Below are 115,913 nucleotides of genomic sequence, written 5' to 3'. Positions count from 1 at the left end.
GCTGTCGGGCTTTGAAGAATCTAAAAGCTGGTGAGTGTGTATTTGCTCCACTTGGGCCTCTCCTGCTGCCAGTACAAGCCCTACTTTTCATTCCCTATTGGAGCCCAGCACCTTGCACCATATTATCAGTTATAGATTTTTGATGTTTCTGGGCTGAGGGTACCATCTGGCCTGCCCACGTGAGCTGCAGCAGAGGGAGTAGAACCGCTGTTTCTTATTCATGGAGGCTGCAAGTGCTGGGCCTAAAAATCCTTATGCTACTACACAAAAATGAAACCTTGCTCCTCTTATTTAACTCGTATTTTCTTCCCTTGACTTACACTTCTGAGAACTTAATTCTGTATTTCCTTTCATGCAAACTTCACTCTTTCTCTGCTTTTGATTATCTCAGTTGGGACTCAATGTGAGTGTGGCTGGTCACCACAAACAACGAGGAATGTGGCTGTTGTCATACTCTAATCAAATAACCAATGCAGAGCTATGTGGCTCTGGATTCATTGCCACTGACCTCTTCTTTTGTTCACCAGCAGAACTTAAGGGCCCTGTAGTTGTTATTATCATAACTGGGGTTAGCCCTCAAACCCCTGTAGTAACACCTCCTGAACAGTTTAACTGAGCTTTTAATTCTGCTGAATCCATTTGCCTATCTGTAGTGACTTTGGTCTCTAGTAGTCTATTAAGACAACTTCAGGTATAAATATATATGTCAGGAGGGCAAAGAATATTAAATGACTGCTAAGTACTTCCAGATCAGAGTGATGGCAAAACTGTTCTGAAAAACATGTTTCCAAAGCCCAGGAGACAGTACTTTTATGTTTCAGGAACTTTTTTTTTTGCTTTGAAGTAAACACTTGAGTACATGAAGTAAGTCTGCATTCATTGCTTCAGTTACACTTTGGCTTGACAAAGGTCTCTGAGCTTGGAACACGTGCCAAGGCTTGCCATTTTGAATTAGTCTTCAAAAGGACAGAAACTTGTAGTTGATAAAGTCATGAAATAATGCTTTCTACGACAGCCTACACAAGCTATGAGCAGCCCAATTGGCACCACATTCTGCACCCTTCTGTCCCATTTCCTTGCATCTTCCTGTGGCCCAATTATGGAATTATTGCATTTCCCAATTACTGGCAGGTCTCAGGTTGCATGGCTGATTGTGACATCCAGCAGGTACTAGTCTGGTTTTCCAGCTGCTGTCTATCCAGTGGTCTTTGTGAGGCCTTTAGGAACTTACACTTTCAAGGTCTGCATCTCCATGAACGTGGTTGGGATTAGCAAAGTACTAGTGAGGGGGAAGGAGATACAAAATGATTATGTAGGTTTTTTCTTGGAAACTAGAACAAAGGTTCACTGAATTTCATCAGTAACAAAGAAACATTTACTCTGTGAACAAATGTATTGATCTTCAACTTTTTTTTTCAGAGGAACACAATAGTGCTTGCAAGTATTTCTCAGCTATATTAGGGGTACAGTAATACAATCTTCTACAAGAAGCATTTAAAATACTAATTTTTCTTGTCAGGAAGATCCAGCATTATTAGAAAACAATATGAGGGTGAGTAGGAGCTACCCAGAAAAAATTTAGTAATGCAGCATGCCACAGGAACAGTAGATACTGTAGGGCAGCTTAAAGAATCATGTTGACATTTGCACAATTCGACAAGTTTTCCTATGAAAAACAAGGACAGCAAAATCATTAATTCAGAATTCACTAATAAAGTATTTTTAAGAATAAGGCCTTTCTTAAAGTGAAAAAAATATGGAAGTAGTTTCAAATTTTAACTTTACTTTGGAACTCATTTGCGCCCTTATCAGAGAGCCACATGTTTTCATGTATTCTAGTACTTTCTTTGGCCAAACTGCCATCGAGGCCTTTGTGTCTTCAAAGGCAGCTGTGGATCCCAGGGCCCTGGCTCTCACAGGTAGGAGCTCAACCGGGGGGCACCCCGACACTAAATCTAGACGCCTGCCTTTTTTAACAGTAGGGTAAAACCCAAACCATCCTGGCCACGGCTGACCTCCTCCCCTCCTGCAGGTGACCTCCCTCACCTGCTTCCTCCTGGCAGGGCCAGCCTTTCCAGAGGCCAAATCAGCTCTGCCAGCGCATCCAGTTCCTGGCGAAGACCCTGCTGATCCTGAGAGAGAAAATGACATGGCCGCACCCCCCGCGGCCTGGGGACGACAGGGAAGGAAGCAAGCTGGGACTCAGCCCAGGTGAGAGCTGCTGGTAGGTCGGGAGACCGGGGAGACCTCTCCCTGTCGGTACAGGTAGGTGGTGGTGGGTAGACGGGTGCAGGAGCCACTCCCGCCCGGCCTCGACCGCTGCTCCCCGCGCCGCCTCTGGGCGGGCTCCTTCCTCGTCGGAGAGGCTAAGACCGCCGGGAGGGTTGGGGAGCGGCCGCTGAGGGGCGCGGCGCGAAGCCAATCAGAGCGCTCGTAGCAGGAGCCAATGGGGGCAGCTGTGACATGGCGGGAGCCGTGGGTGGGGGAGGGCGGACATTAAGGCGGAGGTAGCGCTTAACGGCGCCGTGCCGGTTTCTCGACCCGCATTTTCTGGTCCTTCTACCCCCGCAGACATGGAGCTCTCGCAGGTTGCAATCATCGGCAGGTAATGGCTCTTTTCTCCCGCGGGTAGTGCGGGGTCCTGGTGCCAGTCCGTCTCGGCCCCCGGGACCTCTGGGAGCAGGTGCCCGAGGACGCGTGGAGGGGCTCAGGCGCCGTCCCGGCGAGGTCCTGCCTGCGGGAAGGTGGGTTTGCTGCCTCAGCTGCCCCCGCCCCTGCAGGCGACGGATGTCCTAGCGAGGTGCTAACTCGGGGCGGTCGGTGGGTTTCGGCGTCTGTCGCCCGTGCTGAGGAGAGCCTGGCTGGGGTAGGGCAGCAGCGCGGGGCAGGTCGGCCAGCTGAGCCTCCTGCTGCCGCAAGAGTTCAGGAGCCCGGGGTCTAGTGAGCGCTCATTAGAGAAGTGTCTTCGCTGAAGTCCCTGACAGCTCTGTGCTTCTGTAAAAAGAAAACGAACAACCTCCCCCACAAAATCCCAATAAAAAACCTCAAACCACCAGCCCCAGCAAACATCCCCAGCATCTCAGCTCGACATAAGCCATCCCTGGGGTCCGAAAGAGTGCTGCCCTTTTCCATTGTAATGTTCTTGTGTGTAAGTGCAAGAGGAGCAGAGAAATCCGAGCACAGCTTTAGGATCCTGATTGTCAGCTATGTCAAGAAACGCCCAGGTCTCTCAGTCACTCCTGCAGTAACAGAAGATACAGTGGTGTTTTGTTTCATCACCTTCTTGAGCGAAACCTGATGCTCTTTATTTGAACAACAATCTGTTGTGGGGAAGGGAAAATGGTAACGGCCTCCCCTGTGCCCCGCTGCTACGACAGACTTTGTAGTGAGACCGCTTGAGGTCTCGGGACACGTGTCGCGGTGCCATCATGTGATGGTGGCAAAGTTGGCTCTAACCAGTGGTGCTCGGGGAACTCTTCCCTGAGTGTGAAGGGTCAGGGAGCTGGGCTCTCGCTCCCTGGGGCTGCTGTGGAAGTACACTGCTCAAGGCAGAAAAACACTTTTCTGGTAGCACCTGCTGAAGTTTTGAGCAGATCTGGTTGTTAATGCTTCATCGCTGGACCCAAAATGACAGTGCTTAAAGTGTCAGAAAGGGCTGTCGTAGGGGCAGATCTGCTGACATCGGGCTGTAACGCAGCTGTCGTGTGCAGTGGAGTAACAGTGCAGGCCTGATACCTCCCACTGATGTATTTTGTATGCTCTGTAGTTCACAATTAAAAACCCTGCAATCCTAACAGCATGTGTTAAAATAAAAGCAACTTCTTTTTTTTGTCAAACATTGATTTAAGGAAACTTAATTTTAAAGTGCAATTTGAGAGAGATGATGCCAACTTATAAAAATATTGGTAGTTCAGATATGCTTGTTTAAGCCATCCAAATGCTTTTATTTTAGAAATATTTGCTGCCCTGGAGACTACTAACAAACCTTGACCATACCTTGCATTTTCCTAAGTGTGCTTGTTCTGTAGTTGCTGGAGAACTGCTGAGGTCTGGGCTTACTTAAAATCAAGTTGTATGTGTGTCTTTTCTTTTAAATAGTAAGTTTTGAGTGAGAACTTAGTCCACTTAGCAATACTAAGTGCAAAGTTTCCCCTCTTTTCTTCCCCTTCCCTGTTATTTCCACTGATTCCTGCTGTTTCCTAAAGCTTCCTGTTTTGTTCTTTTTATATTTAAAGCAAAGGTTGAACATGTTCCTGTTTTCCTTATTTTCTCATCCGCTCTGTTGCTTTATCTCTGACTTTTACTCCCCTTGTAATCCTTTATTGAAGCACTAGTGGCCTTGCATTTGCCAGTTGCCAGAGGTTGCTTAAGTTTAATGCTGCAAATATAATGATCTTGGAAATTATAGGAAAGGCATGTAATTATTAACTCCCCACTATAGTAGCCATGAGTATGGAGTTCTGCTCTCATCTCTGAGAGAGTTTGGTTTTTTGGTTGGTTTTTTTTTGTCATCTTGGATTATTTAAGCTTCTGACACTGTACCTCAGTGCTTCTGTTTGAAGAGACTGATGCCTGCTATGAATCTAATAACGTTAAAACTTGGATTGCTTTGAGAGACGTGATAAAACTGTCAGTTACATCAAGTTTCTTCTATGGATTTCTCAGTAATGTGTAGGCAGACTGTTCCTGGGTGCTGCCAGCATGGTAGGATGCCTCATCTAAAAGAGGCGGGTAGGTGCTTGGTTGTTTTTTAGTCTATGATGGGTTGTTTTTTCCTTTTTGTGTGCTTATGGTAGGTGCTTCCTGAATTGCTGAGGACCCATGACTTCGATAGCAGGGCCTTAGGTTTTCTGATCATCTCTGGAGCAGCATCCTGAACTCTTGGGCCAGTGGGCTACTGTCCATTTTCAGACTATCAACGGCACAAATTAGTTTGTTCTGGTTTTGGGTTGGTTTTTTTTTAAATCTCTTTGAAGTAATTCCATGTACCAACTTCAGGCTAAGACTGTAGCTGACAAAACTGATGACACATGAGTCTGATGTTCCATGGTGGTCATTCCTACTATTTGAATTTTGTTGTCCCTTCTCTGTTTTGACTTGTTCTGATTATTTTGCTTGCAGAGAAGCTACTGTGTAGCTAGCAAAGGATATTTCTCTGTTAGAGTAATTTCTGTCTTCCTTCTGGCAATGCTTCTAAGACCTCCTTCCCTAAAAGAAATGTTTCTTTATTAATTGGCTGATATTTATTTTCTTTTCAGTGGACTCATTGGTCGCAGCTGGGCCATGGTATTCGCGGCTGGGGGCTTCAAAGTGAAACTCTATGATATTGCCCAACAGCAGCTAACAAGTGCTCTGGAAAATATCCGGTAAGTCATTGAACTTGAAATGGCTGGGATTGTCTTGAAACTGTGGGATTTCTATAGTTATGAATGAACAGTCATACCTTATTATTTAAGGGAGCATAGATGTTAAACTTTGAAGAGGGCTTTAACTTACAAGTACAACTCATAAGAGCAGAACTATATTCCAAAATATCTCACTTAAGAGCATTTTAAGATCTTAAGTAATTATTTAAGATCTTAAGTCTAGAACCAATTTCTTGAAATGATGTTTACTGTATTTAGTGATAAGATAGGCCAGTCTTAAAATACTTGAACGTAAGAGTTTTTGCATAGGAAGACAATGAAGAACTCTTTCACAATAGAAGTAGGCTAATATGGTTCTCTGGGGAGCCCTGGTGCAATTATTAGTATTTTCTAATTAGTGTTTTTAACACTTTTAAACCAATATTTTTGAGTTCCAGAAGAACAGGTTGCTAGTTCTACTGAAGATGCAACTACCAATCAGTTACAGTAGAGGCTGGGAAGGAGCAAATTAGAGACCCTGAGCACAAAAACTATTGTGCTGGTTCAAACCAACAGTCCACCAGCACTTTTCTCTGTTGCCTTGTGACTAAAGCCTCATGCTTTTGGTACACCACAGAGCTACAAGTTCAAGTCCTGCCTGCCTGCTCCCCTCCCCCAAATATCAGTGCCTAGAAGTTGCTGCTGTGTTCAGTAACTCTAAATAGGTTTCTTCCAAGTATTCCGCTAACCTTAATTTGAACCTGTGTAAATCCTTTTGTGGCCTCCTTGCCAAAGGACTTTGTGTTCTGCAGGTTTACTGCTCGCTGTGTGAAGAGCCATTCCCTTTTGTTTGTTTTCAACTTGGCTCCTCAATTGCTTTTTTTTTCTTTGGCTCCTAGCTCTTATGTCAGAACTGCTGGTTCGTTCTATTCGCCCTGTTCTTGCTAGTTGTGAAATGTAGTTTTGTTTCTGCATTTGAGAGAGAGTGCATTTAAAGGGTGGTGGTGTGAACAATCTTTCATTGTGTCAGCATTTAATTCTAAAGTTCAGGTTGCTTCATGATCAGCACCAACCTAAATGCGACACCCCTCCCTTCATGATGCCGTGGAGTGAAATATGTTGGCGGGTATAAGGAGTAAGTTGTACCTAAAAAAGAGGTGTGGAGTGTTGTATTCAGATTGCTTTCCGTAAAAAAAGCTTACAGCAAGGAGGAGCCCCACTTAGATCAGTTCAGGTGTGTTTGTGCTGGCCTGTGCCTGTGTGCTGTCCGGTAAGAGTTCAAGGCAGGCTTTGCCATTTACACAAGGTGTTCTTAACTGAACTTATAATTAACTGGTGTATCTTGGCTTTTGTAACGCCTTAGTTAAAGAGTCTGGTTTCAGGACAGTGTTTTTACGAGGTGGTTTCTTCAACCATTAATTTAATGATTGTACCTGTCAAAATGTGGTCAAACTTGAACTTCTTTGCACTGATTTCATAGCACGCCAACCTGCAGTAAAACCCTTTAAGTTACAGATAGGATACTCATGTAAAGGATGGAGCTGGAGCAGGTAATGGCTTGTAGGAGAGAGCAGCAGGAGAATACCTGTTGGAGCTGTCTGACAAAGCCACATGGCTGATACTTCTCTGAACTTGGTGGGATTTGTTTTCCTCGTATCTAAGTCACTAGTACTTTCAGGAAACTGTTAGGCTTAGGAGGTTTGTGGGTGGTTGTGGTTTTTTTGTTTGGATTTTTTTAATATTAAAAAGTATTTCATAGAATCACAGAATGGTTAGGCCAGAAGGAGCCTCAAAGATCATCAAATTCCAACCCCCCTGCCATAGGCAGGGACAGCTCTCACTAGATCAGGCTGTTCAAGGCCCCATTCAACCTGGCCTTGAACACCTTCAGCGAGGGGGCATCCAGCACCTCCCTGGGCAACCTGTTCCAGTGCCTCACCACCCTCACAGGGAAGAATTTTTTCCTAACATCCAATCTAGATCTGTCCCCTTCCAATTTAAAACCATTCCCCCTCATCCTACTGCTATATTGCTATATATGCCCTTATAAAAAGTCCATCTCCAGCTTTCCTGTAGGCCCCTTCAGGTACTGTAAGGCTGCTATAAGATCTCCCCAGAGTCTTCTCTTCTCCAGGCTGAAGAACCCCAACTCTCTCAGCCTGTCCTCATAGGAGAGGTGCTGTGGCCCTCCTCTGGACCTGTTCCAACAGTTTCATGCCCTTATGTTGGGGACTCCAGAACTGGACACAGTACTTGAGATGGGGTCTCACGAGAGTGGAGGGGCAGAATCACCTCCCTTGATCTGCTGGCCACGCTCCTTTTTATGAGCTTCTCATCCACTATCTACCATACTTGATCCATTCTACTCTGCAGTCAATGAACTTCTAGTGTATGGAGCTACTCTACATATTAAGGAGAAACTGGGGTGTACGGAAGACTACTTGTAGCTTCCTTTTTCTAAACAGAAGAGGAATGGGATTGGAGTAGTAAACAATATTCACTTTACTTCTAAAAGGAGATGTTACTCCTTTGAGGACAGAAATTATACTTATATATTTATTAACTATTTTGTGATTGACTTTTAGTACACGTGACTTGTAATTTGTTCTGAATTTACATAAAGGGCAATATTTCAGGGTTTGGGCAATGTTTCAGGGTTTGTTAACCTGATGAAGTCAACACTCAGACAGTAGAGGGTTGGCAGCAAGAATGTGTAGTTCTGCAGAAGGACTAGGATGAGTCTGAAATTGACCTAGAGTGATGATGAAAGCCTGCTCATATCTGTATGGAAAATTTGAAATGTACTCTGTAAATTTATTCAAAACACTTGGCTATGGGTAAAATATAAAAGTGTGGAATCTGGAACCACTGAAACGTGTGGAAACATTTGTCATGTTGCCAGAGTTATCAGTAGACAAGATAGAGAAGTAAATGTGCTGTGCTGGATTTACTACCTACTTCCTGTTGACGGACATGGGGCGTTTGGTGCCCTGTCACACAAAGCGACTGCACACTGGATTGAACTGGGTGTACCAGTAGCATTATTAACCAGGGTCTGCTCTAACGGAACAACCTCTTGTTCTGTTGAATTAAAACTAATGACAGCTTTATACCATAATCGACCTACTGAATGCATGCTATAGTAACCTGCCTTGGAAAATCTACCCAGTCATATCCAGTATGCTTTCTTCTGACTTCCCGTGATTCCATTTTGAATGTAAGACTGCTAAACTTTAAAATAATGAGAATTAGGAAAAACATTCCTGAAAGTAATCCTAACACTTAGGATGGAGAAATGCTTTAATGCATTTTGGTATGCACAAAACCTTTGTGAGTCTTTTAAGATGCAGACTTTTTTCAAATACTTACTGTGCTACCGTTCTTAAGAATTATGGTACCAATAAAGATTGATTAATTCCGTTGGAAATGGTGTATTTTTTTCCCCCTCTGTTACTAGTTCATGTTGTATATAGAATAGTTTTGCATGTGTTATGAAAGACTATCGCAAGGGGGAAAAGTTCAGTAATCATAGAATGGTTTGGGTTGGAAGGGACCTGAGAGATCATCTAGTTCCAACCCCCTGCCATGAGCAGGGACATCCTCCACTAGCCCAGGCAGCCCAAAGCCCCATCCAACTTGGCTTTGAAGGCTATCCCCTCCCTGGCAGCAGCAGCTTCTCTGGGAAACCTGTGCCAGGGCCTCACTACCCTTACAGGGAAGAATTTCTTCCTTACATCTAATCTAAATCTCTCCTCCTTCAGTTTAAAGCTGTTACCCCTCATCCTATCATTACATGTCCTTGTTGACTCCGAAGAGGACACAATAACTTGGATATTTGTCCATGCATTCTGTGATTTCTTTCTAGAAGTGCATTATTGTTAAATATGGTAATTACTTAAGTACAAAAATGTTTTCCCTCCAGGACACAGGAGAAGGTGACTTTTTTAATACATAAAACCCAAACAGTTGTACGTATAAAGGCTGTAGCTAGCTTCAGGGAAAAAAATTAGAGGAGGAATGGTGGAAGATCTTAGGAAGTAGGCTGTGCTAAAATATAAAGACAAGATTATTTTTAAAGCAACATTATTAGATTGAGCTTCACTAAATAGTACACTTATACTATAAGCTTTTGTATCTTCTGATTCTTTCTTTCTTCTCTTAGTCCAAGTAGAAAATATTTCTGGGACAGGTTAAGGTTGACTCTGTGAAGTGCTGGTCGTGTCTAGGGATACGAGTATATAAAATTACTATTGTAACTTTTATTAAATAGGTACAAAAAAATGCAGTGCTAGGATCAAAGTATAGAAAAACTTGGTTGGAAAGGAAGCAACTTTGACCCTCGCTTTATTTAATAATAGGGACTATATCCCTTAAACTGAATTTAAATAAATTATTAGTGAGTTCTGTTCTTCCAGAATGGATTTCTGTAGAACTCTGCCTTCTGAAGACTCATACGTGGTGCTAATGCTGCATGGTAGTGAGTCTAAATTCAGAAGTGAGGCTGTTCAGTGAGAATTGCTGCATTGTCAGCTTTGTCTGACTATAGGTTGCTCTTGTGCATGGTTCAAAGATGTTAGGCCTTTAAAGAATCAGAGCCAAGCAGTCTTGAGATAAGAATATCATACTTCCTCTATTCATTATGTATTAATTTAGCTGTAAATTTTATTTGGCTTAATAAGTAGTAAAGTGCAGCATTGCATTAAGCAACCTCAACTCTTCTGTGCTGTAGGAGCAAAACTGCTATGAAAACCAAACAAGATATAGGGGCTAGAAGTAAGTAGTGTCTCCTTGCCCCATCCCTGGTGAAGTGAGGTACCTTAAGAATTCTGTACTGTTGTGAGTGGGAGTTAGAGCTTGTAACAGAGGGCCCAGTGTATGACAGGTCACTAAGCCCAAGTAGTAAACTATTTGTGCCTATGTCTTCATTACACCCAGAGTTTTGAAAGTCTGTTCCCCTGTAACTTACTGGCACATCAAGCCTGTACAAAGTCATAGGCTTGAATCTGCCTTCCCATTTTATACTGCTGTTCCACAGCGGGTCACAAGTGCTGTTCCCCAGGGCCCAGTGCCAGTGCCCATCCTCTTAAACAACTTTATTAATGATCTGGATGAGGGGATTGAGCACACCCTCATTAAGTTTGCAGACAACACCAAATTGTGGGGGAGTGTCAATCTGCTGGAAAGCAGGAAGGCTCTGCAGAGGGACCTGGGCAGGCTGGATCGATGGGCAGAGGCCCACTTTATGGGGTTCAACAAGGCCAAGTAACCCTAGGCAACCCTACGGGCTTGGGGCAGAATGTCTGGAGAGTTCAGCTGGCTGAACATGGCTAAGAAGGCCAACAGCATCCTGGCCTGTATCAGGAATGCTGTGACCAGCAGGAGTAGGGAAGTGATTGTGCCATTATACTCCGCTCTGGTGAGGCCACACCTTGAGCGCTATATCCAGTTTTCAACCTTGAGATGCTGGAGCGTGTCCAGAGAAGGTCAGCAAAGCTGGTGAAGGGTTTGGAGCACAAGTCCTACAAGTTGTGGCTGAGGGAACTGAGGCTTTTTAGCCTTATGAAAAGGAGGCTGAGGGGAGACCTTATTGCTCTCTACAGCTACCTGCAAGGAGGGTGTAGAGAAGCAGGGGTCAGTTTCTTCTCTCAGGTAACAAGCAATAGGACAAGAGGAAATGGTTTCAAATTGCACCAGGGGAGATTTAGGTTTGGTATCAGGAAGAATTTCTTTATTGAAAGGGTTGCCAAGTATTGGAACAGGCTGCCCAAGGGAAGTGGTGGAGTCAGCATCCCTGGAGGTATTTAAATGGCATGTAGATATTGTGCTTGGGGACATGGTCTAGAGGTGAACTAGGCAGGGTTAGGCTGTGGTTGGACTTGGTGATCTTAAAGGACGCCTTCAAGCTAAGTGATTCTATGATTCTGTTTTAGATATGTCAGTGTTGGTTTTGGTGGGAACTTCAGCTTGAACCTGAACTTAAACAAACCAAACAAAGAAACCCAACAAGAAACTCCTTAGAAAATGGTTCCTAGTAGGTAGGATCCTGATATAGACTTGTCAGTTCTGATGCCAAGGTGCCAAAAGAATTTTAACAGATTTAACGAGCGAACTTCCGTAGCGCAGTAGATTTCAAGATACTGTTGGAATTGATCTTCTAAGGGTAAGAACTAACTTGCAATGAGTCACAGACCCTACTTAAATTCAGCAGTATTGGCAACTCTGCATTTATCATGGGAAAACATAATGACTGTAGCTGCATTTTCCTTCTACAAAATCTTTCCTCTCATTGCAGCAGCCAGTTTGTGTAATGACCTAACTGGAAAATAGTTTGTGTGTGGTAACTTTAGGAGATGTTAGAACTTTGGTTGGTGTTTGTAAATGGCCATGCTCTCAGGCTGTGTCCCAGCTCCCCTGTAGTTCTTTGCTTTGTGCCTCTTCAAACTATGTCATTCATTGATATACTGCCATTGCTATGGATGAATCCCATTTGACAGCTTTTGTCTAGACAGAAACATAAATACTTCTGTGTTCCAGCTTCAGAAAGGTGTGATATGTAGTATCTTTTCCTGATGGAGTGTTGTGTGCTTACCTTTAGTCTGGGCAAAGCAGGAAGATGGGAAGTGGTTGCCAACACCTTCAAATGATCAATTGCAACTCCATATTAAGAGCTTACCATTTGACCACTTTGTGTCAAGAGTGAGCTGGGCCCTGTGTCAGGGGCTTTCAGTTGCCTGTGTGGTCTGTTGTGTCTGAGGCTAGACAGGTGGGGCTGGTAATGCTTGTTGGGTTTTGGTTTATAGGGGTTTTTTGCCTCTCGTTTCGTTTACCAGACAGCACTGTGGTGCCATTACTGGCTAATGGCCCTAGTCTTTGGCAATGGTGGTTGGCTGAACTTGCAAAGAATAATCGTGGTATTGTCTTGTCTTTTTTCCCTCCTTTCTCCTTGCTGGCTTAGGCAGTAAGTTTGTGATTCAGTGGTCCTGAATCTTTCAAGTATTTGCTTGTTGCAACATTGTGTGCTGAATACGGCTACCCAGCAGTAGCTCTGGATAAAGGTGTGTGAGCGAGATGGGTTAAGTATTAGAATCTCTTACAAGGTCCTTCCGTAAGGACTTTCAGAATGGGATTTGCAACCAGGAGTGTTGTTATAGATGGGGTGCTTTATCTTAAAGCAAATACTGCTTTAGTTCCCAGTGTAGAGGTAGACATAGGCAGGCAGGTACAACAGTAAAACTCTGGAGATAGGCAAAGTATGGGCTCCACAAGGAAGTAATATTTTCTTATGGGTGTGAATTCTTCATTCTTCAGAGACCTTACTGGTGTTAGTCAAACTCTTTTTTAAGATGTGTGTACAATACAATTTTAAAGCCAAGTCCTGTGGTGCATGCTGTGAACATTGCTGCAATGATCTGTCTGCGGACCATCACCCTGAAGTCTAGGCTGCCTTGAATAAAAAGTCATCCAGTAGAGGTCAGTGGTGTACTGCTGTATCTACAAACCAGTCCAATTTATGCCTCAATGTATGGTAAATATCAGGGGAAAGTCCATTCCTTTGCCACAGAAGCATGAGCAACATAATACTCTGGGGGAATATAAAGAGCCTTTAGCATTTGGAAGAATTAATGTTAATTTTTGGAACAAAACAGGCCAAATGTCAATAAATATATTGGTGGAAAAGGGCAAAAAAGAAAGAATTTTGGCATTCCCTCACAGGAAACTTTTAAGTAGTGCACAGGTTGTAAGGTTGTATTTCCTATTCCATGCTTTAAAGAACTATTCTGACATAAATGGCTATAGTGCATGAAGATTTTTGTTAAGGGTTGGCTGATTTTTTTTTTCCTTCATAATGTTCCAAAGTAGGAAGATTGTGGTTTTGCTGGTTAATTAAGAAATTGTTTTCTTGGTGCAGTGTAGTGTGTAATGGCTTATGACAAAGTAGCAGAAATGATAGGTTGTTCATTGCTGGCAGAGAAGGAAAGGTATGAAACAGGATACAGGTGCTGCAAACTTCTGTAAAAGCTCATGGAAGAAAAATAAAAGCCTGATCTCTTAAATCTGTCACTCTAAGCCTTTTTTGCATCCCTCAGTTACCAATCATGCTGTTTTAGAGGACCAGGGAGGATGAGACTGGGGTCATATTGCACAGAACAAGAACTTTACTCCCCTTCTTCGAAGAAGGAAATAACTGTGTTGTGGTTTCTTCAAACTTATATTTTATGGTGGTTTTTTGGTTGGGTTTTTTTTTAAGCAACATACAGCCTAAGAGCAAGAGGATAATGCTGGATTTAGACAAGTGCACCTGGGAAATGAACTTTTGATGAGTGGAAAGCTAAGACCTTATGAATTGGAGGAAATAGCCTCAAGCTGCATCCAGGGAGGTTTAGATTGGGTAGGAGAAAAAATTTCTTCACCAAAAGGGTTGTCAGTCATTGGAACAGGCAACCCAGGGAAGTGGTTGTGTCACCATCCCTGGAGGTATTTAAAAACCATGTAGATGTAATGCTTAGGGACATGGTTTAGTGGTGGACTTGGCAGCATTGGGTTAATGGTCGGACTCAATGATCTTAAAGGTTCCCAGATTAAATGAGTCTATGCTTGGTCCTTACTATCTCACTTCATCAGGTATGAGGGAGTGAGGAGTTTGGATACTCAAATTTAGGTGCACTGTTTCCTTACAGATGAAGCACTGGCACCTTTAGCGTGCTGGAAGCCTTAAGCCTTGGATGGAGCTCTCTCCTGGCAAGCTGTGGTGTGCCTTGGCAGCTTGGAAAATGAAGCTGAAGCTTCCTGTTTCCTATTCCTCACCATGCAGACTGCCCAAAGGCCATCCAGCTTCCCGGCCCATCCATTTGCTATGCTGTTAAGAAACCAAATGGGGAACTTGCCCAGAAACTTGATGGATTTCCTGCTGCTTTGTGTGGTGCTGCCTGGAGGGGAGTGTTTGAGTGGTTTTGCTTTTTTTTTTTTGTGAAGTGCTTTTAAACAAAACTTACAGGAAAGAATTTCTGACTAGTTTAGCTTTGGGTAAGAAAGGTCTGGGTTTTTGATCCTAAATCCATATTTGAGAAAATAAGGCAGAAAGCTATTAATGAAACTCTTTCATCAGTTTTTGGACTGGATAGACTGGTAGGAATGCTAATTTTGGTACCAAGTTTAAGGGACTTGAGGGAAGCAAACAGGACAGACCTGAGCAGTGTCTAAAAAGAGTATCACCCTTGACTTCATTTTCCAGCTAAGAATGAAATGAACCTTTTTAAAGCTCTTGTCCAGTGTAAACAGAATGCAATGCTTAGCTGTTTACCCAGGCGTGCTCTGCCTAGGTGTCAGTTCAGCTCTGACAAAAATGAAGGGGAAGTGTTAGAACTTGCTGTACAGAAATGATTATCTGGAGTTAATTGCTGAGCCAGTTCATCGAAGAGCAGAAGGTTAATGCTTGTAGGAGTTAGTGCTGTGTGTGCACATGCATATGGATTTTTGTTATTGTTGGTTGTTCTTCTCAGTTTGAAAAATGGGTGCATGTTCTGGTTTAGAAGGTGCACTGTCACCTTTACCGACTTCAAACAAAACCTCTGTCAACATTTTACCTACTCCCAAGTTATTTGGAGTCCTTTGATTTATTGTATAAAGTCCATGGTGATCCGAAGGTATTTGCTTTTCTGACTCCTGTGCTTAACAGAGCTTCACTATGCATTTTTCTGCTCTCAAATGGCTACTGAATGCTCCTTGCCTTGATTTTTAGCGGAGTTGCTCCCACAATAAAGTATTGCTGCTCTGGGTTGGTATCAGAAAGATACATTAGGAAGCTGTTTTGTTTGCTGGGAAACAAACATTCTTTTCCAATACATTGAGTGGAAGAAAGGACATTAAAGTAACTTGCAGAGCAACAGATGCTTATGACTTCTTAATAAAGACACAATAAAAGTATTAGAGCCTGTATTTTCTGTATCTTCTTAGACTCAATGACATAGATGCTGAAGTAAAATTCTGATTCTTTGGAAGTTAATGGTAGATTTAGCGAGCCAGTTCAAGATAAAGAGCTGAGGGCCCCATGAATCTCTACTGTATAGTTAAGTAGGAGCTGGGTTGTCTTTAAATCCTTGTAAACTTTCACATTTCACTTCAGAATACTGTGGTATAAATGTGTCATTCTGACCTATTTTCTCTCAGGGCAGCGGAGGGGCAGGGGGGATAGGGATAAGACAAGATGGATTGCATACTTGGATGCCTAAAAAAGGTCAAGCAAGCACCTGAAACACTTAGTTCTCCCTTGTCTTTCAGAGAGCTGAAGATGATTTTCTCACATCTGCATGTTGAGGGTGGGTGGGTGAATCCGACTCATTTAAGAAAATCTGGAGAGGGAAGCTTAGTAGTTTTATTTGATCTATGAACTGCATAGCTGTTGACAGGAAAGAGCTGGGAGTAAGGGGATGGTTTGACAAAGCGTGAATGCATTATCACATGCTGCTCAGCAGGTGGCCTGAAAGGAGCGGAGAAGAAAGGAAGCGGTGTGATCTGCATCCCTCTCCCTTTTCAATGAATTTAAACTGCTGCCTGGAAAAAGACAGATTCCTGTCACTTCATAGACTACCTGAGAGCTAGTCGCTCCCTGTCTGGTGTGTTTAGGATTCGTGGTGGGTGCAGGGGTGTCATTGGTGGGGTGAGGAAATGGTTCCCCAGGGTGTAAGTGCCGGACTGGAGAAGTGCTGAGCCCTGACCTGGAGGCTGGCTGCCTGTCTTGCTTCATAAGGGGTAAGGCAGGTGTTTGTCTCTGGCTGTTGTGGATTTTGACAAACATATGGGTTCCCAACTCCTTTGAGAACCCTAGATAAAAAAAATAAATTCAGTGTTGCTGCTGGGATACGTGGAGGGGCCTGGGCTGGTGTAGTAAGGAGTGAGGTGTGGCTGGGAATGGAGATCGTTGGGACCTGTATAAATAAGTTCTACCCATATAAATTATAAATAAGTACTGTCCCATAAAGCCCCTATCGAAGACAGTCATGTGTGCCACAGTCACTTAGGAAACACAGGGTGGGTTACTGGTTATTCTTTATGCAGTTACATGATTTGTGCAGTACAAAAATAACAGGTATTTTTCCAGGCTCCTCTGTTTGCTACAGCTTTCCACCCTCCATCTGGGTGGCAAGTGCAATTTACTTTTGTAAAAAGGTATCAAAAAAGAAGCCAAAGCTTCAGAACCAGATTGGTAGGGAGAAGAAAGGATTATTATTTTCTTTTTTTTTCCTATTGCTAGTCATTAGCTCAATCTCTTCTTCTCTTCAGGATGAGCAATTTTGCTGGATAATAACCAAAGGCTCAGAGGAGTTCTGGCTGGAGCTAACTGACAGGTTTAGCTGTGATAATGGGTACATCAAATAGCTTTAGGTTGATTGTGATCAGATAGTTTAATCCAACTTAATTTCTATGGAAATTGCTCCACTAAGTGACTATGAACAGTTTTGAAAATGGCTTGCTTGCTCTGGTTTTTTGAGGGTTTCAAATGGTAGAGACTTTTTCTGAGAAGGTGGTATGTCAGGATTGTGGTGGTTTAGCCCTGGCTGGAGGCCAGATGCCCACCAAAGCTGCTTTATCACTCCCCTTTTCAACTGGACAGGGGAGAAAATAGATATGGAGAGGCTTAGGAGTCGAGATAAGGACAGGGAGAGATCATTCTGCAGTAAGCGTTACAGGCAAAACGGACTCAACATGGAATAAAAAGAACAAAAAAGCATCTAACTTATGACACTGCACTGCACACCCAGAGGAACCAGAGTCAGATAATGAGAAGTACAACCAAATCTTAAAACACCTCCTTCCACCCCTCCCTTCTTCATGGACTTCACTTTAGTCATGATTTTGCTCCCTTCCTCCCCCCCTGCACCCCCCAGGTGTCACAGGGAGGGGACAGGGAATGGGGGTTTCAGTCACTTCCTCCGAGTTGTTTTCATTCCTGGTGGGTGGGGGAGGGTCCTCACACCCTTCCCCTGCTGCACCATGGGATACCACCCACATCAGACAGTCCTCCATGAACTTCTCCAACCTGAGTCCTTTCCCACGGAGCTTCAGATCTTCACCAGCTGCCCCAGCTTGGGTCACTGCTATAGGGTACAGCCTCACCACAACGCAGCCCCAGCAATGGCATGTGCTTGAACATTGATTTCAAGGTCTGGCCACTCCATCTACTTGAGTTTTTTGCTGCTTGCTCTATAGTTGTTGCCTTTGTAGGAGTATGGGTTTTCTTGGAAGGACTCTGGGCCGTATGGAATGTATTTGTTTGTTTCTACAAACAGTGAAAGTGTTCCTGCAGGGAGGCTTCATAGCTAAGAGCTGTTGTTTGTAAAGCTAGATGAAGTATATTAACGTGATCTTTCTTCCCATTAAATCTGAGTAGAAAAACTCTTGCTGATCCTGCACCAGTGAAAATAGGTTTGAGGTGGTGACAAGCTGGCATCCAGGACTACATATTAGAACTGCCCATGCCTGAAGAAAAATGTTTAAGATGGAGGGAACAAAGGGAAATGACTAAAACTAACCTTTATATTATATTGAGTATAAATATATGCAGTGGCAAGGCAAATAGCAAAATACTACTGGGTTGTTAAGAAACGTTTTAAAAATACTTAATTGTGTATGTTGTTTCTGTCAGCAAGCAAATGAAAGAGCTGGAGGAGTCGGGATTCCTGAAAGGAGCTTTGAGTGTGGAGCAGCAGCTGGCTCTCATCACGGTCTGCACAGACCTGAAGGCAGCAGTAGAGGGTGCTACTTTCATTCAGGTAAGCAAAAATTTGGCAACTCCTAGCAAAAAGTTTATAAAGGTCATCAAGTGTGGTACTGTGCAGTCAATATTCAACATGCTGACCACTTAAGGATGGTAGTGCTTGTTAAAGTTCTTCCTAGCCTAGTATTTTGACGTGGGAGAAATGCCTTTTTGCAGGATTTTACTACTCAAGAATCCTTTCAACTCCTACTTATGTTGGAAGAGGCTGGTAGGTTTCTAAGCCAAGAGAGAATTGCTGACCTCCATGTGTAACACACAGTCTGTATGTTAACAATACAAATGTCAAGGTATGAATGCACTATAGATTTTTAGTGTTAGACTGTTTTGCATTCACTTCCTTTGGTCCAGATCATGAAACTATACGCTGTTACCCCTGTGTGTTATTCCTTCATCAGTAACAAGCCTAGAGATTTGTCAGTTCTTCCTGTTTTCAGGTATGTACTGCCTACCTCTACTGAGTTTAATCTGCAGATTTGTTGTCTAGTCAGTTCCATAAAGTCATTCCACAAACGCTTGTGGTTGTAATGACGACGACCAACTTAGCTGATAAAACTTTAAGGTCATTTATGAATAATTGTAACAAAGGGCACAGATAATCTGTGAAACAGCACCAGTCAGCAGACTGACTGGCTTTACCACAGTTTGTTTGCTATTTCTTTACTAGTTACTGTCTGTGAAGGGATCCTTGATCTCATGAGTGACCAGTTGGCTTCCTTGAAAGCTTTTATTTTTTTTGTTGTGAGACTTCTGAGCATTCACACTGACTGCATCAGCTACATGATGCTTGTGCCTGTGTTTGCTGCTTCCTTGAGAGAGTTCTACCAGATCTGTGAGCCCGGACTTCACTCTGAAGAAGTTGCTTTGATTCTTCCACATTTATGTTAGACTCATTTTGTGCTACCTGTTCCTCTTAACTTACTGGATAGAGACATAAGGCCTTACAGGCTCATTGTTGAGATCTTTCCTGCATCACACTTGCCATTCATCTGCTCTTTGCCACCAAAATAAGGTACATTCCATTTTATATCAAGTTAGCAGTTGCGTATCACTGTTACTATGTTGGGCATTCAAACCATATTGAAACATGTCCTAGTACATTGGTTCTGGTTCCACTCTGTAACTTGTTTCAAGACGACTCTCCTAGTTTTGCCTGTTTTCTTTCAACTGTTTCTTACTACCTGTTATGTCCATATGGTCTTTTCATTTTCTCTGTATGCTAGGTGTAAGGATCTGATGCTTCTTACTGCCAGCTTTCCAACCCTATAGTATCCTCACTTTTATTTTGGTGTCTTCTTCTGAAGCTAAGCAGAGCTGTAACAGAGTTTGTTGATCCTGCAGAGATTTTGAAACTTAGTATGCTGCTGTTCCTCTTAAGGGAGCCTCTTCAGCAGCAAGACTTTTTTGAACAAGGTCCTGTGTGCGACTTCAGACTGAATCAGGAGCTACATCATCCATCCCTCCAACCATCAGCTGCTATATTGATCAGGCATTGAGCAGGTGTTGCAGAATCAAAGTAATTTTGAGTTGGAAGTGACCTATGGAAGTCACCTGATCTAATCTGCTACAGGACCAATTTATATCTGCGTGCTGGGGATTTGTGCAGTTGAGTTGTGAATATCTCTGAGGCTAAACTTCTGGTCTCTGGGTAATGTGTTACAGCATTTGATTACCCTCACCATAAAACTTCTTTCCTCGTATCTAATTGAAATTTCCCTTCTTACAACTTCAGTCTCTTGCCCCTTGTCCTACCACCATGGACCTCTGAGAGGAGTCTGGCTTCTCTGTGTGTTCCCTTCAGGTGGTTGAAGACAGCTGTGTTGTGATAGTCTCTGAATAGCAACAATCTACCTGGGGTAACTCAAGCTTTCTGGTGCTATTTTCTGTTCCCTTAAACATCTTGATGTCTTTTAACATAGTTATTGAGTGTATAAATAAATGAAAAAAAAGTCAAGTAGCTGCAGTATGCCTGTGGGTAACAAAGTGTGTGTGTGAAAGGCTGGTGGCATTCATACCCGTTTCAAACCATAGCATCACATTTTGATTTGATAGAAAGCGTTACCAGTACAGAGTGTAAGTGGGTGAATTATTTGAACTAGTCTTTAATTTGCTCTTGGAAGGTATGATCTTTCAGATCATACTTTCAGTAAGATCTGAAAGTATCTTACTCTTGGGTTCGTGGCCTTATTTCAAGTAATGAACAGACTGCTTTTTGGCTGAACCATGTTGAACTTCAGAAACATTGCCTAGTGCAGCTTGGAACCTGAAAGGACAAAGTGGACTAATTGTAACTTAGGAGTGCAAGTGCTTTGACTCTTACTTAAAAGATAAAACATCACTTGCATTAATGTTAGTTGAATGTAGAGGACTTTCTTACCTTGCTTAATGGTATAACCTACTCATTAACTTGTTAGGAGACTTCCATGAGAACTGCATTTCTTTACCCTAGATTTCAGTCAGTTAAATCTTAACTTCTGTTCAAATTTGGCCTTTGTAAGTCCACTTCAAGCTTTAATACATTCCTTGATGTTTGGAGTCCTTGAATGAATTCTGCAGACAGTTGCCTTCTGTGTTGTTTCCATGGGATGTGACTTAAATAGGATGAAGTAGTAAAACATGGAACTTCTTAAATGACATTACTGATAATATAAAAGTGAAGAAGATTCAAAAAATAATTAGGATTGAGCAAGAAGAGAATTCATAACATAATGTCATGAACCTTTGAAAACAAGGTGTGCCTTGGTGCATGTTATTTTACGCATTCACTCTCCTGAGCATTTTTGAGGTAAATTGTCCTGATTTATGTGCTGCACATCAACTTCAGAAAGAACTCAGTCTGTCTTTTACTCTAAAACTGAATATTTACCCAGTTTTATTTGTCAGAGCTCGCTCGTCTGTTCTGCTTAGAGTAAGTGCATAACCTGTAGCTTTTCAATGAATGTGCACTGAAAGCTTCTTGCAACACCAAAACCTTTTAATTCTGAAATAACTATTCCATTAGCTGAAGTCTCTAGAGACAAATGAATGGATATATGTGTACTGTAATGTCCCTGGCATGGGACTATCTTGGGTGTGGTAAATGTTTCTGAATATTGTGCTGTCACCATGTATTTATGCAGAAAAGTTGAATTTGTCTCTTGCCCTTATCTGACTATTGGGTACTGAACTTACTGGCACTCTTTTCGCTTTAAAAACATTTGAATGGGTCACAGAATGTGTGTCCAGTTCCTAAATAATAAAAGCTGAACAGAAATCAGTGCAACACTCCTGTGATTTCTTACCACAGTGCTAGTAAAATGAAAACATAGAGTTTTTAAAAATGCTTTGCTTTGGAACAGTTTATTATTCTTAATAATCATAGAATCATAGAATGGTCTGGGTTGGAAGGGACCCCAAGGATCATAGAGCTCCAACCCCCCTGCCACAGGCAGGGCCACCAACCTCCAGGCCTGGATCTACACAAGGCTGCCCAGGGCCCCATCCAACCTGGCCTTGAACACCTCCAGTTATAATATAATATATTATAATATATATAATATTTACTAGTTCTGAGGAGGGTGAATAACCATTGGTAAGATCTTACTCTTGACTCTTGAGCTGCAATGTACACCAGTGGGTGGTGAGGCTTGCCTGGCTGGTTGAAACTAAGAGGTCATCTTTGAGCCCTTGTGCTGAGAAATGAGTCAAAGCAGACTGACAAGGGGATGAAATTAAGCTTGTGACTTAGACCTTGTGGTCTGAGGCCTTTATCCTTTTTCCTTTTAAAGGAACCCTGCCTAAAAGCCTTAGAACAGTATCTATATTTTTTTTCCACTCCTTAAAAAGAGAGGGTGTACTCCCCCTCATTATGCTATTAAACTCTTTTGAACTGGTGTTAACAACACTAATAGATAGATCTTCTGCCTGATCTCTTTTACATCTTGCTGACTTTTTTTATCTCTTCCAGTTAGACATATTTAGAAAAACAGTGTTACCAGCTTCAAAATAATTCTCAAGAAGTGTGGTGGTGCCTCAGAACGAGAAACCAGCATTGACTTGGCAGCCTCAACAGTGGGTGTTTCCTGTCTCGTGACATAAATTAGTCTTTGTCTGCTACCAGTTTCTACCACTAGCTTTTATTTTATTTTCCTAATGGCTTTCAGGAACCTTTTTATTTCTGGGGAAGAGGGAGTATCCACAGTCAGCAGTGGAGGAAGATGCCTTCAGCTGCTCTGAGCTCCTAGGAGAGAAGGCCATCTTTGTTTGGAAGCTGTGCTGATGATATACCTGTATAAATACAAAGCTGTTGGGAGGCAGAGTGCAAGCATTGGAGTAATGGGGCTGCTTCTGGACTGGTCAGTGATGAGTGCTGGATAGACAAACATGTGTCTGTTTGCTCTTAGCTGGGTAAATACAACCTCAGGCCTGGTTTTACCCTAAGTACCTTAAACACTGACCTGAGGTGCCAGGAGCTATGTTCTGGCTTCTGAGGGAGCTGGCTGTAAGAATGTGACCTGACTTGCTGTCTTTGCAGAGGCTTTGAGAAAACCCTTATCCTGGTTTTAGGATTTGAAGCAGTCTGATCTCAAAGACTTGCTGTAAAATACTTTAAGTCAGTGTTTCAACTGGTGGAAAGACGGTGTCCATGTAAGCAGCTTGCCAGTGTCACTGCTGTGGTGCTGCCTAATGGACTTTTGACCTTCTGAACTTTCTAATGTTTACTCCCCATCTATCTGTGCAAGCAACAACTGGTGGTGTCTGCCATTGCAGACTTGAATGTGATTTAGGTTCCTGTTACAGAAGGTAAACACTGCAGTAACTGTCATCCTGCCCATCCCATCTTGCTCTTCAGGTCCTCTTTCAGTGCTCTCCAGTCTTCTTTCTATGGCTGTATTGTATTTCCATTGCTTTTCCTAGATCACTTTCCTTATTTTTCAAGGTGGATGGAATCACAGTGAGATCTGATCCTTTGAGAAGGGATGTGGGGAGGGGGATGTCAGTCTATGTATTTGAGATCTTACTGTCCTTCCTTAAGGAGGTTGTCTTCTGTAATGACCTGATCAGTTAGTCTGTCTCCAGAAAGTTCTGTAGGGCACATGAACATCATGGAAAAAGATGGAGCCCTTCATGACATACTACTGATGTTTTGCAGTAAAACTTGCTTTCATTTGTTGTATGTGTTCACACACACACACACACACACACACACCCCGACAATCCCTCCAAATCCTCCCAAATCTACAAGTTTGATTTTTTTCAGAAAACTTGGTTTTGAAAGCTAGTACTTGCTCAAATACTGCTTTGTGTTTTGTACTAAAGGTTGAACAGACACTTGTAATTCAGTCATTTACTCTGAACAGTGTAAAATGGCAGTAACTTGATACATTTGTTGCTCCATTCCCTTAACAGGGTATGTCTCTGAACTGCAGGAAAGTACAAAATGTTTCTATCTAAATGCTGGATTTCACCTCACCAAAGTGTTATTTACTTGTAGGGTATCATGTGGTAGAGAGTCTTTCATGTCACTCAAGAAGCAGTGATTTAAGAAGTATCAGATTTCACAGTGGTATGAGCTCATAAATTCAAAACAAGAAGTTACCACTTGTTTAGATTTGAAGTGAGTTATAGCCCTATCTTTTAAAAATTAGATTAGCCTGAAAATCTTGGTGTTTTAACTGATGTTTTTAAAACTTCTTTGTAATAAGCATGCTCATTCTGTTGTTCTTTAGTTGATGGTTTGAGTGCTAAGTCTTTCTGAATATAAACTTAACACTATTGTAAAAGCTAGGTACTTTTAGATAGGCTGTGAGGCACCTTTTGTAACTCTTTTGAATGGAAATTTAATCAAAGTGGAGCCCTGTGAATCAGTTAAACTTGTATGGTGGGTTCCCACACACTGGGGTCCTCTGCTCCTCAGCAGAGTATGAGAGGACCCCACCTTCATTAGATTCAGCTTTACTTTTACTGCCCTACCAAGATGGAGTTATTCAAAATCAGGATGAAAAGGACTTCGGAGGTTACTTAGTCCAACCCCAACCCCAAGGCAGGATCAGTCATACCTAGACAGCTCTGCCAAAAATGGGTTAACCCATTCTAAAAATCCTCTTGTGCTGACAATCCTTCTCCTCCCCTATGTTAAGCATTTAATTCAGTGCATACCTACCTGTAGAAAGTCTGAAGCCCCAGGATGTAAGCATGTGTGACCTTGCCTTTACGTTTTATATTTTTTATAGGTGTGTTAAATGGTGATAATGTGGCACCATGGTTAACCATCTGCTTTACAGTGAAAGGCACTGCTGTCCTTATCCTGCTTTCTTACTCTTGGCTTACAGGATACAAATTCTTATTCAGGTTGAAAATAGTCTTGGTTACCAAAGCTGTGTGGCTTGGCATGGGCTACTGAGAGTCGTTTTACCTCTAAGGTGTCTCTTGTCACCAGACATTTTTGTTAAGGAGCTGGTATTTGGCCATGTGCTTGAAAATGGCTTGGAGGAAGTCGTGTACCCCGGTATGTGGAATGACTCTGCAGGGGGAGAAGGGGCAAACACCTGATGAGCTTTGTTCCCTCCTGTGTATCCCGTGGGGTTTGGGTGTTTCGTGGTCACACCCCACTTAACCTTCCCTCCCTGCTGCCCTGCACAGCCTGGTTGCTCCCCCTGCTTTGCCCATGACCCTTTCTGCTGGGGCCTTGAGTTCTAGTCATGCTCTAAAGTAATTATGTCAATTATCAGTCTATGCTAGTGGGTGTTTTTTTACTTCTAACTATTTTAGCTGATGAAGATGCTGATACCGCACTGGAAGGTGTGCAGTAGCCTGGGGACACCTTCAGCTGTGCCCAAATCTCTACAGTAGCATGCAAGAGTGTGTCTTCTGCCTTTACTCCCAGATGAGGGGAGTGATACTTCATGAAACATACTGAAGTAAACGTGTCTTCTCCCCACACACCATCATTGCTGTTTTAATTAGATTGAGGGAAATGGTAATTGTTAAGAAAGAAGTAAAATTAATATTCTGCTGTAATAATTTGTTCTGATATTAAAAATACCGTTTTATTTTTCTGCTTGTTTCACTAGCTGAACTCTGAGACTCTGCAGTCAAAATGTCACATTTTTTAATTGCAGGTTGTACAGTTCCCCAGGCTCATGACCTTGGTTTACTGAGTAGGATACACACCCGTGTCTATTATGGAATACAAAAAAAAAGAGGTTCAGTTTCCTTAATAGCAGGTGCATCTTCAGTCTTCCACACCAGAAATGCAGACCTAAACCCTGCAGGAGAAGACCAAACCAGGATGTCAGTACAAAAGCCTAAATAGGCATAATTAGTACTGAAATGCTCACTACTATCACTGGTATTTTAAGCACTGTCTTGCTTAAAATGTAGTTTAGCTTTGACGTGGATTCTATAATATGGTGGTAATAACAGAAACACACTAGTCTATGCATCACCATGTGGGGCAAGTAGATGCAGTCTCACAAGATTCTTTTAATCATTATTATTATTTAGATGTGGTAAAATGATATGGAATAGTTGGGTTTGACTCTGCAGTCAATAACTACAATAGTGCTTTGAAATCTGTTTCACTTAATTAAATTTCAAAGTCTCCTTTTCATGTCTGTCTTTATATAGATAACCTGAATACTGTTTAAAACCCACAGGTCCTTGCTTTATGTAAGTTTATGTTAATCAGGCTTTATTTTAAGGAATATGATATTTTAAGGTGATTTGGTAGATTGAAGTCTTTTTCTGGAAAGTTTTTGTCCTAGCGGATTATAACTTTAGAACATAATGAAAGTATTTATTTGTATGAATGGATTAGGCACCAAAACTTTCAGAAAAGCTGCTCTTCTGAGATTCAGAACTCTCTGTCTCTTAATCCTGTGAAGATCATCATATTCCCACAGAAAAGCTGGACATAATGTGCTCCTGTCACAGGAGAGTATGGGTCCAGTTTGCAAGATAGTTTTGTGCTCTGAAAGCTGCTGATATGTCCTCACTCTACAAGAGGAGATGATTGCTGTCACTTGGTTCTGGGAAGTATCCTATAGAAGCGCTTCAAAATGTTCAGCTAAATCACAGCTCTGAAAAGCTGAGACCTCTGAAAACACTGTAAATTATGTGTGTGGAAATAGACCAACAGAACCAGTGGTTGTGGCATCTTTGGAGATCCTCCCTTAACTGCAGAAGATGAAGAGCATCCTTGTGGCTATCAGAGGGATTGTGGCTTCTAAATAGTTTACCTGCTGCTGTCATAAACTGATTGCTTTAGTGGTAGTAGGTAAAGGTTCAGACTGCCAAGGGGACAAATCCAGGCTGCCTTGTAGCGAGGTGATCACAAGCTCAGTGCAATACCCACATTTGTCCTCAACTATCTTACTCCTGCCCAACTGTGTGAAGTAGGTACCCATACAATATCAAACCAACCTCCACAAAATAGTGTTTGAAAGTAGGAGGTAAAAGAAAAGTTTCCACCGGGCACCAGTAGGTAAGGAACTAAAGGAGTCAAACATCAGGATTGCTAATGAATTATTTATTAAGTGTCTAAATTCTTGCTAATAGTTACTGGGGTCAGTCTAGTTTTATGCAGGTATTTGTGGATGAAAGTATATAAAATCTTAATGGTAAGAAGACCAGTAATAAAAATAACACTCATGATTGCAATTAAGTGTCATGCAGTCAAGCGTCCCTGACTTGGGAGGATGTCACTGCATAAGTGAGTTCCCCAGCGAGCTCTGCTCTGAGGACAGCTTTTACAGAGTTGCTTTACCTACACACAGTTAGTTGCAACTTACTGTCTGGAATCAGACCACAAATTCAGCTTGTTCTCTGAGATCAAACCACAGGTCAGCTGCTTTTTTCTGCATTTGCTGATGAGGACTTCTTGTGGAATTACGTACTGGTTTGCGTCCTGTTAGTGCACATATCGTGTGCCAAGAGTTACAAGAAAAAGGGGTTGGTCACCACAGAAATCCCATTGAATTTACTGGGAAGAGGGAAGTCATGGAATTCTTGAAAATAATTTTCTACCTTGGTTGTGGTAGAGCAAAGCTAGAGGATGTTGTTGTTGTAGCAGCTGCAGCATGGAAGTACAACTTTTGGGGGTTAGGTGATGTAAGGTGAAGGTAGGGGAGGAATAGCTGCCCAGAGTATTTATGTCTTGCTGTGAGCTAGCATACCCAGAGCTCTACCTCGGTTTGAATAGGGAGCCCATTGAGAGCTTATGGGTCAAGACTAACAGGACCCACCAGTCTGCAAGGCATTGTGGTAGATGTCTGCTACATGACTGCCTGATGAGGAAGAAAATGCATTCTTCAGACAGCTGGAAGAAGCCTCACATTTGCAGGCCGTTGCCTTCGTGGCAGGACGTCAACCACATCAAGATCAACTGGAGAGAGAGCACAAAAAACTCAGGAGGATCCTGGAATGCAGTCATGGTAACCTCCTGACACAAGTGGCTGAGGAGCAGAAGAGGGGACATGTTGTGCTGGACCTTGTTTAGAAATAAGGAAGAACCAGTTGGAAATGTGAAGGTTGGGGGGAAGCCCTGGCTACAGTGAGCAATGAGATGGTGGAACTGAGAATCCTGAGAGTAGAAGCAAGACAAAAGGTGGGATCGCAACCCTAGACTTTAGGAGAGACGACTTTGTCCTGTTCAGGCCAAAACCTGCTTGGAAGAATTCCATGGCATGGGATACAGCATGGGAATGAAAAAAGATCCAGGAGAGCTCAAGGTTGATCTGTCTTCTCTTGCAGGAATTCGCATTGTAATAAATCTTTGTATTAAGAGCACCGGGGAGATGTTTTCTTGATTATACTTTGAATATGCGGCTGCCAGAATCCAGTCAGGAGGTGGGAAATCATTGTGCAGCTATTGTTTTCAGTCATCTTTACTCAGCAGTTCCTTGTGTTTGGTGACTTCCATCAGATTCCATGCTTGCTGTTGAGAGAGCTTGATGCTGCTCCCTGTGACAGCATCTCCAGATGCTCTTGGATAAAGTGGCTTGCTTATTGCCGAACGGTTACTGATCTTTGATATTTTCCATGCCAGTTTAAATCTTTGGCTTTCATCTTACACTGCTATGCTTCTGTAGGACAATCCCACTTAATCTGGGACCATACCTCTGTGTTGCAGGGCTTTGCTTCAGGCTGTGCTTTGGTTTTTTTACCTCACGGTGCTAATGAATCCAGAGCCTTGGCAGTGATTCCCAGTGCTAAGCATAAGGAGAAGGTGTTTTGCAAGACAGTCTCTTGGGGAGTGTATCCTAGAAGGTGCTACAGGTTGCCACCTTGGCATATTTGAGAATGGGTAGGAAGATGCCAGCATTTAAATACAGGTAAATTAAGTTGGGCACTTAGCTGAATGTGGATGTGTGGGGGAGCACAGATGGTGGATAGCATGGAGGCAAAGCCTGTACAAAACCACAAAGCCACTGGATTTAAGGAGATAAAACTCTGTAGCTTTCTATGTACTGCCATTCAAGGGGTTGTGTCCTTTGAGTGCGACTTCTTAATTAGGGGCAACTAGATTCCAGTCCCCTTGTTTGGGTATCAGTGTTGGGAAGAGTGTAGTATATGCTTGTGTAGTTCTTTAATAGTTCGTAGGCTTGTCAAGTAGCTGTTACGCGCGCTCTGAACATGTATTTGAATAGTGTAATGCCTGGTACCTTTAAGCCTTCTACCTTCAGTAGAACACTTTCAGGAGGTGGGTTTTAAAAATTAACAACTGTCACGTTCTGATCAAGCCGTTAAAAAGATGTTTAATAAAGTTTAAATTGGAAGTCAGATTAGTAGCAAGCTCGTTCAGGTGCTCAGGCCCTGGAATAAAGGTGTACTGTTCACTGCAAGTAAGAAGTGTGATCTGCTCTACAGAAAGGGCACAGAAATATACAGTGTCACTTGAAATGCATAGAGGTGTGTGCTAAGCTTTTTGCACTGATTCTTTGAGAGAGACCGTGGCAGCTTTAAAACCCTATCTTATCCGCTCACTGTTTGACCTTCTCTTTCTCAGGGTAAATAGAATAGCTTCAGACCTCTCCAGGCTTGGTAACTGACAGCAAGCAAGGTTCCTCTTTAATGAATTGTTAAGAGCTTAATTTTCCCCCGGTTCTTCAGGGAATTGGTGTCTCTGAGATAATAATTGCGTGCTTGGTGAGCACAGAAACTTTATTGCAGCGGTCCAACAACCTGAATACAATTATGACACTATACAAGAAACTTCAAGCAAATGGCCCATTCAGAAACCTTACGTAACCACAGGAGATTGAGTTTCAGCAGATTTGAGTTTGTCTTTTTGATTATCATCTGATGTGAGAGGAGGCTTAGAGTTTCAAGTTCACAATAAACCTATTCAGAGTAACTCTTTTATTAGCTTGAACAGTATCTGCAGAGTTCTCTTCATCTTTGGCTTTACTAAAAGAAGCTATTTAAACTTAACTAACAAGCAAGGATCCTGGAATTATAAGCAGAGTATCATTTTGTTTTGATATGGCAGTCTTATTACTTTGGGCTCTATGTGAGTTCTTAAATGACCCTGTTTATCTCTTCTGCATCGTGGAACTTTTAGTACCGTTCCATGCAACTTGCTTATTTTTTTAAGACTTCAGATTACTTTTAACCCATTTACAGAGTTTAAAACTCTGGCCCTGGGCATTTCTGCCTGTCTGAACCTGCAGGTATTAAACTTAAATGTTGGCTATATTAATTGTGCAGCCTTTTTCCCTGCCCTTAATGTGCAGTTTAGCATAGCAGGAAGGACAGAACAAAGTACTGACAGGTGGGAGAAGGTTACAGTTGGAAATGAGCAGTTATGTGTGTTTTAAGGAGAAACCTGAGGTTTTGCAAGCTTAGTATCCTGTTTGGATATTTCTAAACCTTTCCAAAAAACACAGAAAACAAGCTGGCTTTGTTCCCCTGTTTTCTTCTTTTAGACTGAAGTCTTTCCTGTTGATTGTGGGATCCACTGTAGTTGTTATTCCCTTGTCCGTGTTGTTCCCAGACTGGTGGAATTCTGCATGCTGTCCTTCAGGCAGCTCCTGGGGATAACTTTGAAATTCTTGTGAGTCTGCATTGTGGCTCTTGGCGCATACACATGAAACTTCACAAAACACTGCAGCATTGAACATGCTCGTTAGCTTTGGGAGAAGTTCTGATAGCTTCTGATACTTCAGAAATCTTTTTTCAGAGTTTAAATGAATGGAGATATTTAAGTTTTTTAGGTGTGAGGGTCACTGAGGGATGTTTCAGTGCAGATTCCAGAACTGTTCCTTGTACCTCTTGCCATAGTTCTGGAGTTTGTCTTCTTTTGGGATACATCTATTCATTTCCATCTTGTCTGAGACAGAATACTGACTTCTATCATGTGAAATTCTCTTTTAAAAAATGAAGACCAGGTCTCATTCCTCCATGCTGCGTTATCTCTGTGCCTACATTTTAGGCAAAGCAGAATCATTTATTATGTGTTAAATCTTCTGTGGTGTATCATGGTCCATCTTCTATAGAGAAACTCTTGGGCTTTCCATTTCTTTGTGGGAAACATTTTTTGTGTGTGTGTTGTGGCTCACTGGTATCTCTAGGCTGATTAAAATAAATGGTTTGTGCTGAGTTGCTAGGTGTCAAGGTGGGATCAGTGAAGTCTGAGATACATGGGTAAATACTATTGAAGTAGAAGACTTGTAATAATTATTTTTGGTTTTATTCCAGGAATGTACTCCGGAGAACCTGGAACTGAAAAGGAAGATTTTCGGTCAGTTAGATCTCCTTGTTGGTGACAATGTCATCTTGAGCAGCTCGACCTCTTGCCTCTTACCCAGCAAATTGTTCACTGGCCTTAAGCATGTTAAGCAGTGTATTGTGTCACATCCTGTAAGTATGATGGCATGCTTTGTTTTTGTAGTAGTAGTAGTAGTAATACAGGTGTTTAACTAAAATGCATCCCAAACTTTTCCCTGAAATGTAGAAGGGTATTTGGAGTGCCTCTGTACCATTGTTAGTGTGCAGGGGCCTGACTCTGGAAAGCTTTACTTTGGTCATTCTGTGAGCAGCAACATCTACTAAATTGAGAGGATGTATGCATGTTTTATACAGTTGTCTCAAGACCTGCTCTGTGTCAGCTATTGTGCTCATATTGTGTGTTACTCAGGCTGCTGGCTCTCAGAATGTAAGAAGTCTCTGTTTAAGACAACCTACAAAATTCTCAACTTCCTTCCTGGGGGATCATTAGTCTTTTCAGGTATCCCTTTTCAGCTGCTGTTCAGTAACAGTAAGGATCTAAACAGTGAGCTTGTCGGATAATGTTAATGAAAGATGGAAGGTCTGAGTTTCTTCAGACTTCTGGTGCAGAAGCAGTATACCTGAAAAGGAAAAGCAAACAGAGGAAGTTGAACAAATTGTACTTGGAGCTGAATTTGCATGCTTTGTGACCCACTAGGATAGGGCAGTGGTGCAGGAATGACATGACTAGAGGTGGCAGCAGAACCTTAAAATGCTGAAGGGCATCTGTGAGCTTCTGTGGAGCTCTGTGTGGGGCTGCCAGGCAGCAGTTTGTCACATCAGCTTCTCAGTATGGAAGAGCATTTTGTCTTGATCACTGAAGTTCTTACAGCTTCTGGGTTTTTGCTACCCAGTAGCAAATGAATTTGTTAGCCTAATGTTAACCTGGTGTTTTACAGATCAGGTAAGAGGACTGTAATGAAGGTTTGCATGATCTGAAGAAAGGTACTGCCTTGCTGTCTGCAGTTTGGTAACTGCACGTCTCTCCAAGGCATCCCTCAGGGTGTAAATCAAACCTCAGTTCCCTGGGAATGCTCAAGAGTGACAGTGTGAACACAAAAAGACAGCACAAAAAAGGTCAAACTTCAAAGTATGTGCCTGTGCCTAGGTTTAGCCTTTCTCTGGCCTAAAATCCAGTAGTTCCTTATCTCATATTTCTAATGTTGTAACTTTCTGTAGTGCAAGAGAAGAGATAATGTCGCTTTTAGACTTCTCAGTTAAGTAACTATAGATACAACTTATTTCTTAATTTAGCCGGTTTCTGCCTATTCTCTGACTGTCAGGCTTTGATTTTTACAGTGCTCTTTCTTACTGTTTTCCCAAGTTGGTCTGTATCAATTGACTTGTTTAGTTTGAGCAGCAGTCTTTACAGGAGCAACTTCTGACACCAGGTTTTAGCAGATCTGGAAAAGTAACTAATGTGTAAATGTTTTCTAGGTTGTGTAAACATTTGCTAGGCTGCTGTTGTAAGGATATGTGTGTTTTCCAAACCAAATATGCTCTTTAAAATGTCTAATTCTTCTGAAATGGTTTTGCAATCCAGTTGAGGCTATTTTCATAGTCATCTCAGCTTCACTTGAAGCGGGGGGTGTACTAGAGCAGCTGTGAACCAGCGTACTTATTATTCCAGGGGCTGTTACAACAAATGCAGTATCAGGAGATATGCTTGTTTTGTGGTAGCTGTTGGCTACTGTTTAGTGGGGGTTTTTTTTCACCATAGCCTAAATAAAATCTTGAACCATGACAGTAGAACATAAGGAATGGTGGCTGTGGGAAGCAAGCAGCTCTGGGAGACACTGTGGAAACAAGAAGTTTTGATACACCAGAAAAATTAAAATCTAAAGTTGTAAACCCTCTGGCACAGGTGAGTGTGTTGAGGAGAGATGAAATGAGATACCCAACGGGCAGAATGAGCTGATCCCTTTGCTAAATGTAGCAGTGGGTTTCAGTATTTCAGTATTCATGACAGAATGCATGCAATAGCTGTAGCTTCTCTAGAAGCAGTTTCAGGCAACATAACGATGAAGGTCTTCTGCAGAGCAGATAATTTCTCATGTGCTATATACACCTGCTGGGTCACACAGCTAGAAATAATGGGGCAGATGAGAGCGTGTGTCACTGAGTGAAGTTCCATGCTGTACAGGAAACCATGTAATCAAATCACCTTAAAAATGTACTAAGTGCCATCAGCTGGATTTTCTTTAGCTTCACTGCTCCTGTTGGAAGTTGTTTCTGTCTTGTAATTTTTGTCCCAATATTATTAACAGTCCATTAAAACTAATCTGGTGTTTCTTGGCAGCTTTTACATAGCTTAATTCTTTCTCTGTATTTACATTGTTATATCCTTTCTTAGCTCCCATTTACTCCTCTGCTCCCTGAAGGAAGACTTTGCATTCCCCTTACTTCTTGGAAACCTTCTCACATCCCCCATTTTATCTGTGTTTTACCACTTGCAATTTTTACCAGCGTTTATTATCTCACTCTTAAAAAATTGCCCTCCTATGTGTCCTCACTGTGCTCATGAGCACACCCATACGCTACCCATGCCAAGTCCATGAAATAGAATATTTCAATAAGAGGACTGTCAATGCTAATCTTGGAAGAAATTTGTTACAGCCTCAGTCTCTCTCAACAAAGAACTTGTCCTGTTCCTGATTGGTAGCTGTGATATACTTAAGGGTTAGAAAAGCCTTCAGAGAATTTCTGGGTGCTTGCTGTGGTTTAGGTCTTGCTAAACTGCCTGGCACCACACCAGTCCATCACGCTGTTCTCAGTACTGGTTTTTACTTGCATTTACATGAACATGGTTAAGAGCAGTTGACTGTGAGGGAGGCTGGTGAAAGAATCAGTACTTTAATTACCAACCTTTAAATGTCAGTTTGGTTTCTGGTAGTAAATTGTGATACGTTAGATCTTTCTATTGCCTGGAAACTAGACCACGAGTTGAGCTTAACACTGCAAGAACATGGCTGAAGGACTGCTGCTTTTGGAAGGAGCATGCAGAGGCAGGGTTAGTGACTGTAGGACCACGACCTGAAGAACTGTTAGATGTTTCTGTGAAGTTCTTTTGATATTTTTTTTTTAACTAATAAACAAAAAAAATATATGACAAGAAGATCTTGACTTGGTGAAAAGTTACAGTTGGGAAGAGTCAGGGAGAAGCAATTTGGTTTTTTTAAAGTACTTACAGTGTTTGAAGGTAACCTGCTCTGCAGCTTTTTTGAAGTATGCTGTATGTGATAGCTCTTACCGTGTTTAGCACAGGCTTGGGCCAGTAGCAGCTTATCTATCAAGTGTTGCATCTTACAGGTGGTGTTTAGCAATATTTTCCTTATAAAGCTCCTGAATACCTAAAAGGAAATGGCTTGCTTCGTTTGGAAAGACAGGTGGTGGACAAATGTCTTACAACAAACAAACAGCATGAATATTTGAGGAAAAAAATGGTTAGTCGAGTCATTATAAAGGCTTATAGTACTGTTTGAGTGTTGTCATCTCTCATGGAGCTCCATCAGTCTTGCTGGGGCTAAACAGAGTTAGAATTAATACAGATTAGTTGCTTTTTAAAAAGTTTGAATTAATACACCAGCTCTTATTGGATTGATGAAGTTTTTCAGGATCTGAAGATTGGGCTTACTGTCTTCACTGGAGAATATCCATGATAGTAGCAAACTATAAAGGTGCTTTGTATTAGCTTATTCTTTTGTTGATCATTGACATTCTTCTTTTGTGTTTCTTCTTGAGGTAAATCCACCTTACTTCGTGCCGTTGGTTGAAATTGTTCCTCATCCAGAAACAGATACTTCTACTACAGAGAGAACGTATGCCCTGATGAAGAAGATTGGTCAATCTCCTGTCAAACTAAATAAAGAAATTGAGGGTTTTGTCCTGAACCGGCTCCAGTATGCAGTGATAAGTGAAGCCTGGAGACTTGTGGGTGTATGTATTTTCCCCCCCTTCCCCCCCCCCCCAATTTCTGCACACATACACTGAAGGTTTTTTATATGTGACAAGCAAGACTGTGTATTTAAATTTCCTGTAAATTTTTTGTTAAACTGTCCCTTATGAACACAAAATTTGCAAATGTGAATTAAAAACAGGAAGAGGTGTCAGTTATAATTAGCAAAGACTGAGAAAAACAAAGGTATGTGATCACGACCACTGTTCTTTATAACCACCTTTCTTCTTAGAATACTGTTATTTTCAGGAAAATGAATAGAACAGTCTTAAAAATACAAAAAGTAAGATGCTGATGTTTTTTTTAAGGTTGTCTCATAATTTCCTCTTACTTTCTGAATGGTGCTGGCCTACTGTACAGTGGTTATGAAAATAATATTTTAAATGGTGTTCTCTTTGGCCTTTTAGAAATTGTGTTTGTAGGTTCAACAGTTATTCAATACTCCTCCTGCCCATTCAGACTTCTAGCTGAGAATCATTTATTTGTGCCCCTTCAGCTTTTCCCACAGTTACCTGTTCTGTTGCTGCAAAGTCTGATCTTTCATCAAGAAGAGCTCAATTATAAGTCTATTGCTATTCTGTTGAGAAGCCCTTCTCGAGCCTAATTGAATGTTCTCTTTTTTTTTTTTTTCCTGGAGAATGTTTTTATTATTCTAGCTGTTTAAACCAACTCTGCACACAAATATAGGTTAAAATCTTAAAACTAAGGCAATAATAGTAACTTATAAACAAAACAACTCTTTTTCCAATGAAGTATCTAAATGTAGTGGCTGAACTGATTTTGCTTACCTCTAGCTTCCATTAGCAACACAATCCAACAGTGTAAAGGAGGTGGTAAAGCAATATTGTTAGGAAGGAACTTATCCTTTACTGGAGACGTTTCTTCAAACTGAAGAAAAAGGTTTCTGTTATTAAGGAAGTTAATACAAATTCTTAAGTATATGACAAGGAGAACTCCTTCAGAAAGCTTCAATCATGTTGAAAGACACAGGATAGAAAGGATAGTAACCTCTAAATTGTTTTTTTAACCCTGGATGATAAAAAAAATATGATAATAAAAATGTAAAATTACTACTAAAAATGCGAATGTGGAAGGTGAGTTCTTGATGAAAAATCTAACTGAACTGCAGTGTTCATTGTTGAGGAGGTTCCCACACTGTAACTTTTTCTTGACAGGAAGGGATCTGTTGTAGACATAAAATAATTCATGCTAAGAACAAGATTTTTGGAGCGGGAAAGACTAAATGAATAGTGGCAGCCTATGAAGGAGAAATGGCACTTACCCTATGTGAAGTTGATTAAATACTGATTTAAGCACCTTTTTACACACAAACTAGCAGAAATGCAAGTTAGCATTTAGATCTGAGCGCTTTTGAAAGAGTTCAAAGCATTGTTGGTAAATTGTGGACCAGTGAAGTCTGGTAATGTGTATGCATGTTGATACAACACCAGCACAAGTATCCAAGGAGGTAATGCCTCCGCAGTGTAGTGGGATTCTTTCACATCTCTGAGACACTCATGTTAGAGGAAAACTATGCAGAAGCAACCTCCAGCTAACAAAGGTTCTAAGACTTGACCACTGGGGGCTGAAGCAATGCATGTCATTGAAAATACTGCTCTGTATTTGGTCCTTGGTTATGGAGAGAGTGTAAGAGCATTTCATGGGCCACTACTGGAAAAAAAGGTATTGATTTCAGGTGAACCTTTAGTATGTACCTGTATGGATGCCTTTTGTGTGCCTGGTGGTATGTGAATAGTAGCAAATAGGGCTCAAAGCCCTGACAGATAAAGAAAGTTGCTTTGGTCATGCATCATCAAAGTTTCCAAGTTTTTTGGGTTTGTATAATGTTGTTGAGTTTCAGGCAAATACACATCTAAGCTGTTTGGCTGTATTTCCAAAAGTCTGGGCAAATATCAAGTTACATAGTTTCAGCTGTGTGACTTCAGGCTGCACACTGCCTTTGATGAGAGGAGCTTGCGCAGGCCTGAGGCCTGGGGCCATTTGTTTCTGTGTTTCTACTGTTGTACTGCCAACTTAGGGATTTTTTGTGGTTTGTTTGGGGGGTTTTTTTGCAAGTCATGTTCTTATGATGTTTCCACTTTCAAAGTGTGTGTGGGGAAATAGTTATTGCTTCTGTTTAAGTCACTTTTCAGTCCTTATTGTTGAAAACATCGGCCTCCACAATGCAGGCTTTCAGAGGCTTCTAAAAATTGATTCCACCTGCTAATAAAAGTTTCCTTACCCTAAGAAGCACTGGGGTGAAAGATAAACTACAACTATTAGCAGGAGGACCATATTAATAAAGGACTTCTTGTCCAAAATGATGACATAATCCTTTTGTGTTAGATATGTAAATCACATGTAGTGGATGAAGCAATCCAAGTCAGCTAGGTGCGGAACACAGACATTCTTATGAAACTACTTATGAACACTGATGTATTTTGATGCTAATAGTTGATGTTGCTTTTTACTATTGTAAAAGAACATTGAGACAGAACTATAAAACTTTATTTCAAAATTGCTTGTTTTATTAGTGGTTGTAAAGATCTGAACAAGTATCTTTGTATGTTTACAGTTACATGTCATAGACAGATGAGCACTCTTGTTTCTGGTACAAGATCTCTTTAATTTTGACATGGTGAGTGCTTGAGAAAAATCTATGTTGTTGCTGGAGGACTGTTGTATTTGCACTGCAATGCATCAGTCCTTTGCCACGTAACAAGGACACGTATTCCAGACAGAAATTCTGTGTTTGAACCAGGAGAGAAAAGTAGCAGCAGTCTCGAAGTGTTTTGAAGCCAGTTGAAACAATCTCTTTATCTAAACATCTGTCTGCTGTTTTTGAAGACTTTGCTGAGATGCAAGCTTGAAAGTTCTCATCTTTCTCCTTGCCTCAAAAATATTTATAGAAATGGCAGGGGAGTGATGTTACACATGCACCTGTGTGCACGTTTAGTTCGATCAAAGTCCCAAGTTCAGATGCCTTTGCATGGACAGTCTTTTTTCTTTTTCCTTTTTTTTTTTTTGTCAGTTAAGCTTGTTTCATTCAGGAGACTAGTGGAAACTTCTCAGGTAGAAGTATTCGTGTACTGCTAAAAAAGGCAGTGGTGGTAGGACAGACATGCAGATACAGCTGTGCTAACAGCATTTATCTGGAAAACTTTATCACAAATGGACTGAGCAGTTTGCAGGATACGTTTTGGTTCCCAAATGAAGCTTGTGACTGATGACTTGCCAGGCTTTCTCTTCTACTTACTAATGCTGTGTTGAGATGGGTGAGGCATGGGACAGGGTTCGTACAATGGGAGAAGGGCTGTGATACAGAGCGTGAACATGAGCTGTATAGAAAACAAAGTGGTAAGTATAGCTACTTGCTGGATGATGTGTGGCGCTTTCCAACTTCTGTCGTGTGGGTCCAATAGTAGGAGGGACTATAAAACTGGGAGAAGTTGGAGGTGAGTCCCTGCCAAGAGGTGGAGATTAGGCTCAGACTTTGTATGGTGCTCAAGTTGCATGTGGGCATGGATGCTTGAGCAGAGAGTGAAGCACAATTCAGGGTGAAGTGATAAAAGTAACAAGGAGAAGTGTGGGTATCAGGATACGGTTTGTCTTTACCAGATGCGTTAGGGTCTCCGAGACCGTATGCAGGGAGGCTGGAATTTTGAAGCTGGGCACAAAATGAGTGCTATGAATGCAGGACTGGGCCAAATGTGGGAGGGGTAAGTACAGAGTTAAGGTGAAAAATTAGGAGGCCTGAAGGTTGAGATCCCAATGTATAGGAAAGTAGAAGAATGGAAAGCCATTTGGAGACACATAGTTGGGTGCTGAGAACTTTGGCCATGTGGATAATTAGGAACTTGGATTTAAGAATGCAGAAATTTGACTTTACAAGAACTTAGAAGCAAAGACCATAGATTCATTCATGGGCCTAAAAGAATGAATTCAAGCCCTTTGAGGCAAGAGTGATTGTAGAATGTATTAGGTTGGAAGGGACCTTTTAAAGGTTATCTAGTCCAACCCCTCTGCAGTAAACAGGGACATCTTCACTAGATCAGGTTGCTCAGAGCCCCATCAAGCCTGAGCTTGACTATCTCCAGGGATGGGACCTCCATTACCATTCTGGGCAACCTGTTCCAGTGATCTACCAACCCTCATACTGAAGAATTTTTTCCTGATATCCAACCTAAATCTCCCCTTTTCCAGTTTAAAACCATTATCACTTGTCCTACTGGTACATGCCCTCATGAACAAGTTCTTCCCCAGCTTTCTTATAGGCACCTTTCAGGTATTAGAAGGCCGATAGAAGAATGGCCAATTGGAAGAATGTTAGTTAAATAGCATGACTGTCCTGTTTTGAAGGTTAGAACTTCATTCAGAAAAGAACCACCAAACAGTTTCACCAGTGCTTTAGACCAGAAGTCTCAAACCTTGCTGTGAATATAAAGGACTGTCCTTTTACTGTGGATTACTGAGTGGAGGCTTACCCTGGTGAAACATTTCTTGAAGCACCACTTGGGATTTGCAAGGAGGCCCCAAAATACAGCGGCAGATATAGTAAGGAGAAGATGGCAGTCTTTCCACCTTAATCTAATGTAGGAGTTTCAGCTGCTTTTAAGAACCTACTAAAACAATTTTGTGTGATGGGTCATGTAAATGCCTTAAGAATCTGTATTTTCCTCTGTATAAGTTTTTATATTGTCTTAATGTGTTTTTTTTCTTTGAAAGTGGCATTTCTTTTAGGCTACCATCATTGTAAGAAACCAAACCAAACCCCACCAGAAACCCCAAACAAAACCAAAAACTAAAACAAACAAAAAGCCCCAGAAAACCCAAACACCACAGAGGAGTGGGCAGCACTGCCATGTCAGTGGACCCAAACAGTCATGGTTTGGCTGTGTGTCCTTTTTTGTTTGTTTCCACAGCAGTCAGGTGCATTGGCTTCAGACCCTAATTTATGTACTTCTGCTTTCTCAGGGGATTAGTTTGCAGTCCTTAAATGCTGGCAAGACTTTATTTCCAAATTTCTTATTACTAATTGTATTACAATGTTATCCACAGCACCTTTCCAAAAGATCAAAGATAAGGTCGAAGGTTAAACGTCTAATTACAGTCCCCCATAAAAGCAGGATATCATGAAAGGAAGTCTGAAGGGCCATGAAGAAAAATAGTATCAATTCTAAGTGTCTCTTACAGGGTGAGGGGAGTGAGGGTGCCATGGAAGAAGGAAGATAAGGGCCAGCTTAGTAAGGTGTAGTGTGTAGGGCAATGAGTTTATCAAACATGATGAAATGGAAGGAGATGGAGCTGGTAAAGGGATCTAGGAGAGAAGTCATACACTCAAAATGACAGGGCTGGAAAAAGATCTCATCAGGGCACAGATGGGATAGACTTGATTGAAATGATAGTGAAGAGAAGGGTGTAACAAGTGCTGCTGAGGGAGAATGCATACATTAGTGGCAATCAGGGAGAAAAAAAAAAAAAGACTGGATTTTAGGGATACAGAGAACAAAGTGAAAGATTTGAAGACAGAAAGTACCTGGTCCAGGACGGGGTGGAGTCCAAAATAACTCTGTAGACAGGCTGGAGTGAGTAGGAGAACATAATGAATTGGTATGAGAAAAAGTAAGATTGTTTTTTTGTCTGTGTCACGTTTAACACGATTACAAACCAAGTCAGTGACAGAAGTTGCAGTGTGGGTGTGACTCATAGATGTTGTTTAAAACCAAGTAGGTTGGGTCAGGGTCCAAAGGTGGAGACTACAGAACCAACACAGGTTTTTGGAGGAGAAAAAAAGGGCCCTTGCATAGTGAGAAGCACTAATAAATTACAGAAGGAGCATTAGGGCAACACTGGAATGTGAGATTCTGGTATATAAATAGTGTCAGAACCGTGGAGGATTTTGAGCTAGCCTAGATCTTGAAGTTTGGCCATTGGGGTCACTGAAGATTTTGGAGGAATTTATTTCTACTCCCAGCTCTACTCTGCCCTGGTCAGGCCCCACCTGGAGTATTGTGTCTGGTTTTGGGTTCCCTGGTATAAAAAAACCCCCAGGGATCTCCTGGAAAGAGTCCAACGGAGGCCTATGAAGATGATTAAAGGACTGGAGCATCTCCCCTATGAGGATAGGCCGAATGAACTGGGATTGTTCAGCCTTGAGAAAAGAAGACTGAGAGGGGATCTGATTAATGCTTATAAATAGCCAGCCTCTTTTCAATGGTCTGTGGAGACAGGACAAGGGGTGATGGCTTCAAATTGGAGCACAGGAAGTTCCGCACCAACATGCGGAAGAACTTTTTCACAGTGAGGGTGCCAGAGCCCTGGGACAGGCTGCCCAGGGAGGTGGTGGAGTCTCCTTCTCTGGAGATATTCCAGACCCGTCTGGACGCCTGTCTGTGCAGTATGAGCTGGGGAGCTGCTTTGTCAGGGGGGTTGGACCCCATGATCTCTCGAGGTCCCTTCCAACCCCTACAATTCTGTGAGTCTGTGATTTTAATTGAAGATGTTAATTTTGTAGGTGTGAAAGCTTCTGATGAACTCTGAATACATTCCGTTTCCTTATGACAGTTGACAGAGGGGAGAGCTTACTAGAAGGGTTACCCAGGCTGAAGAGGATGAAAAATCCCCTTGGGAAAATTGTTTCATACCTAGACTTAATGAAACTGGGCTGGAACTCTTTTTTGTTTACTACTTAGTATAAACACTGATCCTTGTGGAAGACACCTTGCTGGCCTTGTACCCACCCTGCTGAATCATTCCACCAACTTATGATCTCCTTGACATAAGTGGGAGTAGGGTTATTCCCCAGGGGATGACAGTCTAACTTGTTTCTCATTTGTTTGTTTAATTTCTGAAGAGAAAAAGTTAAAAGGCTTTTCCCTTTAAGAGGGCCTGTCTGACAAAGAAAAAACGATCTCCTGTGACTAGAATTATATATCCCTCAACTGGAGTGACCTGTTGTGTTTCCTTCTGGTAGTAGCAATTTTTACCTTTTAGCTGCTATAACTATACAAGTATAACTATAGTCAAAAGGTCAAGAGGAGAGTGCTCATTTCATGATTCTAAAAGCACCTGGTCTTTAAATGTCAGTATTGAAGCAGAGGACTATGGTATCAAATGAAATAAATCAGGTTCTAATTAATTTGCAATTATTACTGGTGTTTCAATGGCCTGTTAACTCTTTAACGTTATGTTTACAGTTTGTAACTGCTGCTGTGGCTCAAATGTGTGTCTGGAATTTAAGGTTAATCTTTTGTCCACAAATCCATGTCAACCAGGAAAAAAAAAGTCACTCATCAAGCAGAGCTTTACAAGCATAACTCATTGTTTGGATGGAGCACTCTGAACAGAGGAGCGCTTTTGTTGACTTTGCTGATGTTGTTCAGGGAAGTTGTGTTGCCATGTCAGGGGAAAAAATTTTCACAGGATGTGTGGTGCCCATGTTAGTTACAGTGATGCTGCTCAGTAATCTGAACCCTGTCTGAGATTTTTCGGTTAGTCCTGCTGGATGAGTTCCTTTACCATACCCATACCTTACCTTTACGTTGAAGGAAAGAATATTTCTTTATCCTTGCCATTTTATGTCAAATTAAGTTGTTACCCAAGCTGCGTGTTCCATATATGCTGGGTAGATCTTAACAATTATCCTATTGTTTGCTTTTCAACATAGTGTTCAAAAGCCACCTGCAACAGGGATTCAGCCAGGCTTGTTTTTGATAGTAGCAATGACTACTCACAGATTGAGACCTGAGATGATGAAATGTGATGTCTGTGCCCAGTTGTAGAAGTTATGTTGGTTCTTGGCTTGTAATTTTTTTTTAAAGCAACAGTATATGATGTAGTTGTTGAACACAGATGCTGTGGGTGGGATTCTGCTTACTTCAGGTGAGATTTCCACAACGTGGACTTTGACATCCAAGTTCCTTATCTTTCAGTTGGTGAGGAAAATCAGGCCCTTTTAGGACACAACTCAGCTTACCTATTCTAGATGCTTGTTTTAGGATGCTGATTTCATTTTTCTCCCTAGTGATTATGAAGAGAGACTAGATGTCTAGCTCAGATGTCAGCATCTACAACAGGTCAGGAGAGCTGTCCTACATGCCTGTAACTCTAGCTGATCGCTGTGTGATATGAGGGAGCTTTGAGGCTGTGCCCTGCAAGAGGGAAATTTAACAGGGAAATGCATGCCTTTAGCCAAGCCTATAGCTGCTTGTATGCTGCAGCTCAAAGGGGCTTGTTGAGAAAGAGACACTGAGTGGAGAGCACCTCAAGATGGGGTGAGAAGACCAATTAGAAGCAGTTCAGCATCTCTTCCACCTTCTTAACCAGAAGGAAATGTTTTTATGTCTCTGTGAATAAAGAGGACAAGTTCTTGAAACCAAGCTTTATCTGATGGAAATGATTAGAACAGGTCTTAGTTAATTCCTGTCTTTCTAGTAGGTGGAAAACAACCTCCTATAATAAATATTTTTCTTCTCAGGTAAATCTGTTAAGGTAATGAACTGCAGCTCCTTTTTTTTTCTTTTTTTTTTTTTTTTTTTTTAAAAAAAAAGCCTTTGTGTGCCTGCCCTAACCTGATGGAGGCGTTGGCTATCTGTAATGGGTGGAACAGCAGTGCTCAACTTTTAATGCTTCATTTTGCATGCTCCACATCCTACCACCTCCACGATTTGAGGCTGGCAATGAACTCAAGAACCTGGGCAGGTTGAGACTGAATGCTCAGCCTTTTTTTTTTTTTTTTTGGTGGTAGGGAGTGGCAGCTGCATTGCCTATGTCTTTGGTCACAGCCTTTTTTTGCAGGTGGCCTCAGGAATAGTACCCACTATAAGTTAATACACTTTTTCATACAGTATACACCCCTATTCTGCCAACTGTGACTCTGCACAAAAATCCAGAACTAAGAGAATATGAAGGGAAGTGTAAGATTTAGCCAAAACTCCTGTATTTAAAAGGGCTGGTATGCTACTTGGATTTCATATAAACTCTTTGGTTATGTGCTCTTAAGAGTGTCATGTTTGTTCTGCGTTCTCTGATTCTTAGTTTCTGAGAGAAAAGTGTATTGGTTAAGAGCTCAGTTTAGTTTTAGTATATGAATTAGTATAAGTAGTAATTATCAGGCAAACCTAGTACGTAGTCTATGAAAAAGGGTATTTGTATATTTTAAAAAGATACTGTCAAAATATATTGAAGTTTATTTAGATTGTGAAGCACAGCAATCTTGGAGATGTGAATGAGTGTTTTTACTGAACCATAGGAATGCTTGCATAACAGATGTTTCTGGCAAATAGTCGTTTCTGTTTGCAAGATAACCACTATTTCTAGCCTTAGTTTTTATTACTACTTTAATTTTTTAAAGTTATATACAGAAAGCAGGTAATTTTGCATTAAATCCAAACGTTCACAAATTTTCCTGTTCTACTTTTGCTACTTAGGAAGGAGTAATATCTCCTACTGATCTAGATCTTGTGATGTCTGATGGACTGGGAATGCGGTACGCGTTTATTGGACCCCTGGAAACCATGCATCTCAATGCTGAAGGTAGGTAGTTTCGAATGCTGTGAATATGAAGGAAAGATTTGTATTGCACAAGACTGTGGAAATCACAGAATCACAGAACTATAGGGGTTGGAAGGGACATCCAGATATGATTGAGTCCTACCCCCCTGCCAAGCAGGTTCCCTAGGACAGGTCACACAGATCGGCGTCCAGACGGGTCTGTAATATCTCCAGAGATGGAGACTCCACAACCCCCCTGGGCAGCCTGTCCCAGGGCTCTGGCACCCTCACTGGGGAAAAGTTTTTCTGCATGTTGGTGCAGAACTTCCTGTGCTCCAATTTGCAGCCATTGCCCCTTGTCCTGTCCCCACAGACCACTGAAAAGGGGCTGGCCATTTCCCCCTGCGTCCCACACTTCAAATGTTTATAAACATTGATCCGATCCCCTCTCAGTCTTCTTTTCTCAAGGCTGAACAGCTCCAGTTCTTTCAGCCTTTCCTCACAAGGGAGATGCTTCAGTCCTTTAATCGTCTTCATGGCCCTCCAAATGTTAGATCAGCAGACCGAGTTAGGACTGCTCCAGCTATGACTTATCTCTAAGTTTTCTAAAACTTGTGGTTGTACAGAAGGAAACAGACAATGACTATCCTGTTGTAAGTGATAAGGTGAAAGATGACTAATCATTGAAATGGTAGCTGTGTGTTTATTTTTTCCAAGATTTGTCCCAGTGCTTTGCAAACATTGCTGTACCTGTAGTTCAGGGCTACCTAAGTGTCAGGAAAAGAAAATTCTGGAAAAGTTCATCTAATAATCCAGTGTCAACAGAAAGTCACTTGCTGATGTTGAGCTTGCTTTTTTCTTGCCCCCACCCCTCAAGAATTGGTAGCAAAGGCTTAGTGTAAGTATCTCTGAAGCATGCTTGCTTTAGACTGTCTGAAATCCTGAATAAAGTAAAATTATTTCTTTCAGTGATTCTGTCTGTACAAAGTTGACTTGACAAAGCAGTTGAGTAACAGTTCAACATCTGACTTGTGTGATCAAGACAGATTTTTAGCTGTTTTTGGAATACTGTGCATGAATCCCAGCTAAATAAAAAGTGAATTGTGCAAAATGAAATAAAAATTGTGGATTAGGGTGACATAAGCTTGAGCAGTGAACTTAACAAAACATGAAAAATTCAAGAACTAAATAAATTCTTAGATTTTTATATTATGGACTGAGCCTTTATTCTGGTTTTCTTTGATCCCTGAGATCTTGGGCCCCTGACCCATCACTGAACCTTTTAGGCACTGCTGTAATGCCTGATAATTCAGTAATAAAATAAAAATGAGAAACCAAGATCGTAAAAGTTCAGTCCACAATTAGAAGTGTTATTTTACATCTACTTGGGTAGTGACTTGGCAGAAATTGGCTACATGAATATGGAATTGTGGATCCTCCACCAGAGTCTTTCAGCTTGTGAGCTTGGTTGTATTTCGGTAAATTAAATGTCACAAAATGTTTTAATTTTGTGCATCGTTAGGTAAGCAACATCCTAAGCAGAGGCACCTTCCTAAAAGTTAGCTGCTGTTTATCTATTAATGTCTAGGAGTTTCCAGTCCTCTCCATTGATCTTTGACATACTCAATATAAATGATATAGACTCTTTACATAGAGCAGATCAGATGCACATAGTACTAGCCTTAAGCACAGTGATCTACCTGGAGTCTTGCAGGCCAGGGTTGTCCAGTCCTGCCCCCACCACTCCACTAAGCTCCCATACATCCTCTGCAGGAACCATGCACAGGGCCTTCTGTCAGAGTAAGTTGCTGAACTGCCTCTTCTAAATCATACAACCAAGATTAAATTTTTGTCAATATTTTTTTTAAAAAATCCATTTTGGAGATCAAACGTACTTATGAATCTTTTTTAAATCCATGTTTTAGCCTCCTTAATTCTAAACCGATGTTTACTTGATATGAATGGAATCATATAAGTCATCTCAGTTGGTTTTGATGCTCCTCCTGGTGTACCCTTTGGCATTTGATGTTCCAGCATAATCCATTTTAGCTTCCTACCTCCCACCATCCACCACCTCCCATTGTTACAAAAGCATTTTTGAAATTTCACATCTCAAACCACTTTAGGTGACATATGCTGGTAGGTTGCTTATCTAGAGCAGGGATTATCCAGCTTCTAAATTTCATCTGTTAGGAATTCTAGTATTCCACATGAGTAGAAGAAAAATTATGAGAGATAATCCAAGAGACAGAAGAGTAATCTTGTGATGACTTGCAAAATACAGAACAAAAATATACCTGTAGAGTGATTTTAACACTATATAATATTCTCAATTAAATATAACATTTAAATAACATAATATGTTTGTGGACTGGGCCACTTACACAAAAGCACCTTGTCAGCTTGTTCAGTAACTTGAATGATAAGTATTGTTTCACTCCCAGTCTTGCAGATGCATTTGTCTCTGAGTCTGGAGCTGCCCCTGTTTATGTGCTGGCAGGCTGACTCAGGCTGTTGCTCTCATCAGGGATAGTTTAAATAAAAATTGCTGATGTCAGGATGTGTGGTCATGGTTCCATACGAGTGCCAACTTCTCTTTTGTTGTCCAGTGTCACTTTACGTAATATGGAATATTATGGACCTACTCTTGCTTGCCCAGGACAACCTGCTCTGATGTGTTGCACTGTCTATTTTTTTTTAATCAATTGAGGGAAATGGAGTTAGAGATAAGAAAGCTCCTCTGTCCTGGTCACTAGTCTGTCTAGCAACTCCACCAGCTTCATAGCACCTGCATTTCTTTACAGCCATAAGATATTAATTATCCCAGAGTTTTGATATTTCCATAAATCAGTGAGGAAGGATGGTGGGGATGCAGTAACCATGTGAGCAAAATACAGTTGCTTGTGGGATCCTGGAAAATAGAGTTTTGCTTCTTTTTCTTTTTTTTTTTTCTTTTTGGAAGGGTGTTGTGATACTTTTGCTTGGCTTTAAATAAAGAATATTATTCCAGTGATTTGGTTTTTAACTTTGGTGTTACTTCGTGTCCACTTCCCATGGGGAAAGAAGATTTTCCCATGAGCTTTCTATGTGCTAATGCCAGGTTTCCACCATGATAGTTCTTATGTCCTCTCTTCCATATTCATAAATGGTCCTATCAAAAGCTATTACCCAGGCGGCTTCAGATTACCAGTTAATTCATGCATGAATATTAGGAATTTTGAATATACAGCAGTGAGGCAACACAACAGCCTCAAACATGGAATAAAATGACAGCATCAAGTCATTAAAAAGAGCTGAAGCAATGACAGCAATTTGAGAACTGAATTGCAACAGACAGGAAAGAAACCCCCTTTGGGGGGGAAAAAGGCATATTTAAATTGCATAATGTTATGCAATGTTGATTGCTGGTTTCAGTAAATAAAATTCATGTTGATTTCAACTTCAGTAAGCTCTGTCTTTTTAGTCTGTCGTCTTAGGATTTTAAATGGCAGCATCACTTTAAGTCTTTTACAAGGAACAGCAGTTATTTTACCTGTTTGTTTACTGTGGGATTGTGCTGGCAGACACAATGTCCTTCATGCATATGTACCTGGCTATCTGTGAATATACAGACAATGATCCAGTCTCAGTAAAATTGTATCTTCTGAATCTCGTGTCTTGAATCATAGAATGGTCTGGGTTGGAGGGGAGACCCCAAGGATCATAGAGCTCCAACCCCCCTGCCACAGGTAGGGCCACCAACCTCCAGGCATGATCTAGACAAGGTTGCCCAGGGCCCCATCCAACCTGGCCTTAGACACCTCCAGGGATGGGGCATCTACCACCTCTCTGGGCAGCCTGTTCCAGCATCTCACCACTCTCTCTCTAAAAGAACTTACCCATGATATCTAATCTAAACCTTCCCTTCTCTAGCTTGAATCCATTCCCCCTTGTCCTGCCATTGTCTACCCTTTGAAAAAGTCGATTCCCCTCCTGTTTGTATATTCCCTTCAGGTACGGGAAGGCTGCAATGAGGTCCCCCCACAGCCTTCTCTTCTCCAGGCTGAACAAGCCCAGCTCCCTCAGCCTCTCTTGGTAGGGGAGGTGCTCCAGCTCCTTTTAAGCCCTTGCAAAAAATCATCTGTAAAACCAGAGGTTAGACTATCAAATAATGTGGTTTACATGTCTGCACCAAATTTCTTCACATATATTTCACAATTGTCTTAAGTCAATTACTTATTTAGTGAGCTATAATTGGAATTTAATCTTGATCTAAATTCCTGATGTTAACAGAAGAGCTGGGTAGGGGGAGCTTGAAGGATCTTTGTTCCTATTTTCTCTCCTACATTTATAAAAATGCTGTTCCAGGATCATATTCTATCTATCTCACACTCTGGTATTTGATCAAGTGACTACAGGAGTTGTGTGGAAATCAGGGCTGAAGATCAGTGGGCTGGAGCACCTCTCCTGTGAAGACAGGCTGCAAGAGTTGGGCTTGTTCAGCCTGGAGAAGAGAAGGCTCTGGGGAGGCCTAATTACAGTCTACCAATACTTAAAGAGGTCCTCCAGGAAAGTGGGAGAGGGACTGTCCACCAGGGAATGTAGTGACAAGGGGCAAGGGCTTCAAACTGAAAGAGGGAAGGTTTAGGTTAGATGGTAGGAAGAAGTTCTTTACTATGAGGGTGGTGAGGCGCTGGCACAGGTTGACCAGAGAGGTTGTGGAAGCCCCATGCATGGATGTATGTAAGGCCAGGTTGGATGGGGCTTTGGGCAACCTGGTCTAGTGATGGTGTCCCTGCCCATGGTAGAGGATTGGAGCTAGATGATCTTTGAAGTCACTTCCAACCCAAACCACTCTATGATCCCTGTAGTATAAGTGCAAATACCTGATAAGACAGGAATGGTTGAACTGTCTTTCTCTTACTAGAAGCAGGAATGCTTGCTTGCCTTAGAAGCACCTGGCAGCTGAATTGGGTTTGGATGATAGGAGCAGAATGATTGTGCTGTATGAAAAGCACAAAGCATGAGAATGGGAAGAATTATATGGAAGGAAGAAATTTGTCTTGTCTGGCTGGGCAAAATGTAGCCAAGCATGGTTTTTAACTGTTACTGTAGCCAGGCACACTGACTTGTTCAAAAGCAGCGATAATTGTCATCGCTATGGTCGCTGCTTTAATGCTGCCATGTAGGGAGCCAACCAAGCTTTAACCCAGTCTGGAAGCTTTGGATCTCAAGCTAGGAAGCAGATGATGTGAAAATCTCTCACTTAAGGTAGTAAAAACTAAGACAAGGAAGTTTGCCTCTGTTTCTGCCCAACCCACGTGCTCTGTTTTAGGATGATAAAATTCATGACTGCTTGTAAGAGGGTACTACTGAGATGAAGTATCACAGTAGTAAGTGTTCCTGCAAAACCTCTTCTGAATCCATCGGTTATTTCATAGGTGTTTGCATACATTCAATTCACTTCCCAACAGGTTCAAGGAAGCAGTTCATAATCCTTCCAGTACTACTGCTGCTTGTATCTATGCAGCTGCAGGGCTTTTCTGTATGAGAAGTTTGTGTGCAGCAAGTAAAGGAGTGAAGTTTTCAGTGGACTGGCTGCTGTGCACCAGTTTTAAAGAATCTTAGGTCTAAAGTGGTTCCCTCCACCTTCAGAAAGGACTTTCCACATGAATTCTTACTGCTTCACTGCCCAAGTAATTATAGATGCATCAGAACACATCTTGCTGCATCCCTTATGCTAATGAAAGAGCGTGTATGGTCACAAGCGGCTCAGACTGAGGAATTCATCGTGGATTTGAAACTGATCTAACAAAAGAAGCAGTTCGTATTTACTCAGTTTAATTCCTTGACCCAGCTCACAGCACTCCTGCACAAATATTTGTGCAGTGCTGTTGAGGTGGTAATATGGGGGCAGTAAGAATAAAGCTTTTTTTGGCACTACCATTGTCATAGGGTAATTGAAAGTATTCATGTAACTACAATCTAAGTGAATTCTTATTGCAATTAACGTAGACTAGTAGCAAGCATCCCATGAATTCACACCCTAACTAAGAGCAGGCATCTGTGTTCAGACACACCCTTGATGAAGACAGGATTACATTTAGAAAGTTTTCCTTGGAGCTGTAATGTCTAGAAATGTAATCCCTCTATCAGCAAAATAAAGAGGTTGGGACATTTTTTAAACTAACCAGGACAGATTCCTCCATGGTGTTCCTGAAACATGTCCCTTCTTCTCTGTTCTCACTCATATTCTTCAGTCTTACCAAGTCTAGCCTCTTCCTAGATTTTACCTAACATCAACCCCACCCCATTTTTTCAGGTTGATGATGTTACATCAGTGGCTTGACCATCTTGCCTACTCTTTTTGAGTCATTACAGTGTCATATTATGCTGCTCATCAGGTTCAGAGTCATCACGCTAATACACAGTATCGTGAGGCGTCCCCTGACTGGTGTGTTCCTTGTCCTTGCCAGTAACACTTGCTCCTGTCTCTTGTTTTCTCTCACAAATATCCACGCACCTTCCTTGTCTTGCCCCATGTGTAGTGTCCTTGCCAGACTGGTTTACCAAGTTTGCTTGCTTGCATCCTTCAGCTGTCATGCCTGTTGTCTGTCTTCTGAAGAGGAAAGAATGAGGCTTAGCAGACAAGAAGCTAAAATGCTCAAAGATGCTTAACATACTGTAATGCATGAACATACTACATTTTATGCTGTCATGTTTTCCCTTCTTCTTTCCTACTACTCCTTTATGTTTTTGAAACTCACATGTGAATAAGTCTTCTCAGGGCAGTGAAGCATTTTATGCATGTTTCTAAGCTAAATATATGTCCTGAGTCCCTTTTGCTTCATCAGTGATGGATGTTCATCATTGCAACCAGGGGCATTTCACTGATTCCCATGTTTGCACCATACCAGTGAAAGTCCTTCAGGTAAGGACCCTCAAACCTGAAGTGTTATGTGAACAAATTCTTGTGGAACAGTTTGTTAGCTATTTTGGAAACTGCCTGGGCTCTCATTGGAGCTAAATAAGCAGCAGCTTATTCTTCTTGTGTTGTTGGTATAGAGACTTGCATTTCCTAGACATGTATGGGCAGCTGAAGAGCCTTGAATCCATGCCCTCATCTAGCTTGAGATAATGTGTTCCTGTAACTACATAAGTCAGACATGCTGAGTGGGTTTGGGACTTTGGAGGAAGATAAAGAGTATTCCCCTTTTTATCTCTATAATCCTGAGTATTTTGTTAGTCATCTTCTTCCACTCTCCGCCATAGTTGTAAATGTGGTGGAATGAAGATTCAGGGAACTCGTGCCCTCCCTTGAGGTATTTCTGTTCTGTGTTCAGTGATGCAACATCTGCCTTCTCCCACAGCCCCTTCCCTCCACAATTAACGTGGTTAGTGTGCCAGGAAGGTGGAAGTTTAGACAGGAGCCAACAAACCACATAGACAAGAGGAAGATATCATTGGTCCTCTGCTGGGAGTTGATTCCCCTCTTTCTCTGTCCCAGATGCATCTTACATCATTCTTTTCCAGATGGAGATAGTGGGGCACAGTTTGGGCACAGCAACTGGGTGCAAGAAGAGATGATGGTTAGTTTTACAGTCCCATTTGCCACCATCTTTCTGTTTCTCCAGCTCCCATGTACTGCCCTGTCTGTTTACACATGCTAGTTCTTCCAGTTGAAGCTGCTCCCTGGGCAGTATAACAAGGATTAAAATGAAAAGGATTCTGTCATACTTGTTTTCCCTCTTCAGTCAAGTGCTCTCTTCATCCACCTTTGCAATAGCCCTGACCTTTGGACTAAAGGACTCCTAAATCTAAAGGCCTGGAGTAAAATATTTGCCAGGTTTGGGTTTGCAGTTGAAAAGCAAAGTGATTTTTTCAGCAATATTCCCCATTACTCAAGTGCCTTAAAGCTGGCAGCATAGGGTTGATCTTGATTAAAGACTGCTCTAGTTTCCACTGACATTTCACACTGGGAGTGCTATCTTGAGTTAGCTATTTTAATGTTTGGGGGGTTTTTAAATCTTTGAGTGATACTATGTCTATATTATAATTTTTGCAGTTCCTTCACTTGAGACTTGAAAGATTTTGCAGTGTCCACCCCCTGCTTGGCATGCAGCATACATGCTTGCATGTTGCCATTTCAGCCACAATGTTGAGATCAACTATACTAATGCTGCTGCTCTTCTCTAAGCTAGTAGTAGGTTTCTTTACCTTTTCCTATAGTGCTGACTTTGCATAAGGCTTTTTTTCCATTCATACATTGCATGCAGTGAGTGAATTGTATTACCCAACCTGCATTTGGCACATCTGTGTCAAATTAGTGTGTTGTACCCACCCAGAAATTCTCTGTTTCATTCAAGCTGTGGGTGAGCTGCCAGTAGGAGCTTGATTTCCAGGACTATCTGGCTGAGTGAGCTTTGAAGGCCAACTCCAGCTCAGGAGTTCACGTTCACCACGTAAATGGATCAGCCATGTCCAAGCATTCAGCTTTCCCAAGATCCTAATGTTATCTCTTCAGGTTGAGGATCATGAAAAAGATTTCTGGCACACAGTCTTCTCTTCTACCTTCTGCTGACTTTACCAGAATCAAAACTATTTAGATGTATGGTATTATTACATAAGCTTACCAGGTTGTTGAGAGGTTCCACTTGACTACAGGAAGAAACTCTTCCCTGTGAGGGTAGTGGGGCAATGGAACAGGTTCCCCAGAGGTTCTCCAGGCCCCTGACAGTGTTCAAAGCCAGGTTGGATGGGGCTTTCGGCAACCTGCTCAATCTCTGAGGTTCCTTGCAACCCAAAACATTCTGTGATTCTGTGACACTTGGAAAAGTACCAAACCAAAACTATTTCAGCACTGATCTAGGTGTCATAGACCTGTGTCACCTGCATAAGCACCAGAATCACTGGTAACTGACTGCCCTGCTTAGCATTCCTCCTACCACCAGTTGCTTATGTGGATTTACTTGAATTGCCATATTTGACTGAATTGCCATTTTTTATTTTGTGGTTGTCCAGCCATCAACAGCTGCTGCCAGCACCTATGAGTTAGCAAGGTGTGCATGTGTCTGCATAGCTCTGCGCTCTGCAGCCTCAGTCATTTCTGCTTCTGTATCTGGGAACTTTCTGTGATGTTTCATGATGTGGGGGCAAGCATTTTGCTCAGACTCCTCACAGCTATGAGAAAAAGTTCACATGAGCATTATGAAATGTAAATATCGTTAACTTGTGGTTGGTGCATGAGCCTCATCCAGAATTGTTTTGGGTTCCCAAGATTGCTCGTGGGGATAACATATTCCCTGTGGGTTGATCTGAGTTGGCTTCAGGTGCCTAAGTCTTGAGCCCAGCTAAGATTTAACAGGCAAGCATTTATACTGATGACAGGGTATGGTCAGTAAATCCTGATAACCAGCAGTCCTTTCCAAAATGTTTAGGGAGGAGGATGGTCTCTGCTTATTAGTCATATCACAGCCTGTTCCACATCCCGCAGTAATGCTTCTCCTCCTGAATCACACTTCCTGCCAGTGATGTTTTAGAGCCTGCTAGGCAATTTGAAGGTTTCTGGCTGTGTGTCAATCAAGAAAATTGAGCAAAATACTGAATTTCCATATAATTAGAGCACCAATGTGCCTGTATGACCAGCTGACCTCCCTTTTTGTGTTGGAGAAGGCCAGAACACGCCAGAGTGTGTTCTAGGAACACTTATGCTCCATGGGTAGGTAACACAGGCTGACTAAATGCTTATTGGCACACTCTTGGCACTAAATACTATTTCAAGTTACTTAACAAGACTGCTGTTCTTCTCAGAGCCTCCTTCCTTCTGATACTGGAGAATGTTTGAATACTCAAATCTTTCCATGTTGCTGTGATGCAATGGACATTCTCTCACTCTGTCCTTTCAATTGCTTATCTGAAAGTGATCACAACTTCAGAGCCTAATTTCTTAAAGGAAATTTAATGCTTCCTTGAGCATCTGTCCTTTGAAAGTTCTTCTGTCTTTGGTCCAGAGACAAGAGTGTTCTCTGTATTTACTGACCTCAGAAGCCTTCTGGAAAACCTGTAGTTCAGCAGTATGTTAAGCAGTGTAAGTGTTGTAGTGTATGATTCATAGTTGCTAATAATCAGAGGTTTCAATTCCTTCACCCACCTTTCAACCTCAAACATCTAGGGTTAGACAGGTGTGACATCTGTGGTATTGATACCACACAGTATTGCATTCCAGGGAACTGTCTACAAGCTGTTCAGGAAAGAGACTGCTTAGTGATGCTTGACCTGAGCTGCATTATTTTCTGTGGTAGTCAGGCCACCCCACTTACATTTCCTGCATTCTGTGGTTGGACAAGACCATGAGGAGTTCAGGTTCACGCTTCTCGGTCTGTACAGTCTCAGTCCCCATTAAAGAGCTGATCATTGTCACTCCTTGCCTTTGTCTTCTCCTCTTTGCTTTGATAATTAGGTAATAAAAAGAAAGGTAAAGATGCAAATTCTTCAGTTCCTATGGTTCTCGTTAAAAGGGAGATTTTAGTGCATATCCAGAACTTCCCTTCCCAGGTCTAGGGTATTCATCAGGATAATTGCATTCTTACTCCTGTTGGCTTGACAGTTGTCTTACTGCTAGACATGCATTGCTCACTTACTGTTGTGGTGCAGCTTATGGCTTCTTGACTAATGTACAGTGGCAAAAGCTGCCTTATCCTTTCTTGATTATGTGGTAGTTAATAGCACTGAAAAGTCAACTAGGTGTGTATGTCTGGGTAAATGCACCTTCTTGGTGCATTGATCATTCCAGTTCTTCTCTAGTGCCTCAGCTGTAATTTTTTTGAGATTTCTACTGGAGCTGGATTTCTGATGGAAGCTGGACCTTTCCCTAGTTTGGCCAAGGTCTGCTTGATTGCCATTTTACCCACTGTTACCAGTTAGCTGGTTCTCAGGTTTTCTGACCACATGTTTTTTAAGATGTTCGCATCAGTGTCAGCTCTGAGGTCACACCAAGCTGCTCAGGGTTTCATTCTGTATTGAAAACCCCTGAGATGGAGACTGCACAACCTGTGTGGGCAAACTGTGCCAGTGCTTGAGTATCCAGTCTGAACCTGTTTTCAGATTGTGCCTATTGTCTCCTCTCTTCCTGTCATGCAACAGCTGTAAAGAGCCTGTCTCTGCCTGCTCAGTAACCTCCCCATAGGCACTGGGGAGCTGCTGTTAGATGTCCCCCCTGCCCCAAAGCCATTTCTGCCCCAGGCTGAACAAGCCCAGTTCCAACAGCCTCCTCTCACAGGGTAAGCATTCCAGCTCTCACCATTCTAGCAGCGTCTGCTGAAGTTGCTCCAGTTTGTCAGTGTCTTTCTTGTACTGGAGGAGCCCAAACTGAATGCAGTGTTCTGTATGCAGTCCAGCGAATGCTGAGAAAAGGGGGTTAATTGCTTCATTTTACTGGCTGTGCTGTTAACAGAGCCCAGGGTGCTGTTGGCTCTCTTTGCTGGGAGCACACTGTTGGCTCACACTCAGCTTGCTGCCTACCATGACCAGGAATTCTTGGGGTTCACAAGCCTGTGTTGTTTCAAGGAGCTCTTCCTTCTGAGGTGCAGGATCTTGCATTTGTCCTTGTTCAATTTTTTTAAGGTTTCATATTGGCTCATTCCTCCAGCCCATCTAAGAGCAGCCTTGCCCTCCAATGTATCAGCTGGTCTGTCCATCCCACATCTCCCACCCCTACCCAATTTGGTATCATTCACAAACTTTATGAGCAAGTGCTGTTAAGCAGTACAGGTCTCAGGATAGATTACTGTGGTACTCCACTTTTACTGGCCTTCAAGTAGATCACAACCCATTGACCACTACTATCTTCTATGATGGAGTGACAGCATCGATGGATAAAGGGAAGGAGACCAGTGTCATCTGCCTGGACTTGTGCAAGGCCTTTGACATGGTCCCCTACCACATCCTTATCTCTAAATTGGAGAGATGTGGAATTGATGGGTGGACCATCCAGTGGATAAGAAGCTGGTTGACAGAACGCAGACAAAGGGTGGTGGTCAATGGGTGTATGTCCAGGTGGAGGCCGGTGACAAGCGGTGTCCCCCAGGGGTCTGTCTTGGGACCAGTGCTGTTTAATATCTTTATCAATGACATTGATGATGGAATTGAGTGCACCCTCAGCAAGTTTGTGGATGACACCAAGCTGAGTGGTGTGGTCGACACCCCAGAAGGAAAGGAAGCCATCCAGAGGGATCTTGGCAGGCTGGAAAGATGGGCCCGGGGGAACCTAATGAGGTTCAACACTGCCAAGTGTCAGGTGTTGCACTTGGGATGGAAGAATCCCAGACACAGATACAGACTGGGAGAAGAGCTCCTGAAGAGTAAAGTTGTGGGTGGACCTCATTGCAGCCTTCCAGTACCTGAAAGGAGCAGAGAAACAGGAGGGGAACCAACTTTTTCAAAGGGTAGACACTGGCAGGACAAGGGGGAATGGATTAAAGCTGAAGAAGGGAAGATTTAGATTAGATATCAGGGGGAGGTTCTTTACAGAGAGAATGGTAAGGTGCTGGAACAGGCTGCCCAGAGGTGATGGATGTCCCTTACCTGGAAGTGTTCAAAGCCAGATTGGATGGGGCCCTGGGCAAGCTTGTCTAGATCATGCCTGGAGGTTGGTGGTCCTACCTGTGGCAGGGGGGTTGGAGCTCTATGATCCTTGGGTCCCTTCCAACCCAGACCATTCTATGATTTTATGATCTGAGCCTGAGTATCCAGCCCACTTTTTGTCCATCTAGATGTCAAAGCATGCAGACTTTAATATCCTAACTTTGATACTGTAGGAGACAGTGTCACATGCCCTTCTAAGGCTGAGGTAGTACTTTACTATTTTCCACGAATTCAATGATTTTATCACAGAAGGCAATGACATCTGTCAGACATAATTTACACCATGGTGTACACTTTGGTGACTACATGCTGATTGTCACAATCACTTTCTTATTCCTGTGCTCAGGAATTTGTTTCAAGGTGACTTGCTCTTTGATTTTCTCAGGGAAAGAAGTGAGATTGGTTGGCCTGTAGTACTGTGGACTGTGATTTTGACCTTTTCTGAAGATGGGTGCAGTATTTGCCTTCAGTCATCTGGGGATCTCGAATGATGAGATGCATTCATTGGCAGGATATTTAAAATACAATAGAAAGCCTTGCAAGGGCACAGGCCATTTCTCTCATATCCTTGGGTACAGTCTGTCTCATCCCATGGGTTCAGGTGGGGCCAAGTTCTTGCAGTTCTTGTCATCTACTGCTGATCACTCCTCTTGTCCATGAACCCTGCCTCTAAGCACAGAGGCATAGGATACCAGTCAATGAAGACTGAAGCACAGAAAACACTGCTTTACCTGTTTCTCCTGTCACAAAATCACCCACCCATTCAGCAACAGGCCCACACTTCGCTTGTTCAGCCTTCTGTTACTAATGTAACAGTAGAAGCTCTTCTTTTTGCCCTTGACATCCTTGCAAGTCTCAACTGGAGCTGAGCTTTGGCTTTCCTGACAGCATCCCTACATGTCTGGGCAGTCTTTTGAATTTTCTTCTTTACAGCCTGTGCTGCTTCCACCTCCTGTATGCTGCCTTTTTTGCACTGGAGCTCATCCAAGCCAATCTCTTGATACATTTTCTTGTTTCCCTGAACATCAGGATGGACTTGCTTTTGCCCATGGAGGATGCAGTCCTTTAGTGGCATCTCCAGCAATGCTGACCCACGGGCTCTCACCCAGCCAGCCAGTCACCCATCTCATAGAGTGGCTCCATACATCTGAGTTGCTCCTTTACAACAATAGCACAGCCCTTCCTCAGCTTTCCTGAAGTGTGAATCTGTCCACTGCAGCACTCCAGCTGTGTGACCCATCCCATCACACCTCAGCTGCTCCAACAGTGTTGTGTGATCACACGTGGAGCTCTTATTTCCCTTGCTTGTTTCCCAAGTTGGCTGCATTTGTTCACATACACTAGAGGTAGACTCTTTCCGCCCTGAGGTTTCTTGAGGTTTCTCTTGTACCTCTTACCCTGAATTCTTTTGTTTCAAGCTGTACACCCCTTCCTTGCTTGACCACAGGCTGTATTTTTACTTTTCCCATGTTCCTAACAAAGCTTTTCTCACCACATTGGCTAGGTTGTTGGCAAAGATGCTTTTTCTCCACTTTGTCAGGTGGATCCCATCTCCCCCTAGCAGTGCTCAACCATCAGAGGGTCCTAAAAGCTAAATCCCTTTTGTTAACCCAGTTGCAATACAAGACACTGATCTGCAAGGTCCACCTGTTCCTCTTTCACTGGAGGCAACCTGGGTCTCCATGCCTTTCACCCTTTCTCCCAAAGCCATGCAGCTCTCATTACACTCCAGGTAAATAAACAAAAGTATCTACAGGAACACTTCAATTGGTATGACACATACCAGGCAGGAGGAGAAGACAGGTAAGAGCATTCTCCTCATGGACACTAGTCAGGGAAGCTTTCTGGTCTCAAGTAACAAAGCACAAGTATATCCATGGTTGTGTACTGCACCCCTCCCACAGCATTGCCTGTTGGTATGTAACATTAATTGGGTTTGCAATGAAGGCACATCCTGAATAATTGTTTCCATGAACAACTTTTTCAGTATGAGGGTGACAGAGCACTGGGACAGGCTGCCCAGAGAGGTTGTGGAGGCTCCTTCTCTGGAGGCAATTCAGAACCTGCCTGGATGTGTTCCTGTGTGATTTGGTCTGGGTGATCCTGCTCTGGCAGGGGGGTTGGACTAGATGATCTTTCAAGGTCCCTTTCACCTCCTAACATTCTGTGCTTCTGTGAACAGTAATGGAAATGTGGTGGCTAGAATCTATTTTTCCTTGATGACAATGAAGTGACTTAAGCATAAGAGTGCACCCTCATTTTGGACTCTGACTTAAGACTGTGCTGAAGCACAGACAGACGTACTGAACTCACGTAGGACTTTCTGTTGAAATTCAAATCTTTCACTCTCTATTTTTAGGTATTTCAAATTATTGCGAAAGATACCGTGCAGGTATGAGACATGTTCTCAACACCTTTGGACCAGTTCCAGAGTTTTCAGGAGAAATTGAGCAGAAAATTAATCAGGTAAATATGGAGTTCATAAATGTAAGCACACTGATAACAGAGATCATCAGCTTTTGTTTTAACATGTGTACCATTTCAGCCTACTCTTGGAGGTATCTGTTGTCTGTATGTCTTGTGTGTGTGCCATGAATGAGATGATCAGTACAGAATTCCTGCAAGCCCCTTCTCAAAGGACTTTGACAGGCAGCAAGAGAGAGTGATTTCGCAGCTGAGTAACATTATTACTAGGCAGAGGAGTCAACTGCTAACAGCTGTGGGTTATTGACATTAAATCCTCCACACTGTTTCTTACCACTTCTGCCCTGTGTCCTCTACCATAACATGCACAGCTCTGAACTTCCTTTCCTATGTGACTTTTCTCCTGGTGTCTTCCTCTTACTCTGTCACCCTGCATAAACCCTGCAGCAGTTTTCTTCTGGGTGCTCTTTTTCTGGGTTTTGTGTACTTTGCAAACTAGAGCTCCAGTTTGAAACGTGCAAGTACCAGTTTAAGGTAAGCACAGGAGCAGGTTCCTTGCATGTTGGAAGGTAAGGGGTGTTTAAGCAATGCTTAATTGGGACCCAGGTTCTCTGTTGACATTTCTAAGTTCACAATTTGATTATACTCACTATAGAGATTATTTTGTCTGATCATAGAAATTACTGAAGTATCATTATTTCTTCACTCCACCTTTTCATAGTTTCCTTTTTTCAACACTTTGCTAAACTATGTGTTGAATTGTTCTTGAGGGGCCATCAGATTAATTAAATGTTAAAAAGGCAGAAGATATTTTTATGCTTGAATAACACAGGCTGCTTGTAATAGCAACCAGTAATAATTGTGGAGTTACAATTAGAAGATTTTTATTAGTGTGTGAAACAGTTTGGGTTTCTTTATGGAAAGCTGGGGTCCACTTAAATGCCTGTTTCTATGTTTCTTCATTATCTTTGGTCTTCAATGCCAAAGGTGGGTTTGTAAGAATCCTCTTCAGAGTAAAACATTAACCTTTTGTTATCTTACTCCTCTGCCCCTTCCCCTGACTTTTCTGGAGTGATTGCAACCTGCCAGTCATTGGTACCATGTCCAGGTTTTATTTGGTTTCTCAACACTTGCCTTTTAAACCTTAGACCTCAGGTGCTATTTTGGCAAAGGTGACCTTGTGATCTCTACCTGAGCTATCAAAACAGCTTTTTTTTCTTTGAAAGAAAGCCCATTGCAAGTACTAGCTGGCCAGAGCTTGCTACCTCTTGTTGTCCTTTCTATGATGGATTTAAATGGCACTTCTGAGACAACTTTGTGCACTCAGAAATGTGGGGTTTTTTCTGTTTTGTTTTAAATATCATTTTTATGTGCTAACTTGTTCAGACTTCTACCTCTGTGCCCTCAAATAGTTCTGTACTTTCCCCCATATTCCAATAAATGACAAAAATCATAATTCTAGGTTTGTCTTACCTTGTCATTTCAATTATAACTGGCACTCCTAAGACAAAATGGTTTTAATAAATATGGTATCCCATGTTACATTTATTAGGAGCCAGAAGAGAGATCACAGCTTTAAACACACACACAGAGGAATTTGGTTTAGAGCATGTTTTTGAGGTGGATAAATGGCTAGGTTGCCTCCTTACTATTTAATAAAAGGTTATTATCACAGTGGCTGTGTGGGCCAAACCAGGAGAAGAGGGTGATTGATGCTTTGATCTTTCTCTATTCACCTTCTTTGCCACATTCAGGCCAACCTTCTCCAAGTGGGAGCACTTCTCTTCTCGTACAGGTAGTTCATTTCCAGTCACTCACATAAAGAATTAGTGGCCCACTGCTTGTGATAGATGGAATTACAGTTGGAGTGGATGGTTACTTGGTCTGATGCAGGGAAGGCAGGAAAACAATGCTGGTGAGAAACTTTTTATTTGGAATGTCAGACTGAATCATCTTAAATTTTCTGTTCCAGGCCATGTCTGAAAAAGTTCCAGTTGTTCCAAAAGTCCTGGATGCCAGGAGAAAATGGAGAGATGACTGTCTCTCTGGTCTTGCCAAACTGAAAACACAAATGAAGTGTGACTGAGGTGCACCTTGTCCGACAGGAGATACCAAATGAAGAGCAGATCTTCATAAAAAGTGGAAATTTTTCACCATGCAGAGGAGAGACTGAATGTGCAGCCAGAGATCTGCACAGATGTAGAGACCCATGAAACAGTTGGTCCAAATTTGTCGTGACGTAATTCATGAATAACTGGAAACAGTTATTAAACAGCTCAGTTAAAATGTACCCAATGATTATGTATGTGCATTAGGTGTGTAAGCATTAGGTAGAGTTAGCAGTGTTAATGCTGTGCAATGCTGGAGCACAATCATGTTTTAAATGGTGCGTTTTTCCGCTCGCTTAGGAACTCGGCGCTTCATCAGTATTTGCTTTTGCAGGGATCTGAAACAGGCAAACACCAGCTGTTTGTCACTGAAGTAAGCCAGCCCTCGGCCACCAGTCACTGTGACAGTGAGGTTAATTTGTAAAGCACTGGCTGGAGATACAAGGTTGTATTGAGCAAAGGGGAGATTCGCTGGCTGGTGAGCTGAGACCTCGACAGCAGTAAGAGTCTCTTCAACCCAGCTCTGTAACTGTTCCATACCCTAAGGGAAAGAATTACTCTTCCTTTCCCTCTCTTTGGCACTTCTGTACCTGTGTGATTATCCAAGTGTGAGTAAATAGAGCAGAATTTCCCCCTCATCCCCTACCCCTGGTTCTGTAAGACTTACCAGAGACCTACTAGGTCTTTAAGATCATGCACTTGATACCCCCAGCCCAGCCTTGCCCTCAGCTTAAGTCAGAAGTTTGATGCTGGCCATTGGCATTGCTACATGAATATGTGCCCCATTTTAAGACTTGTCTATGAGAAATAAGAGGTTTTTATTTAATAGCTAGTTTGGGAGACAGTATGGTGTAGTGGATCTGTCTGGACTTTCTCCTAGGCTATCCCATGGCTGAGTGATCTTGGGAAGCCAGTTCACTCTGTTGCCACATCTATATTGTACATTATCTGAAGCAAAGAATGCTTCTTTGGGACTTAGCTGTACTGAATTTAACTGAAGGGAACCCAGGTATCTGCTGTTTTGCCCCCCATAGAGGGAAAGATGGCTTAGATGCTTAGATGCTTTACTGCTGCCTCTCCTGCAGAGACAGGACATCTCCTACACATACAAGGAAGCAGGGATGTCCTTGGTTGCTGGAGTGGCATGTTTTGGTCCACAGAAGCAAAGTGTTATTAGGAATGTGTGTACCCAGTAATATAGTTGGACTTTGATCTCAGCTGGAGCCTCAGGGCAGTATGGTTATGCATATAGTAAGTGCATTGTACCCACACTGCTTGACTGTCTGAATTTGTGCTAACTGGCCATGTAGCTTCAGTCCCAGCACAGATGCAGAGGTGTTAAGCTGTCATTTTGCTGATGCTCAGCTCAGGGGCATTTCAGATCTTGTTTTTTACAGAGGGTGCAGCACACAAATAGGTTGCTGAGACTTAATTAGTGGTCATTTCGAGCTGACCAGCAGAAATGTTTGCGTGAACGTACCAATGCCACTTACTTCTGCTTAAGTCACAGTAAGAGAGAGCTAAATTGTATTGTTTTACCTAAGTGGTGGTCCAAAACCACACCTCTGGATGTGAAGTGTGGTGAGAAGCATAATACTGAGGTTGTCCCGTGCTCCTTTATAGTCAGTGGAGAGAAAGGAAAACTTGTAAACTCGATTTATTTTATCCCAACATGGGCTTAAAAGTATCAGGTTTCTTCTATCGCTTCTTATTGCCACAGCAACTGGCTCAACCTGCATTTAGATGTGTGAAGTTGGGGAGGTCAGTCCTCGCTCCTGATGCCTTATTAAGCAATAGTCAATTAGTTAAGAGGCTGATTTCCTTGTTTTATGTGTGTCTTTGCTTTTCAGACAAGGCCATAGAAGGTTCCAATTACTTTCAAGATTACGCCTGTGTTTCTGTGAGCATATGACACTGTCATAGCTAATTAGCTTGCATTGCTTCTGTTTCTCCTGAGATACTTTAAAACTCAGTCATCTCCTCAAACATTTGCCTCCATCTTTATTATTTGCTTATGAATAAAATATTTTAATGAGGAAGTTATTAACTTCAGTGCTCCAGTGTGATACTGTAGAGGTACTATGTCCTTGGAAAGCAGTGCCCTGCTAGGATAATTTGTGGAAGTTGGTGGGAGTAAATAGACAGAAAATCAAGTGCACTCTCCTATAGTTCATGTCTTGGCAACCAGTTGCTGCAGATGTGGGGCCCTGCCCTGAGGGGAATGGCTTTCTGGGGGGGGATAAAACACTCTGGAGAGTGCCAGAGCACTTCTGTGTGCTGAGCAGCTCTTCCACAGGGTCTGGCATACAGCACAGCTCACCTTGGAGCATCAGTTCCCACCCAGGTTCAGCACTACAAGTTGGGAGGGGAGATGCTTGACAAACAGTGTATTTTAACTGACATTGGGTTTGAAGCACATAAAATTATTAGTTGTCAAATGCAAGAACAACTGGAAAGCATTAGGAGAAGGTAGCTAAAGGTTTGAGATGGGCTGTTCTCATCCCAGAGACCTGTGTGCTGCTCACAATTAATCCCCTTTACTCAGCAATCGTTACTGAATCCAGTGCCCAGCTTGGGACTCCCAGGAGAAGAAAGACATTGGACAAATGGCAGGGGAGGCCACTGAGATGGTGGGGCTGGAGCACTGGTCTTGTGCAGAGAGGCTGGTGAGCTGGGCTTGTCCAGACTGGAACAGAGATGGCTTTGGTGGGATGTACCAGCAGTCCCCAGTGCCTGTGTGAAGGTCATCAAGGAGACAGAGCCAGACTCTAATTTGGGGTGGAGAAATGGATGTAAGTTGAAACACAAAAGAGTTTCAGCCTGGATGTAAGGACATGGGGTTTTCCTCATGAGGACTGTCAGGCAGAGGCACAGATTTTCCACAGAAGTGGTGCAGTCTCTGTCCTTGAAGGTTTTCAGGCCCTGGGTAGCCTGGTCTGGCCTCAGAGCTGAGCTGCTGTAAGCAGGAGGTTCCACCAGAGACCTCCTGTGCTCCCTCCCAGCCTGCGTTAGCCCGATCCCACGTTTTGATTTTGGCCTGTGTTGTATCAGAAATGTTGCTCTGGCTTTAGTCAGTTAACTCCAGAGGATCTATACAGATTAGCCTAAATCATCACCTACATTCAGAGAACTTTTTAATCTAAATATTGAATTAATTTCAGATGTTCTGAATGGATGTAAATAAATCTGCATGCAGGTTTTCCTGTGCTTTTTCCTGGGCAGATTAACATAATATCATGAAATTATCACAACTTTGCACATAGAAAGGATTCCTTATAGAATATAAGGAGCCACCAAACCTCCCATGTTGTTGGTCCCTAAGGGCCATCCCTCCTGGGGATGGATAAAAGCGGCATTCACCTTGCTTAGCATCTCCACTGCTCGGGGCGGCTGGCAGGAGCAGGGCTTGCTGGGAGGGGAGGGTTCCCCTATCTCACTCTCCCTTTTCAATTTTTTCCTTCTCCCTCTTGGTTCTTCCCAGCTTCTCCTACCAGCTCATCGCTAATTTTCCAGGGTATTTAGCTGACAAACTGCTAATAGGTTTGTTAATTGGACAGTGAAGAATCCCTTCTGGGGAGCAACTTGTCAGAGGCCAACTGCTTGTAAGATACAAATCCCAATTCTCTTGGATTAATTGGTTTAATTATTTTCTTCAAGTTTGTCATAGTCCTTTTATCACATGGCTTTTTTGCCTCAAATCCAATAGACTTTGTGTGATAGATTGCACCTGGTATTTTATGAACTCTTCAGGAATTAACACCAGCACTCCCACAAAGCTGAAAAACTGCTGCAGATACGGTCAAATATCTACTTGGTTTGTCAGCAGAAGAAGTAATAGTTGCTTGAATGTTCAAGCAGCTATTTTATGGTGAACTATGAGATATTTTGGAAGAATTTATCTTGTGGTTTCTTTTTTACACAGGTGCCTATTTATAATTGTTATTTTTTATTGTTAGTTTCAAGTTGCACCTACAGATTTCTCTAAATCCCTGTCTTCATTGTGCTATGCTTTTCTGTTTTACCAATTTGATATTTAGTGTTTTGTCTACTTTGCTTTTAGTTACTGCTGTTGAATCACAGTCTGGTTTGGGCTGGAAGGGACCTCAGAGATCATCAAGTTCCGATCCCCTGCCATGGGCAGGGACACCCTCCACTAGCCCAGGCTGCCCAAAGCCACATCCCCATAGTCATATACAAATAATGATGATAAACACTGATTTTTATAGTAAGGAAATCAGAGAAACAGGAGATTAAATCTGGTGGTTTAAGCTGACTGTGGACATTTAATCACACAAAAGCAGTATGCAAATGGCAAGGTTTAGCTGCATATCTCAGTACTCACAAAGGCTTAAATATTGCTCACAGCATGTGCTGGGAGCTGACCAGGAGCAAAGGCTGATTCCTCACTGCTGCGTCCGTACAAATTACTCACTGGGCAGGGTGAGTACCCGCATCCTCCACTGCTGCACGTGATGCCATAATGCACAGGCTGTGCCTTGCACACCTCTCGCTTCTGTAAATGGGAGCTCAGTAAAGAAATCAGCTATTTAAATACTAAATGCTGTCATACCAGTAGGTTCATAAGAACTGGGGGGGGGGGGGGGGGGAAGATGCTAAAGTGACCTTGTGAGGCAAAACAGGGCACCCTTGAATGTTTGACCGCCAGAATTTGCTCTGAAGCCCTGGTTAGCATATGCTGATACACACTGTGAAACGCTCCAAGGATGGTTTCAGCTGCCTCTGACCACGAGCCAGCTGCAAGTGAAGGCATGAACAAATGCTGGTGGACTATCAGATTTTTATATACAGATCATCAAAACTTGGTCCAATGTCTTCCATCGGGTCCATCCTGGAGCCAGCTATGTTGGATCTGGGGGAAGCTTCTGGCAGCTTCTCACAGAAACCACCCCTGTAGCTCCCTCATTACTAAAACCTTGCCACACAAACCCATAAATTAACTAGGTTGATAAATAAAATTTCATTTAATTAATTAGAACTGGCCACATCAGTGGGCATCATTTGCCATTGTCTTGCACTTCAGCCCAGCAGCTTCCTGGGAGAACACTTGGGCTGTGTCATGTGGCACGGGCGAGTTCTGGGTGCAGGCAGCGTTACTCCAGCATGCAGCAGCTTTACTCCAGCGTGCAGCAGTGTTACTCCTGCATGCAGGATCAGCAACACTTGTCAGCAGAGCAACTGGTCAGCTTCACCCCTGTTGCTGCATTGCTGTGGAGCTTGTATTTTTAAGCTCTACTTAAAAGCATAACGGGGTGCAATCTACCTCCCGAGCCCTTGTCAGTAATGCAGGAAGTATTTCTGTGCTGTTTAAGACGAGCTCCTGGAATTGCTGCTGTAACACCAAGGCAGCAGACCAAGAAGTGTGGAGCTTTCCACATTCCACAGCACCTGACGACTCCAACCCCAGATTTTCCGGCCTTCCTCAGCAGCTCCATTTCAAACCCATGCAGTAATGGAAAGATGCAGTTGTGCCATTTCAAACCCACGGGGTAGCAGTTGCAATCAGGAATTGTGTAACCGAATGGGCAGTGCCTGCGCCTGATCGTATCGTGCAGACGCTGATCGAGTAGCACAAAGCAGCATTGTGCCATTCTCTAAGCCTCAAGCACAGCCTGCATTTGCTTTTGGTTTTCCTTTTCTAGGGAGAAATGTTAATTAAAAAAAAATCTTTCCTCCCCCCCCCCCCCTCAAAATCTGTATCAGTGCATAGTAAAGGGTGATTATAGAAGCCTGATTTAAAGTCTGAACGTAGCTCCAGTTGCTCAGAGAGTCATGCTTGCCTAGCCTGTTGTGGACAAACCATGAGCTGTTAGCAATAAGGATGTGATTGCAGAGAAAAGTAGAAAAATAGACATTTTATTAAAAGGTGCAGGTGTTATTTATATTGCTACACATTAAAACATATTTTGTTAGGTAATAACCTAAGCTTATGTTTTAATCTAATCTTAGTATCTGAATAGTTTGTTGTAAGGAAAACCATTAGGCAGGGATTAGTGCAATCTTCTTTAATCATCAGTAAGTGTAAGGTAGGTGATGTTAGCACTGTCCTGATACACTGTATGAGCAGAGCTCCTGGTGTCTGCAGATACCTTTGGATTTCAAGTCCCTTACAGAAAGCCCAGTCCCAACTGCCCGTGGTACCTCGGGAGAGCCCTGCCCTACTGCCACACAACTCGCTGGCCAGCCATGCAGACAGGGGCTGCTGAGGTATCCTCTGGTGAGCATTGCTGTGTCCACTGTGTTAGCAATCCTGTCCCCATGCACATGCAGAGCGAAAGAAAGAGTCATTTCCAGCTGCCTCCTCTCCTGTAACCTGCCAACGAGTTCCTTGAATGGACCTGGAGCATCTCCCCTACGGGGAAAGGCTGAGTGAGCTGGGGCTGTTCAGCCTTGAGAAAAGAAGACTGAGAGGAGATCCAATCAATGTTTATAAATATCTGAAGTGTAGGACACAGGGGGAAATGGCCAGCCCCTTTTCAGTGGTCTGTGGGGACAGGACAAGGGGCAATGGCTGCAAGTTGGAGCACAGGAAGTTCCACACCAACGTGCAGAAGAACTTTTCCCCAGTGAGGGTGCCAGAGCCCTGGGACAGGCTGCCCAGGGAGGTGGTGGAGTCTCCTTTTCTGGAGATATTCCAGACCCGTCTGGACGCCTGTCTGTGCAATATGAGCTGGGGAGCTGCTTTGTCAGGGGGGTTGGACCCGATGATCTCTGGAGGTCCCTTCCAACCCCTGTGATTCTGTGAGTCTGACCCCCAGCTCCTGGCTGTGCTGGTGCACTGCAGTAAATAGGCGACGTGGGTCGCCTTGCCCAGGGTCCTGGGTTTTGCTCCATTTCTTAGGCCTGATGGGTCTGTGTCAGCGTCCTGCCTGGATTGCTGCCCTGTTGCTGTAGCAAAGGAGTTTTTGTTGGAATGTTTAAATAGGTCAGTCTGCTCAGGCCAGCTCATAGGAAGCTCAGCCACAGTCTGTTGCGTAGCTAGAAAGGGATGTTAAAGAGTTCATCCTCTTTCACCTGTTGTCCAGGCTAACAAGTTCGGACTGTTCACCTGTACAATCAGGTTTTTTCCTTCCAAGATAACTTTTCTGCAGAAGCTAAGAGATGTTCCTCTGCTCTAGCATGTGCTAGTCCAGGACCTCTGTTCCATGATCCCTGCTGCAGCTTTTCTGATTTTCTCTCACACGGGTTATACCCACCTCCTGCCCACCTGATGACACCATCTCAGTGTGAGGAAAGCTTGAGAACTCGCCATGAGACAAATATTCATCTAATCAGCATCATGTGGCTCTTTCATCAAGAGGTGTGTAGTTGTAGGACCTTCTTCAGGTAGTGATGTCAAAGGCTCAGACATAGGTCTGTCATCATTAAAAGGCAAAGGTGATCACCACTGTGTGTTAGAGCCTACAAGAAGCATCTGAGTATGAACATGGTTATGATTTATGAGCAATGTAGCATAAACAACAGAGATAATTTGGAAGCTGCTTAATTAAGACAGTGTTGAGAGACTTCTAGAACAATACATGATCACCTTGTTTACGGTAGGAAAGCACAAAGGCTGGAACTGAATAAAGCTCAGCTACCATGGGAAGACTGTTTGTTTCTCATGAAATCATAGATGCCTCTTACTTTGGGTAATACTCAGTGATGTTATTTTCAATGGTGGCAATGGAAATGCATTACTCTGGTTCTTCTCCTAAGTCCTCCTTTTTGGGTACATTTCCTCAAGTTTCTCTGAGGGATGTGAGATGTATTTTCCAGCCCTTTTTCAATATACAATCATTTGCATGATTTCCAGGCTCATGTAGCCATGTGGGTATTCACTGCACTTTGTTATATTTCTTCTTTCCTTTTTGTTTAACCCTTCCTTTGAATTGTCCTTTTACAATTTACCACCCACCTCTGTTTCCACGTCAGTCTTTTCTGGTGGCCACCTTCTTTATTATTGGTGTTCCTCAGCTGCTCAGGGGATCACAATCTAGAGGTGGACTAGTCAGGGTTAGGCTGTGCTTGGACTCGATGATCTTAAGGGTCTTTTCCAACCCAGGTGATCCTATGATTCTATGATCTTTAGTTTCAGAACTGTCCACTGGATTATCTGCTACCCAGATGTTGTACCAACCTCCCACTCCAGCCTCTACAGACAAACAGTTTGTGGCGACTACCGATTTTTGTTGCTCAATAGATGGGATCTAAACACCAACCTCTGGCCATCTGGACCCTGCTTGATCATGGTTGACATCTTGAGGGCCTGTTTTGGTCATTCCTCAGCAGCACGTTGCAGCTCCCCAGGCATGGCCCAGCTGCCCATTGGCAGCAGCTCATCTGACTCATGTTCCTCCTGGGAGAGCACTGTGTGCTGCTGGCAGTGGAGAGCCAAACTCAGCCTTTTCCTAATCTCCCTGTTGACAGGGATGTTTGGCTTCTCCAATTTAATCTCATGATACATTCTGAGACTAAGCTGCTCCCAGGTTTATGGCTGACTCAGTTATTACCTGTCGACTTGGTGCCTGCTGAGATCACTGGTGATCATCTGCTCCTGGAGCTACAAGGCACAGGCTGGTAGAATCATAGAATCATAGAATGGTCTGGGTTGGAAGAGACCACAAGGATCATAGAGCTCCAACCCCCCTGCCACAGGCAGGGCCACCAACCTCCAGGCCTGGATCTACACAAGGTTGCCCAGGGCCCCATCCAACCTGGCCTTGAACACCTCCAGGGACGGGGCATCCACCACCTCTCTGGGCAGCCTGTTCCAGCACCGCACTGCTCTATCTGTAAAGAACTTCCCCCTAATATCTAATCTAAACCTTCCCTCCTTTATCTTTAGTCCATTCCCCCTTGTCCTGCCATTGTCTACCCTTTTAAAAAGTTGATTCCCTCTGCTCCTTCAGGTTTCTCTGCTCCCTTCAGGTACTGGAAGGCTGCAATGAGGTCCCCTGCTGCTTTCTCTTCTCCAGGCTGAACAAGCCCAGCTCCCTCAGCCTCTCCTCATAGAAGCAGGACCCTGTTTGTCCCCATATTGGGGAAGGGTCCCAGGGCAACTCTTCCACCCCCGGCTCCTGTTTGTTGCCCATACTAACCACTGTGTCCCCACAGGCAGCACACATGGTGGATGTGCCAGGCTGCTGTGCACCCGCTTTGTCTCACTTACTGCTGCTGCTTCTCCAAGCCCCAGTTCCCTCCAGCTCTCACTTTATATTCTTCCTTTACATTTTCCAGCCACAAGATGTGTTTTTACTGGTTCCCAGGCCCATTCTGCAAACACTGTCCTTCAAAACACAGTTTTTCTCAGGGAGCCCTTACTCTGTTTGTTACTTGAATTACTATTTTCACGGGTTTTGTGATATATCCTGCAGTGTCCCTTGGAGAAAATTATTTTTAACAAATCCACCACACCTGTTCCTTTTTTTCTTCATTCCTTTTGTGGGGAAATTATGAAATCTTTGGTACGTACTTCTAGTTTGTGAGTCTTTTTCTCGGTCTGGGTATGGCACCAAGTGCAATCATGCAAATTCCATCCTTGGTTAAAATCCCCCGTTCACATACCTGGAAAAACCACAATAGCTGGGTGGAGAAAGTATTGTCTCTGTAACTAAAGTGCAAGCTGGCTTAATTAAGGCAGATTTATTAGGGAGAATTTTATTACTGTTTTCACCTTTGGCAATAATCTAATAGGCAGCACAGCAGATAGCACAGGGCTGAAAAACACCCTGAGCACAGCCTGTGATGGAGAGAGGCTGCACTGACTCACCCCCAGGAACGTGGCAGTGTCTCCCTTCACGGCCAGGAAGATGGGCAGCTGTCCTGGCCCACTCATTGTTTCCTTCTACCAGGCCTGATGAAGCTCTGAGCGACCTGATCTAGTTGAAGCTGCCCCTGCTCACTGGTGGGCTAGTTGACCTTCACAGGTCCCTTCCAGCCGAACGCATTCCATGAGTCTGTGATTTGGCTGTACAGGGTGTGCAGCCCTTTCTTCTTTTTAGCATTTGTGGCCTTCTGTGGTTCTACCATTTTTATTTATTTATTTATTTTATCCCTGCCTCTTTGGGGTTCCTAACAGTCTCCCTAATGTTTTAGCTGCCTGCTCAATGACATCACGTCCTTGCTGCTTTCCCCCTGGTGCAGCTCTCGGTGGAGGCCAGCGGCTGTCTGGGTCATCTGCCCTCCCAGGGGAAGGGGGTTGGGGGCGGCAGAGGGAACTGCTATGGGGGCTGTGCAGGAGCTGTTCTGGTGCCACCCTCAGATGAGGGTGTCTCAGCCCTGAGTGTGGCAGGGAAGAGAAGCCTGACTGGGGACCGAACCCGTAGCTCCTGAAGGCAGCGATGAGCCGCGCAGGTTTATCACCTGCTGCTCACACTTCACATCTCCTCCTTCTAATGCCCGTGATCTTACCTGACTGTCATTTTATCTGCCTACTTGGTCGTGGACTTTCTTCCTTGTTGTGGGCATGGAGACCATCTTCAATACTTACCTACTCTCTGGGGCTCACTAATTATGAAACAGATTGAAAGATGCTTGTCAAGCTTTTACAAGACCATACAAAGTTTATCCTGGGTGAAAATTGAGACAGTTGGATCCACAGCTGAGATATTATTTTTAAAAAGTCCTCCTAAAGTGTACGTTAAGCAACTGACCGGGCTATTTAGAGCAGTTGCAAAGGTCTTTAGAATACTTTTAGGGAAATTTAGATACACATCTCTTGGAGATGATGCAGACATAGTTAGTACAAATCAGAAACCTTTCATCCCTATAAACATGCAAATTAAAAACAATTAAAATATACAGTGTTGCCTAATGCTTAATATAAGCATACACCCAGTGATCACACAGCCAACAATTAGTTTGTCTAACAAAGAGACCAGAAGGAAGACCAAGAAGAAGGTGGGGTGACACTCGATCACGCTAAGTAAAAGCTGGCTCTGAGAAGGGGGTTTCCAAGGAGAGATTTTGGGAGCTTTTCAGGTGATTCTAGGAAGAAAGCAAGCAGTGCACTGTGGACCATGGGATAAATTTGAAGAAGCAATCCAAGTTCACATGGTGGTGGGCACTGCAGAAAGGTGTAAGCAAACATGGTAAAGCTGTGCAAGCCCCTACAGTACAAACCTTCCTGGAAAGGTATGAATAAGCCAGGGCTGCTGAGGCATCACCACTGCACAACGCAGTGAAGAAATCACCAAGAGTGGGTACTCATACTGTTTGAAAGGGGAAGTCATGAAGGAAGTGGGAAATAGTGTCAAGACACAGGAATGCAAGCCCATGGCGCTCGTCATAGGGGGACAAACGCTGCAGAGGTGAAAGGAGCGCTCAGGTGAAGGACTGAACGGTACAGTCCATCCCAGTGTAAGCACTGGTGTGTTGAATTAACCAGGGAGCCTGTCTGCAGGGATGGGTGCCAACACTGAGGCTGTGACAGGCAAGGGAAAACAGCTCCAGAACGGGACATGTGGTACAACTCGTGGGAGAAGGCCACTGACCCATCAGAAAAAGTCTCCAAACCAGGCAGGGTGCAAAGAGGCACCAACTGGGTTTTACTGCACTTCCCTGATTTAGAGGGGGTCACCTCAATGCTTCCTGAGGGGTGTGACTGGAGTCAGCATTGAACGAAGCCTTGGTGCAAGTGGTGGCTGCACTTCAGTTTAGAGGCAGCAGTGAGACAGGAAGAGCCCAGTCAATTCCAACAGCCAGGGAGGGAGGTGGGAGTCACCCTGGGCCAGTCACGCTCATTCCTTGCAGGGGGCATCTGCTTTGGGACACAGCAGCTTGCAGGGAAAGCAGTAAGGAGTGCAGGAGCTCAAGGGACAACGGAGTAACAAAACATCAGAAACCCAACTGCAGTTTCCTGAGAACTGGCAGACCTTTAGGCCACCATTTGTGGACAAGCACTGGTGTCAGCCAAGGAATTGGGGAGCTCCTGAGCTTCTCATTTTCTTGAGCAAACATTTGGGGCTTGGAGGGGAGTTTCCATGGAAGATCTGAAGCTGTTCGGTGGTCACTGCAGGTAACGGGGTATCAAGAGCAGCCATATTCAAAGTGGTAACAGTGTTCTCCATCTCCTCAAAAATACCCTTTTTGCCAGCTTGGACTTACACCCTCTCATTTAAGGGAAGGGCAAACTCATGCCACTCTGTAGCAGGAGTTAATAAAGAGCAGGTAGAAGCCATACGTGCAGGGGCTGGACTCTGCACTGCTAATCGCCCAGTGGAGCATGGGAACTGGAGATGTGGCCCAGGCACCCAGGATGAACAGACAGTGGTACACAGAACCATTCTTTGGAGCCTTTCTTTGGTGTCACATGTGTCTGATCCTGTGTGACAGGTCAGTGAGTGTCATCCCACAGAGCAAGGATGGCTGCAGCAGGCGGGAAGCTGGGGAAGTGGGAGATGGAAGTCTGAAAAAGGCCCACAGCTTGAAAGAATTGGCTGTAAGACGGATAAAAAGAGTGAACTGCGAGATAAAGGTACCTCATGGGCTGCAGCTGAACAGGTTACAGAGGTGACACGTAGAGAACGTCCTGAATTAATCACTTCCTTGTGTAAGTATGTTTTTCAAATCATTATCACTTAGCAACCTACACTGTCCTTTTCATTTTTCTCAGATTTAAACTGTTTCCTGGGGGTAATATTTCTGTCTGGCTCAGCAAAATTAAGCCAGCATCTCATACAATATTGTCTATAAGTAGATGGAAATAGTTGGCTCCAGATGTGTTATGAATTGTGCTTAGAGAATTAACAAGGTTTAAATCATAGAAAGTGGGGCATACTTGGTGTTCAACACTTTCTTATAGAGCAGGAATCCTCGTTTAGCTTTATGGATCTTATCAAATGCTTCTTCAAGCCAAGCTGTGCCTCTTGCCAAGAATACTTAATGTCGCATTTCAGGCGATTAAATGTAAACCAGGAAGGGACCCAGCTGGGTGCCTGCTCTGCACTGAGGCACCACCCCCCCCAGACCCCTGCCCACAGGCACCCTAATGGCAGGGAAACATCACAAGGAGGTTTGTCTAAGGACTTCTGGAAATATCTCTCTGGACAGGGACTCTCCAGCCTCTCCCCACACTCCACGCCTTGTACATCTTGGAAATGTTCCCTAGTAGCCAGTCAAAACACTCTTTGTTGCAGAAGGAAAACTGATTTCTTCATGTCTTTGTCTCCACAGATAATCTAAAATTACCATCTCCTTAAGAAGGTTTTATGCATTAGAGAATCGTTTCCATTCTTGTTCCTAATACACTCTTTTTGGAATAAATTAGCCAAGTTCCCCAGTTTTTCCTTTTGAATCCCTTGGTCTGTATTTGTCCTGCCTATCACCTCCTTAAACACTCCTCACTTTGCCCAGGTCCCATGTCCAGACCAGGACCCAGCACCCCCATTGATTCATTCAAAGACCTTAGTCTACGTTAAATCACAGAATCACAGAACCGCAGGAGTTGAAGGGACCTCCAGAGACCATCAGGTCCAACCCCCCTGACAAAGCAGGTTCCCTAGGACAGATCACCCAGGTCAGCATCCAGACAGGTCTTGAATATCTCCAGACACGGAGACTCCACAACCCCCCTGGGCAGCCTGTCCCAGGGCTCTGTCACCCTCACTGTGTAAAAGTTCTTCTGCATGTTGGTGTGGAACTTCCTGTGCTCCAACTTGCAGCCATTGCCCCTTGTCCTGTCCACAGACCAGTGAAAAGAGGTTGGCCATTTCACCCTGTGTCCCACACTTGACACACTTCTAAACATTAACCAGATGCCTTCTCACTCTTCTTTTCTCCAGGCTGAATAGCCCCATTCATTCAGCCTTTCCTCATACAGGAGATGCTCCAGGCACTTAATCATCTTTGTAGCCTCCTCTGGACTCTCTCCAGGAGATCTCTGGTTTTTTATACCAGGGAGCCCAGAACTGGACACAATACTTCAGAAGGGGCCTGACCAGGGCAGAGTAGAGGGGGAAATCACACCAAATCAATCCTCACTTCTGTGTTAGAGGGATGAAGACAACACTTGTCTTCTCCCAGGCCTTCTCAGACCGGTCGGCTCTCACGCGAGGGTGACCCACACCAGGCTCAGTAGTGATCCCAGCCCGGCTCAGGTGCATGCAGACCTCCCGCCCAGCCTGCCTGCACCTATTGCCCTTGTTCTTGCTTGCTGTTATTTTTCATCCCTGTCTAGATGAGCAGAGAGTGCATGGGTGGAGGGCAGGGAGTGGATGCTAAGTGGCTTCATCCTCCTCCTCCTCCTTGAAATCTGCTGCCCGGGACTTGTGGCCAGCACGGAGGGAAGCCTGGGCTGGGCCGTGAGTCACCCTCCACTCCTGCTCCCTCCCCAAGCCTGGAGCTGTGTGTTCCCTGTCAGCCATAAGCTACGGTCAAGGTCTTGGCCCCACAAGTACTTGTGGAGAAAACAAACCCCTTCCCTTCCTGCATACCCATGGTGTTTGGAGCAGTGCTCCCTTCCCGTTTTTCTGGCGGATGAGCCCTGCTGAGTGCTCTGTGTCACCACCGGCAGCAGCCGCCTGCTGCTGCCCCGCTGCACCGCCCAAGCAGTGGCCTCACCAGGAAGAATTCCAGCATTAAAAATGGGAGAGACCCAGCAACCATCTCAGGGTGATGTAGCACCTGATGGAGCTCTGAGGCGGCAGTACGTGTCTGTGGTGTGGGCTTTCAGGAACCCACAGAGAGCTGCTGCTCCTGTCCTGATCAGCAGCCAGGAAAGCTTAAGCATGTCATATCATTTCTACTGACAGCTGCATTAATGCCAGAGACATGGTGCCAAAGGTAGAGGTGAACAGAGGAATAAAAAGCTTTTAAGTGTTAAAACCAGTAGATCTGTGGCTGTAGAATCCCACAGGGAGTTCCTTCAACTCCTGAGCCGCTCAAACCCACAAGCTGTCCGCTGAAGGATGCTCTCCACTGGTGCCCATCCACTCCAGCCATTCATGCACAGGACAGACCCTGTCCAGGCTGTGCTGGAGGAGCTGAGCCATCAGAAAGCCGGTGCACACACCCTGGCACCGCTCAGTACCGCCAGCTCAGGGGCCTCAAACTGTCAGGAGCTTGGCATAGAAATCATTCGAGTTTGTATCGTCAAGAACACTTTTATTAGTTACTTGTTTGGGTTTTTTTTGGTAATTGTTCTTTGCATTAGAGCACTTGGCTACTTTATGATGTCTTTTTGTTTCTTCTATCCACAACCTGCAGGACTGTGAAGGTACAGTGGGAGGTGGCTTTGATTTGACATCTTCTAATTTCTTGCGGTGCTTGCAGACAGTTTCATGTACTCCAGGTGACCCAGGCAGCCCTGGCTTTTCAAAGAGGGACTCTATCATCAACCAACACTTGTAAACTCCTGCACAAACCCATGTAGAGCATTGTGCCTTGTTCGTTGCCTTTGTGAGGGAAGCTTTTCTCACCTTGCCCTCCACTCCAGTAAAACGAGGTCCTTCCCTCTCGTTCAACAGCGCTGCAAGGACCCACCAGGGTGGCACGTAGCAAAGCCACCCCAGTCTGGGGCCATTAGTCATCTGCTCTTCCCATGCCTCATTGCCTGTGCCCTGAACAGACGTGTTCAACTGCTTTTATGGAAACCCCCCAAAAGGACTGGCTGGTGCCAGGAGGCGGCTACCACCCCCAGTGCCTTCCACCACACGCAACTCCAGCATTTGAAGTGACTTTGGAACCTACCAGGAAAAGGCAGAGATGTCCACAGGTTAGGGGCAGGAGGACCTGCTGCAACAGTGCTGGCCTCAAGCCAAAAAAGCCCACCTGGAGCAAAATCCTGGTCCTAGCTGGTAGGGCTGATCCTCTTCTCCCACTCTCCCAGCTGGGGCTGCACTATCAGGATCATGCTCTGACCTGGCTGGCCTTGTGTGGAGCCAGGAGTTGGACTTGATGATCCTTATGGGTCCCTTCCAACTCAAGGATTTTCTATGATTCTAGAGCATTGCAGTCAATTTTTGTGTTGGAGGAGGAGGTGGGGATGCTTAGCCCCTTTCTGACCCTCTAATCCACAGGCTCTGCCCCCTCTCAAGGCAACACTCCTGGTGGGTTTTAACAACCATGAGGGATTCGGTTTGGTCTAATCCCTGTGCAGCCAGCAGGCGAGTTCTTATCTTGACTTAACCTACAGGTAGAACGACTCTGGCCACACTGCTGGCACATTTGGGGAGGTATGGCCACGCCCCGGTGGTGTACGCACTCCAGTGTCCCTCGGGTCGTCTTTCAACATCGGTTACGCTTCGAGGCTCTGCCATCAGATATGGTTATCTGAGCAACAGGGAGAAATATTTACCAGAATGAAATGTAGAGGGGAAAATGGGGAAGGGAGAGGGAGCGGAGGAGAAGGGCACTGAAAATGGAAACTGGGTGTTACTTGAAATATGTGCTGGTGTTTGTTAGAAAAATAACTGGGTTTGGTTTTCACATTGGTGGTTCCATACTGGAAGATTTATCTCATGTGATATATTCTTTGCCTTCTGGTTTGCATGGTAGTTTGACTTTTGAGATATTTGGGGTTTTTTCTCTCCCACACATTTAGCTCCTGCTAATGCTGAGAGGTTGGTGGTGAGGAGCTCAAGAGAACGTGGGTTGTGATGAGCTGTGAATGTTGGAAGTCCAGTTCTGGATGATGTTTCTAATTTTTTACTGTTCTTCAGTAAACATCCACTAGTTCTTTCCCAGACTTTCCTCTTACGGGATGCTGTCTTGGCTGTGATCTACTGGGGATGCCTGAGATCTGGGTACAGATTACTGAGCAAAGGTATCACCACACACTGAGATACCCCTGTGTTCAGTGACCAACTCCAAATACAATTCACCTGCCAAAGTGGCCTGTTAGGCTGAGCAACACCCCTTCCTCTGGACCCTTCAGTCCCTGTATAAGAAAACAAGATCTTGGCTATTCTTGCAGCCATGACTCTGGGCAGAGCAGCTCAATGGCCTTGTGTTCTGCTACCAAGCTCTTTGGGGATGGCTGACAACACCAGCTGTCCACCCAGTATGTTAGTGGGAGGCTATGAAGATGATGCTAAAACCAACAGCCAGGTAGACCATCACCACCTATTGCCATCTCTGCATGTGAGCACTGTTGTACCTGGCAGGGGAGTCAGGTGGGATAAAACCTGCTGTGGCCTCATGCAGCCACACAGCTCGGGACAGACAGTGACAGAATTTATAATCATATTTTTAGTGTAACTGGTGAATGAAGAAAAAGAGAGATAAAACCTGAGTGGTCTCGTGGAGACACAGGTTTGTGGGTCAGAGGCCTATCTCCTTGTCCTGTGCTGATGACTGCTTGATGTTAGGGTGCTCAGATTGCCACCTCCATGCTCCAGAATGGACATTTCTGCTTCCCTGTTGGCAGATTTGGCTGGTAAGTTACTGTGGGATTCTCTGAGCTCCGGAAATGGAAAGTTGCATCAAAACTCGTTGTTGCTGATGGTACAGTCAACAATCCTGTGGGATTCAAATAGGATTTCTGCTCTCTGCAAAAGTTGTTCTTCCAGCTCTTCTGGACGCACCCTGACTTGTGACGGACATCTCAGCACTTAATGAAGGGGTTAATGGACATCTCCTCCTCCTCAGTGTGGTTGTAATGGCAGCCTGGACCCTTCAGAATGAGAGAACAGGAAAGGATCTCATCAGAGATCTCCTTTACAGGACTAAAATGTATTCCTGCTGTTGCCCTGTGAATATCTGATGTGGCACAGGTTATAGAGACATATTTATGGAGATGGGAAATGTTCAGAAGTACCTACTTACTGTGTTGCAAAGGCCATGCATTACAAACTTGGGAAAGTATGCCAGGCAGCATGAATTTTGCCCTTAAGCAATATGTAATGTGTGAATTACTTCTTAAAATTAGTGTCCCACGCTTGTTAAGATCTGTTTTTTTCATTAAGTTCCTTTGCTGCCTCAGCCTGTGTCCATCTGACTGACGTAGTATTCTGTCAATGGCTGCACATTTTCTACCAGGCCTGCAGGGACCAGGGTCCTCTGTACTAGGGGTTCTTTATCCTGGGAGATAGTGATCTGCAGGACAAGAGCTGTGGATGAGAACTGTGAGCACTCCAGGGCAGTCTGAAAATGTGGAGGTACACACTCAGCAGCACCACCAGCCCCCAGCCAGCCAATGCCAAGATGAAAGAATTACCCTGACTTTGCAAAGGGGGAGGACGTCAAATCAAGGTGAGACTTAAGTAGCTCATGTAAAGTTTTCCTTCTTAAGACTCCTGCCTCATGCCAGAGGGTTCCCTGAGGAAAAATCCTGGGGAACACTTGTGCTCCAGGGTTAGGCTGGGAAACTGAGCAGGGAAGCCAAGCAGATGTGTGGTTTCCCAAAAGGGTTTGGAAGACCTACACATTCACAGTGAGCTCCCACAGTGTGTGGGAGGTGATATGTGTCATGACAAAGCCATGGAGGCATGCAAAACACAAGCAGGTCTGATTCCCTCTCCTCCATGAGCTTTACTATGTGCTGATGAGACGGACTCAGAGGCACAGTGCTTAGCACAGAGAGAACCTGAGAGCCCTCAGAGATGGGAGAAGTTCTCTCAGGTCAGAGTTTGGGCTTTATTTGGATTGTATCCTCCTCAGAAACTCTCTGTTCAGGATGAATATTTATAAAAAATAGAAGGAAAACAGAATATGATCCTTGAGGGAACAGCAGAATGAAAGCATAAGTCTTGGACAGTGTTTGACAGAGTGAGACTCCAGGCAGCAAACCGGCAAGATGAGAAAACAGTTTCTACCCCTGCTCAGCTTGTGGCATGGTCCAGAGGTTGTGCAGGCTTTGGACACACGGATTCCAGTCCTGTCACTGACCCAGCTATTGCCTGCACAAGCCATGGCTCTGGGTCCCAGCAGGCAGCATCTCTCCTGGAGATGAGACCCTCAACTGGTCAACCCCAGTAGCCCGGGTCTTGGGCAGCTGGCTGAGGCTGGGCCTGGGAGGGATGGGCCGTGCTGGGAAACCTCACAGAAGCACCTGGAAAAACCAAAACCCATCTCCCCTTCCAGCTTGCAGTTACTTACCTCTGTCTTGTCCTCTGCTTCTGTTGGTTCACTGTACAGCTTTGTTCTACAGGTGGGCAGTCGCTCCTCTTTCCTTACTGGTGCAGTTACGTTATGGTGGAAGAACGGGCAGAGCTGTGTACGAAATACCAGGTAAAGAAAGAGTCCCTGATGTTCAGGGCCCTGATGATGGAGAACACACTGGATGAAAGAATTCTGCTCACATCGCATACAGGAGGCATTAACAGGAGAAATGCCTCACATTTCCCTTTTAAAAACTCTGAATTTACTAGAGCCTCTCAGACCAAGAGGAATGCACCCATGGGAAGGGAGTGCCAGTAGTAACAGGCCTGCACTCACATCCAGTGGTAAAAAAGAAATAAGCAGCCTTTTCACCGAGGGAAGGGGGATTCTGGAAGTTAAACAGAATTGTTTCTGCTTCTGAAGAGTTAAAAGGCACCCTGGCTGCCCTCTCACATCCTGAGCACCTCGGTGTAATGCATTAGCATTGTGACAACCAAAGAGCTTGCTTTCTGCAGCTCCATCTTCTGCAGGGAGACAGAGGAAACAACAAAACACCAGGTGGGTGAGAATGGACTCCAAAATTCTCTGTGGTGATTATTTACATGCTCTTTCTGTGCAGGAGACTGCTGGATTAGGCCTCACCTGGAGTATTGTGTTCATTTCTGGGCTCCCTGGTATAAAAAAGACAGGGATGTCCTGGAGAGAGTCCAGAGGAGGCTACGGAGATGATTAAGGCCTAGAGCATCTTCCCTGTGAGGAAGGGCTGAGTGAGCTGGGACTGTTCAGCCTAGAGAAAAGAAGACTAAGAGGGGACCTTATTAATGTTTATAAATATCTTAAGTATGGGATGCAGGGGGAAATGGCCCCTTTTCAGTGGTCTGTGGAGACAGGACAAGGGGCAATGGCTGCAAGTTGGATCACAGGAAGTTCCGCACCAACATGCAGAAGAACTTTTTCACAGTGAGGGTGCCAGAGCCCTGGGACAGGCTGCCCAGGGAGGTGGTGGAGTCTCCATCTCTGGAGACATTCAAGACCCGTCTGGACGCCTGTCTGTGCAATATGAGCTGGGGAGCTGCTTTGGCAGGGGGGTTGGACCTGATGATCTCTCAAGGTCACTTCCAACCCCTGTGATTCTGTGATTCTGTGACTCTGTTTCTCAGGAGCCGAAGCCTTTCTCTGCCCTAGCTGAAATCCACTAATCTTATGAGACTTGCTTTGTTAAATTTAAGGCAAGTCACACAAAACTGAAGCAGACTGTGTTTGATGTGAGTCACCCTTTACACCCTGACCAACCCTACCATTCTCATTTGAATTATTCTGTTAAATTTTCTTTAAGACCTTTTCTGTAATGTGACTTTTGGCTTGACACCAAATATGAATCATTACCCTGCTCTAATAACATCTGCATTCTATGAGCACTCCTGCAAATGTGCCATGTAATCAACACAAGCATCGATCCTAAATTAAAAGACAGCAGCAAAATCTGCGTCATTTCTCCTACACATTATTAAGTGTCCCTTTTTGGTTAGGCTGGTCACAGTTGCTCCTTTCATACTTGCTCTTCCCCTTTTCTAGTCTTTCTCTCCTTCTGGCAGAGGACTGTGGAGATGACCAGAGAACAATCTAACATGTCTTTCTGTCTGCCTATCACTTGGTTTTTATATGGATTTTGTCTCATGTCTTATGCCAGAGATGCTTCTGTGGCCCCATTCAGTTGATGGTCTCCCCTGTCACTTGTCTCTCTAGTCCTGGCTGAGATGAGTGTTTGAAAATCTTGTATGGTGAAGCTGAACTTAGTAGTCCAAAACAAATTTCCTGGCTCTGCTTTCATGGGGTGGAGAAAAAAATCTACAACCAACGCAAAGCCAGTTTCATGGCTAAGAGGCAAATCTTTCCTCCCTTGCAGTCATGGGAGATCCTTAATGTGGTGGAAGGAAAACAGGTTTGGGTGAGGGAAGGAAGAGCAGGAGGTGGTTTTCAAAGGTCCAGCTCACTTTGCTCTACACAGCAAGACAGGAAGACCCTGTGCTGAGAGGACACCGGGGAGGCTGGGGGTTTGCAACCACAGGATGTTGTGGTCAGGCCCTGTTATCTCCAACCAGAGATATTGTCCACTGCACGCTACAAAGGGCATGACTGGCAGGACAAAATAAGCAGGAGCCCATTCATCACTGGGCTGAAGGTTGGGATATATGGGAAGAGTCCTTCCTTGGGAGTCAAACCGGTTTGCTGGATGACAAAGAAAGAGGTACTCCCGTAACCTAAATGTGTCTAGCAGGCTCAATGAGGACCTTTAAGTGTCATGAGACAACAAGGCTTCCCACAACCTGAGTCAGTTCTGTAATCCCCACACTGCAGATTACCACACAGACATGCACTCAAAGCAGCAGAAAAAATATGAGATTGCATCCCTCAGGAGTCACAGGTGCTCCACAGGCCTTCCTGCTGCTCCAGAAAATAACATCATCCTGCCAAACCAGGAGAAGCAGAGGGTGTGACCATTCTGCATTGCCCAACATCTGCCCACTCAGCCAGTGTCTGTTTGGCCGTGCTGGTGGAGAAGAGAGGAGAGGGCTGAGACAGGGGGGCCATGCTGGTATGTTAGCCCATGGTTAGTTAGGAGCAGCTGTGCCCTGCAGTGGTCTTTGATGGTGCAGGCTGTCCCCAGGTGTAATCCTGACTGCAGTGTGTGGTGAGAGATGGTGGCTAAGCAGAGACCATCCTTTTTGACTGAGAAGGTGTTAGATGAGAGGCACTCACTGGCCACAGCAAATCAGTAGTGTTGGCTGAATGAAAACTCTTAGGTATACTAATGGGCCAGAAAGATGCTAGTAGTCACTGGCTGATCTCAGCACCCGCTCTCTGACTGTGGCCCACATGCTTCAGGGAATGGAGGACAACCCATGGGATTTCTGTAATGACCTCCTGAGGGGCGAGGGACATATTTCTTATCTCTTCAGGTAGGATCTCACATGGACCATGAAGTATGAGTTGTACCTGACCAAGTTAAGGAGGGGCTATGATTTTAGCTGGGACTATCCTGACAAGACTGGCTTGACTACCCTGGCCCATCAACCTGGCATTGGAGGAGCAATTATCTCAGTGACTTTGATTGATGGGGACTGAGGATCATCACAGAGGGATGGCAGCAGGGAAGATCCCTTCCTCCTTTCTCTTCCTGCAAGGCCTGGTAGCCCAGCTTAGTCATTCTCTCCTGAGAGGAAGAGGGGATGTCTGTCAAGACCTTCATTAGTCACTACAGTCTTAACTTAAGTCTTTCTAAAGTGAGGCAAGTGTTGGGGTTGACAACAATGCTTGAGCAGAAAATGCTGCTAGCTTTCTGCTCAGCTTGTGCCTATCCTAAAGAGCCCAGTTTACTTGGCTTGTGTAAGCGAGTTTTTTCATTTCACTTTTCAGATTCTTCTGTGAGCGCAGGCTGGGAACGCCTCCTGTTCAAACCCAGGAGCTGTCATGGCAAAATCTTTCACTTGATTGTTGAAAATCATTAATTCAAAGTCATGATCCATTTGGAGTAACTCGTGGAAACCCATTATTATTTTGCCACTGCTTGTCGAGCTGCTTAGATAACCAAAATGCTTGTGAGAACGGGCGAAAACTCTTGCTCTTGGCCTAAAAGGTATAAAAGCAGTAACATGTCCCAAGCAAGAAGCAGGGAGATGTGTGGGAAGAAAGAAAGAAGATGGTAGGAGGATAAGAGCCATGACACCCCTGGAGCTGCAATCACATGGACCTTGTCAGGGTTAAACCCTGTGCTCCCTTGAAAAGCTCCTACCTGCTCTCTCATTTCATCCATGAGGTGCAAGGGAGGAATGTAATGTCATGATTTTTTTTAATAGCTAGTAAGGCAAAAGCCCATGCTGTGTTTTGGCCCAGCATGCCTTCAGATATGATAAAGGTGGCCTATCCCAGCAGACCAGGGAAAGCTGGCAAGCTCCAGGAAAGCGTGCTCCTTTTTCATCCTGGAAGTCTGGGAACAGGCAACAAATAAATGAGGAATGTTGCCTTTAAGTCATGAGGAAGAATGTGAATTACTTCTGAGGCTTCCATTCTGCATGAAGAAGGAGCCTGTTTTTCACTATGGCCAAAGATGTTCAGGAATATTTGTCCTCACATGAGAACAGCTGTCACTTTGTGCATCTCTATCACATGGGCTTGAGGTGATGCCATTCGCTGATATAGGGCTTGAATCTGCAAACTTGTAAGTAGATGAATATCTATCTGTTCCTCTAAATGGTTCCTTTGAATGATTTTGTGGACATATGACAATATCTGTCAGACCCTCATAGCTCCAGGGGCATCAGGGAAAATACCCACCTGGAGCTCTGAAGACTGGCATTCATATTATACTTCCAACAGGAAGCTAAATAATGACTTTTCTAGATATGATCATTTACAAAGTGGAAATGTCAGTGCAACAGACTGTATTTGGAGCTGGGTTTTATGACCAATTATAGATCTGGAAGTGAATATGCAGCTGCAGTTACCAACCAATGGGGCAAAGTCAAAGACCTGTAAATAAACTCTAACCTTGACCATCCTTTTTGCCAAAAGCAAGCATGGTCTCTCATGGCTGAAACACATATTACAGTATAAAATACATATGAAAGCTGTGATTACACAGTTTCTACACAGAGCCATGGAAGAAGACAGCAAAGCATTTGAAGGAGCCAAGTCATTCAGGAACTTTGCTGCTAATTCATTGTGGCTCTTCCTTTGCATTTCATAAGCTCCTGTGCACATTATGTCTCCAAGGCTAAAGTCTGCAGGCCCTTATCAGCTCACATTTAGGGTTTAATTTACAGAGCCTCTGTCCTGCAGAATATGGTTCATTGTTCTTTGCACAGCTGCATAAAACATGTAAACATTTAATAGGAATGGGGTGGGGGAAAAAGGCAGATCTTTAGAGGAAGAGCATTTTTTTGTGTGATGCCTGGATCCTGTGAAACTGAAGTAGCTGAACTAGAGGGTTATAAATATCTACTCTGCCTGGCTAAGGCACTCAGGCAGGAAAACAGGCACTTTGTGTACTTATGTAGCTTTGCATTTACATATTGTTTCCCAGATTCGTGTCTCTTACTGGCTGTCAACCAGGAGCACGTACAAGTGGTTTAACCCCTTTGCCCAAACTCTGCTGTAGTGTTCACTCAGCTCTTCCAGACAGCGACTTTTACTATCAAGTTATGTGTGAGGTGAGATTGAGCTAATTTAATTTTCTGTGACCTACATAGACCCCCCCTAATCTAACCCCTGAAATGTTGCCTCAATGAGATGTCCCCAGCAAGGCCCCTCCGGCTCTTCTTTCAGAAGAGTCTAACAATGCTTTCCAAATTAGGGGTATTCAACCACCCCTGCCCAGAGTCAGAGAAGATAATTATCAGCATGCTTCCACTGGAAGATTTTCAACTCTTGAACATACTATGGTGACATCTGCAGATGGTATTGTTAGTATGCATGGGAGGAACAGCACTTCTGTTGATGTGCACATCTAAGGCAAGGCGTGTACGATTTGGCCTTTTCAGATCGCTGTACCGATGTTAACTAAGGGCTGGCATGTTGGTAGGTGTCCTGAGATTACAAAAATCATCTGGCATAGACATTACTAAGGGAAGTCAGGAGGATGCTGTGGTGGAAAGAGAAGTTGCTGCTGGAAACTGCTGCTGCTGCTTTGTATGAGGAGCTTCTGCAGCTCTGGAGATGCAGGGCGAAGCAGCCACTCACCCACCAATCCTAACTCCCATCAGGGCAAGCCAGAGAGATGCCTTGTCCTTCACCACAGGCTCGTAATGTGAAATGGAGAGGAAGAAAAACTACAGGGTGAAGAGAGAGGAAGAGAGAAAAGTCTTCAGGTTTCCTTATGTGGGGAAAAAAAACCCCATCAGCAACCTTCCAGTGCATAACCAGTACTGTCTGTCATGACTGCATCATGGTGAGTGTCTCACACAGCACTGCGCAGGGAAGCAGCACCCCATGCCCCTCTCCAAGCTCCAGGCACTGTTCTGCACACTGTGGAAGGTGGCACAAGGATTCCAGGTGACAGGGTGACCTCTCTGAGCTACACATCGTCTACGTGAAGGGGAAGAACCATGTACCCATTCAGAAGGCAACAAGTCTTCCCTGTGTGCAAGAGCATCAAGATGCTTAAAAATGATTGTTTCTCAGTTTGAAATAAAATAATTTGCACAAATAATCTTGTAAAACTTCTGGGGTTTTAATCTCTGTCCTTCTCTTTATCATCTATATCACATCAATAATTACAGCAATGCAATGACACCAACAAAAACCTCTGATAAGCCTGCAGTGAAGTGACAGATTTCACTTCATTTACAATTTCTGAAGGAAGTGCAGTGTGCTTGCTATCAGTTTCTTCCCAAACAGAATTCCCTGAAGTGCAGGGTGGAGCTGAAAAGGAACAACTTCAGGCTATCATTAACATTGTAGAAAAGGACAAAATACTTCCCACCAAATACAGGTAAAAGTCCATAAATACTTTCTGCTAACCATCTGTGCAGCGATTGTTCTTGCCACAGGTGCTCTGCAGTTACAAACAGAAAGGCCAGCTGTACACTGAAGGGCAGTTGTCCCCATTTCTCTCTCTTTTTAGGAGTGCTCCACCCAACAAGAAGCCTTGAGCATCCCTGGTTTTCATCTGTCAGCTCAGTGAATGGAACCACTGTCCAAAAGGTGACTTACCAAATGCAGAGGATGGAGGACATGGAGAAGCACGACACCCGCTAACTCTAGAGCTAATTTTAACGTTATTTTAATTACCATCATGGAGAATGGAGTGAGTCTGTGGCTCGGTCCTGTTCCCATAACATTTTATGAGAGGTTTGGCACCAGCTTTCACGAGAAGAGGGCTGAGTGTCATCCCTTCATCCACTAGTAGTGCGAGAGGCATTGCCAGCATCTGTAACAGCTGTAAAGCCAGACGGCCTTTGTGAATCAAGCAAATGAGCTGAAGCCAACAACAGGAGGACCTGCAAGGATTAATTCAAAGGGGGTTGTTGATCTAGAAGAGAGAACAGATGTTAGAGCAGTGGGAATATGACAGTGTTGCATTAACTAGGGTAGACAGGAGCTGCGTATCCTGCCTGGTCTCCCTTAGAGAAATGTGCTCAGGTTCAGGAGCCTGTAAGGAAAAGAAACAAAGTGAAATTAATTTGTAGCTGAAAGAAACAAACAGTTAAAAGCTTTGGGTGAAAGGAAAACTTGTGTGATCAATTTTCAAGAACCCAAAGACCCAGTTGCCTCAAAGCATCTTCCAGGGTATTTGAAATCAATGGTGTCCAGCATCTAGAAACCAGAGGATTCTCACCAAAAATGCCCTAGAAATACAATAGCTTTAACATGCATGCAGAGTAATGCAGAGACAGGTTAACTCACTGCAAGTGGAACTGAAGAGCATCAGCCATGCAGCACAGGATGAGTCGAGGTCCCTTAAAGGCTGGAGGGGAAGAGAGGGACAGGGAGGTGTTTTTGTAGACAGTGAGAACCTCTCTTCAAGAAAGCATTGGCATATTAGTGAAAAGAAAGAACCAGAGGAAGGAGAGACAACATACCCTGAATCTGTTCCCAGGGGCCACTGCGTGATGGGGATTACGCTGGACAGGGAAGCAATCCTTCTTCAACTTTTTTCCAAGGCATTTTACAACAGAGAAAAGAGAGAAAATGAGTAAATAAAGAGAGTGAGGATGGGCCAACCGGGTATCATAGAATCACAGAATGCTTTGGGTTGCAAGGATCCTCAAAGACCATCTAGTTCCAGCCACCCTGCCATGGGCAGGGATACTCTCCACTAGCCCCGGTTGCCCAAAACCCCATCCAACCTGGCCTTCAACACTGCCAGGGAGGGGGCAGCCACAGCTTCTCTGGGCAGCCTGTGCCAGGGCCTCACTGCCCTCAGTAAAGAATTTCCTTGTACTGTCTAATCTAAATATCCCTTCTTTCAACTTGAAGTCCTTACCCCTTGTCCTATCACTACACTCCCTGATGAACAATCCCTCTTTCACTTCCCTGTAGGACCCTTTTAAGTATTGGTATGCCATAATTATGTCTCCCAGAGCCTTCTCTTCTCCAAGCTGAACAAGCCCAACTCTCTCAGCCTGTCTTCACAGGAGACGTGCCCCAGGACCCCAATCATCTTCATGGCCCTCCTCTATGTGCTCACACAAGGCACTGTGCACCCAGGTAGACCTGACTTCAGCTGTGTGCACTGAATTGAGTTGGCCAAGGGGAAGCCTGGGCTCATGCTTATCATTAACATAAACACAGACTTACAACTTGACACATCTACTTTGAAAAACAGTAATTCTCTGCTTGCAGAAGCGCAGATCTATGCCTACCATTGGTTTCAGATGGATAGTGGAGCAGAACAGCAGAGAAAAGAGAACAAGATATAACTATATCTCATTTTTTCTGCTGGATGGAGAAAAAGGGACCTGCAGAGGGAAAAGTGAAGGAGATCTGTGGAGACTGTGAAATGAAGTGAGAGGCAGAGAGCGGAAAGTCAGCAAGAAACCTGAACCATCATCAAAAAACTGTGGGTGAAAACAAGAGGCCTAAGTATGAGCTAAGGAGCAATCAGAGAAGATATCTTTACAGCAGACTCGGAATTCTCAAAGGAAGTGAATGGATCCAGGGCAGGGAAGAAATAAGAACCAAGAACTTAGATGATGCTGGGTAGCATGCGACAAGGGGAGAGGCTTCTGCATGATACCTTAAAGGAAGAGAAAGACAGGTACAGGAAGTAGTGGAAATGAAGGAAAAAGGAAAGAACCAGAAAAGCACTGCTGTCCATGTAGGATTGCTAGGTGGAGTTAGATAAAATAATTCCACTACAGGAAGGGCAACCTGGGACACATGATACAAGTGAAACACGAAGCCTTTAGGGGAGCTCAAGAGCAGCTTTAGAGGAATCACAGCAGTGAGGGTTACTGTGGGATGCAGTGCTGAAAGGTCTGGGAGGGAACTTGGAGGTGAGCCCGGGGCTAAAGCCTAGGGCAAGCAGAAGAGAAGGAAGAGGAGGATTAGAGGATGAGCAAGAGAAGCTCCTTGAGTTGGGAAAGAAACATAGTGGAGAAGCAGGAACAGAATGGAGGATGTGGATAGAGGAGATCTAAGATCAGGTCCCATGAGAACAGCAGGTTGACAGAGGGGGCAGAGCAGCAATAGACAGCGTGGGTCAGGAGCCACACTGCTAGCTGGCAGTAAGCCCTTGCTTACACAGCAAGTCAGGCAGTAATTAATTAAATCAAGTCAGGCAGCAATCAGTCAGTTAAATCTAGTAACAATGACTCAATTAAGTTGAACTGGGGAACAATGAGCTAATTAAATCAGCTGGAAGCCTCCACGGATCCATCCAGAGCCTGGGCTAGGTGCCACTGTGGGGGGAGGAGGAGGAGGAGGATGGGATGGACATGTAGGACTCTCTTTGCAGCTGCCCACTCCAGGAGAAGCATCATAACAGCAACTGTGCATTGCCGGTGACAGTCTTTCTTGTCCCCCTTTGCCCAGAGCAAAGAAGGACACAGCAGACTACAGCTGGTCTGATGAAATATTTGTATTAAACCAAAGGGGTGGGGAGATGGAAACTGTCAGCTTCCAAATTAGCAATAGCACTGCAGAAATTACTGGGCTGCCTTAGGATAAAGCCCTTCCTTTCAGATCAAGCTGATGCTGGATATCCAGAGCTGTCAGCTTAAGAAGTTAATTGAGAAGTTCTGGTGGGTGTCTGACGATGATTTAGTCTACCCTATCTACCATGAAGGAGAGGTACACTTCCCAGTGGCATCCTGGAAGAGCACAGCTATGTGCTGAAACAGTGGCCTATGCCCATTTTGAAGTGAAAAGTGTAAATTACATGGATTAGAGTGAGTCAGGCTGACCCCATTTGGGGTTGGGGCGGGTTTTTTGTTTCTCTCCTGTTCCTTCTGTCTCCACCAGCAGGGAACATCACTGAGATTGTGGAGTTACCTTAGCAGGAAAGAACCTGTGTTTCTCTTGCAGTATTTCATGAACCAGTTGGAAAATCAAAAAAGGTCTCATGGAAGAGGACAATCTGAAGTCAAAAAGATAAGGGAGACAGCCATCTGCCCTATTATTAAAGGAAGATGCAATCCTAATTGTTCTGCAAGAGGTCCAGTAAGGCCCTGGCAGGTGGGGAAAAGTCCTGCTTGTCACAGCAGTTCAAATGCTTGAGGAGCTGCAATGGTTCATCAACGGTGATATTACATGGGCAACTTTTATGATCTTACATACTGTCATTAAAGTAACCATACTGAAAAGGAAGTGACTTTGGGTGTCACTTCTGGTTAGGTGAGCTGCTGGGACCTGCTGAGGGCCAACACAATCCCTGTAGGAGAGTTGGCCAGTAAATTAAACTGAAAATAAAAGCTGAAGAAAAGCAGCTCCCAGAGCAGCATACAACAAGAATGGGGCTTGGTCTGAGACTTAGTATATAATACCAGTCCTACAGTATCAGTACCATATGCATGCCTGTTGTCTCCTAATCAATGTGCCACAGGAGAGTGTGCACTTCGAGACACACTGCACAGTAGTTTCACACAGAGGACTGGGATTGATTGTCTTTCTCCCATCCCCCCTAACTGCTAAAATAGTCAGAAGGTGACAAGAGTCTAATTAGAGATGTGAAGGTCTGGAAAGGAACCAGAAGTTTGCAGGAACCAAAACTTCCCACTGTCAATCTCAAACCACAACGTTGGAGCAGCTGTCTGCTGCCATGGAAAATGGAAATGAAACCTCCTGGTGAGGTCTTCTCTCCTTTTTTTTTATCCTTCTGACTAATAAGACAGAAGTTGGATTACACACACACACACAAATCATCACAGAATTTCTGAACCCTTTAACTTTAATTTTTCTCCTTTGCTTATAAATAATACATAGTTTCTATGTTTATTTCAAAATTATATCAACAAACAAAATATACTCAAGCACACCTGCAGCTATTTCAGGAAGAGGGGTTGTCATAATTCAAAAGCAATAAATGTACATGCATTTATTTCACAGGTTTATCAAACAGTTCTTATATGCTGGCTAAATAATATACAAAATGTTCCTCACCTGTGAAGGAGTAGGTATAAATTAGCTCTGATTACTAAGTAGTCAATTACTAAATATATTTCATTTTTTCCCCATAATTACAGGGCAAACCCTGTGATTAAGACTAGGAAACCCTTTTTCTATTCCTTAAATTTCCAGCAGTGACACATCTCATTCTTTCTATCCCTTGCATCATCATTTATAATCGAAGAGCACGCTATGTTACCAGGTCAGAGAACTAGCATTCAACAGATGACAGTCAGAAAAGTTACCCAGCAGAAGAGAACCTGGCCCCTTGCTCCTGCCACCTATTCACCCGGTGCCCCCTTCCATGGCTCCAGCTAAAGAATGGTTAGCTCGATATTGTCTTATTTTTGAAACACAGAACATCACCAAAGACTTTCTCTTTGCTGCCAGAACTGGGTGTTTCTGCCTTGGGATAAACACCGGGTGTTGGCTTCCAACTGTAGCACCTTCCCAAAGGCAGTGCAATGAAGACCTAATGCAAGACAGCTTGGAGAGATTCCACACAGTACCTCTGCCCACAGGTCATCTCCTTTAGGGTAATTTCACAGTGAGACCCATAGGATCTTGTCTCTGCCAGCTTTTCATAGTACTTTTCTCAATGAAAAAAATCCTCACCCTCTTTTTGGCAGCAAACTCAGCCTGGAGTGCAAAACTCAAAATCCTCCACTGCAGCCAGTGTTTCAAGTATCTTGACTTGGAATGATAGAGATGGGACATGTTTTACTTTTTCAAGGTCACTGAATCAAGCTGGAAAGTGACCACCACACAAATTCTGGATGTCTCTTCTAACATTAGGAAATAGGTTTCCCCTTTTGCCAAGTGCAGATGCATGGACAGGTCCGGAGACACCTCCCTCCCTAATACATGCTGAACACATGAACCTTGAACGTCACCTGAATGCACAACTCCCACAGACATCAGTGAATGCAGGAAGACTCAGGCCTCAGGTATTTATTGCTTGTCTAGCTCAGCGTAGGATCATATACCTTTGGCCTGCTCCTAGAGTTACTGTAGTGAACTGACTCCAGCTGTAGCAAGTGCTGGGTCCCCCACAGATGGGGTATAACTATTGAATGCTAAGAGGTAAGACTTGGCCCTGCTTTGACCAGGAGGTTGGACAAGAGGCCTCCTGAGATTAGTTCTCCTGTGGTCCTAACACGCAGGTTGCATGGATCTAAGCACAAGGCTAAGGGGCAGGGGCAGAAAGATGAGCACCAGAGACAGAGGCTGTTTGAACCACAGCTGATGGCAATTTCTTACCCTTCAAGTACAAGGTCAAGTTGCTTGTGCTAGGAATTCTACCTGTTCTTCCTGAGTATGAGATGAATTAAACCATCGAGTCTTGCAAAAGATTTTCCCTGGGATTTTTTGATTCTAGGACGCAGAGATAAAAAGCAGAGGAATTTAGCAGGAAATTGTTTATCATTTGACCCCTTATGCAGGTACTCCAAACAAGTGCAAGCATATGCATTTTTCACCCAAACCTTGAGCAAATGTACTGCTGTTGTTGCAGTTGTGCCATACATTTCCTTTGGACGTTTGGTTAAAAGGATTAGAACCCATTTATCTACTTTGATGTGCATGCGTGCAAAACGGAGAATTCCCTTTCGGGCAGAGATTTTTGAACCCGAAGTAAATTGTTTCCTCAGCAACTGTATTCCTTGGAAACAGAAAACTTTCCAAAATAGGTCTTTGCAGTGACAAATATTTGCAGCTTGGTGAAAGCCTGTGAGTTTGCAGGGCACTGCTGTAGCATTTCAATCACACTTGAAAATAAACCTCAAAAAGCTGAAGACTACTGCCTCTTCCTTCTGTCTTTGGCCAGTAATTCCTTAATGATTCTGAAGAGAAAAGGCCTGGTTTGTTCTTGTTTTTTTCTGGGGTTTTTTTTTGTTGCTGCTGTTGTCGGGGTTTTCTTGTCCCAAGGCCCTTTTGAATGCCTGGATTCCAAGATAGAAATACGACCCTGTTATCTTAAACAGATATTAACTTCCTGTGAAAAAAACCCACACATCTGCTGTTAGCTTCATTTCCCTTCCACTCATCTCTTCCCCAACAACCTCAAACCAGGCCCGGGGCGGCGGGAAGAGTCTTCGGGGCGGTGGAGGGGAGCTCTCCCAGCTCTCCCACCTCCCCCGCCTCCTGCTCTCCCAAGCTAGGTTCAGCCGTCCGTCCCGCCCTTCGTTTTGGCTCTTTTCCCCTCGCCTTCAAAGACCTGCTCTCCGTGCTCTCCCCTCTCCAGGACACGGCTGTAAGAATGACTGCCCAGCCCCGCCCCGAACTCCCCACCTCTTCCACGGGCGGCCAGAAGAGCCCAGCGCGGGCGGAGGCGGGCGAGGGGCGTGTTAAAAGAGGCGGCAGGTGAACGGGGAGGGACCTTAAAGCTCTGGGGCGGTGAAGCTGGCGCTGGCTGTTCTTCAGGCACTACCGGATCCGTAGCTGAGCCCCGCCGGCCTGCCCGCGGTGCCTGGCCCCGGGAGCTCCCGACGGGGCTGATCCCGTCCTGCGGCTGCGGGCGCTGCTGAGGCAGGTGAGGGGCGCGGCGGGAGGGGGCGAGCTGGCGGCTGGGCCGGCGGGGGAGGCTGTTCCCGCCTGTCCTACTCGAGGAGAGAGCTCGGTGGTAGCCGGGAGGGCCCGGGCCGCTGTCCCCTTGGGCAGCCGCACTTCTTGTGCCCTGACGCGGGGTCGGAGTCCTCTGCAGCGGAGCTGGGAGCTCTGGCAGCGCTGCCGCCGCCGGGAGGGAGCGGGGTCTGCCCGGGGAGCCGGGCGCGCTGCACCCCTGTGCCTGAGGAGTGATCCCCGCTCAGCCTGTTTCGCTTCCCGCGCTTAGGCGTGAGAGGGGGTGCTCCAGCTCCCGCGACCGGTTTTAATCGGGAATGCTCCTGTCTGTTGTTCGCTACGCATTTAACGTCTAACAATCACTCTTTTTTTTTTAAATTCGCCTTCTCCCAGCAACTCTTTGTAAGCACGTTATGTGAAGTACCTGACCGGCTAAAACACCGAGCAAAATAAAGGCTTCCGCATTTACAGGTAATTTGTGACACGCCTACAGATGTTAAGAGAGCTGGATGAAGGTAAACAGCTTGCATCAGTAAAACTGACAGGTCCTGTGAGCATCTGATCACACACTGGAAACATTCCTCAGAATTACAGGGGGAATAGGAAACGAGAGGTGTGAGTCAGAAATAAGTGTATTTCAGAGTATCGGGGCTGGATAAGATAGCGTGAGGAATGAGTACTCAAGCCCTGAAATAAAAGGTGAGGGACATGTTTGAGTAAGGGCAGGAGTGCTTGCTTAGCTCATGGCAGTAGCTGGTAGCTGATTGTGTTCCTGTGGTGTCTGAAATCCTTGGTCCATTGAGAAGTCCTACTCTGGTTAATGTACAGGACATGTGGTCAAGGATGCTTGAGGTGGTATGTACTTTGCACAGTCTTAACCCTTATTTTTCCTACATTGGTATCTCTTGAGCTCCACTTTTCAGCCTGGAAGTGCTGCTTGCCAAATACTTACCCTGAAAAGCCCTAAGAGCAAAAGCAGAAGGGGTTATGTGTGGTTGTGTTAGGCTTAGCATAGAGGATGAGGCAGTGGTGGGCCAAGCCTCAGTCCGGAAGGAAGCACCTCCATGCATCAGCTAGACATTGCAATAACATTTTCCAGGTGGAGCTTCCAACACATTTGCAGACCCATGAAGTTGCAATTCCTCTGCATGTGTTGGAGTTTCTGTGAGTCTTCAGTCCCTAGAACCGTCAGTCTCGCAATTGGTAGAAGGATTGAAAATATCAGAGCTTTAAAATGGAACAATGAAAAGCTATCAATTAAAGCAGTTCTCTAGAGGAATTAATTCTGCCCTGACAAGGCTAGTTCTGGCAACCAAGTGAAACTTGGATCCATAACTCTGTTGCTGTTTTGCATCCTTTGAAGCTAAACCAAGCAGATTTCTTGGGCAACCTCATTTAATTTGTGCAAAAAGTAATTGAAAAGTAGCAGTAGGGTGAAAAAGGTGAGGCAGAAGATCTCAGTAGCTGGAAAGATTGCACTTTGAGATACAAGTACAAATTCTTAGTAACTGCATAAGCCCAGTTAGTGTGCTTTACAAGTTGATTCTTGGAGTTACTCAAGTCAGTAGTTCCAATGAAATCAATGGTCCCAGAACTGCTGCACCAAGGGTGGAATCTTTGTTTTTTATTTTGATGGTTTTCCTTGTTCTGGTCCTCAATGCCTCTAATTGTTATTTAATGATGACTGATGAGTTGCCTGAAAGAACTGTGATTCTTGCCTGGCTAAACATCAGCTTGTGTAAGGAAAAACTTGGAAGTGATGATATATGAGGAGAGATAAGGTGCTGTCAAAACAGAAGGAATGTGGAAAAAGAGAAACACCTTCTGTTGATAAAAGAAAGCTGAAAAATAATTCCATTCCTTATCTCATGCAAACGTTTCTTCCTATGATAGCTTCTTTGAAAAGGAAAAAGTTGGCTTTTGTCTTTACTTTTGATAAAAGGAATGATAGCAAAATACACACTCAAGGAAAAGCTGCACAGCAGTATTTCCAAAAGGGTGCAAGTTCTGTCTCTGTGTGAAAGTGACTTGCCAGTTTTGTAGGAAAAGTTATACTAAAGTGGGAGTGGGCAGATTTGCAGGGGGGATGTAGACATTTGGGGGTTGGACCTGATGATCTCTTGAGGTCCCTTCTAATTCCTACAATGCTGTGATTCTGTGATTTGCTCAGGTCTATAGGGAAGGAAATTAAATAACAGGATAAAAAAAAAAAAACACAAAAATGTAATAACTAAAAAGCTGCTATTTTCATGGCTGGGAGCATAAAACTTCCTTTAAATATATGGGAAAAGGGGCACTTTCTTTCAAAGTGGCACATTTTGAAGGAAATGTTTATGGGTGCAAAATGGCTGACAGCAGCCAAATTCTAATAGGACTTGTGTGGTCTTGTTGTGCCTTCAGGCACCACCAGCACTTCTGATTTCCTGTTTTCCACAAGTGAAGTGAATTTTGTGCAGAGACGTTCTGGAGGATGGTAAAACTCCACTACTTGCAGGCTGGTAAAATAGCTATGGGTGTTTCCAGGCATGGTTGGAAATTGTTAAACCTGTCTAGGGGCATGAATATGGGACAGTCACAAGGGGTAGAACTGAACCCTTAATGTTGATATTTCACTAGCATACTTCTTTAATTTTTAATGTTTAACTGCATACATATTAGGTCCTAATCTGTTGTGTTAAAGGCCATCTCTGGGTTTCACACTGAGTTTAATTAGAGCAAAGAATGCCTCCTATTTTAACAAACTTGAGTGGAAGAAAAGTACAATACTTGCAGTGTTGGGACCTGCAACTGTCAGAAGTTTCCTGTTCCTGATTAGTCTTTGTCTGTTCTTGTGTCAAATCAGATCTACTGTAATCCCTCTGTCACAGCTCTTCTCCAGTTTCCACTCTGATCTGGAGATAGGTGTTCAGAACAAAGTTTAAGAGCTACTAGAAAGGATCATACAGGCTTTTGTGATTGTCAGACTGCTCTTTTGATCTTTATTCAACTTTTTAGGAAAGAAGTAGAGTTGTTGGTATTTCAGAGTGTTCCAGCTGCATGTGCCTTGAAGTTTTTAATATACTTCTGTAAAATTAAAATAGCTGGAAGCAACCTGTAATGGTGAAATTAAAGGATTTTGACTGCCAAAGTCTGTGTTCAAAGCTGCATCTTCTTGCAGTTTGAACTCTGTATTAAAGCTATAGCAATGTATGGAGCTGTATTCTGTGTCAGGTAGCAGGAACACCCTGTGTGATTGAATTCGAGCTCTGTGCTTCCAACTTTGAGCTGGCACTTATCTGTCTTGGTCCACTGATAACAAAGTAGGAGCCTGTGAAACCTGTAATTGTACTGGAGCATTTCAGAACAGCCTTGTGAGATGGTGAGATTTTATTGTCTGCAGTTTCATGTCTGGGAAACTGAGACATTGAGCAGGCTGACAATTGCATGGGAAGTTTTGAGAGAGTTAGCAAGTAATTGCTGAAGGCTGTATGACAGCCTCAGTGAAATAAAAGGATGCTGTCTTTAGAAGGTGGTAACCTATATTTATTGGAAACTTCCTTAGTTCAGTCCTGGCAGTGCCACTGCTCTTGTGGTGCAGCACCAGAGCTAACTCAGCAATAGGAATAAAAAAAAACTCTACACACTAGCAATTAAGTGCTTTCTGTTTGGCTTAGCAATAACTAGATCCCCAGCTGGCAGCATGAAGGTATGGTGATACAAAACTCCTGATACCTGGATTTGTGTGTTCTTCCCGTCTGGGTATGAAGTGGCATATGCAGCTCTAAGACACTTTACTGGTGTCAGCCCAGATATAGATATAGACAAGCCAGAGCACTCGGTGTAAGGTGTAACTGTCCAGATTAAGATGTGGAGGGAAGGTTGTATCAGCAGGGCCTCTGGATGCATGCTGAAGCTCAGCATGCTGGAGCTCAGCATACAGCAACGTGTGAAGCTGGGTCATAAAATGATGTTGGTGGTCATCTTGAGTCTGATGCAGTTGAGATGTTCTGTGCTTTTCTGTGGCAAAAATTCTGCATTGGAACTGCCACTCTCAGGCATCTGGGTTATCTTTGCCCTCAGCTGGGGGGTGGGGAGGGACACACAGGGCCAGTGCTTTTTTTGCTTAAAGATTACCTTGGTTAATGTATTTCCATGTGGGATAAAGTGACTTTTGTCTGGTGGGCTGCTGATCTCGTATCAATATCTGGAGGCATTGCTGAAAGCAGGAGACTGTTACACTGGACCAGTAATCCTCAGTACACCCTACCCTAAATTCCTGATGGGAGTGGAGGCATTGTGAATATCCTCTGTTTCTTTCTAATTCTAGTAGAGTTAAGTAATTTTTTTACCAATTTTGTAGCTGTTGGGGAAAAGGGATCAATCTTACTCTGAATTTATGTGCAAGTTAACATACTGTGGACTGCTTGACCAGGACTCCTAGATGTTCTTACAGCATAAGCAAATACTGTAACACTTGCCATTGACTACCTTTTTTGCTTCATAATGTCCTGTAAGACCAAGTGTCATGCTGTGTATGTGAAAGGAATGTATCCTCTGTTACCTCAACTGTATTCTAGTTGTGGTTTGCTGAAGCTGTGGTTTTAACCATTGACTAATGATTTCCCAGTGTAACAGTTTTTGACAGAGAAAAAAAAAAGTATCTGCTAACTAGCTGTACTCATAAACACAGGAGCTCAAGGATAATTGTCCTCAGTGCTGGGGACTGCAGGGTTTTTCACTGGCTGTATGCACTGCACTGTGGTTGCTGTTTAATGTAGGCTTGCAGGAGATAGCTTTAAAGCAGAAGGTAGTCTAGCCATGGCAGCACAGAGCTCAAAACAACACTGCCTAGAGGCTGGAGAGCTACAGAAATAGTTAAGCTGTAGTTCTCTTGCTGTTCTTTAGCCTACTGGGAGGGTGGAAGCACCTGCCTATGTGCCTCTAATCATACAGAACAATTTCTCACAACTAACTTCTCAGTGGATGGTGATCTTTGATCTTTAACTCCTCTTAAAGCCATATACTGTTGTGGTCCTCTTGAACTGATGGTTCAGCTGGTAGCAGAACAGATCTATGCTAAGACTTGGAAAAGCTTATTTTCATGCCCAATTGCAATTTTTTTAAAGGAAAACTTAACGCTTTAAAGATAATACACTCCCATTAGAATAGGTTCTAAATGCTGGTACTCAACCTTGCTGATGTCAAGTATCTTCTGTTCTTCCCAGCTTTTTCCTTTATAACCAGTCTCTATCCTCATTCCTACTTCACTTTTTTCCTCCCCAAATTCCCCTAAGCTTTCATGCCTTCATGTACTATGCTGTCCTTCTGACACCAGCAACCCAGGAAAGTTCTTGACTGTCTGCATGCTGGTATTTCTGTAGACATGTGGTTGGATTTCCTCATGTTGAAATAGTATCTGGACAGGGTCAATGAAAAGAAGAGTTACCACCCATTAAAGGGAAGTAGCTTTCCTGCTTGCTTCTCCTTTGGCCAGCATGACAGTTAATATTTTACTTAGTAGTAGAAAAGCCTTAGAAGCAAATATCTGAAAGAAAGGTAACCTACCATTGTAAGTCAACACCCTAGTTTTTGAGTAAGTTGGGAGTAAATGAGCTCTCACATCAGTACAGATGGCCCAAACTTGATGTTTAGCTGGAGTGGTATGCACTGATTGCTTAATAGTGTGAAGGGCCATACTCTGTTAACTAAAATTCTGCCTGGGTCACTGTGTCTATTTATTGGAGGGAGGTGGGCACTTCAGAGGATTTAATAAAGGTGATTAATCCAGTCTGAATTGCATTGATCAGAGCTGTTTAAAGCCAGCTGGGAAACACCAGAATGCCTGGAGGAAATTCAGGCTGCCTGAGTATGGCCCTACAATCTTAACAGTGCCACCCTTCAGAGAGAAGATAGTGAGACTTCACTGGTATCTGATTGGTGTCTGTAACAGTCTCCAGAGGGTCCCAGAAATCACATTACTTTCATCAGCATAAAAACAAGCCTGAGAGGCCACGTGAGTGCAGCAAGAAGGTTGGCAACTAGCCTGTCAAGCAGCAGGAAGAATAGGGGATGGTGGCAGGAGGAGCTGAAGAGGTATTTGGAGGATTTGCTGGGGTAAAGGGGGGAGGGTTTGGGCAGATAAGAAAGACAAAGGCTTTTTGGGAAGGAGAGGAAATCTAGGAGGCTTTGGAGAGGCAGCCTTTTGCCTCAAGCATGGTGGCTTTTTCTGCATCAATCCAGCTCCTGATGTGCTCTTGCTAGAATCAAAGCACCATGTTTTGATTTAGCACACACATTATACTCTCAAAGGAGATGGAGCAAGTCAGATTCAGGGTAGAGTTTCATGATACATTGTTTTTAGCAATAAAGCTTTGCCAATCCCTATTCCCCACTGACTGCTGGTTCCTTCCCGTGCTTTGCAATTTGCAGCCTGTTCTTCAAATGAAGTTGGGCTTTTCAGGTGCTTTGTGGGTGTGCACTCTGAAGTGAGTGAAATGGATTTGGTTTAGATAAAAACCAAAACAGCCAAACAACTAAAAGCTTAATGCTGGGTATAACCTGAGCCACCTGGTTTATAATGCACCCCCCCCAAAGTTGCAGGAGTTGAACTGCAGTGTGAGCTCAGGAGCAAGCAGTGGTGAAGCATCTTGAGCCAACTTTGCTACTGAAGACAAGGTACTCTTTAACTACACCCTGTGGCGCTTGTCTTTTGAATCCCCTTCTGCACAGGGAGACATGAAGGAATGACTGCCTGTGGAAAGAAATTGTTGTGAAGCTGTGGTGGCAGAAAGGCAGTGGTATTGGTGTGCAGCCTGAGAAACAGGGTTTGTGAGGAGGTTCAGCTTCAGTCCACACTGTAAGGAGATGGCTGATGGGCAGGGAGAAAGAGCAACAGGTGAGAAGAAAAATGCAAGGAGTTTGGTGGAATTAAAGGCTAGGTGAATGATATGCTTAATACCAGAGTTTGGTGCTAGTCTTCTACAGGGCATATATTCAGGTGTGTGTTAAGTATTTCTACTCATAACACTTCATTGTGATGGTGTCTTGCAAGTACTGTAATGGCAATGTGTCTGTTAGCAACAGAGAACATTTATATACAAAGAGTTAAATCTTTACTAGTTTTTATTAAACAAGAGGATGATCTCCAAAGCAAATCCTGAAAGAAATGCTGCTCTAATTAATACAGAATCAGATGGCAAAAAAAAAAAAAAGGGCTGGAGACAAATACTTGAAAACCTGGCTAATATGTTTTATAAGTGTCTGGTATTCAGGGTCTTTAATGTGTACTCATGGGGGCTGTTAACATACAGAGGCTGTGTGTGTATGCTAATGGAAAAATACACTTTCTTCTTCAAAAAATAGCCTATCAGGGTAGAAAGGTAGTTGCCAGGACTGTTTTCAGACAGATACAGAGGTAATAGCCCACAAACTCTGCATCCTGAGGGAGACCCAGGAAAGGTTCTCTCCAGTCTGAAGAAAATCTTGAGTCCCTTTCTGCCTTGCATCTCACCTCCTGAAGTGTAACCCTGTCTTGTGATCTGAGGGAAATGGAGTTTATGGAACAACTGAAGAGGGTGTCACACTTGACGATTCAGTAACTCAAATAAAACAAAATTTTGCCTTCACAAAACAATTGTTAAGACCTCATTTTCCCTGAACCATATACTTGGATGCTCTGTTATCTTATGTGATTGACTATATATAATTCTTCTGTAAAGCAAAAAGGTTTTTGACCTTAACTCAGAATGGAAGTGTGACACAGAAAGCATCTGTAAAGAAATGCCTTTAATTTTCTTCCTCGTGCAGTGTGACCCTGTTCAACACATTGTCACGTGGTGGTGATGATGATGATGATGGCCTTTGCAGCAGTGGCTGTTCTTTACTAGGAGCCTTGGAAACGATCTTTGCTTCTCAGTGCCCTGAGCTGTAAACGCCAAAGAAAGATGGTCTCAGAAATGCAAACGGATTTGCAAAGTTGAGAAGTAGATCTTTAATGAGGAATTTCAGGACAGAGAGACCTATGAGCACTTTTGGAGGGGTGTGATTGATAGGCACAAGAAGCTGGTTGATTGATTTAAGAATAGCTTGCAAACTAACTTTCTGTAAATCCGGGGTGGGGGCAGGGGGAGGTGGGCTGAAATGCCTCTGAATGCTCCCTGTGAAAGGCTCTTGTTTGTGGAAGCTGAGCAAACACAGACAATTGTGGTGTTCTGGGGAGGTATGTGGGAGACAAAGGTGAAATCCTTTACTTCACTGCAGTCACAGTACTTTGAAACTAACCTGCTTGAAACTTTATGCTTCTGTTGAATAGTCTTTGAATACCGTTGGCCTGTCTGAATTCTTCAGGTGTTGACTTCAGCATTCTCCCAGCTTCTGAAATATCTCCCGTATTCTAGGAGTAATGCAGTGTGTTAGGAGGGGAAGGAAATCACCTGACTAGCTTTCACAGTGAAGGAGTAACACCAACCTTACTTTTGAGTGGTGCAATCTTCTATTGTTGCTGTTATCAAACTGCTAGAAGTTGTAGCTTTTAATGTAAGGCTATTTTCATCAGTTTCCTCCTGTCTGCCTTTTCTAATGATGTGGCTAATAGCTGTTTTCAATTGTTAAGTATACCTAAAGCCTTACTAATGTGATACTGTGTGTAATCAGGTAATAAAATATTATCTGCTGATATGAGATTAGGTTCTTTGTCATTATTTATAGGTAAGCCTGCTGTGCATCAACAAAATGTTACCACAGCTGATGGACATGCTGCAGTTATACAGACTTGATTTTATATCATATGCTTGATGGTATTTGTTTCCCATCTTGATTAATCTTAGTTTTGTTTATTTGTCTTGTCTTAGGTCAGAGGATTAAAACAAGACAATGGATTGGGGAGCTCTGCATACCATTTTAGGAGGGGTAAATAAGCACTCCACCAGCATCGGGAAGATCTGGCTCACGGTCCTGTTCATCTTCCGCATCATGATCCTGGTTGTGGCTGCGGAGAGAGTCTGGGGAGATGAACAAGATGACTTTATCTGCAACACTCTGCAACCTGGTTGCAAGAATGTTTGCTATGACCACTTTTTCCCCATCTCTCACATCAGACTCTGGGCCCTGCAGCTGATCTTTGTTTCCACGCCCGCGCTGCTGGTAGCCATGCACGTAGCTTACAGGAGGCACGAGAAGAAAAGGCAGTTCAGAAAGGGGGACCAGAAATGCGAGTATAAAGACATTGAAGAAATCAGAAGACAGAGGTTTCGTATTGAGGGCTCCCTGTGGTGGACATACACCAGCAGCATCTTCTTCAGACTGGTCTTTGAGGCAGTCTTCATGTATGCGTTCTATTTCATGTACGATGGGTTCCGAATGCCTCGCTTAATGAAATGCAATGCCTGGCCCTGCCCCAACACCGTAGACTGCTTTGTTTCTCGACCTACTGAGAAGACAGTGTTTACCATTTTCATGATTGCAGTGTCCAGCATTTGCATTCTTTTAAATGTGGCTGAATTATGTTACTTACTGACAAAATTTTTCCTCAGAAGGTCCAAAAAAGGTGGAAACACAAAACATCACCCCAACCACGAGAACAAGGAAGAAACCAAACAAAATGAAATGAACGAGTTAATCTCTGATAGCTGTCAGAACACAGTTATAGGATTTTCAAGTAGCTAAGGTGGTGTCAGTGCTGGTGTTCACTCTTTTTGGAGTGTTTAAAGGCTGCAAGTGAAATTTGTTATGTTAAGCAATTTAAGCTGGGTGAGACTTTGGTGTGTAGTGTCAGGTGTCAATTACGCACATCTGAAAAAGGTCAGGGCAGCCTAAGTGTGAAGACTGTGGGAGGATTAAATAGGAAAGTGCAACTTCCTGTGAGTACCCTTACAAGCTGACTATGGCAAGTGGGAACCCCACGGCTACTTTCATGCTGACACAGCTTCCTGAAAACTACGTATGGCAGCAATAAGAACAAAATTCTTCCTAAGCTAGATATTCTAGTATTACAAGATGTTTTGTAATAATGATAGATTTTACTTGTGACCTGACCATTAAAATATTTTTCTAAAATCTTAAGATGCCACATTACTCAAGGTGTTATAGTAGGCAACTGACTGTCTTTCTTACCCAGGTGTATGCAGATGAACCCAGTAATACCATGTTCATAGGGAGGCAACAGCAATAGGCTACATCTTCACAGCTTTGCAGGCGCTGCTTGAGTCTGAACAGGTAGCTCGAGGCTGTACATGCTGCTGGCTGTAGGGGAAGTTGTGTGAAAGCCTGTCACATGTAGTATGTATAATAAAGGTCACTAGGTCCTGAGTGCAAAGTCAGGCCTAAAACCTGCGTGACAGTATAGATACAGCCTAAGTAAACTTGCTTTAAACATCTTGCACACCCTGGTGTCTTTATCAATCTTTTAATTGCATACTGCCAGTGCTGTAGCAACACACATACCTTGATGTAAATTTTCATTTCTCTAATGTATTAGCAGTATTTGTTTCTTTATGCTATATCACATTATAGAACTTTTTTGTTTCAATTTGTTTGCTTTTTTTTGTGGTAGACTGATGATGCTGTTATGAAACTAGGAGTTCCTTGTTTTGAAGGTCATGGAAAAGTATCACTGGAAAGAGACCAAGTCTTCTGAATAAAAGGCAAACACTTTAACCTTTGTCAATTAAGTGAGAGTCTGTATGTGAATGCTAGTGAGATCTTGTGCAGGACAAGTGCTTATGAAGACCTGCTTTGAAGCAGGGGCTTTGCATCCAAAGCAGATACAGCCCATACATCCCTCTCATTCCCAGCCAGAGCACAGGTTCTGTCATCTGTACTCTTAACAGAGGTATATACATGTTAACACTTGAGTGCACAGGGGTATGTGCTTGTGGCAGGGCTGGGGAACGCAGCAGATCTTGAACATCAGTGGGATGGATGTAGTGTGAGACTCCAGCTATAGAGTCTTGAGTTTTCTATTTTGGATCACTTCTCACTGTGACAAAAATGTCACTGACACACTGACCTCAGCATAATTACCTTTTTTAATTTTTCTCCTCCCCTACCTGTGTGAACAGATTAGCCTTGTTGCTTTTGCAATAAGGGGTGTAACAGTGGGTATCCCTAGGGGCAGAGACAGCACTCAGGGCTGTTTTCCTCCTCTTGTTCTATCCCCTTTTTCTTAGGAGTCCTGGTACAGCTTTGTGTGTGTCTGTGCTGTAAGTGGGTTTGGGTGGGTTGGTTTTGTTACACTGGCAATAGAAGAGAGGAAACACCTTGAGTCAGCTCTCTCCCTGCACAAGGGCCCAAACTGAGTCCTGTCATTTATCTATTCTCTTCTGCTGGCAAATTCCTCATCTTTTCTGCCTTTGCAGCACACTTTCTTTTTAAATTGCTGTTGTGAAAAGAAATTGCTGCTAGTGAATGTGTCTGCCAGCAAGCTGGAGGAAAAATACACACCAAACCTTGTGCAGTGGTGTGCTTGTATTGTTCTTCCTGCACCCTGAAAATTTAAGCAGAGTGCAACAATAGTTTGCATTTGTAGGTGTTATTCCTGGTAGCCTCATCATAGCTCCCCCTCCTGGCTCCATGTCCTGCTATGGCAGTGGTTTAAACCTTTAATTAATGGGGCTGCTCCCTTAGGGTCAGAAAGGTGGGTATACTCATGCTGCACCCCACGAGATCCCCCGGTCTGCCCAGGACTAAACAGTGAGGGCTCAGGCCTTGCATTGTGCTGGCCCTAGGGCATGGAGACACAGCTGCTTCATGGAACAACTCAAGTGATGGACTTTAGTCCAAGCATGCTGTGAATCACATTCCACGTAGGCAATAAGATCAGCTAATAATTAGGCCTGACTGTCTCACTGCTTTTAGGGGTCATATTGAAATAGGCCTATGTTCAGTGTCGATAGACCTAGAAAACATGCTGAGGCCAGTGTTTTTTCCTTGACAGAGGAGGCATTGTTTTTCTTGGCCTGTGCTAAGCTCCAAGAGGGGGTACAGCAATAGCTCTCCATGGTATTTTCATTTCCTCCTCCCAGGTTTTCAAATGGAGGGTTTTATTCCAGCAGTTGGATTTTTCTAAACATCAGCTCTGCATTTGGTGTTATTTTAAGCCCAGTTAAGTGGGCAAACCTTAAATGAGGAAATTGGGCATATGTGGTCCTTTGTGTGCCAGCACAGCTATGTCCGTGGCTGTGCTGCAAATAGGTTTGACTTGGTTGGACTTTACCTGTGTGGCAGCAGGACCTGGTAAGGTGCAGTCAAGCAGCACTGCCCCACTGCTGGGGTGTCCTGGCAGCCTGGTTGGTCAGGAACAAACAGGCCAGTCCCTGTCCAACCTAAGCCAAGGGTGGCTGTACATCAAAGAGTAGGAGCTTATCCAAGGCTTCACTAGTCATCCACTCAGTGGGGAAGACCAGTTGTGACTGAGATGTGGCTCGGATATCTCTTGCCATGCTGTGAGCGACCCTAATTATGGACACTCTATCCGAAACATCCCCTGGCTTTTGTTGCTCCCAAGGAAAAGTCCCCAATGGTTTCAGAGCCCTCTTTAAACAATCATAGAGTCCCAAAACAGTCAGAGTTGGAAGGGACCTCTGGAGATCATTTAATTTATAGGTTTTCCTTCAGACAATTCCCTTTAATCTTTTTCTTAGCAAGCACTTAGGAACTATCTAAAACATTCTTAACTACTGAAGCATTGTTAACTTTAATTTCAATTTCCATGATATGAGGAGATGACACCCTGACAGAAAGGACTCACAGAGAAGTTCATGGATAACTGTCTCTCATGGGTGGGACCGCATGCTGGAGCAGGGAAAGGGTATGAGGAGTGCCCCCCCAGCTAAGAAGGAAAACAACTTGTGAGGAACTGACAGAAACCCCTATTCCCCCATTCCCTGTCCCTCCCTGTGCCACAGTGTGGGGGGAAACGGAGCAAAATCCTGACTAAAATGAAGTCTGCTAAGAAGGGAGGGGTGGGGGGAGGTGCTTTAAGATCTGGTTGTGCTTCTCATTACCCAACTCTGGTGTCACTGGGTGTGCAGGGCAGTGTCATGAATTAGAGAGTTTTCTTTCCTTTATTCTGTGTTGAATCTGTTTTGTCCGACTCCTAAGCCTCTCAATATCTATTTTCTCCCCTGTCCATCTGAAAAGGGGAGTGATAGAGTGGCTTTGGTGGGTGTCTGGCCTCCAGCCAGCGCCAAACCACCACAGTGGCATCTTGTCAGGGCCGAAGTATTTGTGGGTGTCAAGTTTGCCTAAATGATCTCTAACCAGGTCTTCCTCCACCCAAAGAAGTTCTCTCCTACCTCCAGGGTCTGGAATTCCTGAGGGCCTGCCTTAGCACTAAAGACTGAAGCAAAGGCGGCTTTTGTTCATTAACTCCACCTTCTTTGTAACTCTCCCTCTCTGTATCCTCACAGGGCAGCCCACACACATTTCCCTCAGTCTTCCTATTGCTGCTGATGTACTTGAGAAAGCTCATGTCCTTGACATTCCTTGCCAGATTTAATTCAAAGTGGGCCTCAGCCTACCTCAGTGCATCCCTGCATACTTTGCCAACATTCCTATAGTCTTCCCAAGTGGCCAGTCCATTTTTCTACATACTGTAAACTACCTTTTTCCCTTTGAGATTTCCAGAAGTTCCCTTCTCATCCATGCAGATGTCCTGCCTCCTTTGCTTGGTTTCTTACTGTTCAGGGTGCACTGATCTTGAGCTTGGAGGAAGCGGTGCTTGAATATTGACCAGCTCTCTTGGACTGCCCTAATGCTTGGGGTTCTCCCAGGTAGGTCTTTGAAGAGGTCAAAGTTAGCTCTCCTGAAGTCCTGAATTCCTTGTCTCCCATTGTGTTAGGCTGAAGCAGATGGCATCGTGAGGAGATGGCAGCTTTCAGTGTCTTGTTTCTCCAGGTCACCTTCCCACCACCTACCACATCCTGTGGCCTGAGCAGGGGAGGCAGCTGTGTTTGGCAGGGTGGTAGTTAACCCTTTCTGAAGGGAAACGCTGACCTGCCTTGGTTTCAGACCTCCTTTGTCTTCACAAGTTGGCTAAGGCTGGCTGGGGCTGCTTTAAACCACAGAGCACACACGCTTACAGCTCTCCTCTGTGTCTGCCCTTGCTCCTGCCTCATAGCTGACCCCCCTTGGACAGGGCCTCCCCTCCCTGAAATCTCTGACCCACTGGTAGTTTCTACTCTGGTGGCAGTGCATACCCGTGGTAGTTGAGCCAGTTCCTCTGATGGCAGCTGGCTTAATTGTCCCTGCCCATCCCTGCTGCATCTCCCCACCCTGTGATTTCCCCTTTGTCATGCCTGGGGCAGAGATTGCTTAAATTGGCTGTGGTGCAAACGATTAATCAGAGCCTCCGGAAGAGCTCTCTTGCAAATTCCTCCCACCCCTTGTCTTGCTTTCCTACCAAAGGAGCCCTGGCCACATTCAGCTGCAGCAGCATCTGCCAGACTCTGCTCCTATTGCACACAGCAGCCCTTGACTCCAGCCCCACTGCATGTCCTTCTCTTCCCCTCAGCCCAGCCCCCCACCAGCTTTGACCGAAGCCCTTCCCAGCAGCCCTGAATGCCAAAGCACTGAAAACAGAAGAGACCAGTGACAGGATGCTCTGACCCTGCTCTCCTCCTTTCACATAGTTAGGCTGCCTTCTCTATCCCATGTACTGCAGCAGCAACCATTTTGCTGCCAGGTCAGAGAGCTCAGCAGCCCCAACCCCTCTGCCAAGCAGGGATGCTGCTGGTGCCCACCGTGGTAGCCCAGCGCCTCACTCACCCTCGCCCTGCAGCAGTGTACAGGAAAGCACCACTGCAGCCGACATGAGGCAGATCTCAGCTCCCAATGCCCAGTTGCTTGCTGTGGTTTCCTATTACCACCATTACCTCTATTTCCCTTACCAAACCAAGGCTTTATTACAGTGGTTCCGAATAAAATCCATGCCTGTCCCTCATGAAGTAGCATGTATTGCCTTGCTGGCTGCCCTCAGTGCCACTACAGTGCCCATGGCACAGCAAAGCAAGGATGTGCTGGGCAGCCAGCCTGGGAAAAGTCCCTGCTGTGTATGTCTGAATAATGACCATTCACAGCTCAACTCCTAGCTCACAGACTGGGTGCATTGATTTGGCCAAAGGAGTAGCTGAGGACCTGCGTTAAGAGCAGTTATGCTGCTTCTTGTCTTTGTTACCTGATGCTTGCTGAGCTGCCCTTGTCAGGGCAGGAGGGCGGGGGCAGGCATTTATGAGTTCTCCATGCACATTTTGAGCTTTTGGGTGTACGACCATGATGGTCAAATTTCTGCTGTGCTCTCAGGGAACACAGCCTCTGAAGCCAGAGGCACTGTTGGATCTGGGATGTGCCTGTGGGCAAAGCCCAGCTCTACCTCAGCAAACCTCTTCACAGGGACTCCGCACCACTGTCTGCAGCGAGAGCGCTACCATGGGAGCAGCTTTCCCCTGCCAGAGGCTCTGTGCGTACCCATCTCCCTGCACAGCCCAGTATGGTCAGGCTTGTATTTCTCAGGTTGGGCATGCAAAGGTGAATGATCTCATTTTGAACTTCCTCAGAAGCCCAAAGTTGGCCAGCTCCACCCAGATAGTTGGTGTGTGTGTGTGTGTGTGTGTGTGTGTGTGTGTGTGTGTGTGTGCGCAAATATCCCTTCTGAGATTTCCCACCTATTTGTCCCTGCACCCTTGATGCTCGTTGTGGAGTCTGACCGCTGCTTCAGCATGCACGTGCAGCTGGGTGGCTCCGGTGGGTTGCTCTGCACAGAAGCACCCAGGGCTTGACACATGGAGCAATGAGCAGGTGGGTCTGTTGGAGGAGGAGACAGGGAGAGGTTCTTGCAGTGCCCTGACTCAGCCATCAAGTCCTAGCAAGGGCCTCAGTCAGCACCCTGCTTCATCCCTGCCAGGAGGCATCTGGACAGGAGTGCCGCTCCAAGTATCTCATCACTACCTGGCTACCACCTACCTGGGGCCACTGGGTCACCAGTCAATGCCAGAATTACTACATTAGCCTCCCCCCACCCATCGATGCTCTGAAAATCACGTCGGCACTTTCTGCAAGCTTGCAGATGTTTCAGGGCTGGATCCAAAGCTCCCTGTCACTCAGCAAATCCCTGTTGATTCCAGCGGGCTTGGGCCAGACCCGTAGGAAGGGTGTAACTCCTTAAAACCACTGCAGTACCACCCCATCACTTTCTGCACACCCCTTTTGCAACATCAGGTCCCATTTGACACAGCAGCTGTCACCTCCTCGCAGCAGGTCTGCAAGCCCAGTAAATAACTCCTGTGTCGGGCTGTGCCCACCCACCACAGGCCGCAATCTGCCCCAGCTCCCTGGGGGCACCCAGGCTGATGTGTGGCCATGTTCTCACAACCATTTCAGCTGTTTCCAGGGATTTTCTGGCTGCAGAAGAGTCTGTTACAGACAGAGGCAGAGACCTCCCTCAAGTGATTTGCCTCCTAACAGCTCTGAGGCCCTATTTTCTCCACTGGCTTGGATGCTGGGTAGCCATTTGCTTATGTGTGAGCCCACTAATCGGAGGAGCTTGGGGTGGCAAGATCAGTAAAGCAGGAAGGTTTTACACCCTGCCAGTTCCCAGTCTGTGGGAATTAGGCTGGTTTACTTCCTTGTGCCCCAGGGCAGAGCTGATTATGCTCTTAACTCTCTGGAGCTGGGTGGCGCAGCCTCTCTGTATTATCAAAACCAGAGTGGAATCATGGCTAATCTAGTACCTCCTGATATCTTACCCCACCCCCTCTTGCTATCTTTTACTTGATGCACTTCTTAGGCCATTGACCTATTTCAGTGATGTCTTGGAGATGTCTGGGAAATTAATAAATAATGATGACAACAATGACAACAACAGCATGTGAAACATTACAGTGACCTCAAGAAAGAGTTGGACAGTGCCCTTTGATGCTGCTTATGGTATGAAAAGCCTGGAAGGAAAAGCAACTGGTGAACTCTGTGGACCAGATAAAATTCCCCGATGGCGGCTGGGGCTGAAGTTTGTGACAGTGAAACCCAGAAGGACTCCTGCAGCTTTTACTCAGAACTGGGTGACACAGGAGGGAGAATTTAATCCTGTTACCAGGGCTGATGATTTGGGTTTAATTAAAACATCTCCCAGGTAGGCACATCATATGTATTCAGTTTGGAAAAATAAGAACCAGTTTAAAAGCATCCAACAAAGCTTTAGTAGGCTGTCAAGGAAAAAAATGACCCATTCGGTGGCATTCTCAGTTTCCAGCTTCTTACCTAGTCAAAATTTAACTAGTTTGCCAGTCCCTGCGAAGTTTCCTGGTGCCGATAAGGCTTGAGCATGTCTTGCAGCCACCTGGACGGGGCTGAACCGAGCACTCACCCCACAGTTCCTCAGCTGAAGGGAGGAATAACAACAACAACCATACAGCAAAATTAGAATTCCCAGCAAATACTTTAAACTCTGTGTTGAGAATTCAGTTTTGTCTTGGCATCCCTGATAATTATTTATGTTTCAAGGGATATTTTAACCAGAAGAGGCTAATAGAAGCCAAAATCATCTGATGAGAGAATTAGTTGAGACCAGAGAAGGGTTAAGGCACTTTTGGGAAAGATCATTGCCTACACTGCAGAGGTGAGGGGTAATGACCAGAAATACCTTCCTATTTCTTGGTCACTCTAAGGAGGAAAGGAGATATCACTAAGAGTAACTTTTTCACTTTGTCATAGACATATAAAACTGATAACCTGGAACCATACTGACTGTGTGGTATTTCACAGGAATGAGGGATGAAAGGGGAATTCCGTGTAAGCCAAGGAGGATATCCTTGATCCCAAGATTATTTTTGTGTCTATCCATTGTTTATTGCAAAACATGAGGTCCTGCTGGGGCTTTCTCCAGAGGGAGAGCCTGACCTGCCAAACTGCCACCCACTCTTTCTCCCTCTGGCATTTCCCCTCTTCCCCACACCACACTGAGGTGGGGTTGATGTGGGAGGAGGTCCCTTCTCCACCCCTCTGAAAAGAGGAGCTGTGGGAGAACTTGCAGGTCGTAGTGAATGCACACAGTGAATTTAAGTGCCTGGAGGGCTGGGTAGCAGCTGGGTGGGGGTTTTCTCTACTGCAGCTCTGTAGGTGTCTGACATTTATTTAAATCCTATCAAGTACCTAAATAGTCTCTTGGAGCTCAGCCCAAAACCTATCTAACCCCTTTATCACTCTGTAGGAAAACCTTGATGAACCGTCAAAGGTTTTGGCAGTCAAAGACATCCCGACCAGCTACTCACCCGAGGGTGCTCTTTAGATGCCACCGCAGCTGGAGACAAAAAAGTAAATAAATAAAAAAAATATCAGAAATGAGAGGTCACAAAGCCCAGCCTGTAAATCTGAAGAAGAGTCAAGTTCACCTGGGTGGTCCCAGATGTGTATTGGTCTGACATAGCATGTTTGAAAGACAAGGGCTGTAGGGTTTTTCTTGGGCTTTTTCTATAGTGAAAATGCTGTTTGGATTAACTAAATTAATTTTACATTTATCTTGACAAATTATTGGAAAACTCCTGTGCTTCAGTTAGGCTGAAGCTTGTATACATTATTTTAGCTTAATTTGGTAAGCCACCCATGCTGCTAAACCGATTTGAACACTGGATGAACTCTGAGCACTAGCCAAGCCCAGCAACACTGTCAGCAAGTGCCTGAATACATCAGCTCCAGGTTTAACTGTTGCTTTGGGGAGGGAGATCTTAAATTCTCAGCTCCTGAAAACAAACCGTGCTCAGGAGGTCACTTTTCCACTTGTGTGGACACATGTAACGTGGTTCCTCAGGACATACTTCTGTGAGGCACCTCTGAGAGCTTTCCTCCTTGGCCTCTGGCATGGCTGTAGGGTGCCACCAGGACACCCCATCCATTCTGCACCACAAACCTGCCTGAGATCCATGAACAAGGAGCCACTGATGCAGACCTGCCTCCATCTACTTGGGCACAATCTGGCACCTTGCAAAATGCTTCCTTTCCTAATGGAGATGGATAGTTGTCTAACCCACTGGGTGCGTCTGTCTCCCAACAAGGAGGCCCAGAGCTATATTTTCTTTAGACTGCAGGATTCAGCACCACACCCCAACTTCAATCCTACATCTCTCCTTCAATTCCAAATCTCTCCTTCAATCCCACATCTCCCCTTCAATCCTACATGTCTTCTTCGTGGGGCTGGCAGTCAGGTGTGGAGAGAGGGAAAGAAGACACTCATCACTCCTGTGGAACAGTGCACAGGACAAAGAGCACAGCACACAAAACAGGTCCTGACTCATCTGGTGGTTAAGACTGACAGCAGGGAAGGAGCAACTTCACTTCTGAGTCCTATTTGCTGCCTTTTATTCAGTGTTTAATGTATAATTCATAAGCAATCCTGGGAGTAGAGACTCCAGAGACTTTCCTTTTCTCAGCTGAGTCCCCATATCTTTAGGGAAAACTGTCCCACAAATTATCTTGCTCTCTCTCCCGTCCTTTTGTCCAGCTGACTTTTGTTCTGCTCTGCCCAGCTGAATAAATTCTGTGGGAAAAGTGGAGACCAGCATCAGCCTGGGCTAACCTACAGCCTGGTGATTATGGCATTGTGTGGGGAGTAGGACATCAAGGTTTGAATCATCTCAGGTCAAGCAAACCATAAATCTCTAAATCTTGGGTGACTTTGGGAAAGCCTAAGGATGTTTCTGCAGTGGTATTTTAAGCAGGGACAGGAACATGTTGCTGAAGTGAATCCCCTGATTACCTTCACACTGGTGTTCTGGTTCACACCGACAAGTCAGCCTGCGTCACCTTTGGATTGAGAAGTGGAAAGCCCTCTCCTGGAGCACAACCCCTGTGCTCCAACGGACCTGTCAGTCAGCCCAAGGGGACTGGCCTGAAACAAACCCTCTAGACATGTACATGGGATCACTGCCAGGTCCTCAGCACAAGCAGTTTCTACAGAGGGCTCCTGCTGGGCTGCAGTGGTTGCCACTGTTTGGAGGCACAATGTCACGTTGCAATGCTGTGTGCCGTAACACGGTGTCACGCACTATAATGCACTATAATGCACTGTGATCTTGGCACAGCCAAAAGTTTTTCTATAAGTAAGTGAGGCAGATGTGAAAAAAAGAAAGGAGTCTTGATATGGGATTCTGCATTTTCCATTGAATCATCAGCACCAGCAGCAGCTCCTAGAAGAAAACAGGATCACAGAATCACAGAATCACAGGGGTTGGAAGGGACCTCCAGATATGATTGAGTCCAACCCCCCTGCCAAAGCAGGTTCCCTAGGACAGATCACACAGGTAGGCGACCAGACGGGTCTGGAATATCTCCAGAGATGGAGACTCCACCACCTCTCTGGGCAGCCTGTCCCAGGGCTCTATCACCCTTACTGTGAAAAAGTTCTTCTGCATATTGGTGTGGAACTTCCTGTGCTCCTACTTGAAGCCATTACCCCTTGTCCTGTCTCCACAGACCACTGAAAAGGGGATGGACATTTCCCCCTGTGTCCCACACCAGATATTTATGAACATCAAATTCCATCCCAGTTTTCTTTTCTCAAGGCTGAACAGTCCCAGTTCACTGAGCCGTTACTTGTAGTGGAGATGCTCCAGGCCTTTAATCATCTTCGTAGCCCTCCACTGGACTCTTTCCAGGAGATCCCTGTCTTTTTACACCAGGGAGCCCAGAACAAATGCTCAGCTTTTGGTAGGAAAAACTGCGTGAGTGTTTTCCATGCCAAAGGAGTGGCTTCTGGGCTCCACATCCAAAGGGATGGTCTGACCGCAGGACAGAGAGGTGAGAATACACACCCCCCCCTTTAGCATAGCTCACAGGCACTGCCTAGCTGCCCTGGGGAGTGATACAGAAATGTAATGGTTACCAGAAAGTACTGGATTCCAGAAATCTGGTGAGTAGCTTCTAGGGCTTGAAGAGTACTCAGGCAACTTCCCCGTTACCTTCCTTCACTCTCTAGAATTTCAAAGGGAGCACAAGTTGTTGTATTCCTGAAGCCTGATTGTAGCTGCAAGTCTGCCATAGCACATCTCAAATGATCAAAAGGAAAAACTACTTCAGCTGTTTTTTGTGATCTCACTGTGATTTTCACATCATCAGGCAGTTCCCTTACACCAGCAGACAGTGCTGGAAGTGTACCGAGTGCCACAGAAAAGAAAGAAGAGATACAAATTTAATCAGCAGGCCAGCCAGAGCTCTGCACAGCTAAAAGGGCATGAGCAGTCTTGCAGTTTGTGCCAGCATTTCACATCTCCAGAGTTATAGACATGCATGTGTGTTTTGCTGATTTTACATCCAAAATTCCTGTTCCCAGGATGTACAATAGGCTGTGCGACAATGCAACATGTCTTGACACAGGGAAGAATGACTTCACCTGGGATTGCAGGTTGCTGTTTGGAAACCAAGTGTTTCAACAGCAATTGCAATCCCTGATGGGAACTAGAAACCCTGCACGTTCTGATCTTGCCTGGAATTTCCTTGTAGCTTCAAATAAAAGCTGCTGATCAGAACAATTTCCAGAAGATTCTATCTCTTTTGAATGGAATCTGCTTGCCTGACACTGTACCCGTAACAATAAAATACCCAGCAGTAAATCATCTTGTGTGGTTTAGGCATGATTTCTCTTACATTTTTTCCATGACCTAGACATGTACAGAGCTGCTGCAAGGTTGTTTTAATCCCACTTTTCTGCTGTCCAAACAAAGCTCCTTGTACAACTCAGGCCATCGGCCAACCTGTGTTGTATGAATACCGACAGGGCCACCGTG

At 44.2% G+C, this 115,913-nt stretch overlaps 2 protein-coding genes across 2 annotated transcripts; both read left to right on the top strand.

The window, feature by feature from the left end:
- The first annotated feature begins 2,558 nt into the window (after nt 1–2,558).
- Nucleotides 2,559–61,676, top strand: CRYL1 (crystallin lambda 1). Its single transcript, XM_084265254.1, has 8 exons — nt 2,559–2,605; nt 5,259–5,366; nt 17,989–18,115; nt 30,796–30,957; nt 34,606–34,800; nt 44,248–44,353; nt 59,292–59,398; nt 61,329–61,676. The coding sequence occupies exons 1-8, from the start codon at nt 2,574–2,576 to the stop codon at nt 61,440–61,442; spliced, it is 951 nt and encodes a 316-aa protein (XP_084121380.1). The 5' UTR covers nt 2,559–2,573; the 3' UTR covers nt 61,443–61,676.
- A 41,341-nt stretch (nt 61,677–103,017) lies between these two features.
- Nucleotides 103,018–104,798, top strand: LOC311203869 (gap junction beta-6 protein; the record flags this gene model as incomplete). The annotated part of the gene is made up of 1 exon (XM_084278652.1): nt 103,018–104,798. The coding sequence occupies one exon, from the start codon at nt 103,018–103,020 to the stop codon at nt 103,807–103,809; it is 792 nt and encodes a 263-aa protein (XP_084134778.1). The 3' UTR covers nt 103,810–104,798.
- Between the last annotated feature and the right edge of the window lie 11,115 nt (nt 104,799–115,913).

Source organism: Gallinula chloropus, assembly GCF_964237585.1.
Source record: "Gallinula chloropus genome assembly, chromosome: 1".
Taxonomy (NCBI): Eukaryota; Metazoa; Chordata; class Aves; order Gruiformes; family Rallidae; genus Gallinula; species Gallinula chloropus.
The sequence above is the reverse complement of the archived record's forward strand: the minus strand, read 5'-3'. Positions and strand labels throughout refer to the sequence as shown.

Excerpts from the sequence above, each read along its gene's own strand:
- CRYL1 (XM_084265254.1), top strand. The coding sequence starts at position 2,574 with ATGGAGCTCTCGCAGGTTGCAATCATCGGCAG. Across the intron at positions 18,116-30,795 it reads AGGGTGCTACTTTCATTCAG|GAATGTACTCCGGAGAACCT; the intron begins GTAAGCAAAAAT and ends GTTTTATTCCAG. Across the intron at positions 59,399-61,328 it reads TTGAGCAGAAAATTAATCAG|GCCATGTCTGAAAAAGTTCC; the intron begins GTAAATATGGAG and ends TTTCTGTTCCAG.